A 144,179-nucleotide genomic window follows, 5' to 3' on the forward strand; every position below is an offset into this window, starting at 1 on the left:
TTAATTTTGTCTTTCTATTATTTTATCGGCTGCGTTTTTGATCCCGATTGCGATGTTTTGTGTTTTGACTCAGTGTAGATTCACTTAGCAGTGACTTCGATGGGTAAAAGAAGGAGCCATTTTGATCGAACCCTAGCCATGTATGTAGATTAATACTGTTTGTGTAATTTTGCAAGGTTTTTAAATAATTCCCCTTTTCCGCTATCGCTAGTGGCTTTTTTTTTAACACAAAGGGTCAATCTGTGGTAAGTATAATTCAAGAATTATTTCGTAAGTTCTAATTAAACCAATATCATGCAAAGAGGAATTTATGGACAGAAATCATAGACATGATTATTGTTAAAAATGCAAGAGTTATACCAAACTTTCTTCCATGATTCGTATTTATAGGCAACTAAATTATATTCATACTGGAAAAGAGACAATTTGGTTTCTTTGATATAAAATTGTAATGTTATCTTATTTGTATGTCACAGTTTTCGGCCGGGTCAACAAAATAATATTTCAAACCTATGTTTATTATAAAAGTGTTAAGCCCATAGTAAGATAAAAGAGTATATATATTAGAATAAACATTAACCTAACACTATGTGTAATAAAAAGATCAAGATGATATATGGTTCTTGTCAGGTTTATGTACATGATGGTCACTAATATTTAATGGGATCTAGGTCATTTCGTATATTACACCTTTATTCTCATTGCACATTGTGTCTACGCCAGAATGTATTCAGAACAAAACAACTGATAAAAAGCAAAAAAGATCAAATAAATATGACACAGACACATATCAGAATAAGTAAGCATCAGCCCATAGAGAGCTACATTTGAATGCATTGATCGTTGAGCATATATCGTTGAGTTGATCCTTTTATAGCTGACTATGCGATATGGGCTTTGCTCATTGTTGAAGGCCGTACGGTGACCTATAGTTGTTAATGTCTGTGTCATTTTGGTCTTTTGTGGATAGTTGTCTCATTGGCAATCATACCACATCTTCTTGTTTATATTACCCCAATTCTACAGTATTTCCTATTGCATTCTACATAATTCCTGTTTTCTATGAATATGGGTTCAAAAGAAAAAGCCTTTGGTATAACTTTCTATCTACACTTTCTAACTAAAATATCGAAAATAATTATTTCAATCTATGAATCATTTTTGCTCTAGGTACAGACAATACAGTGGTACTTTTAAAATCATAACCGACTTTTTAGGTATGCTGTATTCTATAAAAAAAAAAACGATAATGATGTGACGTCAGCCTTTGTTATTCTAAATCAATATCAGTGCTACGAAGTTTGGTATATTTAAATTTATCAGTGATTTAAAAAATAGTGAAAACCCAATAGGTGTTATAAAAGAAAAAATACAGTGTGTCAAAGGCGGATTTAAAGGGGCTCAGGGTGCACGGGTCCTTCCCTTTTGTAGGAAAAATGTGTATGGTTATTCCAGGGAATCACTGAAGCAGGACTTGAGAGGGTCTTTTCTTAGGCAGACAGTGCCCCCTCCCTTTATGAACTTTTTTGGGCCGACACTGAGTGTTTAAATAATATGCTAAACATCGTCCCGATTTTGGATCGGATATGAATAAGTAGCTACGTTCCTGCTGGCCCTCTGTATGTCTTATTTTCTCAACAATTTTTCTAACATAATATCAGCGCTTATAGAGGCTTGACCCTTATGACGCTTTCGTGTGTTTCTAGAAGACCTCGTTTTGATATCTTAACTCGTAAAGGGAACAAACAAAAATTTATATAACATTAAACCATTATTCATTTTTTTATGTGGTAATACTTAGCGTCGAATTTTGATGTCAAACCTAGTTATAGATTCAGAAAAAAAGGGAACACCAAAGCTAGGTAAGGTAAACAGCTACTCCCAAGTCAGTCTCTGAGTCTGGGTACTGACCGTAAAAAAATGTACACATATATATATAGAGAGAGAGAGTTATATAATTTTTTTTCGATCGCGCTTAGCCGCTATTTTATTGTATGCAAAAACTTGTCATCTGCAATTAATGATTTTACATAAAGCAAAACAAACATCTAAAAAGGCATTCCTTGACTATAAATTTTCATGTATCTTAATCAAATACAATTAAAATGGTCCTGATATAAATTCCGGACTTTTGTTTATACATGTAAGTCTATATCTGTAGCAGTAGTTTTGTGTATTATTTATATAAAAAAAAATCATATACATATTTTTGACAAGATTAATTTTCTCTTTGATTAAGGATCCTTGTATGTGTACATTTGAATATGATAAATAGGGGTCAGATATGAAACATTGAAAACAAAAGTGTTCTTGGGTTGTTGTCTCTTTTTCCATTCTCAATTTTATTGATCACAGATGGTCTGCTATTTTTTACGCTTCATGCAATATTTTCCAAAAATCAGTTTGTCTTGACTTTACAATTTTCCCAAAACATAATTTTCTTCAAAACCACGAATTTGTTCGATCATGTAGGAAGCATAAAATTTAACAATTTTCAGTATTTTCTCTTTTTTTAGTGTCATCGTTTTCGTTAAATACTAAGTAACCTATACACAGTCTAACACTCCTAAAGTTACACAATATATTTAATGGTTGAAAACGTTTTAAACATTAATTCTATGTTAACAATTTATTATTACGAACCTGTGAAATCATATTCCCTCTCCGAGAGTTCCCATTTGAATTAGTTCTACTCCTAGAATTAATAGAATTAGCATTTCCATTTTGAGTTCTTCGTAAATGAGAAAGATGGCGGGAGTATGTTATATCAATAGTTAATATAGTAAACAACACTACTAATGTCCACTTAGTGGCCATAACAAGTCTGAATCATGTGAAAATACGAAAATAATCTTTTCACTTTAAATACGGGTAGAGTATATATCTTATCCACATTCAAAATTCGTCATTTTCAGATTTGAATTTTCATATTAGAAACTGATATTATCTTCCCATTGTAGTGTGTCGGAAATCCCAAGGCGGACAAGACTTAGCCCTTGTTTGTCGTACAGTGACGAATAACTATAAAATGATAACTACATGTCTATGTTTCTGGACTGTCATCCATCAACCATTGGCAATCATGTTACACTATAAATAATTAATTCAAATCATTATTCCTATTCTCTGGACTGATTTGTTCCTTGTTCAGTGAATTACTATTGTCTTGAAATAAAACTGACAAGACGCCCACTACCTTTATTTTCTGGACCAAATTATTGTAAATTTTCTAAATGTCGAAATATCTCCCGCTATTTCATTAGTCACATGACTTTAGCCAATGAAACTTATTACGTTTCAAGTGTTTTATGATATCCATTGGAAGATTAACCCCATAGCAATTAGAAATAGACATTTATTAGATAAGAGTAGTTAAACGTATCTTATTTGTGCTATATGGTATTGAACAAGGTTGTCCGTTTCTCCATCTATTATATGATTTTCATTTCATGATGAAACCAAAAAATCATGACAGCTAGTGTGCACAACTTTCGACAATACGTCTGGTTGCAATAAGATTAAAATATATGATTTTGAATCGAAGCTAAGATTAAAATATATGGTTTTGAATCGAAGCTAAAAAAAAAACGACGTTTAACTTTAGAATCGAATGTCATTTTGGTTCAAACAAAACATAGTGGGTGATGAAATACATTCTATCTCATGAGCAATGTTCGGGTTAAAATTGTCAATGTTAAACTTTAACATATATTTTACAGTGGAGATCACTTCTAACCTCTCATCAAATCTTTCAGAATCTGACAGGAGAACTGTTCTAGGACAGTGTGTAGAACTGTCATCCTGACACCTTTTAGACAGTTCTAGCTAGAACAGTTCTAACCTAGAACCGATTTGGTTAGTTCTGTATCCATAGAACCGTTTTAAGAACTCTTTGTCTTAAACATAAGTCCAAAGAATATAATATATATTTAAAAATCTTTATCAACGATAATAATAACACTGAATGGTGATTATTGAGATGCCCTAACAGCAGTGACGTCATTTAGAACTGTTCTACAATCCTAAAGGGTTTTGTCAGTTCAACGCTAGAACCGTTTAAGACCGTTCTACTGACAGTTCTCCGGTTATAACTGGTTTAGTCAGTTCTGCTGACAGTTCTACGACTTGAACTTATTTGGACAGATCTACCCAAGAACTGATCCTGACAGTTCTACCTAGAACTGATTCGGAGAGTTCTACATAGAACAGTTCTAGGGTAGAAGATCTAGGTAGAACTGTTATATAACAGTTAAGAACAGTTCAATGACAGATCATTCTGACAGTTCTACTTAGAACAGTTCGTAAAACTGTTCTAGGTAGAATTGTTATAGGACAGTTTAGAACAGTTCTATGACAGATTTTTCTTACAGTTCTAATTAGAAGTCAGAAGTGATCGATGATTATCATTATTGTCATATAAACAAATTAATGTGTGTGACAAAAACATAGTTATCCATAATAATATACAGCAAATGTTAATAATTTTACAAAACCAACAAATATATGGAAAGGCAAATGTGAAAAAATAACAGAAAATTAAAGAAAATAATAGGCATTTTACGTGTTATTAGCTACATGCTTTAAATCATTGATTTTTAAGTTTTTCGTTTTAAGATTATAGAATTAAGAGGCCAAGTCAGTAAGCACTTAGCTTCACATGGAATGTGAATTCTTCTAATTTACATAAAAACATGCTAAATCATGGGAAATATAACATAAAATATTTGTGCAAACGTTGGACTAAAACTGTTTCCATAGCAACGAAACTCATATAGCATGCTATATAGTCTATAATTATGGAAAAATCCTCAAAAATATGGCATTTTAGCTTGTCAAAACAACAAAGAAACTGTAGATAGTATTTTTGTTCAATAATTCCTATAAGGATATGATCAATTATAATAAATAACAATATGTTAATTGTAATCTTTTCGTTTATACAATATATAATGCGTTTACCCATATCTAAAATAGATATATATATATTTGAATTATAATATTTAAAAGTTTTTATATTTACTTATCATATATATTCAGGAAATATTTTTTGGAAATTATAATACGAAACCAAGAAATAACTTATTTAAAGTTATTATATTTATTCATAGATATATATGATTTCTTGAGTTCCATTGCATAAAATTTAATTATTTCTTGTTAGTTTTGACGTTCATGTGCAAATGTAACAACATAATGCATGTCATTTCTGTCTCTTTTTCAATGGTACATCCATTTTATTGTATTACGGGTGTCAAGTTACCCATAAACATGCAATGACGGATAATCACAACATGGCATAACCCATTATGTAAAGTGTATGTATATGACAGAAAATCTTCATGATCACCACAAATCACGAAATCCTCTAACAAATAGTTCAAGCTAAAATTAGAAAAAAACCATTCAGCTACACAAATTCCCACGAACTCGGGTGCTCGGGAAGGGTAAGCAATTCCTGCTACTTAAAATTTTTGAAATAAGCGTCAGGTGCTTTATCGTTTTTGTTGTTGCCTAACATAATTTCTTATAATGTAATATGCTCTTTGTGTTTCATTAAATTGTTCATGCATAAAATCTCAACTTTTTCCAAAAGCAGAAAACGTTGCTTTTTTAAACTTTTCTATAAAGGACTCACACAGTGGCGGATCCAGAACTTTTCATAAGGTGGGGGCGCTGACTGACCTAAAGGGGGGGGCCCTCTCCAGTCATGCTTAAATGATTCCCTATATAATCAACCAAATTTTTCCCATGAAAGGGGGGGGGCGTGCCCCCAGCCCCCCCCCCCCCCCCCCTGGATCAGGCTTTGTCACATGAGGCATGATAGTACAAACAAACAATATACATGAACAAAATAAACATAAAAAGTAAGTTCAAGTACATAATTGCGTAAAAAGGTAAATATAGACATTACAAGTTTACAGAATTTTGATACATATAGATTCCTTCATTGGTACCAGTCAATTATCGGATTTATCCAATCGAGATCTTATAAATCCAAAAATCCACGAACACCTATGAAAGAATCCCTTTCTCTAATGATTATCAAATAAATTTCAATTTTAATAAACGAAATTCCATTCGAATGCATACAACAAAGGTTGTCAATATCATTAAAACCTGTGAGAACAGTTTGAATCATTCAATGAGATGGTAAAGGTTATGACCCGTAAACTCTTCCAATCATCTTTTGAGATTATTGTTTTATAAAATGGGTCCGGAAAGGGTTAAACTGCCGCGTAATTAGAGATAACGGATTATCCCTCCTACTAGTAAATAGCATAAATTGTGCCCCCTTCGTGGCAAGCATTTCTTACATATTATCACTGCACTCAATTATAGCGATTCAATTTATATATATAATTGATAGTTTACATGACATTGTTTTGCACCTTTGTCAACTATTCACCCATAATGTTACATTAAGGATGACAACTTACATGTTAAGCATGTAATAATGTTTACATTAAGGGTGACAACACACATGTTTAGCATGTAATAATGTTTCCATTAAGGGTGACAACATACACGACCAGAACGGTTGTTTGTGATTAATGCTTGAGCAAACACAATACACATATTTTGAATTGGGGTGTGTGGCATGCAATGGGTTGGTCAATGATGTTTCACATGTGCAACCAAAATTTCAGACAAAATGTTAGCGTGGTTGATAAAATATGGTATTAGGGAACGACTATTCAACTTCAAAAGTGGGTATGTTACTCTTAACCTGTGGGCAAACAGAATCTGAATCGAGATATTCCCCATAGCTTATAGTGTTAAATTTTATACAAAATCATTTGATTGATAGTGTTGAGGAAAACCAAAATTGCTCGCGCTTCTTTCGGACTCGCACAAAAATACATACCCCTCCCCGTCCCCCACATACCCTTGAGGTTAAATGGTTGCTCCCTAACAATATGTGTATAAATTACAGTTCGTCGTTGTGGCAAGTGTTCTATATCCCTTTGTTTGTCAATAATGTATTATGTACCCTATAATATGTTAAGGGGTCGACCTATCCCGCTATGGTCTTGATCTTTGTGCTCATCGACTTGATTCCGATATCCTTTTAGTCTTATAACCAGGAAGATTTGGACAAATGGGAATAAGAATAAATTAGATACAGACAATATATATTGTAGGTGATATAGTGACAATGTGTTAATCCGTCTAACTAGCCTTTTGCATTTCTTTATGTGTAATTCTTTTGTTTAATATATGTGATCGTAATGGATACAACCTTGACGATACAATGTTAATTCGTTGGACACTATATATATATAGTCCTTTCCTATTGAAACTGTTTACATATATACTTTTGTATACTATTTATAAGGAAATTAAGGTCGTATTCTGCTTTAGATAACACTTCCCTGCATACAGATCTATCACACAACAGAGAAACAACACTTCCCTGTATACAGATCAAGCACACAACAGAGAATCAACACTTCCCTGTATACAGATCTAGCACACAACAGAGAATCAACACTTCCCTGTATATAGATCTAGCACATAACAGAGAATCAACACTTCCCTGTTTACAGATCTAGCACACAACAGAGAATCCTATCAAATTGTAGTACTAATTGATCGTAGGGCATGTAGAAAAATTCTTCCGCTCGGAACAATTCTTAACTTAAGGTGGTACCTAACACTACAGGGAGATAACTCTGTAAAATCAGCTAAACGTTTTGATTACGTTATTAAGCTTTTCAATGATCAAAATAAGTGTTTGTCAAACTGCTTTATAACCAGTGTAATTTTTCTGATAAAACGGTTGGTTCAAATTTTTTGAAATTTTTATATTTTTGTCAAAGGGTCAAAGTAAATACTTTGTCAATATTTTAAGAAAATTAAACGAGCCAAATTAATTTTAGTTAAAGTGTTGGGTACCACCTTAAGTAGCTTTATGCTTACGGGCTTAGGAATATTGTAAGCTAAATGAATTAAATGTAATACAGACCACAAAATGAAGATGATAATGGGAAACTGTTAAATCTCCATCTCTTTTTTTGTGAGAACAAGAATCAGCCAAGCAAATGCAATCATCATTAATGTTGATAAAACCAATGACATTAACTCAATAATGCCAAGCATTCATGCCTAAATGCTTACACAGTGAATGACAATATATTGACATTAGTTAGATATTGTGCTGTTCTATGTTTCACGAAACCGCATATCATTGTAAGTGTCTTATCGTGTCTATTTTAAGCCTTCATGTGTTTATACACGACCTGGATATTGTCCATTCATTTAAGTATTGCTTAAAATGAAAATTGGTATGCTAACTATAATCTTATTGAGCTGTAATGAAAACAAATTGATTGTCTATTACAAGCAAAGGTGAAGAAAAAACTAAAAGTTAGAGAAACTGACCGCCATAAACAATCAAAGTACTGAAGTACTGAACATCGGATGACCGCAAGTTCTTGTTGCTGGTCAAAAGCACTTGTCACAGATAAAAAATCACATATCTATACCTGAAACTGAGGTAAATGTACAGAGATATATTTTTTCTGAGACAAGTTCGTGCGTGGATCATGAATAAAAGACAGGAAATTCAACCTCACCGGAATATGTGATACAAATCAGTATACAATGGTTTGTTGTTATATATTATATCAATTTTTTTTCTCAATATTAACACTATAAGGTATGGGAAAATCGTGATTCAGAACAATGTTTGTCATTTGCTTGAGCACAATTTTATTTCTCATCAAATTAAGGATCTGAATATCTTTTAGGGAAAAAACATACCCCCCCCCCCCTTTTTTTTTTAAAGTTAATTGGTACCCATAGATGTTGATTTTTAAAAGAGAAGTAGTCAAACTACCAGATCGACAATTTAAAAATTATCGATCTAGAACAGGAACGTTTTTAAAAGCACACAAAAAAGCAACCGAAAGTATATTCTACAACATGTACGTCCTAAACTCGGGTTATGGTGAAATGTATGTGTTACTCTCGCTGTTCGAAACCACTCCATACCTTTGAAAAAGGTTAAACTTTCTCCTTTTTACTTTCTCTGGTATCAGTAAAATTAACACGAATGGTAATTGTTTATGAATATTTGTAAATAACAAATCTGAAGTAACAAAATTTTGTAAACAATTAACGTTGTTCCGGAATGATGACCGATTCGTTGATCAGAATGATCATTATAAATATATCATGAAAATAAGTCTAGCAGGCACGTCTTTGTCACGTTGTATATAAAATATCAATAAATTCTTGCATATATAATATGACATGGCGTCTAACTATATCGATCAGCATGTTTACGATTACATTTTCGGGTGTTCAAATGAAACACGAAGTAATGTGAATTTGTTTATTTTCGTAGGTACCAATTTTCGTGGAAAAAGAAAAGATTGAATTTGCGTGAATATTTGATTTCGAAGTTTTACAAAATAAAATTGAGAATGGAAATGGGGAATACATAAAAGAGACAACAACACGAACAAAGAACCGAGGGCCACCAAAAGTCTACATTTAAGCCTATCGAGAATGTGCACTTCGTTTAACATTTGATTTAAGGTTGAAAATGTGTATGTATGTAATTAATAATAATGAATTTATCAATTTCGATAATTTCATATAATCAGTGTTTTATCAGACAAGGGACAACTATATTAGTCGCAGATATAAACAAGAATATTATTATCAGTCAAATATAAATCGGGCTATTTGTCCTATAATTACTAAACAAAATTAATGTGTTTGTTTAGGCTATGATTTTTAAGATATAAAGTGTATGTGGCACCGATCATTCATTTTCGATGCTTCGGAGTTTAGTGTGGCGTCCATTCCGCAGAACAATAGCATACATTCTGAGGGGTCAGTTGAAATCCTCCTCCAAGTGCGGGATTTTCTCGCTTCGTTAAATACACATTGGTGGCTTTTGAATGTTTTCTGCTCTGTAGTCGGGTTATTGTCTCTTTCGCCGAATTAATATTCATTGTTGTTTTAAGAACCTTGTGTCTGAGTGTGGAATTTCTCGATGCGTTGAAGAAACAGTTCTGCTCTGTAGTTGGGTTGTTGTTTCAATTCTCTATTTGGCGCGACATATAGATATAAGAAGATGTGGTTTGAAAGCCAATGAGACAACTCCCCATCCAAGTAACAATATGTAAAAGATGACACAAAAAATATTTTTTTGTAATTTCTCGTTGGTATATGAACTGGCGTTTTGATATGACTTAGCATTTTATACTATCATCTGTATATACCTGACCATAGTTTTGACAAACTAATTCTATAATAGTCGTACTATATGGTATGCGTGGGTTTGATGGTAAATTTTTGTTTATCTTATCTAGGTAAAGGTGTGTGTGTATTGACATTTATTGGCACATATGTCAAAACCACACTGTATGGTATTGTATTATTGATACAAATATTATTCAAGAAAAAACATATAAATGTGAAAGTACAAAGACCAGTTATAAGCTGTCTAATATAAAATTAAGAAGATGAGGTATCATTGTCAATGAGACAAATGGCAAAGAAATTAACAACTGTAGGTCACTGCATGGCCTTCGACAATGAGTAAAACATATACCGTATAGTCAGATGTCAAAGGCCCCGAAATGACAAATGTAAAACAACTCAGATGAGAAAATAATGGCCTGATTTATATACTTAATAACGAACGAAAAACAAATATGATACAGCAATAAAGGACAATCACTCAATTACAGGCTTTCGACTTGGGACAGGAAGTCTTAAATCGTATTTCAATGTTAAGGTCGAACAAATTATGACTGAAGTTTGTTAGTGTTTTTTCGAATTGGGGGGTTCCAATCCCGGATCCCGCTTACTGTTTTGTCAGATTCCCGTATCCCGCTTACACTATGTACGTAAGCAATTCTCATTTACCGGGTCCCGCAAGACCTCATTTCCCGTTTTCACGCCACAATAAATTGACTTTCACGTGTCACGCTTACAAACAATCGGCAATCCCGCGTCACGCTTAGACCCCAATGAGAACCACTACATAGCTATTTCTTGCGTTATATAAATCTGTTTCACAAACTATGCATTCATTAACTGACTTTAATCCAAAACAAAAATGGATTTCATTATACATATACTGAGTGCTTAAGTAAAAGTAACACGTGATAGCCCAAACCCCCTTTAATTCTCTTTGAAATAATAGTACAAAAATGTTCTTTCGTTGTATATTCCTCAAAATAATTGGCTACATGTTTGGGTTAGCATCGGTTTTTTATAAGTTCAGTTTTTTTAGTGTGCCCATAGCGGTCAAAATAAAAACTCAAAATGTTCATCTCCTTTTTACTGGTGTTTATTTTATTTTTTTAATTTTTTTTTATATTTTGCTTTTTTGATATCAATTGCAGTTTGAAGTTATATGTGTTTTCCTCCCATTCTGAGTGAATAGTTTGTTTCATATAGTACTACAATATAGCCCGTGAGAAATTTATGAGAAGTACAATTACGTATATATATTTAATTAATCACAAAACTATCTATAAGTTGAACGTAATAGCATACATTTTAAATCCGTCATAATTAAAGACCACTTCCAAATAAAAGAATGAAACATAAAATAGCTATTTGATCATAGATACTTATTGAGATTAACAATATTTGAAAGGTCATTACTTGATAAATGGACAAAGAAAAGTAATTAAACTAGTACATTTTTTTACTTATACAAATTATCATATATAGATTTCAAGATTGTTTTTGAACAGTTTAAACAATATTTTATTCAAATAAATTGAATTGGATTGGGCAACAGGCATAGCCTATGTAAGCCCTCTCCACAAAACAAGGTACACTATATTACATTCAAACAAAGCAACACATACACCAGTGGCGGATCCAGGGGGGGGGGGGGGGGGTTCCGGGGGTGCGCACCCCCCTTTATTTTTGCCGATCAATGCATTTGTATCGGGACATATGTTTTGCACCCCCCCCCCCCTTTTGCCCTGGGTGCCCTGGGTTAGCACCCCCCCTTTCGAAAATTCCTGCATCCGCCCCTGTACACAAACATAAAGACAAAACAGAATTAATTTTTCAAAAATACCTCTTAGCTGACTGGAATGATATTTCAAATAGTTGAACACTCAGAACTAATGAATTTTACACGGAATCCGTCACTATGATCCTCGATACCACATTGCGGTTTTTTTAATAATGTTTAGGCAATATGAAACTAAAAGATGCGACTAAAACGTCTTCTGACTAAAAGTGTTCTTTTCTCGTTTATATTTGAGCACATGCATCTGTTATATAAATGATAATTCAATTTACGTTTTCTTGTATCGGAATAAACTCATCATATATATATATATATAGATACCGGGATTATAGTAAGCCAGACGCGCGTTTCGCCTACAAAAGACTTATCAATGTTGTTCGAATAAAACCAACTAACAAAGGCCAAATAAAATATGTAGTTGGAGATCATTCAGGACCTAGAATTCCAAAACGTTTTGCCAAATATAGCTTTGGTTATAAACTCCTAGAGTAGAAAATCCTAAGTATGTCATAAATTTTTGTGATCATGTACTATTTGACGTGTGTTATCTCCCTTATATCGTGTATATGACAACTTTTGGTGGAATTTTGAAATATAACACTATATTGAAAAAATGTTGATAACAATTTAATATTGAATAAACTAAATTTGACGTAAGATGAGAACTTATTAAAAACCATACCTGGTAATAAATCAATTTCATGTGATCTCTTTAACTGCTAATATAAATTAATCGAATTAATTACAAAACTCGGAAAAAGCTAAAGAGAAAAAAATACCTAACTTCAAGTAAAATTTAAAACGGAAAGTCATTAATCCAATGGCTAAACCAAAAGCTCAAACAAGCTCCAACAATTAAACGAAAGAAAATCAAGTATCGTATTTCTGACTTAAAACAGCTATTACCTTATGTTGAAAATGGTGGATTATACTGTGTTTTACAGCTATTCTATAGCTCTGGTTTGTCTTTTTTCCGCCGAGTGGCCCGGTGCAGTGGCGGATCCAGCCATTTTAAAAAGGGGGTTCCCAACCCAGAGTAAAAGGGGGGTGGTTCCAACTATATGCTCCCATTCAAATGCACTCATCGGCCAAAAAAGGGGGTGTTCCAACCCCCGGAACGCCCCCCCCCCCCCCCCCCCCATGGATCCGCCACTGCGGTGGTTCTCTTCTCAAGTGAGAGGGTTATAGTCTAGCTATACAACCAGGTTTAATTCCCCATTTTCTACAATGAAAAATGTCAAAAGCAGATTAAATTGTGTGTTAATTGACTGTCGTGTTGACATATAAATAACATTGATGACCCTAGTTAATTGTCAAAACGTATTCCCACGACATAATATTAATCTTAATCCTAAAATATTTCGTGGTGACGCTAAAACGACTTGAAGAAGAAGAAGAAGAAGAAGAAGCAGAAGAAGAAGAAGAAGAAAGAAGAAGAAGAAGAAGAAGAAGATCAGGCACACACCTCTAGAAAGTAACAAAAAAGAATACTGTGAGTAGGCTGAATATATCTAGCTGAACTGCAGGAGGCACCAAGGGATGGTGCTATATGGCATGGTAGGTGCATATAAAAATGTGTATCGGGATATTAATGATAGGTAAGATATGTAAGAAGTTGCACATAACTGGTATATCATCCTCGTGCCTGGTGCAGAGGAGTCAGTACTATTTAAAGTGACACAACTGCAAGAGGCACCAAGGGACAATGCTAATTGACATATTACGAAAAAGATAAAATATTACCAGTTTAATAAAAAATATCACAAACAGAAAGGTAATAGAACTTATGCGATGTGTCCTATACCCACGATGCCAACCTCGTGTCTATAGTGCAAAAAGCCTGATTTAAATATTTTTCTTTCGAGTTATATTTTGTCTTCATCAACTTACTGCCAACTTAAATGCCAAGATAGATAAGCCTATACCTAGAATATAAAAATAATTAGCTGTGGTATGATTTCCAATGAGACAACTATCCAACACACTTCTAATGAAATTGATGTAACAAAATATAGGTCGGCACTGTACGACCTTGGACAATGATAATTACCCATACCATAATTGGAAGCTTTCTGTCAAACTGTCTTTTAGTATTGATGGATTTCGCAGTGATGGTTAAATGGACTATTGTTCTATCCCTCCCCATCCTTCCGGAAAATGATAAATTGACGTATTGCAAACTACTTCCAAACCTCTGAAATGGTTTCATTCAAACTTATATTATTTCTTCAAATGTAGTTATAAATACGTAATGATCGATTCCGTAAGAGTAAGAAAATAACAAAAGCGGGACAAAGACATAAGACGACCAATGAAAAACAGCACCATTACCAAAGAGCAAAGAAGCCTGAGAAGACAAAACAGCAGATCATATAAAAAAAACTAATCCGAAAACAAAACTGAAAGATTCATTTTTATTTTTAAACAATTATTTGTTCGATGACCATGTTTATAATCATCGCATTATCTGTATTATTAGTGATTTTGTTACTCAATTGGTATACTTGTAGTGAATGTAATGAATATTAGTATTTGTATACTGATTTAATACAAGATTATTATACAAGAAATACAGCATGTACATATAACAGGCATAACAAAATCCCCAAGTGAAAAGCCCAAAACAAACATATGCTATCAGTGACCTCCCCTTGTTTGTGCATTTAGTAACTTTTTATTAAATATTTCTAATTTAATCAATACAACAAAACATTTCATAAAATAAATGTATTATCTAAAATTAAATTATTTTCCCGTCTTATTTTGCTATATTTTATGTATAATAGCAAAATTTTGCTACTTAAACTATCAAATATGACCGCAAATAATGTTTTGATAAAATCTTTTCATATAGTCGAAAAATCATTATTGAAGTGATTTTATATACCAAATATAGTTATTTATGAAAACACGCCCACACCATCACGGGAGGGTCAAACAAACCAATATAGAAGAAAATTGTCACATTCAGCACAGAAGGATATATGTATGGATTATGAATGAATGAATGAATGAATATTTTATTTGCGAAAGCATAAATAATATGCTATGGCAATACACAAACAAGTATATACAATGTGACAAAACAACAGATAGCAGAGAACAATACATAATATAATAAAGGTACAATTAATTCACAATACATGATCTAATTTTCCAAGCATATTTTAGATAGTTACAAAGTTTAATTGTGATTGATTTTGATTTTGCTTGAAGTAAATGAAAAAGATTATATATTTATATGTGTATGTCCCCTTCATAATCTATAGGGAACACAAGAGTTGTAAGAAAGACTATAATTACTTGTTTAAAAAGTTCAAAAGCCTTTTTATTCAAGAAAACCTAAAGGTATTGAAAATAATATGAACTTAGCATCTTTAAAAATAAAATATAGAATTGGATTCGTTTAATAATTCTTTTTGACACATATGCCTATGGTTCTAACTGTGGCTTAAGATCATGAAATTAATTAATCAATTAATTCATATTCATATAAGATTGCCAAAATTGTTTGTGTCTCTCAATCATAACTAAAATCATAAGCCCTATAGTTGAAATTTCTTTATCTTTATATCTCCATAATGTCTGCATGTTTAAAATATATAACTTGGGATGGAGCACTTTGATATAGCTACATGAGGCATGAATGACAGGTAGGACACTAGGTGAAAGGCAAAATCTGGGGTTTGTGAAAATAAGGGGGAGGGACTAGGGGGGATCATAACAGGGATCATGTCCTCAAACACCTGTGGAAGGAATTGTACCGTATCGTATTATAAGACTTCTCTTTTTCTTTTTATAAATTCGCGTTTATTTATGAAATTAGTTTTCTTCTTCTGGGTTTTCAAATTGAAAGACATATCTGGTTATAACAAAAATTACAGGTTTATACTTTTGTACACCAGATTGAGATGCGCGGCAGTGACGCTCGAAAAAATGAATTAAATAGAAAAGTTAAAGGCCAGCTACATTGTACTGTACACATTTTAGACGATAAAGCTATAATTATTATTCAATAAATGTATTCAATTAATTTATGCCTTGTTAATTTGTTTGCTGTAAATGCCATTGTGTGAGTACAAATACATCGTGAGGATTTGCATACTATCTGAGAATACTAACACAACTTCAGGTCTCACCTACAATTGACCCTCAACTGTGACTATAAATATATCATGATATGTTGTTTCATTCCTCAGTATGTACATAATTAGGGTTCAGAGAAAGCTGAAGGGGTGTTTCTGTCTAAATTGGTAAGAATGGCGCGGAGTGTAGTGAGGCAAAACATTTAAACGATATGAAAAAAGAAGCTGTGGTATGCCGAATGCCAGTGAGACAACTCTCCACAAGAGACCAAAATGACACAGAAATCAACAACTATAGGTCACCGTACGGCCTTCAACAATAAACAAAGCCCATACCGCATAATCAGCTATAAAAGGCCCCGAAGTGACAATGTAAAACAATTCAAACGAGAAAACTAACGGCCTTATTAATGTACAAAAAAATGAACGAAAAACAAAAATGTAACACATAACAAAACGACAACTCCTGAATTATAGGCTCCTGACTTGGAACAGGCACATACATACAGAATGTGGCGGGGTTAAACATGTTAGCGGGATCTCAACCCTCCCCCTCACCTGGGACAGTGGTATAACAGTATATATAGCATACTTTAAAAAATAATTCCGACCAGAATGAGGGGAGGCATTAGTACACTATACATCCGCTTGAACCCGTCACTAAAATGGTGTTTAGTTTTCAAAGAAACATTTTGTTTTATTCAAATCAAATATATTGATTGTGGCATATTGAATTAATAGAATTGAAAAGGACGGACAAATCAGGCATATCAATTTATTATTATCGTCACAAACCGATTTACCTGGTGACCATGAATAGCAACAAAAATCTAACACGAGTTACACCGCTTGTATTATAAACATATATTTTTTAATCGGCCTTGAGACCTAGAAAGATATTTTTTGAACCAAGTGGATTACAAAACTGAAAAAGAAATGTGTTACGGAAGTGACAGCTTTATCGCATTTTCATATAAATGTTCTATTACGATGTTTCGGCTTTGTATAGCATTATATAATCATAAAAATTTCCAAAATTATAAAATATATTATGATCTATGCATATACCTATACGTAGATACAAAAATAAATGACCTTGTTTAATCTAATTTGTTGAATGTAAACATGAAGTTTATTATAATATTAACATCTTAGTGACCTCAGCCTTGTTTACTAGATATTGACTGGTTATGTGGACGCAGTCAGCGTTTCGTCTGACATATTGACCTCAAAACCTCAATTTTTACAAAATTACCAATAAACAAGTTCAAACCAATCGTTTAAGTAGGAATACAAAGTGTTCCTTGCCATACAACGTATTGTCTATTTCTGTGAAATATATATTATAAGTAATGGGGTATTGCATTGCGTAATGGAATGCGGAAATACCAAAATGTGTTACCGGGTTTAATTGTGAGTCAAGGACTTCGAGTTCGACAAAGGTTCTACGACATCTTGGAGGTCTCAGCTTTGTGCAGTCTGATTTCTCTAGACAAAGGATTATTATAACATATATCTGGATATACCTTTTTACCGTTATGTCTGTAAGTATATTATCTTTCTGATTATTAATTAAATGTACCATTTCCTATAACATGACTAGTCTTAATTACTTAATGGCCGGTGAAAATTTGTATGTTGACCCAAATTTAATATTGAGGGTATTATTCCATAATTCTTATCTGTTCTCTGAATTTTCTATTGAAATTTCGAATAAATCAAATGAGGTCACTTTTTTCCCATATGACATTTTCATTTTTACTCTTTTAACATTTACGTGCCGTCCTGGCTGTAGTGCAAAAGTTCTATAGATTCGTTAAAATTGATCATTTTATATGTTTCAGAAATTTGTGTTCGAATATAAACATGCAACGTTTACTAATGAAACCTCAAATTGAAAAATGTTTTGAAACACTGCGGAATACGAGAATGATTACTACTTTTTTTTTAACACAAAAATGCACATTTGTATCCTGAGAGATTGAAGCCTTTTGAACACTACATATATATACCATTGGCGGATCCAGGAGGGGGGTTCCGGGGTTGGAACCCCCATTTTTTGGCCGATCAATGCATTTGAATGGGGATATATAGTTGGAACCCACCCCACCCCCTATTTGGTCTGGGTTGGGAACCCCCCTTTTTCAAATGGCTGGATCCGCCCCTATTACAGACTAGGGGAATAGCTCTGGTAGCATGGATGGAGACGATAACATACGGACAAATAAAAAGACACAGCTTTCATTTTCTACATTTTAATCAGACAAAGATGACGTCACAAACATAAATACAAAATACTGACAAAAGGGGAACAACTCTCTCTTACATACAGAAACATAATCTGACCATACATACTGATATATAACATCCCGCCCCCAAAACAAAAATTTACTAAATTTTTACAATGGTCAATATGTTTATGTTAAAAAAAAAATACAATTAATAATAATTTCCAAAATTAAAAGTTCACATGAATAAAGTTAATCTCTCGACACTCTAGTAACCATTTCAAAACAAACGTATCAACGCTGCAAACCCGAAAGTCTGGCATCTCGGACTCCTCCCTCGGATGACCTTATGCACGCATTACTTCCACACAACAATTACAGTGATACACACATATTAATGGCATTTCCTACTAGACAAACATATATCATTATAAATAGCTGAATACAAATTTGATAGTATCATCAGAGACCTTAAACTCTTAAATTTAATAAGGTTTTATTTTGATAAATATCACACCGCTAAATGATAAACACATTCACATTAGCTTAAATTCAAAGTAAACAAATAATTCAGATCAAAATTAGCATGAAAAGTATCTGGTTTCATAAAATCAACATGGTTAAAAATAGAATGTTCTCGTACAGAATAAATTCATCATCTTTTCTTTAAAATAGGTCTTCTCGGAAATCTGCACAACCATGGCGATACAGTTATCACCAAAACACAGTAAATATAATTACGTTTTTAAAAGACGGAGTCAAATAAAGGTTACGGCGGAATGAACACAACAGCAATACAGTCAACATATTACGCAATACACATCACACGTGTAGAAGGTTCAACGGATAAATCTGGGTCAAAAATTGTTATGTAAAATGGCTCTTCTGATGAAATCGGAACTTTCGTATGCATGGCGATACAGTTATCACCGATACAAATTGAATGATGTCAAATAAAAATATTATATATAAATAAACAGGATCCAAATGTTATAGAAATTAAATAATGTATGATGCAACGAGATAAATCTCACGTGCTTTCTGGTTAAAAACGGAATACATGTAGACATCCACTAATAATTCACAAAGACAGTACGTACACGAGACGAGACATGGTCTGTTCTTCTCTTCAAAAATGCAATTTAAATGTTGGTACTATAATAAAAGTTCGGCTTAATTTTTTTAAAAATCAATAAAAAGTTATCAGCATCATGGCGGCATGGCAGGATCCATCAGGAACATTCGGTCAACTTTATATGTAAAAATATCCAAAATCCAATGAAAAATTAAATCCAAAATATGTATAAATCATTATCCACCGATCGTTTAGGTCACTCCACCATATTACAGACTAGGGGAATAGCTCTGGTAGCATGGATGGAGACGATAACATACGGACAAATAAAAAGACACAGCTTTCATTTTCTACATTTTAATCAGACAAAGATGACGTCACAAACATAAATACAAAATACTGACAAAAGGGGAACAACTCTCTCTTACATACAGAAACATAATCTGACCATACATACTGATATATAACACCCCTGTATACAGAATGCAAGCAAACAGAATATTAAAACATTATATACCGATAGTAAAAAAGTAATGATAGCATAAATGTAGCATAAATGTCAACAACTATCCTTAGTAGACAAAGGATGAAAACTAAGGGTTATCATACCGCCTTCAAATGTCTCAAGTCAAATGTAGGTATATAATGTTACATTTATAAGATCTTATAAGGTTATTGTTTGAACTGAATATTTTTTTTTATCAGTATGGCACTGAAACTTGTGAGTCATATCAGAACTGTGTATTTTTTTGAATTAAAAACAAACCCTCTGCTTTATTAACATTTCTCAGAAGATTTGAAATACCAAGTGTTTCTGTTGATACCTCTAGATTTCCCAAAAAAAAGCCCCCCCCCCCTTAAATCCGCCTCTGCTGATGTTGGCTGCTCTAGATAAAGTCAACATTATATTTCTAGTTCCCACTGACCAGTTATATACCATCCAAAAATCGTTTAAGTTATTAGTACCCTACCGACAAAGTCGAAGGGGAATTAAGATGTTCACTCCGTCCGTCTGTCTGTCTTACATCCGTCAGTCTGACAAATCACTCTTTTTCTTCTTCCTTGTAGATATTGATTAATTGATATTTGGTATAATGTTTTATCATGACACGTTACAGATCAAGTTCCAATTTTGTTTCGGTCTGTTAATTTTGTTCAGAGTCAAAAGTATGGTCACGGAATAGAAGTTCCTTCATAATATAAGTTCCAAAGGAATAAAATATTCTGGAATATTATTTCCACAGGAATAAATATTACAGTATATGTTCCTAACGGAATAAATGGTATAGAATACTTGTTCCACGTTCCAACAGGAATAGATATTATGACAATGTTTATAACAAAGTTTCCATTGGAACTTCTGTTAGGCGGAACACATATACGTTGACGGTTTGACTTCACTCAGATATTCAGTTTTTCCACACTATTTTAGTAATGCTTGAATATATTGATTTGCTATTTGTTATGTTTACACCATGACAAGTTACAGATCAAATGAGCATTTTTTTGTTATTTTTTAACCGGTAGAGGACTATGTAAATTAGTTACCATGGTTACCATTCAATACTCTCAGAATGTTTGTTAATATAATCTTTGATAATTTCACAAGAAACTTTTACACATTGAATAATTCAATTGCTCAAGAAATTTTTCAAATCAAATTGATATAATTGTCAGTAAGGGAACTGGGATGATATCGTGGATTGTATAACACCATTTGTAAACATTTTGTAATAGCTATGATCAATCAAGTAATAGTCGGTTTACATGTGTACTCTCCTGAATCTGCTAATGATAAACTGCTTTTTGAATACCAAACAAGATTTATTTTTTTATTTTCAAGATATATGGAAACGAACCGTCGACATGTATATAATATTGCTCTATGTTTTAATGTATTAAGTAACACAGTTCTTAAATCAAAGAACTTATTACTACAGCATGTTGCAATCCACGTCGTCAATATTTTTTTTATCGCAAATACAGGAGAAATAGGAAATATTCTCAAAGAGAAAAACGGACAAACAACAACAGAAAAAAACAAGGTGCTCCGCAGGGCACAGCTTTATACGACCGCAGAAGTCGAACCCTGGACAGTTGGGGCAAGCATGGACAACATTCAAGCTTGATACAGCTCTGAATTTGGATTGCGATCAAATTTTTGAAATAATATGAGTTTCTGACACTAAGCAAATGTCAAGATCTTACAAATATATTGCACAATATTGTGCAATTAAAGATTTCTTCTTTTAATTTTTCAAAAATTTAGAATTTGAGAAATTTTAAGAAAAAAAATTGAAAACAACTACAACCTCCCCCTTTTTATACGACCGCAAAAATTGAAATTTGTTTGGTCGTATACTGGTATGACGTTGGCGTCGTCGTCTGCGTCGTCGTCGTCCGAATACTTTAAATAAATAAATAAATAAATAAATAAATAAATAAATAAATAAATAAATAAATAAATAAATAAATAAATAAATAAATAAATAAATAAATAAATAAATAAATAAATAATCTTTATTTCAAGAGGATGATCCCATTAGTTAAAACTAAATCTTCCTGAGAGTCCTCAAAATAATAATAACATATTTATAAGTACATAGAGTATTATGAAGTTATATTATACACAATATACAATTGTATTTAAATAATAATGAAAAAGCATATTAATTTGCACAATTGATGAAAAATTTGTAACATTTTGTTTTAAAAGATACAAGTGTATTACTCATTTTTATTTCACTTGGTAAACTGTTCCATATTTGAGAACCTGAATATGTAAATGTTTTCTTTAAAAAAAAATGTTTTTGGTTTTGGAAGATTTAATAGTTTTTCATCAGCTGAACGTAAGTAATAATTTTGATTATCAGTAAAATGAAAATGTTCTTGAAAATAGTTAGGAACCATACCATTTATGATTTAAATACAAGTATTGCCTTTTGGTATTGAATGCGTTTTTCCATATTTAACCAGTGTAAACTATTAAACAATAAACTGGATGATGTCATTATGTCAGTTTCTACTATAACCCTAGCAGATTTCTTTAATAACTTATTAAGTTTATATATTTATTCCACTTTCACTTTTAGTTTTCGCACTCTAACTTTAGTAAAAGTGAATAGAAATCCATGAAATTTTAACACAAGGTTTATGACCACAAAAGGAAGGTTGGGATTGATTTTGGGAGTTTTGGTTCCAACATTTTTGGAATTAGGGGCCAAAAAGGGCCCAAATAAGCATTTTCTTGGTTTTCGCACTATAACGTTAGTTTAAGTAAATAGAAATCTATGAAATTTTGACACAAGGTTTATGACCACAAAAAGAAGGTTGAGATTGATATTGGGAGTGGAGGTCTCAACAGTTTAGGAATTAGGGGCCAAAAAATGGGTCCAAATAAGCATTATTCTTGGTTTTCGCACCATAACTTTAGTATCAGTATATAGAAATCTATGAAATTTAAACACAAAGTTTATAACCATAAAAAAAAGGTTGGCTTTGATTTTGGGAGTATTGGTCCTAACAGTTTAGGAATAAGGGGTCCAATGGGTTCAAAATTGAACTTTGTTTGATTTCATCAAAAATTGAATAATTGGGGTTCTTTGATATACCGAATCTAACTGTGTATGTAGATTCTTAATTTTTGGTCCCGTTTTCAAATTGGTCTACATTAAGGTCCAAAGGGTCCAAAAATTAAACTTAGTTTGATTTTAACAAAAATTGAACCCTTGGGGTTCTTTGATATGCTGAATCTAACAATGTACTTACATTTTTGATTATTGGCCCAGTTTTCAAGTTGGTCCAAATCGGGGTCCAACATTAAACTATTGTTTGATTTCATAAAAAAAATTGAGTAATTGGGGTTCTTTGATATGCCAAATCTAACTGTGTATGTAGATTCTTAATTTTTGGTCCCGTTTTCAAATTGGTCTACATAAAGTCCAAAGGGTCCAATATTAAACTAAGTTTGATTTTAACAAAAATTGAATTCTTGGGCTTTTTTGATATGCTGAATCGAAACATGTACTTAGATTTTTGATTATGGGCCCAGTTTTCAAGTTGGTTCAAATCAGGATCCAAATTTATTATATAAAGTATTGTGCAATAGCAAGAAATTTTCAATTGCACAGTATTCAGCAATAGCAAGAAATCTTCAATTGCCACAATTGCGCAATAGAAAGAAATCTTCAATTGCACAGTATTGTGCAATAGCAAATATTTTCAATTGCACAGTATTGCGCAATAACATGAAATATCTAATTGCACAATATTGTGCAATAGCAAGAAATTTTCAATTGGAGTTATCTTTCTTTGTCCAGAATAGTAGTTGAATCAACTTGAATCATTGTTTTATACAATATACAATGTATATTCACTTTTACTACCAACTGATAAATTAAAACAATCTTTATCATTCAGTGATAACAAGCGCTTTATTTTACGTTTTAGTATTTTATGATGTATTTAAATGAGTAGTTATTGTTGCAAACTCCATTAGAAATTTGAATTGAGATCAGTTTTAGAAAAAGGGAAAGGGGGATGGGGGGGGGGGGGGGGGGGGGTAAATTTTTCTTATTTCAGATTTCATAAATAAAAAGAAAATTTCTGCTGTGTCAACTATTTAATCACAATCCAAATTTAGATCTGAATCCAGCTTGAATGTTGTGTCCATACTTGCCCCAACCGTTCAAAATACGATTCAGCGTATGACAAAATGTCTATAGTACAATATGCAAGGTCCATAACCATATCTTATTGTACATATTTTCTCGTCCTTGTATGCATGTAATAATTGCCGTTGAACGTAAAACACCAACCCACCAACCGTAACTTTATCAATAAGTCCAAGTTGTATCTGCTTTAAATGCCCTCCCCGCTGCGGAGGGTAATTAAGTTTTACCTTTATCCGTCTGTACGTCCGTACGTACTTACATCCCAATATTTGTTTCCATTCTCTTACTTTAGTTTTCCACAACCAAATCTTAGAAAAAACTTATACACAATGCTTATAACCACAACACAGATTTAGCTCGAATTTTGGTGGCGACACTTTTATCGTTCTAGAGATATGCCCCTTTACAAATGGAAAAATTGCTGAAATATTCTTTTCTGTTCTCTAAAGCTAACTAAATTGCTGCAACCATATTTAATGAAACGTATGCACAATGCTTATAACCACAAAACACAGATCAAGTTTGAATTTTGGTAGCGACACTTTATATCGTTCTAGAGTTATGCCCCTTTACAATTGTGGGGAAAATGGTTGATTTTTATAGGGAATCACTGAACCATGACTTAGGCAGTCAGTGAGCCCACACTGTGTTTCCTATGGACACATTCCCAAATTATTCTGTTTTTTTCTTTAAGTGTGGTTTGTAAGCTTGGACTTTCAAATAATTTGGCATTGAGCTTACTGAAGCAACTGATCATTCAAGGCAGTAAAATTCGAACTGTTAATGTTGAATCAAAATAACATAAAGCTTTTAGGTCGGATGATAGTGTTACTGGTCTGATAGTTTCTAGAAAGGTGTCAGCCCTATATATTGCACCCTTTATTCAGCCACACCACAGTCACCGGTCTCAGAATGTTTCCCCCTTATAGATCTTGTTATATATAGTATATAGGAAAACAAATTTCTGAGACAATTGCATATAGTTAATGCATGTACTATTTACATGTCCCACTCAAAACGTTGCCAAGCCCCCACCCCCTTTTTTTTCAAAAGCAGTCTTGCGGGATCCGGCTTCTGGACCTCAGAGTTCACTTTACGGTACTGAATAATCAATCCTCATCGTATTCACTACAAAGCAACTATTTTAAAGACCCTAATAGCACATATTTATTTGCTTATATTTTAGTAAATATTACAATACTAAGCTTTAAATATAAGTCCAGTGAGTATAAGTCGCAAGCCAAGTGAACTAAATATACATTTACATGGTCACCCTGTGCCAAGATTCGCGTTAGACTCTTGCATTTTTCTCTGATCTAGATATTTCTTCCTAGATCTTTACAATTTTGGCCAAATGTTCCAAATTTCACGCACTTTGTTCATGTAATACTTTAAAAAAAAAAATTCAATTGAAGTCTCGGTTCACTAGTACATGTACACTAGTAACAGCTGTATTCTCTCATATTACTCTAGTCATGGTTTAAATAGACATATGAATGGTCATTGTGAACTCTGTTCGTTCCTAGTATACGAATAAGCCAATACACATTTACAAGGACATTGACCTAATTTTATGCCATAATGTGTATTGCCTAAAAGCTGATTACACAATACAGTTCATTCACCGATCGGGCTGCAAGGTGCTCGTTAGCGCCACCTATTGGTAATAAATTAAAGTTCATACACAAAAACATAGTCCCTCCATTTTTGGTTGTAAACATGCGCTTAACGACATAAATGTACAAACCAATTATTTGTTTCTAACTCAAAAGATACTATATTTATTATAGTTTACATAAATCCATGTATATAATCCCTAATTGGTCGATAGAGTATGAAATTAATATTATAATCAGATCAATAAAAGTGAGTGCTGCGTGACCTGGTGGCACAGAAGAAAAGTTATTTTTGGAAATCGGACGGATGTTGCTTTCTTGTGCTTGATTATTTAGGTCGATCTGGGTGATATTAGGGAAGTTACATATATGAATAGGTCAAATAATGTCAACTATCATGAAAGGTTGGTATCTTTATTTTTATTTCTGTGATGCTTTTATGACCACACTTCCTTAAAATCTTACTGGAAATGCATACGTGTTTTGAGAAAATGGCGCTAAAAGTTGAGCAGCCATGTGTTTGGATTTTGACACAGATTTTTCCCATTCTGAAAAAATATACAAATAAATGCTTTAGTGCATTTTAATTATAAATCATTGTTTTAACTTTAATCATCGAATAGAACTTCAAACATTTGCTTGTATGCGTTAATTTTTATCAATTAACTAAGTCGATATCATAAACGTTTGCGCCAGCTGTATTTTGCAAAAGAATTGACACACCCCCTATTTCACGAGTGTAAAATATAATTCATAACCAGCTGACATTGTTTTTCTTGTTCATGTACATTTTTACTGTTTTAGGAATTGCAGATCATAAATGACGTTTACTTGGCCAATATTCAGTAAAGTTTATCAGTTGAACGTCTTTGTTTACATTGATTTTTGAGTAAGATAATCTCAGCTTTTGATAGTGTTGGACGAGTCCACTTTTAAACAGGGAGTTTATCTTTAAACTAGTACAATTTCCTTCAATGAAATTTTTAAATTACCTTGATCAAATTCATCTTGCGTCTGAGTGAATGGAAATTTTTTAAATGTGACATTGTACATGTAAACAAACACTTTTATTTAGCACTTTAAATCTAGAGCTTGTTATGTTTTATTTACAAATAGCATACATAAATTATATTTTTTGAATATATTCACAAAATCTCAAAATAACAGTCCATATATAGATGATGTTAGAATAGTTGTTAGCATTTAAAGACATCATAAAGTATTTGACTTCTGGTAACCTTAATGTTTTCCTGTGAAAATATATTATATCTAAAATTAAAATAAATATCTGAATTCATACATGACTTACATTGAAAGTCTTCCACTTGAATAAATAATTTTGTTGTTAGTGTAAAATACAACATGAATCTTAAACTCTTTAGACTTTACCACCAGATGTAGCGAAGGACATGCCATTTAAAATTGTTATTTGAAACATGTTTTTTAATTTAATTCTGAGATGATTAGATTTGCAACATTATTTTATTCTGTATTTAGGGGCATAAAGGGGGTATCTGCAAGGAAAAACGATAAATATATCACAATGAACGAACAATTAAAAATTTCTTGCACGTTGATCTTTTTACTGATTTTATGAAACACAGTGATAACCAACCTTTTTCACGGCTGTACTTGAAAATGTTCTTCCAATACTGTCGAAGATGAGGCTCATTTTCTATTTGATTGTAACAAATTTGAGGATGATAGAAATTGTATGTTAGCTAGTATTGCACAATATAATTCTTATTTTAATCATATGAACAGTCAAAGCAAAATTATCTGGTTATTTAGTGTAGAAAATGTTGAGTTACTTAAAATAATATGTAATTTTATATACAAACATCTTCCTTAGTGAAGATTAGTTAAAGGAAATCTATGTGTGTATATACATTTGATTGGACATAGAAAATTATATTCATCTGAATATCACAAACATACTAGCCGATTAAAAAAAAAATAAATAATTGTTAAGATATATTATTTATTCAAATGTTCTCTTATATCCTTGAGGCATCGTCCCCTGGTATCAACTGCATTCAAGTTACCTATGATGCTTCCTTGTTTGCTTTTGATACAGGTAGGAAAGAGACATTTACACACATTTTACATGCCTATGGCCCATAAGGTATCGCCCCCTGGTGTCAGCTGCCTTTAGGAAACCATAATGCTTTCCTATTTGCTGCTGACACAGGATGAGTCATGGACATGTTTAATTTCTACTTTCTTTTTGGCTAATTATTATATATTTAATTAATCCAACTTTTTGTGTACTATACATATGTGGATATCTATTTTTCTTTTTTTCTTTTTGGGCTGCTTGTTTGTTATCTATATCAACCACTAAAATGCATTAGTATTAAAAAAAAAAACATACTATAGATTCTTTATCTACGTATTCTTTAAGAACTTAAATAGTTCTCGTTTAACTTTTTTTTTTTTTTTTTATCTCATTGTTTGTATTGTATTATGAAAAAAATTATTGATGTTGTAATGTTTATGCCCTTTGGGGCCCATAATTGGAAAATAAAATATCTTATCTTAAATAAAAATGGCAAAACACATTGCACGAAGATAACCCTTTACCATCCTCTGTATACATTATTTCACTGAAAATTTTCATTGATTAGTGTTGTGCTATGATTTCAAGTAAGACTGACTTTCATGCTGTAGTTAAAAGATTGTCATTTTCTAAAGCCACTCCAGGTCCTATCTCATTTTGCAAACACCATTACCATAATTTCAAATGTACATGTACAGTGAAACCTCATTAAACCGAACCCTGAATAAACCGGAAACCTGTTTAATCCAAACTTGTTCTGAAGACCAATCATATCATATTTTATGCATTGTGAACCTGATGAAATCGAATACCTGCCAAGACCGAACAAAATCTCATGTCCTGAAAGGGTACGGTTTAGTCCTGTTTTACTGTACATCAAAAAGTTATTGGTAAATATCAATGTCTTATCATTTGCATGAAATATCAACCAGTAGGTACATGTAACGGGTGCAGATCTAAGTAAAAAAATGTATATATAAAAAAGGACAATTGGCAGTCATCGTACTAAATGACAAGACCACTAGCCCAGGCTTGTAAAATGCCTCTCTATTAGCCAAAAGATTATCCAATTGAAATATTCATAATATTCAATTGAGCTTCAGGTCTGGATTATGAAAACTAGGAGTAAATTTTGAATACAGGGGATGGTCCTGTCTATCCGCCTCAAAATAATTTCACCTGACCATGCTTGTAAATTTTTAGATAATAGACAATAATTACTTCCTTGTTTGTAATTTTACAATTTGTTTTGTTATAAGAACAGTCTTTTGGTTTAAATTAGAGTTCAGACATCTAACTGCTTATGTAAAAATACATACTATTAAAAGTAAACTTTAGGTGGAGTTTGTCATTTTCATGTTGAGTTAATTTCCACTCAAATTTAAAGAACAGCCTTCATCATTGTTCATATGCATGCAACTCGTCTCTTTAAGGTTACACAACGTGTATGGAAAATAGTGATGTTGCATATGTCATCTTCACTTGGTTGTAGAGTGGACCTGACGACCATCTTAAAGATAATGTCTACTACAACTGCAGAGTTCGTGAACTTATTTTGACCTGTCAGTATAAATTTTTGCAGTTAATAAACATTCTAGAAACTAGCCATTGGTACATCTGATGACCAACGTAAATACTAAATAACATGCTGTCATAGGCACTGCAACAGGTGTTTTTGCATCGGTCATCTGGACTGAAGCTAGGGATCAAAATGCTGGACAGGACTGACAATTTTTTCATGAAACTCTGCAACTGTGAACATAGTGCATCAATCTAGTGGCTTACGGTGCAGACTACAGTGCTGAAGGTTCTGGCTCTCTCTGGGCACAGCTTCTTTCTTTACTAGTAAAGTTTGCTGCCATGATATAGTCAATAGTGGTGAACGTTGAACTGTCACAAACAATCAATTAATAAATATTCAATCATTTCATTTCAGAAAATTCTTCATTTCCCAAAAGTGAGCCCAATCAGAATGTTAGTTACAGCATGGAACAAGGAGAAAATCAATCAACTTCACAAACTTTCTCGATGGCTAAACCTGAAAATGTATCAGCGGCTTTTGAAAGCATTAAAGGTAACTATGGTAACAGAAAGTGTCATTTAAATCATCGAAAAGAACATGGTTATTTTAAAACTAATTTCTATTACTTGTCTGCTTTCTACTATTGTTTATTTTCCAACTTTTCGATCATTGAAATTTAAGAACTCAAAAATTAATTTCTATATCATCTACACAAGCAGTTGTCTGCTATCAATTATATGGATTCAAGACCATTCATTCTTAAGTGTAATTTTAGCTAAGGATAAAACCATGAACACATATTCTTTTGTATGGTTCAATTTGGTGCACTCTTATTGAGTTACAAAAATGTTACAGATCTATGTTTTGAGATTTAAAGACTTTGACTTGAACATTTCAGACAATGCCACTTTCCAGTTGGGTGGCCTTCGAGACGGCATCTCTGCTCAAATGTTACAACAACTGACTCCTGAACAACAACAGATGCTGATAGCAGAAGCTGTATCTAAAGCAATGGGCTCTAATACAGAAAATATGAAAGGTAGAAAACTGTGCTAGATAAGGATAGTTGTGCAAAATGAAGATTCATTGCCAAGTGATCTTAGTTTTTAACTTGAAAATCTTTCCTTCAATCGTCTTGCCATGTCGATTTGCAGTTATCTATTTCTTCTTTTATTACAATGCCGATTGGTCCATACAAACCCACTTTACAATCAAGCAAGGGCCTTTAAACAGACTTGTTTGTACCACATGTATGTTTCAATTTGGTTTTATCAAAGAAGGAAGTCAACCAATACACCTCCCAAACAGCTTCCAAGGGAATTAACTCTAAACAAAATTGCATCATATGCGAATGTATCTATTAAATTGAGAATAGAAATAGGGAATGTGTCAGAGACAAAAATCTACACCCATATGATCTGTCATCCATAGATGAAGGTCTAAGGAAATTAGAAATAACTTCAGTAATTGAGTTAACATTGTCTATGTAGTGACAGTAGTCATAACAGAACATTGATATTATACAAAATGATCTTAAAATCCTGAATGTAGTTTTTGTTGATAAGATACTGTGGATTCATTTATTTTTGTGGGTACCAATTTTCGTGGATTGAGGATAACCTGCATATTCATGGATATTTAAGTTCGTGGTTTTTGGCAAAGTCTGCATACATCCCAGATCCCTTTAGAAAATTTGAATTCATTGAACATTTAAATTCGTGTTTCCCATGTACCAACGAAATCCATGAATATTAGTATCCATCGAATATTAATGAATCCACAGTATGTATTATAAAAATGCTTTTTTTTAATTTCAGACAATGGTAATTTTCAGCTGTTGGTCAGCAGGGAGCAATCAGAACTGCTTCTACAACAGGCTGCCTCACAGATCTCCCCACAGTATACAGATGCTGAAATGGTGTCTAAAGCTAGTGATCTTAAAGGTATAATATCTGTTAATGGTGGGGATGTCCACAGATAATTACTGGACAGATCTATATTTCAAATATTGAATTTATGTTTGATTATACAGTCCTGGCAATGAACATTGTTCTTGATGGAACACAGCTATCCTATTCTCATTTTCTGACTTGAATAATAAGCATGAACCCATTTATTAGTTGAATTTGTTATGAAAACTGTATGGTTGAAGCACAGCCAAATAAATGCCTTCCAACCCCATACATTTAAAAAAAGAAGGTGTGTTGTAATTGCCAATGAGACAACTAACTCTTCACAAGAAACCATGTGAGACAGAAATAAAAAAAAACTATAGGTCCCCATATGGCCTTCAACCTGTACATTTAATTTGTTGATAGTGAACTGAATGAAAGCTTGACAACAGTCTATTTATATTTTCAGAGAGTTTATCCCATCAGCAGTCAGGTGCTGGGGACCAGTCAGGTCAGTTACACATACAGTTACCTTCACCAACAACTGGTTTCAATCTGAAGAATGATGTCAAAAGTTTTGTGGATAGTAGTAGCCCACGTAAACCACATGAAAATATGAAAGGTACATTGTCTTCTCTATAGACTGCAGTGGTATTCTTGGCTTTTTTTTAACTACCTCTACCCTTTTTTTTGTGGAAAATATGTGTAATTTTCATCAAATTGGGAAATTAAGAATAAACCATGAATTTGACTGATACTTCAATTTACAGACTCCCTTTCAAGAGTCAAACCCTGCTTTGAAATAAGACCCTTTTTGTCAGTGATGATACATAAATAGACCATCAAATCTGCACATATAGTCATTTTAGGCATGCAAAATGTATAAATGAGTGTTTTTCAGTTTGTATTCATGCTCAATTACTACTGAGACTGCACTGTTTGGGAAAAAGTTGTCTTTTTTGGAATAATTTTTAGCCATTATTTTTTCAAATTTGGATTCTTCTCCAGGGGAAAAAGCTTTTATTCTCCACTAATCTAATGCAAACAATATCACTGGACTGATATCATACCTTGAACCTGATCTAGTTCTAAAATCTCTATGGACTGATATCATACCTTGAACATGATCTAGTTCTAAAATCTCTATGGACTGATATCATACCTTGAACTTGATCTAGTTCTAAAATCTCTATGGACTGATATCATACCTTGAACCTGATCTAGTTCTAAAATCTCTATGGACTGATATCATACCTTGAACCTGATCTAGTTCTAAAATCTCTATGGACTGATATCATACCTTGAACTTGATCTAGTTCTAAAATCTCTATGGACTGATATCATACCTTGAACCTGATCTAGTTCTAAAATCTCTATGGACTGATATCATACCTTGAACCTGATCTAGTTCTAAAATCTCTATGGACTGATATCATACCTTGAACTTGATCTAGTTCTAAAATCTCTATGGACTGATATCATACCTTGAACCTGATCTAGTTCTAAAATCTCTATGGACTGATATCATACCTTGAACCTGATCTAGTTCTAAAAGAGATCATCAAACAATCGTTGTGTCTATGGAATGACTTGATAATTATTATGTGATATTATTGGGTGCATTCCTTATTTATAAGAGGCAGGCCCTTTTAGTTTTTATACGACCGCAAATTTTGAAAAAATTTTCGTCGTATATTGCTATCACGTCGGCGTCGTCGTCGTCCGGCGTCCGAATACTTTTAGTTTTCGCACTCTAACTTTAGTAAAAGTGAATAGAAATCTATGAAATTTTAACACAAGGTTTATGACCATAAAAGGAAGGTTGGTATTGATTTTGGGAGTTTTGGTCCCAACATTTTAGGAATAAGGGGCCAAAAAGGGCCCAAATAAGCATTTTCTTGGTTTTCGCACCATAACTTTAGTTTAAGTTAATAGAAATCTATGAAATTTTGACACAAGGTTTATGACCACAAAAGAAAGATTGGGATTGATTTTGGGAGTTTTGGTTTCAATAGTTTAGGAATAAGGGGCCAATAAAGGGCCCAAATAAGCATTTTTCTTGGTTTTTGCACAATAACCTTAGGTTAAGTAAATAGAAATCTATGAAATTTAAACACAATGTTTATGACCACAAAAGGAAGGTTGGTATTGATTTTGGGAGTTTAGGACCCAACAGTTTAGGAATTAGGGGCCAAAAAGGGACCCAAATAAGCATTTTTCTTGGTTTTCGCACTATAATGTTAGTATAAGTAAATACAAATCTATGAAATTTAAACACAAGGCTTATGACCATAAAAGGAAGGTTGGTATTAATTTTGGGAGTTTTGGTCCCAACAATTTAGGAAAAAGGGGCCCAAAGGGTCCAAAATTAAACTTTGTTTGATTTCATCAAAATTGAATAATTGGGGTTCTTTGATATGCCGAATCTAACTGTATATGTAGATTCTCAACTTTTGGTCCCGTTTTCAAATTGGTCTACATTAAGGTCAAAAGGGTCCAAAATTAAACTAAGTTTGATTTTGACAAAAAATGAATCGGTTGGGTTCTTTGATATGTTGAATCTAAAAATGTACTTAGATTCTTGATTATTGAAGTTTTTTGGTCCAGTTTTCAAATTGGTCTACATTAAGGTCCAAAGGGTCCAAAATTAAACTTTGTTTGATTTCATCAAAAATTGAATCCTTGGGGTTCTTTGATATGCCAAATCTAACTGTGTATGTAGATTCTTCATTTTTGGTCCTGTTTTCAAATTTCAAATTCTACATTAAAGTCCAAAGGGTCCAAAATTAAACTAAGTTTGATTTTAACAAAAATTGAATTCTTGGGCCTCTTTGATATGCTGAATCTAAACATGTACTTAGATTTTTGATTATGGGCCCAGTTTTCAAGTTGGTCCAAATCAGGATCTAAAATTATTATATTAAGTATTGTGCAATAGCAAGTCTTTTCAATTGCACAGTATTGTGCAATGGCAAGAAATATCTAATTGCACAATATTGTGAAATAGCAAATTTTTTTTTAATTAGAGTTATCTTTCTTTGTCCAGAATAGTAAGCAAGAAATATCCTATTGCACAATATTGTGCAATAGCAAGAATTTTTTTAATTGGAGTTATCTTTCTTTGTCCAGAATCAACTTAAATCTTTGTTATATACAATATACAATGTACAATGTATATACACTTTTTACTACCAACTGATAAATTTAAATAATCTTTACCATTCAGTGATAACAAGCAGTTTTTTTACATCTTAATATTTTATGATGTATTTAAATGAGTAGTTATTGTTGCAAACTCCATTAGAAATTTGAATTGATATCAGTTTTGAAAAAGGGAAACGGGGATGTGAAAAAAAAGGGGGGGGGGGGTTAAATTTTTCTCATTTCAGATTTCATAAATAAAGAGAAAATTTCTTCAAACATTTTTTTGAGAGGATTAATATTCAACAGCATAGTGATTTGCTCAAAGGCAAAAAAAACCTTTTAAGTTCATTAGACCACATTCATTCTGTGTCAGAAACCTATGCTGTGTCAACTATTTAATTTTAGATTTAAAAAGTTTGAAGAAGAAATCTTTAATTGATTTGTAAAATCTTGGCATTTGTTTTGTGTAAAAAAAAACCATGTAATGTCAAAAATTTGATTACAATCCAAATTCAGAGCTGTATCATGCTTGAATGTTTTGTCCATACTTGCCCCAACTGTTCAGGGTTCGACCTCTGCGGTCGTATAAAGCTGCGCCCTGCGGAGCACCTGGTTACACATGAGGCCCTTTTAGTTTTTACACATGAGTGATAGGTCTTTTATTTAAATTTGGTGCATGCTAATTAATTCCAAGAAAGTATGATGGTATATCCCTTCCTTCCCTATTACATCCATTTTAATGGAATAGTCCTTAAGATTAATACTTCAAAGTGCACTTAAGTTTTGTGTAATCAGATTTGTAAATAAAGTAATTATAATCCTTTATAGTATTAACACTTAAAGTTTAAATGACATTGGTATTCTAAGTATTTGTTTAGAGCTGATCCAAAGCTGTGAGAAGTGAAGGCTTTTTAATGTAAAGGTTACTTACAGATAGAAAGTGTTTTGTCCAAGGAAAATTAAAAAAAGTGTGTTCAAACATTATTTTGATTTCCTTAAGCTTATACTTGCTGTCCAACCCATAGAAATTTTAGATTTGAAATAGTCCAAATAAACGCTTGTTTTGTCTTAACATTAGGTCTCAATTTGTGTAAGGGCTGTTCCAAATTTTATTTGTTAGGAAGATGTGGTTGCATTTTCCTCAGAATTTTATAACAGAGTTCGCAAAATCTTTTTTTCCCTGGTGATCCTTGAAGAAAATCTACTGGTCCTCACTACTAATTCTATTGAAAAATGCTAAAATTGTGTCAGTCCTATGCAAAATTTTGGTGGTATAATCCTGAGGACTACCACTTTTCGCGCACTCTGTTATAAGAGAATGAAAATTGTATTTTTTCTGATAAGTGGCCAGGGTCTTAAAAAGGTGGCAACGCCATGCATTCTTATTAAACAATTGGTTTTTGGTACAAAAGGACCTTGCGTTTATGGTTTCTATATAGTAGAAAAACTTGAATATAAAAATATTATTTTGGCCAAGTAAAGTATTAAAGAGAATTAAAATTATTAAAAAATGGATAACTCCAACATCAGCATATCTAAAATTAGTAGTACCCGGTAATAACATTGATTTAAACTACTATTGCAGCACAAATAGAAGTAATACCTTGTAAAGTGTGTGGAGATAAGTCATCTGGAGTACATTATGGTGTTATTACATGTGAAGGTTGCAAGGTAATTATTTTGTTGAAAGTTAGTAATAGAAATTCTTCTACAACTGCTAAAGAGTTCAGGGTATTAAGATATGACAATTGAAAATAAGATTTTCTTTGAAAAATGTTAGCATACAGTCTTTTCATGAAATCACTTTAGATTTTGTGACATTACACTTAAAAAACGGTATAAAATTTCTTCACATAAAGGCATTAAACTGTTATGATACAGTTGCATTGATTCTGTGAACTACCAGAAACAAGTTCAACCGTGAGAAAAAAAAGACCCTAACATTCAAGTCATCTCACCTCATAGAATGTAAAAAAAATAATGCCACTTTTTATTGTGATCTCCTATACCAAAACATGACCTACTTTATTCTCACATGAACTGTTTAGAAAGGTGCAGGAATCACTTTGATTTTAGAAACAGTGAAGTGAATAGCTTACAATTTATATTTCAGGGATTCTTCAGAAGAAGTCAGGCTGGACCTGTCAACTATCAGTGTCCGAGGAACAGGAACTGTGTGATAGACAGAGTCAACAGAAACAGATGTCAGTTCTGTAGGCTACAGAAATGTCTAGCTCTGGGCATGTCAAGAGACGGTAAGAGTCTGTCATACTGGTAACCAACTCTAAGCTGGTACATTTTTTTTGTGATTAGCTTTTTTCATATAGATTACAATTCATGATTATTTTTATGAGAAGGAATCCTAGTTAGAAATATTTGTGACTATTTATGATTATATTTATGTGCTCATATAAGAAGGAATCCTAGTTGGACATATAGCTTCTATTGATATTCATGTCATTTTTTCACCTGCAAAATTGCACAAATAAAAAACCTAGGAATGAGTTTCAGTACTTTGTATAATCTTTTTATAGGTCATACAAGATAATTTAATTTTTTCCAAGGAACCTTTAAAAATAATAATGCTATACTTAGATTTCTTGCATTATATTTAATCTCACTAATTTAATAAATTTTTATTAACTTTTTAAGATCAGAAAAATGGCAAACTTCTCGGGTCTGATTGATATCTCACAGTGTTTTCTGTGTGTGTGTGTTAAAGTCTCTAAAATTTGAATACTGTGGATTCATTTATTTTCGTGGGTCCCTATCTTCGTTGATTAATGATGACTTTCAAATTTGTGGATATTTAATTTCGTAGTTTTGCTGAAGTCTGCATACAAGCCTATGGAAAAATTTGTCATTCGTTGAACATTTAATTTCATGGTTTTCCTATACCCACGAAATCCACGAAAATTGGTATCCAACGAATAAAAATGAATCCCCTGTATAAATATTTCAATGGTTTATGGAAGTCCGTGAGTACATATTCTTAATATTTTGGTATTGATGTCTCTAATTTATTTTTCAGCTGTGAAGTTTGGTAGAATGTCAAAGAAACAACGAGAGAAAGTAGAGGATGAGGCCAACTATGTTAAACAGAATAGACTTAACGGGTATGATCCAACATCACCGACAGGCATGGTATCACCAAACAACAACAGTCAATTTACATCTCCAGCGTAAGACAAACATCATTATCTAATTCCTGTGTACAGTGGGCACTGTCTATATTGTGATCTTTTGTATGTCTGATCTCGAAAAAACTCTTGTATGTCTTGTCTCACACATACTGTTTTGTGTATGTCTTGTCTCACACATACTGTTTTGTGTATGTCTTGTCTCACACATACTGTTTTGTGTATGTCTTGTCTCACACATACTGTTTTGTGTATCTTGTTTTGTACAAAAGCTCTTGTTAATCTTGTCTTGCACCAAACCACCTGTATATCGGTCTTCCTCCAAATTTCTTGTATATCTCTTCTTGCACACAAAACCATTTTGTATACCTAAATAAATCAAAGCTCTAGTATAGCTATTGTCTTTCTCAAAACCTGTTATATCTTGTATGACACAAAGACACAAAAACTCATGTATTTCTCATCTCTCACAAAAACTCGTGTATATCTCTCTTTTCACAAAATCTCATGTATATCTCATCTCTCACAAAAACTTGTGTATATCTCTCCTTTCACATAAACTCATGTATATCTCATCTCTCACAAAAACTTGTGTATATCTCTCCTTTCACATAAACTCATGTATATCTTGTGTTCCACTAAATCTCATGTATATCTTGTGTTCCACTAAATCTCATGTATATCCTCTTTCACTAAATCTATTGTAATTCTTATCTTTCACAAAAACTTATGATTATCTCGTCTTTTACAAAATCTCATGTATACCTCTTCTTTCACAAAACCACTTGTTATTATTCACAAATAGCACAACTTGGGGTATTTAGAAAACAGTGTAAGGCTTCAAGAACTCGTATCTATATAAATTTATAATTTTTAAATAATATGTTTTTTTCTTTTGTTTAGTTCAGTGTTTTGTTTGATGACTTGTTTAAATTTTTCCTAACATTCCATTTACAGTGTTCCAAAAGTTGACAGTCATTTCTCTAAATAATTTGTCATGTTTTTACTATTGCCTGGTCCTAACAACATTTGACTTGAAATGAATACTTATATATCCTAGTAACTATAGAATAATGGAATAATTTTGTATTTTAGGTTTCCTGAGCCGCAGCAGCAGCCGCAGCAGAATTTTGTATATACTTCCAATGGTTATACATATGCATTACAATCTCCAATGTCACCTGAGACCCCAGTCTCACCTGGTGATCCACCTGCCTACCCAACTACACCTACAACTGCTCCACACCCGGTAGCTTTGCTCAGGGCAATAGATTTGATGGATTCAAGTAAGTTTTTCTTTTTAATTGAAAAGAAAGTGAAAAAAAATTGTTTGTTCCTTTCCTTAAGGACTTGCAAAAAGATTTACATAATACTCAAGGTGAATGTCAAATGCAGGAACATTTATGTGAAATTCTTAATTGGCCTCTTCAAGAGACCCTACCCTGCTTACTATGTATCATATGTTTAAATGGAACAGGCTAATTGGATTTTTTTTTAAATTCAAGATATAGATTTGTAAATGATTAAGGGATTTCAGTCAATTAATTCAAATGATTAAGGGATTTCAGTAAATTAATTCAAAGTTTCATTCCTGATACTGTTTTTAGTTGAAAGCCTTTTGTTTTTGTGAAAGTCTAGATATATATGATATTTTAGCCATGTTTGCTCTATTCGTACCATACACTTTTCACAGTAAACAATTTGAAAATAGTCACAAATATGGAAAGTTTAGTAAGTGTTGAGTAGGAAATCATTTTATGCCCTTGCATAGTGGAGGGGGCATTAAGTTTTACCTTTGTCTGTCCATAGGTTCATCCAATAATTGGTTTCTAAATTTAGTTTGCCTCAACCAAATGTTATGAAACTTATGCACAATACTTATTCCCACAAAACTCAGATCTAGTTTGAAATTTGGAGGTGTCCATTTCTTTGTCATTGTTAAAGAGTTGTGCTCCTTTACAATTGGAAAAATTGCTGGATTTTTTGTTTCAACTTAAGTTTGCCTCAACTAAATGTTATGAAACATATACACAATTCTAATTACCACAAAACTCAGATCAAGTACTAATTTGGGTAGTGTCACTTTTAGTTCTTGAGTTATTTCCCTTTATAACATAATATGCAAGCAGTTGCATCATGGGACACATTCCCCATTTATTATCCTTTACTTGTATGTTATTGTTATTACTTCAGGTACATTCAGCAAGGCTGTATTAGATGCCCATCTCAGAACCTGTTTATACAGTGCTGATCAGATAGACCTTCTGAAATCCAACCTGCCCTCAACAGAAACAATCAACACATATAAAAATATGGTAGGTTGATGTGTATAAAAGGTAATATCCTGACTTTGAAAGGGAAAATATAACTACAAAAAGACAACAACATCCTGGATTACTGCAAGGAAATGTTTATTCCTGTCTAAATGTGCCACATATAGAGGCGTCTTCTGGACAATTGTTGAATTACATACAAAACGGTTCATATAGGATTACAAAAAGGTTAACTAGTCACAATATAATAGGTCTTGAAACATTAAAATGAAAGTGGAAATAAAAATTAATGATGAATTGTCACAATTTGAGCAAAATATTTAATGTTTAAAGAATTTATTCTCTAAAACTACACATCTTTGTAACATATTTTTCTCTTTTAAGCAATTAAAGTTAAGTTATACATACCATGTTACATTTGTTGCCTTGACCGGAAAAAAATCCAAAACAACAACCTGGGAACTTATAAAACCCAAAACAAATTAAACATTTATTGTATAGCCAAGTAAGCTATGTTGTGTTTTGTGTACTATTGTTGATCTGTTGATCTTTTTCTCTTTTAGCCATGTCGTTGTCAGTTTATTTTTTTCGATTAATGAGTTTGAATGTCCCTTGTGTATCTTTCACCTCTCTTTTAGCAATGTGTGCACCTTTTAAACATCTGAATTAAGCTTTAATAGAAGTTTGTATATTACAGAGCCATAAACAGTTATGGATGGAGGTAGCAGAGAAAATAACTATTGCTGTACAACAGATTATAGAATTTGCTAAAATGATTCCAGGTTTTATGGACTTATCTCAGGATGATCAAATTATGCTCTTAAAAGCTGGTAAGTACATTGATATAGGGTTTATCTTTTCTATCTTTCTGAACAGTATGATCTATATAGATCAGTAATATAAAAAAAGAAGATGTGGTATGATTGCCAATGAGACAAGTATCCACAAGATGTTGACTCTTGAAATAAAAGAGAGCAATAAAATTGCTTTTTAATACTAGAGGCTTCTTTTTATGCCCCACCTACGATAGTAGAGGGGCATTATGTTTTCTGGTCTGTGCCTCCATTCGTCCGTCCGGTTAAAGTTTTTGGTCGAGGTAGTTTTTGATGAAGCTGAAGTCCAATCAACTTGAAACTTAATACACATGTTCCCCATGATATGATCTTTCTAATTTTAATTCCAAATTAAAGTTTTGATCCCAATTTCACGGTCCACTGAACATAGAAAATGATAGTGGGAGTGGGGCATCCGTGTACTATGGACACATTCTTTTTCTTGTGTGTATCTAAAACAACTGCTATTGTTTGACTGATTGTAATTATTTGATTTTCCAGGTAGTTTTGAGCTTGCATTGATCCGGTGCTGTAGGGTATATGATTCCTCTAAGAATAGTGTTGTGTTTGGTAATACTATATTACCATTAGAAGTGTTTGATGCATTTAGTAAGTACAATATAAAAGACAACTGTAGGAATGAATATTGTCATATTTCAAGTGTTGAACATGTTAAAAGCATAAAATTTGTGTTGCGTTATAATACGCAATCTCAATCTATCTTAAAGAAATGGTTTAAGTTACATGACAAGACTGGTTGCTGAAAATATAGCTTTTGGCTGGGATACCAGTTCATTGATAAACATGTTTGGTTCTCAAACAGGTTGTCCCCTTGTTTTTTTGAAAACTACAAAATAATGTGTACTTTTTACCACTTTTGCTAAAAAATTCATATTAAAGTGACAACATGAAATATCCAAAAAAGACCAGTTGTGAAAAAGGGAGGTACACATTTGTTTTAAGTATACAATTTAGGAGATATGGTATGATTGCAAATAAGAGAACGATCCACCAGAGTTCAAATGAAGTGGTATTAAGGTGGTTCCTAACACTACAGGGAGATAACTCTGTAAAATCAGCTAAACGTTTTAATTATGTTGTGTTGTTAAGGGAATATTTAGCTTCTCATTGATCAAAATTAGTGTTTGTCAAACTGCTATGTAACCAGTGTAATTTTTCTGATAAAATGGTTTGTTCAAATTTTTTGAAATTTTTATATTTATGTCAAAGGGTCAAAGTAAATACTTTGACAACATTTTATGAAAATTAAACGAGCCAAATCAATTTTAGTGCAGGTGTTGGGTACCACCTTAAGCAATTATAGGCCACCTAACATCCTTCAACTATGAAAAAAACCACACAGTATTGATGGCTTTTAAAGGCCCTGACTTTGTAACAATTCAAACTAACTGTCAAATCATGACAAATTTTTTTTGATGAAAAACAAACATTTAAAAGATATGAAACAACAACATGTCCTTTCTTTAAGGCTTCCAACTAGATTTATTTCAGAACAAATATGTGGAAGGGTTGGAAACCACTTTTTTTTCTGTGAGTATTTACTTTTTAATATCATTTATTCACATCAAGTATTTATATTATCTTTTCAGATGATGAAGAAACACATTTACGAGACAGTATTTTCGAGCTGGTGAAAACTTTATTGGCTTTCAATTTAAACGAATCAGAAATTGCATTGTACAGTGCTTTAATTTTAATCAGACCAGGTAAGCGTTTTGTTGACTCTTCATAAAAAAAAAATGCATTTTCCTCAATAACTGATTTAAACTTTACATGAGTGTTTCTTTGAAACGGACATAGCTGAATGACACTTGTGAAAATTATTGAAAAGCCAACCAAATTATAGTGATGAAAAAATAACCAGACAAGATTAAAGAAGGAAGAAATTATTAGTTATAGTGCATCATACCTATTTGGCTGGCTAAATCATTATGTTAATACTCAATGTACATTATATTGTATATATTTAGGTTGCACTCTAATCTCTAATAAACAATTTATTCATTTATGTTAGGTTTGATTATGATTTCAAATGAGTTTGAAATTGCCAATTATATGAAATCAAAAACAGCTCAAATTAAAAAAATAATTACCACTGATCGATGTTAATTTTTTGCTTTATACAATTTGTTGCTAAATTCAAAAATAAGAACTAATAGGAAACTCAAATGTACTGGCTTAAATTATAAATTATGATGCAGGCAGCAATTATAATTCTAACATTGAGTTATAGCCTACCAACAATCTTAAATAAAATCTTCCTTTTCTTCCAGATCGACCTGGTCTTAAGGAGCTAGTGGATATACAGAAGTTATATGAGAAAATTCTGTCTTCTCTTAAAGGAGAGATCGTCAAAACACATGCAGACAATCAGGACGTTCTGAACAAACTAATGCAAATCGCATGGACCCTTCGCAATCTTAGTGCTCAACATATAGTGCTTCTTAACAAATTCAAAATGTCAGCACCAGACATGGAGTTCCCTCCCCTTCATAAAGAACTCTTCAGTGTGGAGGGACTGGATTCTTGATGTTAATCTAGGCTTATAACTGTGACTAAATATTGTTGTTGATGAATTAATGATATTTGTTATGGAATTTGTATATCTTGTTTTATTACTTTTAAACTTTTATCTTTTAAAAGACATTTTTTTAATGCAGTAAATACAAGTTGGTTAAAACATCTTGTGCAATACACTTCCATGTTTAATGAACGTTGTATATTTCTTAACAAAATCATGTTCATATTTCATTTTGTATTGCAATGTCAGGTCTTGAAGAATACAAGCTAGAAAATTGTTAATATACATCACAATTGCTAGTTCAGAAAAATTGTCATCACATTATATATGAAAATTTGCTAGTTATTTTAGGAGAGAAGTTTCAGTTTATAAAATGTGATTTGGTAAACCTCATTATTATTGTATAACGTGTTTACTGAACTTAGAAATAGAGTGAATATTTGTCTTGAATTTACATTTAACAAACATCCTCAGCTTTCGGTCTCAAACTTCAGGTAGTACTTGGGCGACTAAAAATGTGCTAAAAACACCAAAAGCAGTATTTTAATTAATTGCTTTTTAGTCTTGAGTTCAATAATCATGCTAGAAATTTTTATGACTGCAAGGCCTGTCAATCAAAATTCAGGATTAATAGGCCAAAACAATTTTTTTCTTTTATGTATACTATCAGGTTTTATAGCCAGGCTTATGTATAGTGTAGTCAGGAATGGTTTTATATCATACTTTAACCTATTCAGACAAGGTTGACAATCATTATTCGACAACACTATTTTTCATATTAAATTTGAAAATGAGGGAATAATTTGTTCTAGAATGAATATTCCAGTCACAGTTACATTATTCAATTAGGGAAATAGTTTGACGGCATCAGGTCTTTCTGTACAGTGAAATTTACAAAGTAATAAACTTTCACATCATTTCACCATACTGTAATTTATAAAACAAAACTATGTAAAAAAAATATTATACTCTTTATACTAAACCAAAGAAAAAGATTGCACATGTAACTGTTTGAAATACTACATTTTATGGATTTTTTGCCAAGTCAGTTGGAATCATTCGGAAAAATACCAAGTAAAAGTATTCTCTGTTAAAAACTTAAAGAAATGACTCCAAAAATCAAGAAAAATTTAAAATCTTGACCATAATCTGAATTGATCCAGAGGTTGTATCTCAAATATGATGGATTTTTGTTGGTCAAGCTCCTTTATGTTTGAATAAGCCTTCAACCCTCAATCTATACACAAGAATCAAAATTGTCATTATTTGTTGTTGATACCTCTAAATAACTCAGGAAAATCAAAATCAGCCTTACCAACAACTGTACAGCATCTCTGTGTTTACCATTCTTGTATATACCATCACATCATCCAATTATCAGGTCTTCTCTTATAGTTATTTTCCTCCATTAAAAGGTGCACCTCTTTGTAAAGGAGTGACCTGTTGTTTTATTTGAAGTATAGGTAATTTCATCTGTATTGCATTTAGGGATATTTTCTCATTTTTCACGGCAAATAGTTACACTCAATTTTATTACATCTGTGTGCATTTCTTCAAAGGAAAAGGTATCTTCAATTTAAAAGGGCCCTGTATATATTTAAACAATTCTGATTTTAAAAAAACATTTAAATTTGCAGAAATGGATAATCAAAGATGACTTATTCCTATCTGTTCATTTTTGTTGAAGCAGCACACAAACAAACAAAAATTGCATGCCAATTAATTTTTACACTGTTCCCCAGAGTTATGTCCCTTGATTTAGAAAAAAAACCCGACAATGTTTGTTTTTGTTCAAGATCATTATGTTATGGTTAAAATCAATTAAAATTTTATCATGTTATATTTAACACATATAACCCAAATCTGTTTTGAGACATTCATTAGTATTCATTTAAGGGAAGGGGTTGGGTAATCATAGGCCAGTGACCGATTCTTTTAAGTAATTAATAAGAAGAACACAAGTATTGAAACCTAATTGAGTTAATGATATGTTATTTGAAAGATGATCTCACTGTTATATCCATTGTAAATACAGGACCTGTTTTTCATAATTATTTGAAGTATGAGATCTGGTATCGACTACAGTGATGTTAATTGTAGATTGTTGTATGACTGCTTTTATGAATACAGATCCTGTATATGTATGTTTTTTCTAATATTAGAGCCAGTAATTCATCATTTGTTTTTCATAATGAAAATCTACTTGTATATAAAATGCTTTCTCGTATAAGCTTTGCTAGTTCATGTCTTACCAACTGTTTTAATTAGAGTTCGTCTGTATCATTTATAAAATACTGTCGATTCATTATTATTCGTTGAATACCAATTTTCGTGGGTACAGGTGAACCATGAATTGGAATATCCCACAAATTGCTAAGTTTCTATGGGCTTTGTATACAGAGATTGACAAAAGCACGAAATCAAATATCCACTAAAAGGCACGTTTTCCTCAATCCACCAAAATTGATACCCACGAAAATAAATGAATCCACAGTCAGCATCATTATCTGTGATGACTTTTTACATCATGCAACTTCTATAAATAAACTCTTTTAAGGTTACTGTTATTAGCAAAGATGCAAGTTTATGAAAGTAGCAGATTTTTTTTGACAGAGGGCATTATGGGATGTGTTCGTCTTTTAATCATGTCATTTCCTGTTCGGTTATGCTTTTATATTTTATTTTACTTACAGAGTATAGAAATTTTCAAGGTGGTCTAGACTTTGAAGGATGCTGCATGTAACTTTTTTTTTTCGTTCTTAGACTTTTTAGACTGATTCTATTATATACCTCAATTGAAATGAATCCCAAAGACTTGATTTATACTTGTCTCAAGATAAGAAATTTTAGTATAATGACCCGGAATTGTATATAACATTAACTGATCCCAAAACTTACATCACTCAGAATGATTCTGAACTTCTACCACAATCTTCTATAGTAGGGAGGCAATATGTTTCCTTGTCTGTGTCGATTAATTCTAGCTAGTTACGGAATTACTGCATTCAACTATCAAAACTAATAATGAAATTTTTATTTTAGTTTAGGCTTTCCAGTCTGTTACTTTTTTTACACGAATAAAAACATCACAAAGATTTCTGAATTTCAGGTAGTTGAAAAATTACTGTATACAACCTTTGAATTTTCATCGCTTATCTTTATGCTTTGCTCAATTCCAACTTAAAATTCATGAATTTATTTTGAATGCCTGGTATTAATGATAGAAATGTCTTAAGGTGTTTGTAGATATAGATAACTAGGGCTAACATTAGCAACAGAGTTTTAACAGATATATATGTATATCTATAGAGTAGTATCTTGTTAAGTTTTAACATCTTTGTTATATTTTGTTTGTTTAATACAGATTTTACTGTAAATATGTCTGCTATCAGCATTTATTTGTTAAAATGTCTTTTAGTTTTGTCTTTCGTTGAAATTTGAGGTCCCTCATGGGATTATAACCAATCCGATTTCTAGAGATATAACTTTTAAATTATATTGAATCATAATTTGATTACAAATCACCAACTAGGGACTCAAGTTATGCCATTATCTAAACAATGTGTGTGTGCCATTTGTTATTTTCACCTGTTTATTGCTCTGTTTTCCTAAAGACATTGACCAGGATAACATTGTTATGTCCCTTCCCCTTTGGGAATATTTATCCTTCTTCATTTGTACATCTTTAGTTATGTCCAGAAATTGGTTTCTGTTCTCTGTAAAGATTACTTTGCCTCCAAATGTTATGAAACTTATACACAGTGCTTAGTTAAACACAGATCAAGTTCCAATTTGAGTGGTAATGCTTTCCCTATCTCTAGTTATTTCCGTTTATTGACTCTTGCATACTTACAAGCAAGGTGATGTGTCCATGGACACATTCTTTAAGTAGTTATGTTTTCTTCCCCAGCCAAAACAAAATGTGATAAAATTATTATAAATAATCTTTTATGAGGGACCTCACCTCTGTGCTGTCTCTGACTGAGAAAAGTACAGATCTCCTTGGAATGCCAGTTATTGTAAATATGGGTAAACATTGCATGGTCTAGTGGTTTCAAAATCAAGTTTTCATGTAACACTATGTTAAGTCTTCACAAATTGTTAGCAGTCTTGATGAACCTATCACTTGACTTTCAATAATTACAGATCATGAGTTGCTTTAATTCCTAATAAGATATCATTCAGGGGCAGATCCATCTATTTAAAAAAGGGGGGGGGTCCCAACCCAGAGTAAAGGAGTGGTTTTAACTATATGCTCCCATTCAAATGCATTGATCGTCAAAAAAAAGGGGGCATCCAACCCCCGGACCCCACCCCCTGGATCCGCCAATATTATTTGATTAAGAGATAACTGTGAATAAAAGAAATTATCATTTTCAGAAAATTTGAATGCTGATCCCTTCTTCCTCTTTTACCCTTTTAAGTTTAGTGGCTATTTCCTTTACCTCCCTTTTAAGTTTGGTGACTATTTCCTTTATCTTCCTGCTATGCTTGCTGCTAAAAAGTAGATTTTTGTGCTGTAAATGTACAGCTGGTTTATGTACACAGTACCTTTTTACATCTCTTTCTAAAGTCTTTTAATTTGATTTTTATAATTTTCATTATACTGCAACTCTTAATGTTTTTTACTTTCTTGATTGTATCTTTCAGAAGTGTTGCAGTTTCTGATTGCTAATCACGGATTTTATTTTTTGAGAAAATAATAAAATCCTTGTGTTTCAATTCCTAAGTTATTTAACTATAACAATGATTCTAAGTTTATAGCTTTATGAAATACACTGCTAGTCATGTCACATGTTAACAGTTTGTCCAATCACAGCAAAGCTGTTGGTTAACATACACCCTTCTGTTAATTAGAAAGGCTAGATATAAATAAAAGACATTAGAATTTTAATGAAATAGATTTTTATTGTTGATTTATAAATGAATCAGGTGTTACTTGTTAAGTATTTGTTGTGAATATCCTTCATTTTATAGCATGCCATGTATGAAATGGTGTCAATTTGTATGGAATTTTTCATGTTGAAAACAGGTGTAAACAGTTCATCTTAAAACATGGAATTATTCATTTTTAATCACTATGGAAAATATGTATAGATCACAAAAATAATAAAATACTATTTTTATATACACTTATATTGTGTTTGTTTTCATTTGAGGTAAATATTAGCCATATTAGATCTTTAAACACTGGATCAGCCACACTATCTAGATGCTTGATTTTGTAGCCTTTACAGCAGATTTCAGTCAGTATGTAGCTAATGGTAATATCTTTGGTTAGCTTGCTTGTTAGCTGAACCGTGAAGTCATTGTTAGGTAAGGTATACTACCCTCCTTTTAAAGTAGCTTAGTCCTACATAGAGATAGATTTTTTATCTGTTGGGCTAGTATACTATTAAAGGAGGGAAGTTGACCTTACCTAACAATGACTTCACGGTTCAGCTAACAAGCATTCTAACCAAAGATATTACCATTAGCTACATACTGACTGAAATCTGCTGTAAAGTATTCACGGAAGTTAGAAATTAGCTGTTTATTAATCTACAAGTTGAGGTTTATGTACTATATTACAACTACTAAAGTAATACAAAAATATACAAAAAAAATGGATTCTAAGAATAATAACATGCACACACACACACAACACACACACACACATCTGTGGTATATATGTTTTTCCAAACATCAGATCAGAAGTTGAGTGAAATAATAATCATTTAAAGCCCATAATAGATTGTGATTGATTGTTTGTGATTTGATTGTATAGCTCAATCTTTCAGTTTTCGTTATATTGTTACGGATTTGTTGTCATAACATGGATAGTTCATGACTTTCATCTCGCTCAATTTGCTGAAAAAGTCATGTCATGTTAGAAGTTAAGTTGTTCTAGAATTGGGAAACTTCAGTGCAATTCATCATAACAAATATTTTTGTCACACTTCTTCTTCTTTCAGTAACTTCCTCCTATGGTTAGGAGCACACTGTTAATTTGTTCTATACCACTTAACAGAATCACTTCCTATTTGGTTAGCAGAACAGCTGGTGAGATGTAACATGTAGGTGCTTATCTTATCTGTCAGACAAATACTTCCTGTTTGCCAATATTTGTACATGTATTTCAATAATGTTAATTAATTTATTTTTTGTGGTTACCAATTTTCCTTGATTTAGGTGAGGAAAACTTGCATATTCCTAGATATTTTATATCGTGGTTTTAACAAATTCTGCATACATTCCTTTAGAAAATATATATTTTGTTGAACATGGAAATTTGTGGTTCTCCTGTACCAACAAAATTCACAAAAATTTGTTTCCTAACAAATTTTAATGAATCCACAGTTTATTGGAAAAACTTAATATTCATCACGAGTATCCAGTCTAGCACTATTCAATAGAATGACCTTCATATTATATCATTTAAAGACTATATGATTTAGTTTAAACATGCTTTATTTGCTTAAATATTATTATTCTTATTCTTAAATATGTGACACACATTAATTAAACTTATACAGTCTGTTTCCATGATGATGAACAAGTTATAACAACAGAATATTTACAAAGCAAGTGAGACAACACTCCACCAGAGACCTTAAATGAAAATAAAAACAAGACAATTTGTATGATAGTTATTTCACATTTATTTTATAAACAACAGAATATTTACAAAGCAAGTGAGACAACACTTCACCAGAGAACTTAAATGAAAATAAAAACAAGACAATTTGTATGATAGTTATCTCCCATTTATTTTATAAATTTTGAACTAAAAAAATGAGATGAGAGACAACTCTTTTGTTAGAAGATAACTTACTAATATCAAAAATACAAATTAGGATTACATTATCCATTGTAATTTTGTGCTTAAAAAACTGGCCAGTAATGGGTATTTTATACATCAGGTTATATAAAAAAGACCAACAGATTATGTTAGATACTAGTATAAACATTTTTTTTTTAAAGGAGTATGTTCGATAAGATCCTAAAATGGCCCCATTTTTTAGCGTAATTAAATTTCAAATTCGGATTTATTTACCAATATCACGATAAATTATAGCTAATACATTGACTGGATAGGATATAAGCCATTTTATTGAAAATTTCACGTTTCTGCGTTTCATTATGACGTCACAAGTTGTACTCATATTGATTTTTTACGTAAAAATCAATGAAAATGGGTAAATTTCCATAGATTGTTGGAGAGGAAACATAGAGCGCATACGTCGACAACAAAGATCTTTTAAAATAATGTTTGTGAAGACATTTCACATGTCTTATTTAAATATTAAGCTTGTCGACGCCTGCGCTCTATGTTTCCTGGTTCTTTATTTGGTTGAAATCCAGGTGATTTTTTCAAATTTCACAAAAATCCCTTATCTTGACCTTTTTGGGATGTAAAAATCAACGTGTTAGAATTAAACTTTGACAAAAACAGTTCTGTTTTACTTTCTCACATGTCTTTAAGTCAACTGAAAGCATTTATTGTCTTGTAACTATGAACTTTATAATTGGGGCCAAATATGGCCCTTACCGAACTTACTCCTTTAATAGTATAATTTCAAAATTTCAAACTATTTGGAGACTCTTTACAGACACACCATTGGTATCTATTTTAAGTTTTTTTTCCTGTGAAATATTGTGATATTGTCAATATCGTGCTTTTTAATATCCTCAAGAATATAGATGGTTATCATTCACCAAATGTACAGGATAAAATTGCTCATTGGGCAAATAGAGTTGTCTCCCATCTCACAATATTTTTTCCTCAAAAATTGTAAAATGGGAGATAACCTATGTGTAAATCGTCTCGGGTTTTTACATTCAAGGAATGTAAAAACCAGAATTCTGAAATTTCGCGGGGTTTTATGGAGACAGAGCCAGAAGCCACACACAGAAAGAGTAAAATGAAGACAGTATAAATAGTAACAGTTTATTTACACTGTATTGATTGCTATGGACAATAGGTATGTACACAACAATAGGTAATTCAAACAATGTTACTGACTGGACAGTATTTAAATGTGTTTGTTTATTTCATCATCTTCTGCATTGATGCACAGGAGGTTGAAATCCTTTCAATGAGGGTCTATAAATATGTCAACTCGACTATCACAGTAGAGCTTCTCTCGTTTCAATTTTACTTCTAATACATTTGTCAATACATATAACAAATTCATCTTGATTTAAGTACCGATTTAAGGTAACATCGTTTACAATTATCCCATAAGTGTCTAATTAACAGTAAAATGTTGAATAATTACCAATAAAGAGAGAAGCTCTACTGTGATAGTCGAGTTGACATATTTATAGACCCTCATTGATAGGATTTCAACCTCCTGTGATTGATGAAACAAGCCCATCATAATCCAATATATAATATTAGATTCTATTTTTCTGAAAAACCAATTGGATTTAACTTTTATATATCTAACTGATGCTACCCATTAAAATATTTAAAGTGCACTTTCCACCTAATATAAAAAAGAAGATGTGGTATGATTGAAAATGAGACCACAGACCAAATGACACAGTAATTAACAACTATTGGTCACTGTAAGGCCTTTAAAAGCTTTTCAGAGCTTATGCATGTGCTTGCCTTGATTATACTGACTCTAAATAAAGCTTTATGTCTTATTATGGCTTTCAATAATGAACAATGCCCATACCGAATAGTCAGCTATAGAAGGCCCTGAAATGACATTAGTTTAAATAAAGTGGTTTTAAGCAATACACCATAACGCTATTTGTCTGTCATTACTGGTCTTCACAGTCACACATGTTCCTGTACAATGTTGACATCATAATACAAAATATCTCAAGCAATGGAAAAGTGACTGTTATATGACATCATTAGTTCATGGGGGACAGATTCTTGGGTCACCCAGGAATAACTATTATGGTGTATTATCATGATTATAGGGAACTTCAGAAAACTTATCAGCCTTAAGTTTTAATTATAACAAAACAATTTAAAGAAAATATATGAAAGTCAGGAACCAATGACAACCACTTAACTATAGGGTCCTGACTAAAAGAATGTGGCAGGATTAAATATATTTTTGAGCACTTAAGCTTTTTCTAACCTGGGACAGACTTGAGAAATTTAAATCCTGACATCCCGAAATTCAAAAAAAGTTTTCCCCGATCCTGAAAGGACCTATCCCAAAATCCTGAGCTTATAAACACCCGATCCTAGAGTCCTGATAAACTGATAAAGGTCCCCCCTCCTCAGTGGTGTAACAGCACAACTTTAAAAAAATTAACATGCTTAAAATTATTAAAAATACTGCTGAGAGTTGAGGAAGAGAAAACTTATATACTATTATCAAGGTGAAATTTTTTGTATAAATAGTCTAATCCTCTTTTCGTTAAATTCTAAAAAAAAAAAAAAAAAAAATCAATGATATTAGGAGATTTTTTTATCTATATAATAGTTTTATGACCTCAAAATCTTTTTTCCTAAATCACCAAAGATTTATATTCTGATTGGCCAATATTTTTAAGGTGTCAGTAGTCACTCAGAGAGGGACAATAGTACTAATTATCTAATTGTTATAGACTAAATTTGGTATTTTTCATCCTCTTAAACTTAATTTGGACAAGTATACTGCAGCTTATACTTGCCCATGATGAATTTTACTTGTCGTGGGCAATTGTTGAACCCTGTGTAACCTCATTTGGTCTCTGGTGGTCAGTTGTCTTTATTTATAAGTAGTATTCATATTTAATCTTATTTGTATATTGGCTTTAACATCGAAAACTTTCTTTTTTAAAATTCTTTTCACAAGTCTTTCACTGGACTACATTAAATGAAAATAACAGTTTATAATGCCCAAAAACCAAATGTAACCATACTTTACTTGGGTATCCAGGTTAAAATGAAAATTTTACAAAAATATGCTAAGTCAGCAATTATGATAATTTGTGCCTCTTTTTAAAATGCCTTTAGGGATTGTTCATCAAAATATTTTATGCTATTTTAGCAATAATCATACAAAATAATAAATGTCTTGTTATAAAGCATCCACAAATATTATAACTTCATACTAATGGTCCAAAATCACTGAACCATTAAGTTTTAGACATTTATCTACTCACTTCTGATACATTTTAACTGATAACAAAGGGAAGTGCGAAAGGCTTATGATTTTAATGATCAGTATTTTAAGTGAAATCTTTTGACATGAATTTCACCATTTAATTTGTAATATAAAGGATTAAAGGTAAACAGATGAATATGTGATTTATGACACATTTATTTCCATGAGGTCTATCAATTGTTAACCTGAATACTAAATACATGTTAAAAATTCTTTTTAGATTGAAGGTTTATGTGACTTAACGGTAGAATAAGGACAGGTACAGATACTCAATTTCTCTGCTTGATATAAAGGTAAGAAGTATACGCTGAAGGGTAAGGTTGAAGGTTTGTAGCTTTTAAAATGTTAAAACCCACTGCAATTGTTTGCACCTGTCCTGAGTCAGGAATATGATGTTTAGTGATTGTCGTTTGTTGATGTGGTGCATTTATATATATATAAGTGTTTCTCATTTCTTGTTTATTTATAGATTAGACCGTTGGTTGTCCTGTTTGAATTGTTTTGCACTGGCTATTTTTGTGGCCCTTTATAGCTTGCTGTTCGGTGTGAGCCAAAGCTCCGTGTTGAAGGCAGTACATCGACCTATAATGGTTTACTTTTACAAATTGTGACTTGGATGGAGAATTGTCTCATTGGCACTTGTACCACATCTTCTTATATCTAATACAGTATACAAGTATGCATGTGTGCATTACCAGTGGCTGAGATACTGCCGAAAACTTGTCAAGCATCCAGAGGTCCCAAAGTTTTATTTACCTCAATGGTCTATTGTTCCAGTAATTGTTTAAAGATGACTGGTCCAGTCAGTGTTTTACACATCTTTTACATTATGAGAGTATGAAAATACAACAGTCTTACATCTACACTTCATTTGTTCCAGTAATTGATGAAATTTTACTAGATCAAACAATTTTTACTGGACATTGCCACATGTTTGCCAGACCTTGGGAATCACTGAGCTTCAATTTTTTTGCTTCACCAAATCATAAAGATTTATGCTTATTATCAATAGATATAAGAAGATGTGGTATGAGTGCTAATGAGACCATCCAAATCAAAATACTGACTGAAAAAATAACTAGCTTACTAAACTAGACAAAGTATGTATCATTATTAAAGAGTCTACCAGTCCCTATGGCATACATGTATGACTTTCTGTTTGTGGTCTTCCAACAGGTGCTTATAGCTAATAGATATATGCATGACTTTATGTTTGGGGCCTTCCATTAGGGGTTTCCATGTTTGCTTACCTGCTGCTAATGAGACTTAAGATATCAACGAAATTGTAATATTAACCAGGTAGATATTTTGATGATTTTTTTAAAATACTAAAAAGTGATATTTGATGAGTCTGTAAATTGATATATACTTAAACTATCTTTTAGATTTAGACTTTAATAATAAACTTTTTTTTATGAAATTTAAATTAATGCATATATCTTTGATGGATAGTTGTCTCATTAGTAACCATACTACTACATTATTTATCTATGTTTTCCAGCAAACATAGATTGAGGATTTACTAAGTTTTTGTTGATGTCAACTACATAGAAAATAACTTAAAGTAGTTACAAAAAATGTGTCAATTGTACAAGTAGAAATAGCATGGTCATTTCTAACTTTTATACAATAGGCTATTTATTCATGACTACACACACTTTTACATGTACGGAAATCTATTGTTTATAATTTATTGGTGTAGGTGTAAATGCATGTTATTTAAATCATTAAAAACACACCATGTCACAAATAATATATAATGATGTAATACTTGAACAAGCTGTAAGGTGACAAATTACGTGTATTGCACAAAATAAAAAAATAAATCTTGTGTGTTCATTTTACAGAAATCTTGTCAAGAAGTTGTGATTGATGGATTTAAACTGAAAAATTGTTCGTGCATTGCGGTTGACGTTTTCCATTGTGCAGGAAGAAAGGGGAAAGAGGTTTTGAATTATTCAGGTAATTTTGAGTTTTAGATACCAGTAGGATGTATTTTTATATTATATATTTTACACAATGAATGAGAAGAAGCTGATAAAAACAAATAATTCAGTTTTGATATTTACAATTTTATTTATTCTATCTTTGATGGGTTTTCATACATGTATAGAAATGTTTAAAGTATCAAGTTTTATTTTAGGAAATTTTAAACTTTAATTACATACTAGTTAACAGGCTTTCCTAAATGGGGGTGATACGTTGAAAAGTATAAAGAATTACAAGTTAGTGTTTGAAATGTTATACATGTGTAACATTACTGGCTTACAAAGGGTGGATTTAGCCATTTTCAAAAAAAGGGGGGGGGTCCCAACCCAGGATTAAGGGGGGTTCCAACCATCTGTCCCCATTCAAATGCATTGATCATCAAAAAAAGGGGGTAAACCCGGGGAACTTTTTGTGGATCTGCCACTGCATGTCTCGAGACTATTACCTTCTGAACTATGCTGTTAATTTACCACTGGTCATTTAACTTCCATCCATCTTTCCACTGTCCTGGCACTTTTATAACATTTGAGCTGCTAGAAATCAACCATATGCAAGGTCATATACGAGGGTCTGGATAGGGGGTGGGGGGTCTGTTATTCTGTAAACATTTAATTTTGACCCCTTTTTTCTCTCATCTTCAAAAAATTAACCCATTTTTTCTCTAATCTTCAAAAAATTAGACCACACATTTCTCTAATCTTCATTTTTTTTGCCCGTTATTCTCTAATTTTCATTTTTTAAGAGCATTATTCTTTAATCATTTAACCCCATCCAAACCCTCATATACCCTTGTACAACATGTAAAAGACTTTGAGTGATACTGAACATTAGACTACGCAGAAAAAGATTAATTTTGGTCTGTTTTGTTAAGGGTTCTTATACCAAGTCCATTTTTAAAATGTTACAGTCTTTGAATAGAAATTTTATGAACATGAAATAGTATAAGGCCAAATAAAAATGTATGTGTGGTTCCAGTGACCCTACCTTCCCTACTTTTTCGTCTTGAAATTAGCCTACCCTAAAGATTTTATTGTCATTTTTCATTAAGCACTGTTAAAGTCAGAATGATGCTCCCGTAGACTCAATGTAAAAATAAAACATAAAATAAAAAAAATTCCTACCTACCCTAATTTTTTTTAAGATGTAACTGGAACCACATACTTTTTTATTTGGCCTAAGAGATGTATTGAAATTTGATTTCTATCAGACACAGAGCATGTTGTACAGTTTCTCTGCAGGTTTCAGTAAAATTGGCAAACACTGACTTGATAGCCATAAAATTGATAAAGGATTGGAAAGGACAATATGATAAGAATGGACATGTATCAAACATGTCATAATATTTATATTGTAAACAATTCTGTAATTTAGTAAAAAAATGACATTTGGGACTTTCCTTTCACATTTCTCAGATATGAAATATATATTTTGTAACAAACACATTGAGTGTCAAAACGTAATAAAAGTTAATTAATTAGACAGTAATAGTAATGTACATACCATGTCACAATAAATGTAAAATGTCATTATATGATAAAAGCAACTTAATTAAACATTGTAATGATAGTGTTGATATCTGACTGGGAAGTGATGGTGCTTTGTAATCATTGTTTGTTTGGTATTTAGTGATATTGTCAATGATATCATTGCTCCTATTGATTGGCTCCTGGGAATGGATTAATTGAACAATAAATTTGTTCTGATTGGGTTGTCAATATTAATTACAATTGAAGCTGGGATGGATATTGTAAAAGTCATGTGGAATGGAAGCAAAAAATTCATAATAATTGAAAATATGGTATTGCTTTTAAGACTTAACTTGAGGTTCCTGGTGCGTAGTGTCTATAGAGCTTGTGTTGCTCACCTATATCTTCAACAATTGCCACTTTTTATGTAAATATCATCATTTATAAAGGAAATTACAGTATTACAGAGTTAGCATGTTGACATACTTCTAGATCTTTTCCTGCAGATCAGTTTCTATTTTGAATTTCTATTCATCTCAAGTTAATAAGCAAAATAATTTTCCCAAAAATGGTATGAACTATCATGTAATCAAGGGCAATAACTCCGATTAAGAGTCAACAGAAGATTTCAACCATGAGGGGAACTGTGCATTTGTAGATATGTTTGAAGAATTGAAAATGTTGTAGTTAAACGGATAGTAGCTACGATTTTCATTAAAATTACTTTTTTAATCTATATGCCGGATTTTGTACGAAAAGTAAAATAATTATGATTAAAACAATTACTGGTTACGTTCCATTAAGCATTTAGAAGATTTTTAACGTTTAACACCTACATTTATTTATTGTCTATAGATAATAATTCGATGTTAAGCCCAACCCTTATTCATACGACCTTTACTCTTCAGTTCCCAATGCTCAATCGCACATTGTGCCTCGAAGGGAAAATGTTCGAACTGGGGAATGTTAACGCGGAAATGGTACGCGAATTTACAGTTTCAGCGAGAAAAGAAACAAAAAAGAGGTGCAGACAAGTTATTGTAAATTAAAAATAAAAAATGTCGATGAGATTGGTCATTAAAATCACTCAAACACCTGTGACGCAGGCAAAGTCAAACAGATGTAGCCGACGGTTTGCGTAATGTTTACATTTCTTAAATTTTCCAGATCACATGAAAAAAAATCTCAAGATGTTCATAATTGTCAAAAATATGTTTATAAATTTACGGGCAGTAATCTCCCACCTTAGAAGAAATTAGAAATCAACTTCCTAAACTCTAGTATTATTCTTCAAGTGTATCCTTCATGGAGACCCCGATTTAACACACAAACACGTGTATACATTATCGGCATGGTTTGGTGATACAAATGTAATAACAAGTGTATAATATCGCCATTGTTGGAGAATCTTGGGTTGGAATAACATGCCGGTATTTGTTATATTTTTTATTTACATAATTTGATAAATGGCGTCAAATATGTACGTTTAATAAAGAGAAATTATCGAATAAGTAAGAAAAAAACAAAGCACGTGTTCGTATCTATATATATCTTGGTTAGCTCACTCGCTATGTCGGCAAAGTTCGGGAAGTAAACCCGATGCATAATTAATGAGATGAATAGGCACACAACACGATATGAATTATCAATTATTAACACTTCTGTAGTTTATGAAAACATTCTAGCGATCTTATTGCTTATATTTAGTACATATCTTTGATTTTCGCAGCTTTAAAACTTGTTCATAATTTTGTCAAAATCGTAGCTACTATCCCTTTAATCGTGAATTCAAAGTTTTAGCCAATAACAACTCGATCTGCTTAAAGTTTTTACAGTATAGTGCTTTAAGCTGGTGGCATGGGATTCAGCACAATATAATAAAAGAGCCTAAGATATAAATGGTGTCAAATGTATAAAGGAACATCATTATTAAGCTTTTGATGTAGGATTTTTGATTCATTGATTACTTGGATTATTTTTGTGAGCAAATAACTGATTTTTTATTACTTATTTATGCTATTAATACAAAAATTACCTCAATATAACATTATAGACATTCTGAAAAGTGTACATCAACAAAAAAAAAGTACTCTAAAGATTGCTTAACAAATTTATTCCATTATCTTAAACAAATGATCTTTATGATTAATTACTAGAACAGCCCTATGCAGTTATAGGACAAACGCCAAATTTCATCCTAAAATTTAGGAGATATCAAATTGCACAATTTATTGATGTTAATTAACCCATTCAACATATTACAACCTCTTATCAGACTCCCTGCTAGTAGAGATTAGAATCTGAGACTACTATCAGACCACTGACCATAGAGACAAATAGATCAAATCAGAAACAGTATATTAGTGTATATTTCAGAATTTGTAGAACACTATTGTATAGAAACTTATAGCGTGAAATCTGTTCCAGGAATACAACATATGTGTATATAGTATAAATATTTTTAAAAGAGTTCTTTGTATAAATAAATTTGAAAGGATTTTTACAGGAATTAATTACTAAATTAATAAAGGATTTTGAAAAGGGGATGCAACAAGGCACCGTTAGGAGTACATTGTGCCTACATTTGAATATGACCCTAATAAATTCTTGAATTAAAATTATTGGAAAACATTTTTTTATAAATATCATTACCGTATTTAGAAAATAATTCAAAATTAAGGTTTGAGAAAGGTTATTGATATTTGTTAACTTAAACCCTAGACTGTATGATCTATCTTAATATTTATTAACAAAAATAGTTCTAACCATTAGCAAAGTATGGAACAGTTCAAATTAAAACTAGACAAAATGATATCACCGCACTTCACTTGTGAAGTAACTGTATTGTAACAAAGTCAATGTTGGATTTTTTTAAAAGATACTATTGTGTCTGGAAAACAAAAATGATGCCCCCCTTCCCCCCCCACCCAATGCAAAGTGTTTTAAAAGTACACTAATTTGAGCATGGGAGTACATAGGTCTATGGTTCACTATTATGAAGGAGTTATCCAGAACGCAATGCACCTCTAATGCAAGTATATACTCCAAAAATGATAAAATTCAACTATTCCCCAAAAGAGCAAATTCTAATAACAAGAGTGCACAATCATAAATGTCTCGACTTCTTTACTGACCATTGATTTATGATCCAAGATAATGAGGTCAAGGTCTGCCAAACCACACCGAAAATACATGTACACATAGCTTACATTCATTCAATACACCAAATATAGTTGACCTAATGCTTATGGTTTCTATGAATCAGACTTAAACAGGAAAACTAAACATTATCAACTGAATCATGAAAATAAAGTCAGATGAACCAGACATGCACACCTTACAATCAATCTGTGCGTTAAATATAGTTCACCTATTGCTTATAGTACATGTATCTAAGAAAAAAACTTAACCATGAAAACTTAACCAATTGACCAATGAACCATAAAAATAAGGTCAAGATCAGATGATAGCTGCCAGACAGATATATACACCTCACAATCATTCCTAACAACAGATATAGTTGACCTCTCGATTATGTAAAGCTTTTAAGAAGTTAACTTACGCGGCCACCAGAATCACTCTGTATATCACGTTCTGCGACAAAAGCCACAGGCTCAACAAAAATCAAAACCCTGACCACTTGAACATCTTCATGCACATACAGCCAGTAAAGTGAAAACTTCCTAGCATTCAAATTTATAAAAATTATGTGGAAAAACTATATACCCATAAAGGGACAGACGGACAGAAAGATGGAAGGGAGCAGGACTTACGGACCAGGAGTAAAACAATATGACCCCTATCAACTTTCAGTTGCGGGGTCATTAAAATGTTAAAACAATTTTTTTCTTTTCTTAAGTTGCCTTTTTTAATCATGAGGAAAATTCTGTCCCTGTTAAAAAAAATCATTAATTGTATAAAGTTATTGATATTTGAAACTTTAACCCAAGACAAAATAACAGTAAAATATCGAGAAAAAAAATTAAAAAAATTCTCTGCATGCTGTAATTGTGTAGAAGATATGTTTGTTAGTTATATAAATAATGTGAAGGTTAAACAAAAATGTTGACGTTTTAAATAGGAAAATAACTGAAGAATAAATCTAAATGTTGTGACACTAGAGAAGGATTATAGTTTAGAATTCAAAAACAGTATTTTATTTTTCAAAAGTGCATATGCATGTTGCAATTATACAATAGAAATGTAGGGATTTGGAAACAAGAAAAACGTATATAAATCCGTTCCCCATAGCAGGATTGTTATTTCTAGATTTGGCCACTTTACTTGCAGGCTTGACAAATAGCGAATTTTAAAACTGGAACTATTAAAAATGTCAAAACTTGTGTTGGATTTTTGACACCGTTACTAAGCTTAAAAGAGAAAACATTTTCAAAGTGTGCCTGTGGTACAAGAACATTTAATTCGATAACTTCAAGTTTCATTCCAGTTTACAAACAAAATATTTTGCAAAATCAGTAATTTCTTATTCATATTTATATTGTAGATTTAGTTATATGTTTAAATATAAAAAAATAAAATACTGAATACAAATACTCTGTTTTCAAATGTTTGCATTGCCAAAATTTGTATCATAAAAAGGGGGGTCTTTTATAGATAAAATTCAAAACTCATAATATTTGCCACTAGCTGATTCTGATAACAATCTTTTTATGTGGAACAGTACTTTGACAGTACATAGTACACGTGTGGTAATTTCTGGTCAGTCATCTAAAATATTGTGGTAATCAGAAGCTTTCCTGCTGTGACGACAAATAAACAAGTGTTTGAATAAATGATTTATCAATAATCTGTTAATTGGATAATGTTCTGGCTATTTTGCTGAAGAAACTCAAAATCTGGCGTTTGTCCTATAACTGTATGAACAAGTATAGAGTGTGCCTGTCTTATCTTTAATCAACTCTGACATTACCAAGGTCATGGTCAATCAAAACCAACTGCCTTCTTCAGTAACCATCTGTTATCTTAGTCAATCCTGTTTATAACAGCAATGTGTAGCTTTATCACAACAAAGCTTGTGTGTGAAAGAGGATAACAGCTGTTTGTATCTCATCAATGTTTTACTCACCCAGATGCTTCATTCATCTTTATGACCTTTGACATTGATGAGTGGAGAATTTGTTGAAGAAGCCACAAGAATTTTTATGAGGATTTAATTTTTCTGCTAATGAAGTTGGAATGATATAGATTATACTTTTTCTTGTCAGGTTTGTTTGTAAATTTTGTTTCCTGATATTTGAGTGTTTGGAAAAAACCAAGACATTTAATGCCTTAAATTATATTGGAAATTAAGCTTTAAAAAGATGTATTCTGTAAGATAATTTATTGATGGAGGTATGATGCCTTCAGAGGAAACCAGTTTACTTTCATATCCTTAATACTGCAAATTCAGAAATTATTGAGTGCATTTATTATTGCGATTTTGTCATTTTAAGTCTAAAATGCGATTTTAATTTTTACAATTTTGAGAAAAATCCAGTTTAATTCATATAAAATATTTCAAAATGCGAGTTTAAATTATTGCATTTACAACTCTGTCGCATTTTTTGCGATAATAAAAACCTCACAATAATTTCTGAATTTACAGTATATCATCTTCCAAAGGTATAGGGGAGCTACCATTTGATTTTTATGGGGGGAGGCTAGGATGAAATTTGAAAAAAATAGGCAGGACATGAATTTTGAGTAAAAAAAAAGTCAGGATGAGACAGACACTTGCAAAAAAAAAATGTCAGGATGACAATTTAGGTAAAAAAAAGGCAGGACCGAATAGAGTGAAAAATAAAAAGGCAGGACAGAGATTACAACTAAAAACAAAATGCAGGACAACATTTTTCATCCTAGCCCCCCCCCCCCCCCCCCCCCCCCCCTAAAAATCAAATGGTAGCTCCCTAAACTGATAAACATACCATGAAATTTTGGTATTACATTAGGAAATTACAAATCAGGTATTCTGAAATTTGGTAGCCAGCTTTCCTTAAGCTGCCTTTCAACAATCAACTTGCAATTTTAACTTTAGAATGTAAACCAATTTTTATGCAGACTGCATGACTTTTACCATATTTATTTTGATAATTTTTTACTAATGATAACGATGAATTTTCATCACATTTATCTCAGACAATATGAATGATTATAGCTTCCACAAATTTTGTATCAAGTTTCATTTAAGATAAATAAATATATGCAGTTTCACAAGTTTAATTTCATATTCATTGCTCATCAACTTTCTGTATACTAAAAACTTAATACAGAGGTATCATTAGCATGATTAGTGAGCAGCAGCTAAGAGTGTATCTAGTTTATAATATGTTGCTTTTGACCTGAATAACTTTGGGAAAATGGAAATGCAAAAGAGTAAAAAAAAATGTATTTGTAAGATTTAATCAATAAACTATGTAAATAAGTGTTGAGGTCTTCCTATAAAAACTGTCATTGACTTACAACTAAAAAATAGTTAAAACAAACCTTTTGACAGCCACAGGTCATCATAAAAAAAAGTATATGTAAAGGATTTACTATGTCATAATGAAGAAAAAAAGAGAGATGAGATGTACTTTTTAATCAGTTATGTATTGCAAAAAGTCATGACATAATATAAAGAATTATTATTTTCTTGCACCTGACTTTATACTCTCTGAGATTCTGTTTTAAACATCACCCATATTTTTAACAATTGCTTTGAAAATTATGCAACATGAGTAACAATGTTCAAGCTGTAAGCAGTGGCGGATCCAGGGGGGGGGGGGGGGTTCCGGGGGTGCGCACCCCCCCTTTATTTTTGCCGATCAATGCATTTGTATCGGGACATGTTTTGCACCCCCCCCTGCACCCCCCCTTTGCCCTGGGTTAGCACCCCCCCTTTCGAAAATTCCTGCATCCGCCCCTGTGTAAGTTTCAATTTGTGACACATATGTACTTGCATTGAGATATAGATAGTGCATGTAGCTGTTCTGCCAAGAAATTATATTCTTATTCCTTAAATGGATCCTTGCCTGGCCCCCGACTTAAACCTGGCCTGGATAAAATTACTGTGGACTGTTTGTTTTTTGTGGATATTTGATTTCATGGTTTTGTGAAAGTTTTTTGCATAATATAAGCCTGTACAAAATTTGTTGTTTCTCTATAACCATGAACAAACAGTGGCGGATCCAGGGGGGGTTCCGGGGGTTGGAACCCCCCCTTTTTTTTGGCCAATCAATGCATTTGAATGGGAGCATATAGTTGGAACCCCCCCCTTTACTCTGGGTTGGGAACCCCCCTCCCCTTTTTAAAATGGCTGGATCCTCCACTGACAAACCAAGAAACAGTGACAGAACAGAATAACTGGAAAGTTTGTACTCCACCAATAATTTTGAATCTGCAGTACTTGCCATATATTTAAAAAAAAAAAAAAAGTAAAAGAAACAATGGGATGATGCTGTGACTATAACAAATTTTGATTACTTTTTGTCATTTGGTTGCTGTCTCATTCATATATACCCCACATCTCCTTTTATTCAGTCTCAGTTAACAGCAAAACTTGTACAAAAAAATATGCTTGGTAAAAGTATTCAGAGTTAATGAAATAAAGGTATATTTTGAAATATCACTGTATACAAATTGTGACTTGGATGGAGAGTTGTCTCATTGGCACTCATGTCACATTTTCTTTTCCACATATCATCTGAATTACGTATATAATAATAATAAATAAATACTAAGTGTCAGCTGACATGGACTTGATTTGTGTACATTATTATGTAAATAAATTCAAATATTATCGTCATAAGACGTTTGTTTACCTAGACAGTTGTTAATTAATTATGATCTTATTTGTAATTATTTATATTAAACCCCCTAAAGTCATGGCATAAAAGATTTGTTTGTGATAGATGTGTTAATTTGGTATGAGGAAAAGTTTAATGTTGGCCTAATAACATGATTAAACATCAGAGTACAGCCTTTGAAAGTTCAATTTATTTCCTTGAGTCTTGACTTACAAATAAAGTAAAATAATAAAAATACTGAACTCTGAGGAAAATTCAAAACGGAAAGTCCCTTATCAAATGGCATAAATATACTGTTCGACCGCATCAAAGGAATGGTGAAAACTGTCATTTTCCCAACTTGGTACAGTCAAATATTCTCAGTTGTCTTGAAACATGTTGTGCAAATCAGTGGCAGATCCAGAGGGGGGGTTCCGGGGGTTGGAACCCCCTCTTTTTTTGGCCGATCAATGCATTTGAATGGGGACATATAGTTGGAACCCCCCCTTTTTAAAATGGCTGGATCCGCCCCTGCAAATGTTAAATTTGTCAAATTTGTATCAATTTTTCAGGAGAATTTAGTTTGACCAGACAAGATCCATTATCTTTGGCTGGGAACGTTTTGATTACATAATGGTTTTCATTTTAACTTATGGAGTTGGAGGGAAATATTTAAAAATTTTCATCAGATATAACAGGAATATTGAAACCAAACTTCAACATAAGATCTATTTCAACTGAATAATTGATGAATCCATTGAAAAACATCAAATATGTAAATAATTTTTAGATTGATCAAATTTGAAAGTCACTAATCAGAACAATTAGTATGCTACGACCAGACATGTACCTTAATTTTGTTTGTTGACCAATGTTGCATTTCCCTAATGGAATTTGAAATGGAAAATATCCAGAATTCTTATCAAATTTAACAGGATTATTGAAACCAAACTGCAACATAAGATCTACTTCAACTGAATCATTGATAATTTCATTGATATACATGCCTATACCAGCCTCAGTACTGATAAACAATACAAGGAACACTGCCAAAAAATCTTCCTTTGATAAATTTCCTCACCTTTTAACAAAAATATAGATAATTTTCTTTGACCAAGCTCCAGAATGCTTTTACAATATTGTAAACAAATTGGTTATCTATATATAAACAGATAGAGCTATCAGGCACACGTCTGACAACAGAGTAATAATATCCATTCTATCATTTCAGGATCGGTAAGAACTGATAGAGTGAGACGGATTATCTGCCATAGAAAAATTCCCTAATCAAAAAGGTTAGTGATTTATTGTCTTTATAATTGTCTATTAATCCTAAGTCAAAGATATGACTGTTATTGTATTTATCACATTATTTACTGTGGATTTATTATATTTATTGGATAGCAATTTTTAAGAGGATTTCGTTGGTATTGGTTAACCAGGAAATAAAGTGTTCAACTAATACCAAATTTTATATACTGGGTAGGCTTGTATGCAGACTTAGCTAAGTCACAAAATTAAATATCCACAATTTTGCAAGTTTTCCTTAATCCACGAAAAACTTGAATAGTTTAAAATAAAGTTAAACTGACAACAAGGCCAAAAAAATTAAAAATAAAGACCACACGACAAACAACAATATACAAAACACAACATAGAAAAACTGAAGACTGAGCAACAAGAACCCCACAAAAAACTCTGGGTGATCTCGGATGCTCCTGATAAATATCAATGCAACATCAACTAAGGCCAAATAAAAATATATGTGTGGTTCCAGTCACCCTACCATCCCTACTTTTTCGGCTTAAAAATAGCCTACCCTAAAGATTTTATTGTCATTTTTCATTAAGCACTGTTAAAGTCAGAATGTTGCTCCCATAGACTCAATGTAAAAAAAAAACATAAAATAAAAAAAATCCCTACCTACCTACCCTAACTTTTTTTCAGATGTAACTGGAACCACACATACTTTTTTATTTGGCCTAACAATAAAGTACACAAGTTAACCAGTTCTAGAAAATTTAGAGGAAACCTTAAATTCATCATCTATGAGCAAGTACTGTACCAACAATGAATACTTTTGATAACCATGAAACTAGAAAAATAATAAATGAATCGAACATAGACAATAAAAATGATGTATCAAATTTTGGATAAGACTAAAACATTATTTCTGACCAGCTTAGAGTTGCTATCTAATGCACCAAAATTAAGATTGTCTGCTATTAAAGAACACCATGTTTTCTGTAGTTTTATAACCTCAAGACAGAAAACTTTTGATGTTGCAGATCTAAAGGGTGTGATTTACCATCATCATTAGGTCAATTCATGCAAAATCAAGGTCAGTCTTACAAATTTGTTGATATATTTTGATCACAAAGATACATAATCCAACCATTGAGAATGTCAGAAATTTGCAGATCTTAACTGTTTAGATGATCCTTGCACTTATAAATTGATGATTCATAAAAAAGATAAGAAAAGATATATGTTTTGGGAAGAACTTGACAGGGGAAGAACTTGACAGGTGCCCTATCAGCTGGTTCTGTTTGTCACTAGCTGTGATAACAAACTATAGATATAGAAAGATTTCTGTAAAATACTGCAAATATTGCTGTAAATAATTATCAAAGGTACCAGGATTATAATTTAATATGCCAGAGGCACATTTCGTCTACATAAGACTCATCAGTGACGCTCATATCAACATGGTTATAAAGCCAAACAAGTACAAAGTTGAATAGCGTTCAGGACCCAAAGTTCCAAAAAGTATAAACAATTCCTTTAATTATTTCGAAAAAAACAAATTTTTGTGAACAGGAAATTTATAAAAATGACAGAGTAAGTTTACTTTTTGACAATTTTTTTTTAGAGTTTTCTTCATAAGTTTTATATTTAAATATGATATTTCATTTTAATTTGATTGACATCACTTCAGATATATCTGATATTATCTGGATCTGATTCAGTAAGAAAACAGTCATATTCAACAGATAACAGGCTTGGAATTATTCTGATTCATGTTTATATTTAAAATCTTATCTGACTAGATTGTTTTCCAAAATTCTTCATTCATAGATCATTCAGATAGAGGCACACCTAAATATAAAGATATGGCATTTTTTGTGTCAAAATAAGGTCCTAATTCCTAATGGTTAGGAGCACTGCAGCTCTCCCTTATCAAATCCTGGATTTGCACCTGCTTCAGTAACCCGAATAATTCAGTCGTTATATTCCGCTGATCTACGAAGGCTACATTAACGCCTGAACGTCTTCCTCGATCAAGACCGTCAACCGGAAAATTCACACCGCTTTGCAATATGGGAATTTTGATTTAAATTGGCAGCTAAAGAAGGAGGAGTTCCGGATGTTAATTGATGATAAATGATGTAAACTGATGTTAATTGATGTTAATTAATTATTATCGGATTTGTGTTAATTGAACACACATGTTTGGTAAGACAATTTCAAGAGAGTTGCGCAGACTCATATCCTGATCTCCGCTGATTGGCTCTCTCTCACAGAGAGCAGGCGACGCGGCCAATGATCACAAGGAGTTCAAGCCCTCGTGTGGGAGAAAATCGGACACGGAATGGGCTTGAATTATTCGAGTTACTGCTTCAGAGTTCTATATATATGGCAATTCCATTTTCTAATGACAGAAAACCCCAGAAAAGGTACCAGTAAACATGCAAATAACTTTCTAAGTGACTGACTGGTAGAAATATTATCATTTGAGGGTGTTGACTAAGCTATCAAAATATAACTCAAGTTTTTATTTTATCTTTGCCAGATGTTCATTTAAAATATTGATTGTTTATTCATCTGTCTATTATCCTTATCAATTCAGCATACTTGTCTCTCTATCATATAAGCATGGATAATGTCAGAGTTTTCCCCCTGATGGTCATTTAAGAAAGTCTATTGGTCATCATTATTATTTCTATTGCAAAATACCACTTAAATATTGAAAAGTAATTGAAAAGATACCACTTTTTCTAAAAAAATTTAGTAAGACAGTTGTAAAACACCCCTCCCCCTTTTCAAAACCAAAAAAATAGTTTTTGTAGTTCTGTATACAGTAAAGAAACTTTCAGTTTGCTAAAACCAGTTATTCAACTCAATGAAAGTTTATTTAATCTACATGTACCAGCTAGATTTTTATTTCCAAATAAATCTTGTGATTCATCTGTCTAGGAAATACATGTATATTCTATTTTAAACTTTCGCATGGTATTAAATCTTTGATAATGTGTGGTGAAAGCATACCAATTTGTAAAACAAAAAGCCTAATAAAAGTGCAACTCCTGTATCAAATTGTTAAGAGTCCTTCCTTTGAAAACAATGAAAGATGTTGCAATTTTTATACAAATTTGTGAAAAACAGATGTCTAAAATAAAAGAACAACTCTTGTGTCCTTGTTTTTAAAATTCCAATAGGGAACATACTATTTATAATTGTATAAATAAACCAATTTTTCAAGACATCTCAGCCATTCAGGCCTTCTTCAGTTCTTTATTTTTCCTCTAAACTATATGGCTGACTTTTCTTTTTCAATCATTGAAAAGATGATACTCTTGTATCTATAAGCATGTTTAGAAAATGAATGAAAGTTACGATTTCACACAAATTTGGAGAGAACAAATTATTCGCTGAAGGTAGATATTGTTTAGAATCCTTCATTTCCTTGTTAAGATAAAAATCTTGGAATTATTGTTGAAAGATTTAAAATCCAAATTTATCTTTAGTTGTATCTTCATCTAACCTTTCATTTCCATTTTCATAACAACTGTAAGATTATATCTTCCTCTAACCTCTGTTTACTATTTACATAACAACTGTAAGCTATTAGTATCAAAGAAAATGTAATTGAAACTTTTATCTACTTGATATACCCATTAAAATTGTCAATAGACAGAGGGTAAACAAAGTTATTATATAATCTGTGTAAGTATGGTAAATACATGTAGATAAGTGTTTATTTACCACAGCTGGGTGTACACATTACATGTATAACAGTCTTGTCTGTAACTTCAGGCTGTTAATTGATAGATTTATGTGCTCAAACATTTTGTTAAATCTTTGTTCAGTTTCAACTTGGTTTCGAGATGATTGGATATTGTGTTATAACAGGATTTTAATTTCAAATCAGTGAGGTAATTTTGGATTCTTTTTTTTTTAATTTAAATTTTAGGATTACATTTAACTTTCTTAAAACTTCTTTAACTTTCTTAAGATTTTTATTCATAAATATTTATATTCACAAGTTTTTGAGTACCCTCACCTGCGACATTTTTTTTATTAATTTGTTGGAAAACAGTTTAATCAAGTTTGACTTTATATATAAATACATTGCTTTAAACCTTTACATGCTGTTTAAATTTAAAAAGTAATGAGAAAATAAATTTATTATTAAATGCAGAAAAAGATGTGACGTACTGAGAGTTGAAAAAATCTGATTAAAGGAAACAACAGCAGTTACTTAGCCATGTTGGCTATTCACTATAAATAAGAAATATACAATTTTCTGTACTTTGAATGGTTGGACCCTTCTGTTAATACATCATCAAATTACATGTATTGTTTTTGCTACCAAAAGGTCCAAAGTGTTATATAAATTGGTTGTAATGGTGTTGATTGCTTGCTACCCCTTTTGAATTTTACCCCTTGTCTGATTTTCCCAAAATTTATAACTGAAAATTGTATTCTTATTAGATAATTAAGATCTTATATTCAGTCCCTGAAAAATATGTAGGTGACTTGAAAATCTTAGAATAACTCCTGAAGTAGATGCAGTCAGCCTCTGGATAATATTAAATCAGGAGTTTGACATACATATGTATAAAATCTGGATAATTAATTGTCTAAATTCTGAAGCTGTTATATATAATGATCAATATTATGGGTCATCTAGAGGCTAGTACACTTCATTGGTCAGACTCTGAGCTTTTGATGACCGTTTTTTTAGGCTATGTATATTAATGATAAGTGTATAGTAAACTAGATTTATAATTGCTATGGGCTGTTACATTCAAGGATCCCAGGGAAGACTCTTCTAACCTAAATATCATTTTTGAGTGGGTGTAAAAAGCTTTATTTTGTACTGTGAAAATGTAAGATTGCATCTATTTATATACAATGGTTATTATAAAAAAAAGGGTCATTTGGTCATTTCTTTGGTTATGATTGCCAAAGAGATAGATGACCAAATGACACAGTAATGAACAACTATCAGTCACCATATGCCCTTCAACAATGAGCAAAGCTCATACTGCATAGTTATTACCCTTTTTCAAAGTGCCTACCCTTGAAACCAATTTTTTTATGAATAACCTTTAAGTAACCATCACATGATCTATGAGAAAATGTAAATATATAAATAAAAAAGACTTAGAGAATACATCATCCTGATCATTAAAAACCATCCATGATTTTGTTTAAAATAAAGATTGAATTGATTATTACTCGATAAATTAATCGTTTATTCAATGATATCTTTGATATAAAATAACATTGTTCTACTTGTGCTATTCAATTTATTTTTTCAAGAGTTAAAAATGTACATGGATTAGAAAATTATTCGAGCCAGCAAGTTGCAACATCGAAATGTTTATACATAAAATAATTACCAAGAAAAAAAAGATATATATTTTTAGTTCCCCTTTTAATTTTGAATTGCTTGCTTATTTATCAGAAATCTCGAATGATCTTATTACTTATAGGTTAGACAATACTTGGTCATGTTTTATGAAGATTTAAGCCTAAGGCCAAGCTGATCGAGGGCTTAATTATAGGTTAAACAATACTTTGACATGTTTAAGCTGTAAAATAATACACAGAAGTCATTAAAATTTAGAATCAAATTTCTGCAGTTGCAATTAATGTAGCTTCAAGGAATTTGTGAGAATTTAAAAAACCTTAAATGAATAATAATGAGTTTATAAATAAAATCTGTTGTTTAAGTTTTTTCAGTCATCTGGATAATAGTTAGCTTTTAACTAGATAGGAACTGTATCTTTGGTATTGAATTTTGATAAACAATAATTTATTGGTGATCGATTGCTAATTTACGCCACATCAACACAAAAAGGCTATTTTGTGGCATCAAAAAATTAGAACATAATTTTACCAAAAAACTTTTCTATTTAAATTATAATATAAAGGGATAGTTATTAGTAGATAATTAATAGTTATACACCAGTTAAATAGCCAAACCTAGAATTGATTGTCTTTTAAATTGCCCATGTGAATGTGACATTATTTATGTCTGAGAGCTCCAGCAGACAGACATGTATTTCCATATTGACTTATGACTATTCAGTGAGTAGGGTTGAGTGTTTCTGGGATGGGTTGTTATTTAAAAGCCATTGTTAAGAGGGTGAGAAAGTCACACAATGGTCAGTTTGACCACATAACATACTGGATTGATTCATTTATGGGATCTGTTATCTTGAATGGAAAATTTGTATTAACTGACCATTAAGATAAAAAAAAAAAATTTTGTGTATCCTTATCATGCTTATAGCAATACAACCGAAAAATTGTTAATCAATTACAATCTGGTACAGTCTGAATATAATAGAAGTTTTAAATTTAAGCATTCTTTGAAAACTGAATAGTTGCAAATTCTAGAAAATATTTAGGTTTAAAGAATTCAAGTATTATCTGGTACCGTAAGTGCTGACCTTGAAATTTTTAAAAAAGGGGGTTAGTTAAACCAATTTTCATTGATTTAAATATATGAGTGATCCTAGTTACCTCTGGAACAGATCTGATCTTTCCTACTTTAAAAGAAAGAAAAAGTACAGACTCAATAGGGACTTGGAAGACATTAAAAATTAAAATTTTATTTTTATTTAACAAATTTACTCACAGATATAGTTTTTAGCTCACCTGGACCGAAGGGCCAATTGAGCTTATGCCATCACTTGGCGTCCATCGTCGTCTGTCGTCTGTTGTCGTAAACTATTTCAAGAATCTTCTCCTCTGAAACTATTAGGCCAAATACTTCCAAACTTTAACTGAATGTTCCTTAGGGTATCTAGTTTATAAATTGTATCCGAAGTATTGATCTATCAACAAACATGGTCGCCATTGCTAAAAATAGAACATAGGGGTCAAATGCAGTTTTTGGCTTATATCTCAAAAACTAAATCAGTAAGAGCAAAAGTGACAGGGAGTCAAAGTGATGAAAAGGTCAAGATCTATCTGCTATGTAATTTTCAGGCTAATTGAACAACCTATTGTTGGGTAAATGTCAGATATAGTTATTTTTTTTATTTACATATTATTCTAGTGTGTAGTTTTCTTTTTCATACCCAATACTCTCTTTCTGTCAATTGACCCCTTAAAGAGTTATTGCCCTTTAAGGACAATTTTACACAATTTAAAAAGAAAAAAAATACAATGAAATTGGACACTCAATCTCTTAAACGAAAGATAAATGCCAAAAAATCAAGGTGAGCGATTCAGGCTCTTGAGAGCCTCTTGTTAAATCTTTTTTTACCATTATGTAATATAAGTGCAATAACCCTATATTGTATTACATAAAAGGTCCCTGTTGAACATCAAACTTGGTGTCAAATATTTATAAACATTTTAAGTTACAGTTCACTGTAAAATCATACAATCATGCATACATGCACAGCTTTTATACAAAAGGCTTATAAATATTTGTGGTTTGACCCAAGTGACCTTTAAATGAGAATGTATTTAGCGCTTAGTACATATTTATAAAGGGTCTAGTGTTCAGTAGTACAAAATACTAGAGGGAAAAAGATTTTCTATAAAGTGTCAATAGGTTAAAGGTTATGATGAAACAAACATATCTCCCATGTTTAATCCTTTAGAATATAGTGTATAAATTTAAGCTTTTCACAGTTAATTGTAACTTTAAAAGACGATTCAAAATGTAAATTATATATATTAAGAATATGGAAATTAGAAAGAAGAAGCACATATTTTGTATGTTCATTGATCAAATGTTTAAAAGGGGGAGGGTTGAGATCTCAAAATTCTGGAGACTTGTCTGTGGTTGTTATAATGTTCCATAACTTAAAGGTTTCTATTTTTGTATTTGATAATGCGGCTTTGAGGAAGATGGATGTTCGTTTGTCCCAGACGAACTTTGATACAACTCTTTTAAATTCATGGTGATTTAGAGCTTAACAGATGACCTTATCTTGACCTTGACCTCTAGATGTTTATGTCTTTGGGTTGCTGTCTCATTGATATATACCTCACACCCCTACTTTAGTTTTTAGATTTTGTGGAAAATTTGGGACATTTTATACAGTATTTAATGTATAAGTAAATGTAATAACAATGAAATTTCTATAGTACTAGTACTTAAACTCAAGCAAGATATATAAGTGCCCCTTCTTGTCCTTCAACTATCGGAAATGTTTAATTTTGTCTACAGTAGGGTGTAATTGAAAGTAAAAACTGGCTGGATTCCAGAACAATAAGGCAGAAACTTTCAAATTAAGCTGTTTTTCCTGATTAAATCGTAATTTATCGCCCAAAAGGTTAAAATTGTGTTCTCCTTATTTTTGTATAAAGATTGCAGATACCGCTGTAAGAAAACAGTAAGATGAATGAAAGCTGTTGTTTTACATTACAGTCTCGAGGACGCTTTTTTGGTATTTAGAAACATTAAACTTTAAATTTTTTTCATAATTGAAAAAAAAAAAAATCTAGCCACTAAGGGATGATTTGTATTTTGGATTAATTGAAAATAATGTTAAAAAACAATCTTTGTATTCTTTACTCTGTTTAAATTGCTTTGCTCAATAACTCTATGAAGTTTTAAATATTTTTAATAGTAACATAGTTTTAACCAAATTGGACAGAATTCGGGGGCGTATTCAGGATATAATGTTAGGAGGTATCAAACTTTTCAGGGAAAATATCACCTCTTAGAGCCGATATATTTTTGGAGGTAAAATTATGGAAATACTCTCTTTAGATACATTACCCATTATTTGCAAATTTTGGAGGGGTGCAAGCCCACCACACCCCTCTTAGAAATCATCCCCTGGAACTTATTTTTTTACATAACAGCTCTAAGGTATTAGGTTGATACAGTAAGGTAGAAATCTTCACACTCTTTAAACATTAATAAATAGTTACACATGAGTGCAGCCAAGCCTGTGATACATTAATCTTCATCAGAGAAAGTGTTGGAAGTGTAAAAGTAAACCACTTGACCTTGAGTATATAATAAAGTCGTAACTAATCAAAGATCAAACAGAGGAAATTGTTACATGATGTTATCTATGGCATAGTTAAAGCTGCACAGTAAGTTTCATTTGTCAACATTTAGGTCAACTTTTTACCAAAATTTCATATTCTCTTCTTTTGTGCATAAATATTTATAAATATTGGATAGTTCAAATGAATAATTTGTTGTTTATTATAAACATTTCATTACACAGGTGATTTTGATTAAGATGGTGTTTATATGAGAGGGTTGTGTCACAAATTTTTTGCATTATTTGAAAGTGTTTAAACATATTTTTATGCCCCACCTACGATAGTAGAGGGGCATTATGTTTTCTGGTCTGTGCGTCCGTTCGTCCGTCTGTCCGTTCGTTCGCCCGTCCGTTCGTTCGTCCGTCCGTCTGTCCCTCTTCAGGTTAAAGTTTTTGGTCAAGGTAGTTTTTGATTAAGTTGAAGTCCAATCGACTTCAAACTAAGTATACATGTTCCCTAGGATATGATCTTTTTAATTTTAATGCCAAATTAGAGGGTTTACCCCAATTTCACGGTCCACTGAACATAGAAAATGATAGTGCGAGTGGGGCATTCGTGTACTGGGGACACATTCTTGTTTTGCATAATTTAGGCCAAATAAATTTTTCTTTGCATTTCTTCCAAATTTTTTTTCAGTTGAGAAATTATCGTTTTTCTGTGTGTCATTTGTTAATTGTTCAGTGGCTGATCTGAAGGGGACAGGGTGTTGTATAGGATGTACCTTTGATATAAATAAAAATTAAAAAGTCGCTTATTTTTATGCCCCACCTACGATAGTAGAGGGGCATTATATGTTTTCTGGTCTGTGCCTCCGTTCGTCCGTCCTGTTAAAGTTTGTGGTCGAGGTAGTTTTTGATGAAGCTGAAGTCCAATCAACTTGAAACTTAATACACATGTTCCCCATGATATGATCTTTCTAATTTTAATGCCAAATTATAGTTTTGACCCTAATTTCATGGTCCACTGAACATAGAAAATAATAGTGCAAAGTTCAGGTTAAAGTTTTTGGTCAAGGTAGTTTTTGATGAAGTTAAAGTTACATCAACTTGAAACTTAGTACACATGTTCCCTATGATATGATCTTTCTAATTTCACAATCCACTGAATATAGAAAATGATAGTGGGAGTGGGGCATCCGTGTACTATGGACACATTCTTGTTTAACAATATATATCATTGTTAGCACAAAATCCCCCCAAAATATTTCACCTTCATCCTCTTGGCCATATACATGTATCTTCCATTATAGCTATTTTACAAATTTTCCCTTTGATTTTACTGACTGCTAATTTCCTTTCTCAGTGGGGTAGAGGGATATGAAAATTATTGCTAGAAACTAACTGAACACATGCTGTTGTCAAGGAAATTAACAACCTCTTCATAGGTAAAATAGGGATAAACAGATTATAATTGGTCATCTCAACTCCTTTGCTTTTCTCACTTTCGCCATACAGGCTCTAGCTAGAAAAACAAAGATAATTTATAATTATTGAGAGTTACACCCATCCACTTTCAAATATCTTGGATCTGCCCTTATATTACATATCTTATTCTCCTGGACATTTGCTTCCATCCTTGACTTATGAATAGCCTTTGACTACCTCTTGTTGTAATCTTATTACTTTGGCAACAAAGTTTCTAATTTAAAGTTTAAAATTCAAATTAAAAGTTGATTAAGTGTTGCATCAACAAATTACTTGTGAGGAACCAGATAAAAACCAGAGCATAGATCCTGGTGTTAATTTGATGATCATTTTATTTCATGCTCATTAATATCGTAATTTACAAGATTCTCCAGTCTGCCTCCTATCTCTATGAAACCTTCAGCTCAAATGTTCTTAATTGCTATTTAAGTGTTGCATGTAGCAAAAAATTAATTTCACTTCTACTTCTACTAAAGTGCACACATATCATGGTAAAGTATAGTTATATATCTCTGAGAGTTTTTATTAATCCAGTTCAGGTAAATACAACTTGAAGAGGATTTTTTTTCTCCAACCTGTTGCAAACTGAGCTAATGTTGTGTTTATTTATTTTCTGTCAATTTCTATCAGCTCTATCTTACTATCAAAAAACAAACACATGTTTAAAATAAAGCTTTCTTCATGTTCTTAGAAGGGAGAAAGTAAATTTATTAATTAAGATAAAGCTATCCGAATAAAAGTGCTCCTCTTAGAACCTAGTCCAGACGTTCAATATGAATGAAATATTTGCCACTGTTAAGAAAACAACAAAAATTCTATCAATCTCTTTTAAATGAAAAAATCCAAACAGCTTGATTTTTGACAAACAATTTTCGAAAAATATTTTTGCTGTGAGCGCTCAACCCTCAATCTTACCAGAGACAGTGGTGTAACATCTCAGTATAAGAAATAACAAATCTTTTATGCTGTAAATGCTATTCCTTAACAACATCTCTTCCATAAACCAAGTCGTACCGATCTGCCTACCAGATCTGCCTACCATTCCGGGACACATGAGATCATGTTTTATGGTGGGTCATGAACTTGTCGTGTTGCTCAGTATTGTGTTTTGTTACATCATACTTCTGTTTGTCTTCAGGTATTTTTTTCCCCAGTTCATCACTTAATTTTATATTGATGGGTTTGTGACTATCCCTTTGGTGTCTTCTTCTTCCCTTTTTAGCTCACCAGGGCCCGAAGAACCCCATGTGAGGTTATGCCATCACTTGGTGTCCGTCTTCTGTCGTCGTAAACTATTTCAAAATTCTTCTCTGAACCACTTGGCCAAATACCTTCAAACTTTAACTAAATGTTCCTTAGGGTATCTTGTTTATAAATTGTATCCGAAGTTTTGATCCATCGTCAAACATGGCCACCATGGCTAAAAATAGAACATAGGGGTCAAATGTGGTTTTTGGCTCTTATCTCAAAAGCTAAAGCTTTTAGAGCAAATCTGACATGGGTAATAGTGTTCAATTGGTCAAGATTTATCAGCCCTGAAATTATCAGAAGAATCACACAACCCATTGTTGGGTTGCTGCCACCGAATTGGTTATATATAGTCTTAACAAAATTTTGCAGTTTTTATTTGTTATTGTCTTGAATATTATTATAGATAGATATAAACTGTAAGCAGCAATAATGTTCAGTAAAGTAAGACCTACAAAAAAGTTCAATGACCAAAATTGTCAATTGACCCCTTAAGGAGTTATTGTCTCTTAAAGACAATTTACACTATTTGTTCATCAAGTTTGCTAACATTTAAAAATCTTCTCCTCTGAAATACTGGTGAACAATTCAGGCTCTCAAGAGCCTCTTGTTAAATAATTTTCTAATATCTTTAAACAGTTAATCTCAAACAAATTGTAATTACCTAATTTAATAAAGACACCAGAATCACTATCCTGGTGTTAATTTGATGAACAGCTGATTTTATGCTTATGTACATCTTAATTGACAAGAATTTTGTAAGAATATGATTAATGCTAAACCTCTCTGCTGTAGCTGACAAGGGTATTTCATCATCCTCAATGTGTTTGAAATATTTGCCACTGGATGAAACATGACAAACTATCAATTAATTGAATTTTAATCTTCAAGGATTAGAAGTTTATTGTTATTTCTATGGACAAACAGATATAGTTTTCATTTTAATACCAAAACAGACAAAACTTTTCAACACATTTAAGGTGGTACCTAACACTACAGGGAGATAACTCTGTAAAGTCAGCTAAACGTTTTAATTAAGTTGTGTTGTAAAAGGAATATTAAGCTTCTCAGTGATCAAAATTGGTGTTTGTCAAACTGCTATATAACCAATGTAATTTTTCTGATAAAATAGTTGGTTCAAAATTTTTGAAATTTTTATATTTTTGTTAAAGGGTTAAAGTAAATACTTTGTCAAAATTTTATGAAAATTAAATGAGCCAAATTAATTTTAGTGAAAGTGTTGGGTACCACCTTAAGCTTTTCCATACTGTGGGTAAGAAACAGGTACTTTGCTTATCTGCAGGAGGTCATGGATTTGATTGCCTTGCAAGTTCAATCCAAAGACTTCAGAATTGACATTTTCCACCTCCTAATGCTAAGCACATCACATTTGAGAATAAGTGTAATAGTAATAGTAAAAACTAGTTGGACCAAAGTCATAATAATATCAATGTATAAAAAAGAAGATGTGGTATGATTGCCAATGAGGCAACTATTCACAAAAGACCAAAATGACACAGACAATGTGTCTTCTTTGCATGTTACATCAACAAGACACTACTGAATAAAACAAATCTATTTAAAGCTGTTGCTGAACTCCAAGGTGCTTGTGAAGGGCTATTTGTTACTTCCCCAATTGTATCAGGCCACAATTAAAAATATTTTGGTTTGCCCAAACCCTACCCAAAGGTTGAGACAGTAGGTAGGTAGGTTATGGCATTTTCTTTTTTTTTCAAAAAGAGAAATTGAAGTATCCAGTGTTTATTAGTCTTCGTACCTATCTGATTAAAAAAAAACTTCTTCAAATCAGGACAATAAAAGAATTTGAGTAGGCAGCTTTTTTTCTGGGTAGGTAGGGTTTGGGCAAACAAACCTATTCTTTTTTATGGCCTCACCAATATAATCTAGGATCCTTAGATATTTCAATACACTTCCTTAATATGTTATAATTATTTTTTTTCAGATTTTAAAGAAAAGGTTTGAAACTAGATGTAAACAGAAAGTTAAACTTGTAAGTTTACATGAACAAAAATAAATAAAACTTTTTGAGTAATGCAAAAATGTAAACAGAGCTTTACAAACCCTGAAAAAAAGAACAGTACCTTCAACACTCTTGACTAATTCAGCAAGATTCATACAAAAGTTTTGACAGTACACCAAATAGCAAGAAAACAGATCATAAAAAAAAAATGTAGTTTACAGAACCAGTTTGATAGACATCATGTCAATGTCAGTTTCTTTAAAACAAATATAATTTAATGCCAAATCAAGTTGATCATTTAGAATATTGACTGACTCAGCACAACCAGATTTTAGAATGCTCAAGTGCCATAACAACATCAAGATAATAACGGGAAAAAATATGATCAAATAATATGGCAAAACCACATGGTTATCAAATATTTACACGTTTTATTACATTTCAAAAGGAGAACCAACTTCTCAAGTGTTTGTTCTGTTTTACAGCATCAACAGCAAACATGAGGGGGGATAGGACCTTTATCGGGATTCCGGGAATGGGTGTTTTTAAGCTTGGGATAAGGGATAAGGGATTTCTTTTTTTCAGATTTTAGAACATCAGGATTTCGTATTTTTAAGCATGGGATTTCGGGATTTCGTGTTTTTAAGCCCGGGAATTCAGGATCAGGACCCCTCCTATCCCCCCTCAAACATATTTTATGATTCGATTTTTATGGTACTGTAAATTCAGAAAATGATTGTGTGCATTCATTATTGCAGTTGTTGAACAATCAATATAAATGCCTTAATGAGAGTTTAAATATTGTGATTTCTGAAAAAGAGCTTTATAAAAATAAATTTATTTGCAAGTTTATTATTTTTGAAACACGTCTTAGCAATTTCTGGAATATATAAAAACAACTGTATTTTGAAGTGGATTGCAATAATGGCTACGTTAACAACTGTATATAATAAAAGAAGACGAGGTATGATTGCCAGTGAAACAAAATTCTTCACAAGAGACCAAAATGACAAAGAAATTAACAACTATCATGACTATTGGTCACGGTATGGCTTCCAACAAAGCCCATACTGCATAGTCAGCTGTAAAAGGTCCTGAAATGACAAATGTTAAACAGGTGAAAACTAAAAATCTAATTTATATATGATAAGAATGAATAGATGCAATGGAAGAGACCTTGCTTTAATAAGAACTTTCTTCCTTGTTTTAATTGTTGTCTCCTGGGCAAGGCTGCCTAATCAATGATTTCAAAGTAAGGTTACAACCTTCATCCCAAATCAATAAAAAAAAATACTCAAATTCCTTACTGCTGTGTTTCTAGATAAACAATATTAATAATTACATCATATTATTAAATCTTTCCCAGATGTTGCACTCACATGGGGTTCATACAAAAACGTAAATTGATATTTTGAAAATAAAGACTTCAAGCTGAGCAAAATATGATCAGATGTTTTTAAGGTTTATCTGATTTTTATCAATTTTTTTTATCACAGAAAACATTTAGAATATTTAAAATTGTTGACTTTGAGAAGTTCATTTCAGATAAGAAAGATTCTATGATAAATTTATAGATCTGAATTATTGTGTTCTGGTTTTTATTTTTTCCACTGTTTCTCAATGAAGGTAGGAACTTCTATTTTTCAAACAGACCTCAAGATTTTTTTAATTTTTTTTTCAAATTGGCTTTGAAAAGGATTGTTTTAAAATCTACTCACTTAGATTAAGTGAATGCTGGAAAATTAATGCGTATAAGATTTCTTAAATTAAGTGGATCTCAAAAAACAAATATAAGAATAAAAATCTTAAAAAACATTTTTTGTTCAACACCTTTTGAGAAGTCCAATAACCACCCCTCTCCCCCTAAAAAAAACCCATAATAAAACAGTGATTGGGGTGATAAAGTTTTTGAAATTTTAACAGCATTAAAATTCAAGAACATATTTCTTCATACAGGGGTTAATTGTATGGTAAAATTACTTTCAAGCCCTGATAACTTCTTTCAAAATACATTGAAAATAAAGAAGTAAAATTAGTCATATGTTGATGTAAAAAATAACGTGAATTATTGATTACATATTTATTTTTCAGAATGAATCACCGGCTAATGTCAATATCTAATCATAAAAAATACAGAAATAAATGACGACCAGAAAACCCGTTATTTACATTTGAAATTGACAACAGCAGGCTATCATTCATCAGAAATAATAGAAATCGGCATAACTATTGGAAAAGAGCTCCGGAAACATTCAACAGTGCACAGAGCTGCATAGTGAAGGAATCCGTCAGATTGGAAATTGATGAAAATTTTACACTTTATTTGTTCAGATATCTCTGAGGCATTGTGGTTCAATTTGATTTGATGATTTATTGGTTAAAAAGTCTGCAGAATATTTAACAAATTCTGAAAAATCAATGTGAATTGAATTACTATAATAAGAATTTCGGCTGTGGAGTTTGTAGAGATCGTAAAATGTTTGGATGATATATTGAGTTGGGAAGATTTGAATTTTCGTGGTGCATATACTAGAAACCAGAATATTAAAGGATATTGATTAATGATTATACAAGAGCCACCAGTCAGGATTTTAAAAAATCGGTGAATCTGATCAAGTTAATAAAAACATAATAATCACCATAATCAACCAAAATTATAGGAAGTCGATTAATTTTAAACAAATTAACGTGTTGATATGTATCATTTAAAATTCTGATTGGAATTCGTTCAAAAAGAAGATTGTTATTAAAGGATAGGATAGAAAGGAACAAATGAACCATAAAATCTAATAATTTGTTTTGTGGTTTTTGAAGTTGTCATGGATTTTTGAACTTTGACTTTAAACAGACGTTTAAAAAAAAAAATAAAATTTAGCAGTTAAAAGCTTTAGCTTAAGTTTTGAGAGAATTTATTTGATAAAATGTGCTACGTTATTATAACCTGTCGATCTTTAGGCTGGACCTTGCTCTCCATAGCAATTACACTGATGATAGTGGCATCAGTTGTGTCTCCTTATTGGTTAGTTGGACTTCCTACCAACCAAATTCAGTCAGTAAAAGCTAACAATACACAATTTATCATCGAAAAATTTCGACCAACTCTTGGAATATTTAACAGATGCCAGAGACTTACACGATCTGACTACACATTGGGCAGAGTAACATGTGCTAATTTTGTGACCGATTTTATCGCAGAAAATGACGATTTCCCACATGCGTGGAAGGCTACTGTGATATGCTTTGCCTTAGCGGCTCTTTTACTCACCACTTCTATGATTATGTCAGCGATGAGTTTATTTGCGCGTTCCGTCTGTGGCAAAAGTATATTTACTCTAGCTGGACTAATACAGAGTATTGCAGGTTAGTAAAATCAGAATTAATTGTGAGGTCTAGTTTAATGCTTATGATTGTGTGAAGATTCCAATATTAAACGCATGCTATTATTTTGGAATTTATAGTAAATATGTGACATAGAAAAAAAAATATGCATGTCTCTTTGTGTTGCTGTGTTTTAACTTATTTCCCCCAAGTTTTTTTTTATTTTTGTTGCATGGCCTTACATATGCAAGTAGAAAAAATAGTAAATTTTTAAACATGTTAAATGGTCACAAACATATAAAACTTTGACCTACCTTGGAAAAGTAGAAAATTGTGCATGAAATAGTTAATTTAGTACATGCATAGGCAAAATATAGTTATACAGTAATCAATATAGTAGAACTGATCAGGATTGAAAATTAACAAAAGATTTTATTAAATGCTATCGACATGTTCAGGTTTTTCATCCATATTTATGGCTTGGGAACTAAATGATTACCATGAGTAAAAATTTTCGAAGGCATCGATGATATATCTGAAATTTCCACTGAATAAGAACATTTGAGTCTATGAATTAAAATATATTTACATTACAAGTTATTTGAGTATCTTATAATTAAGACAGCTTTAAAACTCCTGCATACAATTTCTTTATTTGTTTATTGGTAATTCTACCAATATGATTTACACATACATTTACAATATTGCTTTGAAACTCTTAAAAACACATATTTGTTTTAAGAATTACTATCACAGTAACATATATAAGGCTAGAGTGATGAGAGTTGATTAGAGTTATCTCCCATTCAAAAAATTATAAACACTAACTACATCTACATCCACTATAGATTTTATACTAAAACATAAATAAATGGTTGCAATTTAAAACTTTCCTTTAAACAATGTTAAGGGTGATAAACTAAGAAAAATAATGGGAGAAATGGAAACTTTAAAAAATCCTGCTCAACGTGTCAGCAACCAACAATTTGGACAGTATTTCCCTCAACAATGTCTTAAACATTGACACAAAAAAAATGACAGTTTGAATCGATGACTATTCTCATATATAAAGATAAACTAAGAAAGTGTTAATGATTGCCAATGAGACAACTGTTGTCTTTTACATCAATTTAATTTACATGAGAATTTATACAATATGATTTCAATAATTTGATCATTTTTTTTTCAGGTTTATTGTGTGTAATTGGATTGGTGATATATCCTGCTGGCTGGGGTACAGCACGGGTGAAACGAAACTGTGGGGAATATGCAGATCCTTATATCATTGATAGATGTTCACTTGGTAAGAATTTGAACAAAACACAAATGTCTCAACAGAAAATGACAGATCTCTACAACCAGAATGTGACTATAATAGATATAAGAAGATGTGGTAACCGTATAAGTGCCAATGAGACAACTTTCTCATCCAAGTCACAATTTGTAAAAGTAAACTGCATGGTCTTCAACATGGAGCCTTGGCTCACACCAAACAGCAACCTATAAAGGGCCCCAGAAATGACTAGGGTTAAACCAGTCAAACAGGAAAACAGGTCTAATCTATATTAAAAAAAAACAAGAACCAGTTTTATCTAAGTTTTTTATATACCTCAGAATGTCCTTGGGTAGTTTTACATTGTTGTTGTAAATATAATATCTGGATTATCTCCCATTGGTTGTAAGATACCAGAATTAAGATATTGACCTTATTTTCTGAAAACAAAGTCAAACAATACAAAAGACAAACTTTTCCTAGTTTTGGTAATGCATACAATTGGACTTAAATTCACAAATTAAAAAGTAAAATGACAAAAATACCAGACATTGTTGAAAATTCTAAACTGAAAGTCCCTATAATCAAATGGCAAAATCAAAAGCTCAACCACATAAAACGAACGGACACCAACTGTTATATTCCTTACTTTCTACAGGCATTTCCTTATGTAAAAACTGGTGGATTAACCTGGTTTTATAGCTAGCTAAAACATTGCATCCTCCATTTTTGATCTACTGAAATGTTGTTCAACACTATTCAGAACATTGTGCTACCGTAATATTTACTTTGTCTTATTTTCCTTGTGCTTTTCCATTTGACCCATAAGAAAACTTTGCACATATATATATCAGAATATTATCGTTCTTTCATTATTGTTTTCAAGTAGAAGGATTATTAGCATGATTAGTTAACTTCTTAATTTCATAATTTATGATGATTGACAGAAATCAATTCATACTTTTTAGCTCATCTGGCCTAAAAGGCCATGTGAGCTTTTCTCATCACTTGGCGTTTCTCATCACTTGTCGTCTGTCCTCGTTAACAATTTTTCAAACATCTTCTCCTCTGAAACTACTGAATGGATTTAAATGAAACTTAAAATGATTGGCTTAGATTATCCTGCACAAAGTGTGTGCTTCAATTTTTGATCCGTCAAAAAACATGGCCGCCGTTACTTAAAATAGAACATAGGGGTCAAAGCAGTTTTTGGCTTATATCTCAAAAACGGAAGCATTTAGAGCAAATCTGACATGGGGTAAAAATGTTCATTAGGTCAAGATCTATCAGCCCAGAAATTTTCAGATGAATCAAACAAACCATTGTTGGGTTGCTGCCACTTAATTGGTAATTTTAAGGAAATTTTGCAGTTTTTGGTCATTATCTTGAATATTATTATAGATGAAGATAAACTGTAAACAGCAAAAATGATCAGCAAAGTAAGATCTACAAATAGGTTAATATGACCAAAATTGTCAATTGACCCCTTAAGGGGTAAATGTCCTTTAATGACAATTTTTCACAATTTGTTCATCATATTTGCTAACTTTAAAAAATCTTCTCCTCTGAAACTACTGAATGGATTTGGATGAAACTTAGCATGATAGTTCCTTAGATTATCCTGCACAAAGTGTGTGCTTCGATTTTTGATCCGTCAAAAAACATGGCCGCCCTTACTTTAAATAGAACATAGGGGTCAAATGCAGTTTTTGGCTTATATCTCAAAAAAACGAAAGCATTTAGAGCAAATCTGACATGGGGTAAAAATGTTCATTAGGTCAAGATCTATCAGCCCTGAAATTTTCAGACGAATCAAACAAACCATTGTTGGGTTGCTGCCACTTAATTGGTAATTTTAAGGAAATTTTGCAGTTTTTGGTCATTATCTTGAATATCATTATAGATAAAGATAAACTGTAAACAGCAAAAATGATCAGCAAAGTAAGATCTACAAATAGGTTAATATGACCAAAATTGTCAATTGACCCCTTAAGGGGTAAATGTCCTTTAATGACAATTTTTCACAATTTGTTCATCATATTTGCTAACTTTAAAAAATCTTCTCCTCTGAAACTACTGAATGGATTTGGATGAAACTTAGCATGATAGTTCCTTAGATTATCCTGCACAAAGTGCGTGCTTCGATTTTTGATCCGTCAAAAAACATGGCCGCCCTTACTTTAAATAGAACATAGGGGTCAAATGCAGTTTTTGGCTTATATCTCAAAAACGAAAGCATTTAGAGCAAATCTGACATGGGGTAAAAATGTTCATTAGATCAAGATCTATCAGCCCTGAAATTTTCAGACGAATCAAACAAACCATTGTTGGGTTGCTGCCACTTAATTGGTAATTTTAAGGAAATTTTGCAGTTTTTGGTCATTATCTTGAATATCATTATAGATAAAGATAAACTGTAAACAGCAAAAATGATCAGCAAAGTTCTACAAATAGGTTAATATGACCAAAATTGTCAATTGACCCCTTAAGGGGTAAATGTCCTTTAATGACAATTTTTCATAATTTGTTCATCATATTTGCTAAAAAAGATTGTAAGGTGTACATGTCTAGCTGACAGGTGTCATCTAACCTTGACCTCATTTTCATAATTCAGTGGTCAAAGTTAACTTTTTTAGTTTTGGTCTATTTTTTTAATACTTTATGCATTAGGTCAACTATATTTGGTGTATGAAAATATTTTATGATCTATATGTCGGTTACGCAGGTTTTATTTGAACTTGACCTCATTTTCACAGTCCATTGCTAAGTTTTAAGTGTTTGTGTTTTGGTCTCATTTTCTTTATTTATAAACAGTAAGTCATATATATTTGTAATATTGAAGAATTGTTAGCTGTACATGTTTGCCTGGCATGGTTCAATATGTTCAATAAGGCATTGTTTACCAGGTGAGCGATTCAGGCTCTTGAGAGCCTCTTGTTTGTTAATAAATAGTTTGCAAGGTAATGGGCTAAAATCGTTTGCATCTCTAATATTGATGCACATGTACACTTAAAAATTTTTTTTTGTTGAAGCACATCCACTATAGCTGCGGAACCGTACCTTTTAGGTCCTTTTGATATTTTGCAAACCACAAATAGTCAAAAAATATCATAAGGACTTAAGAGCTACAGTTCTGCAGCTAAATTCACAACAAATATTCAGTACAAATAAAATGAAAAGGAATACAGATTTATTGAATTTTGTTCTAGCAATGAACTAATGTTTACATTAATAATTTAATTAACAGAAATACAAACATAAATTAAGTAATACAAATACTGTTTGATATTTCTACTAAACATGCTAAAGAGTCTTTAATGAATTAATTTAAAACACATTCAATTATTGAAATCTACTGAGAGACAGAGGACAAAAAATGTGAAAAAAACATCATTGATTTAATAATTGAAATCTCATTATAAACTTATTATGTGAATGTGTATTTCATCTTTTTCTACTGATCATAAAATCTTTAGACAATTTTTCAAAGTTTGTATGGCTATTTACACAAGAAAATTTAAATGTGTATAAATGTTTAGGAAAGTATTTATTTCAAAATCTAGAGACAAGGAGAAGTTCAAAAATAATAAATGCAAATTAGCCACAAATATACATATTTTGAGTGGTATATAATTTTAAATGGTATATTTTAAAGATGTAAATTGTATTATCTGGTTCTGTCCTGGCCTTTTATAGCATTTTTTAATAGTATTAAACAATGTTGTTTTCCTATATTATATGTCTCTAATTTATGTCTAATCTTACGTACTTGTATGTAATGTCATGAAAGCTCTTTATAGGGCCCTTTAATTGGAAATAAAATATTCTTATTCTTATTCTATTTAGGCCTAAGAAAATAATATCTGATTTAAAAATTATAATGATCTCTATTTACAGGTTGGTCATTTTACCTGTGTATTGTGGGCACCGTATTAACATTTGTGTGTTCAGTGTTATCTATTCAAGCAGAACATTCCACATCCAGCAGAAAGGTCGAAGAAGAGGTCATGGAAGGGAAGAATCTCATCTGTGTCTTATGAATGTTTTAATAAACAGCAATACAACAAGGGCATAGTTAGATACAAACTGATCCAGATCTGATGTTGTAAATAATGTTATACTCTATTCCAGTGTTTTGTTTTGACCAGATTATGTAGACCAATTTAGTTTTTGACCAGATTATGTAGACCAATTTAGTTTTTGACCAGGTTATGTAGACCAATTTAGGTATATTAGTGTGGTTGAGATCACTTCCTGAGAATTACACACATTGCTTCCATTAATGTTTAGTGCTACAAGTGGTGCAGGAACTACTTACCTATCCTGTACATAAGAGATCTTCACCCATTGTTAGGTTGGGTTCATTTTGTTACAATTCCTGTGCATCAAAGACAACTCATTTATTGGCAGGGTTCATTTAATTATCACTCTGGGCATCAGAGACAACACCCAGTTTTTGGCGGGATTTAAAAAGTTACCTCTCCTGAGTATCAGAGACGACACCCATTTTTTGGCAGGGTTTATTAAGTTACCTCTCCTGTGTATCATAGACAACACCCAGTTTTTGGTGGGATAAATCTAGTTACCTTTCTTGGTCAACTCTGATTGAACATGCATGCTGAGACTTATATATGTTTGAAATATATAGATAGATTTACAAAAAAAAGTATGAATTAAAACAAGTTACGAAAATTTTTAAAGTTTAACTGATTTGTTAGGTTCTGTATAATAAGAGAGATAACTCCATGTGATAATAAAAAAATGCAAAATCAATTATATTTTAACATGTAATCTTGATCATAGCATATGGTTCTATTTAAGAACAACCTTAACACAATAATGAACAAAGTTTTAATTTAAATTTGGATAGAGGGGCTTGCTTTTCAACCCCACCAAATATAAATATAGAATAAACCTAGGACAAAAGTTCTTTTCATACAAGGGATTTGACAATGTTTGAGAATTTAAAAAACAAACTTCTTAAGAAAAATAGTAAATCGTCATCAATGGTGTCTTCAAACAATTATCTACATTCATGATGGAAATAATAGCATTACAAAATTGAACAAAAATGATTAAATGACAATTTTTTTCAAATGATTTCCTTAAACAAATGTCTTATTTCATACTGGAAATATGACAGGGTTTGTTTAATGCATGTGTTTTCTATTTTTTCTTAATAATTATTACATATTTTTGCAATGAGATACTGTTATTTCCCAATCAAATTAGGTATTTGTGAATTAAAGTATGAACCCTGACTATAAATATGGAAGTGATCCCGACCATTTAAAGAGTGTCCAGTAGTTTATGAAGCTGTATATTTTATTTATAAAGATATTTTTATCACTTTTTCATACCTTTTCATATTTTGACCTCTTAGAGGTGAAGTTTATATCAGTGTCTGATTTTTTCATAAGAGGTCAAATCAAAGTATTGAAACAGTGCTTATGTTTATTCAGCATCATGTTGGATTCATTAAAAAGTGACTATACAATGTCAAGATGAAGTTATCACAAGGTCAAGTTAAAATAATCATGAAATTAATTTCTTTTTATGCTTGTATGTCTAAAATTTTGAGACTTTGTTGCATTGACAATTGCATTCAACAGAACCTTGTAGAGGTTCCAAACTTTTAGAATGTTTGTTTATACATTCATCAGTTCATGATATGAGATCTCACTTTTCATGTACAGAATTGGAAAATCTTGACTGTTTTAGCCAATATTTGTTGACAAAATGTACGTTTCTTTTGTTCTGCTCTGTATAGATATCTTTTCTTGCTAGCATTTAGTGTATTATCATATCAGGACTAGTTGCATTACCCTCCATTTCATATTTAGCCATTTGAGTCTAACCTTTTTGTTGTATCAAATTTTTGTTCCTCTATCAAAGCTTACATTGTGTCTGCCTCATTGAACTACAAATATTTATATACTCTTTTATTATACATGGAATTATATGTTGTATTTGTTACAACGTTGTAAAATTATTTGTTATTGTTTATTTTTATTAAGAATACTCCATATTTATATGTACTCTACAATGGCTTTAAGTAGCTGTTTTACGTAATAAAATTTTACAGATTCTTCTGTTTTCTGCCATGAATGATCTTCTGATTTCTTTTACTAAGCCTGGTGGTTGAGTCGTCAAAAAAGTTCTTCAACAAAGATAATCTAGCCAGTTATGATATTAACTCGACACATTGTAATTGTGTTTGGGAATGGTAGCTTTCACCATCACTTGGCGTATGGCGTTGTCTGTCTGGTGTTTACTATATTTCAAACATTCTCCTCAGAAACTACTGAACCAATTACAACTAAACTTAAGCTTAATGATCCTTAGAGTATCTAGAATAAAGTTTGGTTTTTATTTTCTGTTTAGTTTAATCATGGCTGATTAGGGGTAAAATGCAGTTGTTTGCTTAGATCTCAAAAACAAAAGCATTTAGAGCAAATCTGACATGGGGGTACAAATTTTCATACGGTCTAATTGTATCGTCCCTTATATTTTCAGATGAATGATCCAATCTAACAACCTATTGTTGGGTTGCTGCCACTAAATTGGTAATTTTAAGGAAATTTTGCAAGTTCAGGTTATTGTCTTAATATTATAGATGAAGAAACTATAAACAGCAAAAATGTTCAGCAAAGTAAGATCTACAAATAAATTTATATGACCAAAACTGTCAACTGACACCTTAAGGAGTTATTGCCCTTTAAAGATAATTTTACACAATTTGTTTATCAAGTTTTCTAACTTAAAAATATCTTTAATATCTGAAACTACTGAACCAAATAAAACCAAACTTCGGTTTATTGATTATTTTGTTATTAGTCTCCTACAGACAAAGTCAAAGGTCCCTTACCAACAAAGTCGAATGGTATGCACTCCCTCTGTCTGTCTGTCTGTCTGTCCATCCATCAGTAAGGCAAATCAGTTTTCCACACTTTTTTGCTTCACACTATAAGATATTGATTTGATATTTGGTGTATTGTTTTAGCATGCCAAGTTACAGATCAAGGTCAAATTTTGTTCTGGTCTGATGATTATGTGTAGAGTTATAGTCCTTGGACTTAGAAATTCACAAGAATAATTGTTTTCTACATTTTTTTTAATCATGCTTGAAAATATTGAATTGATAATTGGTATATAGTTTTATCATGATAAGTGACAGATCAAGTTTTGAATTTTGTTATGGTTTGATGACTTTGTGGAGAGTTGTGGTCCTTGGACTTGGAAAACTCACTAAATTATTCAGTTTTTCCACATTTTTTTTGCATCATGTTTGAAGATATTGACGTTTTTTTTAGCTCACATGGCCCAAAGGGCCAAGTGAGCTTATGCCATCACTTGGCGTCCGTCGTCTGTCGTCGTAAACTATTTCAAGAATCTTCTCCTCTGAAACTACTAGGCCAAATACTTCCAAACTTTAACTGAATGTTCCTTAGGGTATCTAGTTTATAAATTGTATCCGAAGTTTTGATCTATCAACAAACATGGTCGCCATTGCTAAAAATAGAACATAGGGGTCAAATGCAGTTTTTGGCTTATAACTCAAAAACCGAAGCATTTAGAGCAAATCTGACATGGGGTAAAATTGATTATCAGGTCAAGATCTATCTGCCCTGAAATTTTCAGATGAATCGGACAACCCGTTGTTGGGTTGCTGCCCCTGAATTGGAAATTTTAAGGAAATTTTGCTGTTTTGGGTTATTATCATGAATATTATTATAAGTAGAGATAAACTGTAAACAGCAAAAATGTTCAGCAAAGTAAGACCTAAAAATAAGTCAACATGACTGAAATGGTCAGTTGACCCCTTTAGGAGTTATTGCCCTTTATAGTCAATTTTTAACCATTTTTCATAAATCTTAGTTATCTTTTACAAAAATCTTCTTCTCTGAAACTACTGGGCCAAATTAATCCAAACTTGGCCACAATTACCTTTTGAGTATCTAGTTTAAAAAATGTGTCCGGTGACCCGGCCATCCAAACAAGATGGCTGCCACGGCTAAAAGTAGAACATAGGGATAAATTGAACTAAACTTGGCCACAACCATCATTGGGGTATCTAGTTTGAAAATTGTGTCCTGTGATCCGGTCAACCAACCAAAATGGCCGCCATGGCAAAATATAGAACATAGGGGTAAAATGCAGTTTTTGGCTTATAACTCAAAAACCAAAGCATTTAGAGCAAATCTGACATGGGGTAAAATTGTTTATTAGGTCAAGATCTATCTGCCCTGAAATTTTCAGATGAATTGGACAACCCATTGTTGGGTTGCTGCCCCTGAATTTGTAATTTTAAGGAAATTTTGCTGTTTTGGTTATCTTGAATATTATTATAGATAGAGATAAACTGTAAACCGCAATAATGTTCAGCAAAGTTAGATTTACAAATAAGTCAACATGACCGAAATGGTCAGTTGACCCCTTTAGGAGTTATTGCCCTTTATAGTCAATTTTTAACCATTTTTCATAAATCTTAGTAATTTTTTACAAAAATCTTCTCCTCTGAAACTACTGGGCCAAATTAATCCAAACTTGGCCACAATTACCTTTTGAGTATCTAGTTTAAAAAATGTGTCCGGTGACCCGGCCATCCAAACAAGATGGCTGCCACGGCTAAAAGTAGAACATAGGGATAAAATGTCAAAAACCAAAGCATTAAGATCAAATCTGACTGTGGTTGAATTGTTTATCAGGTCAAAATCTATCTGCCCTGAAATATTCAGATGGATCGGACGACACGTTGCTAGGTTGCTGCCCCTGAATTGGTAATTTTAAGGAAATTTTGCAGTTTTTAGCTCACCTTTACTAAAAGGAAATGTGAGCTTTTCTCATCACTTGTCGTCGTCTGTCGTCGTTAATAATTTTTCAAACATCTTCTCCTCTGAAACTGCTGAATGGATTTGGATGAAACTTAGCATGATTGTTCCTTAAATTATCCTGCACAAAGTTTGTGCTTCGATTTTTGATCCGTCAAAAAACATGGCCGCCGTTACTTAAAATAGAACATAGGGGTCAAATGCAGTTTTTGGCTTATATCTCAAAAACTAAAGCATTTAAAGCAAATCTGACATGGGGTAAAAATGTTCATTAGGTCAAGATCTATCAGCCCTGAAATTTTCAGATGAATCAAACAACCCATTGTTGGGTTGCTGCACTTAATTGGTAATTTTAAGGAAATTTTGCAGATTTTGGTCATTATCTTGAATATTATTATAGATAAAGATAAACTGTAAACAGCAAAAATGATCAGCAAAGTAAGATCTACAAATAAGTTAATATGACCAAAATTGTCAATTGACCCCTTAAGGGGTTATTGTCCTTTAATGACAATTTTTCACAATTTGTTCATCATATTTGCTAACTTTAAAAAATCTTCTCTAAAACTACTCAACCAAATTCAACCAAACTTCATTTGAATGATCAGTAGGGTGTATAAAATAAAGTTTGTGTTTTATTTTCTATTTCGTCAAAAAACATGGCCGAAGGCATTGTTTACCATGTGAGCGATTCAGGCTCTTGAGAGCCTCTTGTTTAATAAAGATTGTGTTTTATTTTCTGTTTCTGAAGAAAACATGGGTAAAAATGCAGTTTTTGACACATCTCCAAAAATCAGCCTTTTAAAGAAAATTTTTCACAATTTGTTCATCTAGTTTGTTGCTCCAAAATGTATTTATAGCATATCTGACGGTTTTTGTCGAGCCTGCAACTTTTGTTGCAGAAAGCTCGACATAGGGATAGTGATACGGGGGAGGCGGCGTTAGCTAACATCTTAAAAGCTTTATATTTAAGAAGGTGGAAGACCTGGATACTTCATACTTTGTATATTGATGCCTCATGTTACATAGTTTCCGTCGGTCACATTGACCTCATTTTCATGGTTCAGTGACTACTTTAAAAAAAAAAGTTATGATTTTTTTGTAATGTTAAATTCTCTCTTATTATAAGTAATAGGATAACTATTTGGTATGTGCTCGTCAGACAGTTTTCAGTTGACCTCGACTTCATTTCATGGATCAGTGAACAAGGTTACTTTTTGGTGGTAAAGTCCATATCTCAGATACTATAAGCAATAGGTCTAGTATTTTCGGTGTATGGAAGGACTGTAAGGTGTACATGTCCAACTGGCAGGTGTCATGACCTTGACCTCATTTTCATGGTTCAGTGGTTATAGTTAAGTTTTTGTGTTTTGATCTGTTTTTCTCATACTGTATGCAATAGGTCTACTATATTTGGTGTATGGAATGATTGAATGATGTACATATCTAGCTGGCAGGTGTCATCTGACCTTGACCTCATTTTCATGGTAACTCAGTGGTCAAAGTTAAGTTTTTGAGTTTTGGTCTTTTTTTCTAATACTAATTGCAATAGGTCAACTATATTTGGTGTATGGAAATATTTTATGATCTATTTGTCAGTCGCGCAGGTTTTATTTGACCTTGACCTCATTTTCACGGTTCATTGCTCAGTTTTAACTTTTTGTGTTTTGGTCTGTTTTTCTTAAACTTTATGCAATAGGTCAACTATATTTGTTGTATGGAAGAATTGTTAGCTGTAAATGCCTGCCTGGCATGGTTCATCTAACCTTGACCTCATTTTCATGTTTCATTGGTCAATGTTTAGTTTTCTTGGTTAAGTTTATGTGACAGTTGTAATAAAGCTTTATATTTAGGACTATTTATAACATAATATCAATGATAAGTAAAGAAGGCGAGACATTTCAGTGTGTGCACTGTTTGTTCCATATTATTTTTGTTGGAAGATTTGCTAGAAGCTCTCCAATGTTTGGTATATGCTATATTGGAGAGAGACATTATCTGTTCTGTGTAGAAAAGTTCCATTGCAAATTTCTATTCGGTTTTGGTCCAACAAGATATCCCTTTGGTTTTGATTTTCTGACACAAGGATTGAGTGCAGAACGTTTAATTGTCTTTTGTCAAGCTCTGCCTCTATATGGAGGGCACATAGTAGTAAGTATACTGCATCCGAAGCTGTTCTTGTTGGTAGAGCCTGCAGATTTGCTTAGAAGAATATAAGTGGAAGTCTCTCAAGGCCGGAGGTAAGAGGTAAAACTTCGAGACTGTAGAGCAGGCGGGGTAATATGAAAATACTATAAATGTTATAGGAAATCCTTGTACTCAAGCCATGTGTGCCATGTACACCTGTTGATATCAATGAATAGGATGTTCTTCGGGTAAATTTTTGCATCAGTCAGTTTAGCTTGGACTTCCCATGATGAATGAACTGATCCCTGTCTAATCTCGTTGTCCTCTTGTAAGTGGATTACGGATTTTGTTTGATTATCAGTGATTGTCAGTTTAGCTTGGAATATCCCTGCTAACTGATCGTTTAAAGTCCCGCACAACATTTTGGTTGATTTCAAGCGAAACCTCTGTTGTTGTAAATTTTGAAGGTTGTGATGAAATCGTTTGCTCTGAAGTTGGGATTCTAGATATATTTTTTCCACTAACATTGTTTCTCCCAAGGTTGAAATTATTCAGGTGGCGAGTTGCGTTATTTGACTGATGGTTAAAATCACTTCGGTTGTTATTTCGCTGTAGTTTGGATGTCCTAATTTGAGAGGAATTCGTTGGAAACGATTGAGAGTAACCCATAGTATACTTGGGGGATACATTGGTTCAAAATTTGATGGCGGAACATACCAGGAAAGTGATGGATGTATATGATGGAATGCTGGATGGTTTGGAGGTGGTTGCATTCCATGTTGAAATTGACGAAATGGAAAAAAAACATTTGCATTGGCATGGTGTAGGGAGGCATTGCTGTTTGGCTTTGAAGTCTGTTGATTGTTTGTTGTTGTATTTGTATCGCCAGCTGAGTTGTCATTGCAGTTTGTATTGATAGATTGTGCAGTGTCGTAGTTTTCACGGCTTTTAATCTAGATTCCAGAGCTTGTATTTCAATATGCATATATGCCTTTGAAGGTTAAGATATTGGTAGTCTTGAGGTGTGTGAGACTGTTGAAAATAGGTTGCCTTAGCTCATTGACATACCATTCTGCACAGCCTTCACATCCTATTTTAAGATACTTCTTCGCCGCTGGATGAACAGGTGTATTTTTGTTCCTGACATTGTACTCTGTTATTTTCTAGGTCAAGATTAGATGTAAGCCCGGCATGTTTATTTTGGTGGTTATTCAGTGATTTTGGATGTCTGTCCTGAATTACTGATTAGGCTTTGTATTTATATCTTCTAATTGGTTAGAATAAACACCAATATAGTCCTCTAAAATTGGTAAAATAGACTCTGTGAAAATGTCTACTTTTTGGCCAATTATCAAAAGTGATGATGTTGCAATATACACATTAAAAGTAAATTAAGTAGGAGCCTGTGGAACTATCCTTTCGTTTGTTCAGAATTTTGTATCAGTTTAGCTTGGAATATCCATGCTGACTGATAGTATCTTTTGATGATCCTGTATATGGTAATATTGGTGTATCACATATATCAGTTTAGCTTGGAAAATCCACAATGACTGAATATTTTAAAGAGTTAAGGATGTTGATCTTTTAAAAATAATAGCTTAATTTATTGGTTTTATTTATTTCCAGCTGTCCTTCTTGTATTGTTCTGCCATTTCCATAGCCAGGTTCTAGCCAGAAGGAAACCTGGATGAATACCGTCTGTTAGAAGTTAGAAATTTGTTTTAAACTTTTTTCTGATTTTCTGTGCTTTCCCTTTTTGACTGTTGTATTGTAGACGAGGTCTGTACTAAAAGATGGAGAGTGGCGGTTATATTGCTCGTTAAGTTTTCTTATTTCATGATTTAGCTGATATACTTGTCTTTTTAATTCCGCGCCCTGATCTGAAAAATTCCTGGGTGAGGGTCACCTTTTAGTTTATTGTATTCCAGAATTGAATGTATGGGCGTCCCCAGAAAAATTACTTTACAACCGGGTTATGTTTTAATGATTTATTCCACAAGAAAATTTCCCTTTCTGATTGGTGAGTTTCCTTGCCTTGGTGCCAACGCCCCCTACGTCTGTAAGGACTACCTGTGTATGGGTTTTTACGTCACCGCATAAGGCAGTCTGTATTTTGCCAGGATTTTATTTTTTAAGGCGGTCTAATGACAAGTCATGAATATATTGAATTTCCTTTGTTGTATTTATCAGGAAGCGCAGGAGTATTTACAGATTGTAAAATAAAAGTACAGTTCTACCTGTCAGGCAAATAGTGTTGATCCAAAATGGTTATGTTTTTTGGTACAGCTCAAGGTTTTCTACGATGGCGGCTACCGGCGGGAAACACAGAGTGGTTTAAGTTTTATAAACATAATTTACATTAAGCTGATAAAACGGAAATGAAAATCCCAAAGCAGATTCGCTGAAACAAAACTACCTTAGCAAGAAACATTTCAATCTTGAGTACTAATCAACGAAACAGATGAAAGAAATCGTAACGATACCTTCAAGTTTTCGTTCCTAAATGTAGGAAAGCACCAAGCTTACTTCTTTAACTAGAAACGGAATTATTTTGGGGTTTTTTTTATCTTTTTTTTTTGTTTTGTTTTGTTTCGTTCCGTTTAATTTCTTATAAAGGTGTGGTCAGAATAGCTTCAAAAACATTATAACAATAGCTTACAAGCTTTCTATGTAATATTTTAGAACGGGGAGAAACCAAAATAAAGCCCACAGCCATATTCTCCAAATCAAATTGAAGTTGTATTTTGTATCCTACAATCCCATACAGGTTCAAACTTGAAACATTTTTTTGTTAAATAGCTCTTCAACTGTGTCGGTTCTTATAAATCTTTGACTTTCAAATATTCCGCTTTAACTATTTCGGCTGAGAGCATTCCTCATGAAAGTAAATTAAGAAATCTCTTCGGTAGCAAGAACTTATAAAGTGGTTTTTTTTATTTAAGGTAGCACAATACAAAGATTTTTTCACTCCCAATCAGACAATTTTAAACTGATGTATTTCATGTCATCCTTCTTTATATTTTATAAATGAGGTACCGAAAGAAAGAAGAAAGATTAATCTTTCAAATTGTGATAATTTCATTATGACATAATTATTACATAATTAATTATTATGTAATTAGTCGCTATATTGTGATGTCCACACTTGAATGAATTTAGCGTCTTTGTTCTACATAGCATCCAAAAATATTTTATAGCTTCTTCTACAACACAGCTTGACCTCCAAAACTGTGTCTCAAATTTCCAAAAATATCAATAGAACAAATTTTATACCCAATTGAATTTAGTGGTCTCTAATGAATTGATGTTGCAAACTTCATTGAAGATTTATGAGAGAATGAAATACAATAGGAAAAATCTGAGACACAGTTTTTGAGGTCAAACTGTGTTGTGCAAGAATCTATAATTTTTTTTAGGATGCTATGAAGAACAAAGACGCTAAATTCATTCAAGTGTGGACATCACAGAATGGCAACTAATTACATAACAATTAATTATGTAATAATTATGTCATAATGAAATTATCACAATTTGAAAGATTAATCCTTCTTCTTTCTTTTGGTACCTCATTTATAAAATTTAAAGAAAGATGAGTGGAATTACATCAGTTTAAAGATGTCTGATTGGGGATGAAAAATCTTTGTATTGTGCTACCTTAATACAAGCACACGAACTTTTACACATAGTGAAGTATGAGTGTTTCCAATTAAGATATAACAAAAGGAATAGCAACAATTATAACAAAATCTACATTTTGTGAAACCTTCGAAATTTTTGTTCTTTCTAATACTCATTGTTTTCATATTTATGTTGATTCACAGGATATGCGTAGATAATGCATCCATCCCAATCAAAAATAACTACTAGGTACCTTTCTTCGTATGATTCTTATTGCTTTAAACCCTTCATCTGTGTTAGTAATTTGTTTTATATGTCCACATTCCAAGATCTTTCGAATGTGTATGTTGGCATCTTCCTAGCTCTTTATCAATTTCACATTCTCCCATAAATAGATCGCTGCTTTTATAATAGGACCGCTCCTACTTTTTCCATTCCCGTTTTTAGAAACAACAGATTTGTATCACGCAAAAGATTATTGTCTATAACTGAAAACCAGAGAGGTCAAGATTAACACACCATAACAGAACATCATCTTTATCGAATTGTATGCTTAGTTTTTGTAGTAGTAATGTCTATATATATAATACAGAGAACTATTCATTGGGTTTTTGTTTTCATTTCTCTAAAAACGTTAACCATTTCAAGTTCATACAAGAATTTAGTAACTAGCAATGATTTTTTTTTATAAAACTAATTTCAATGCATTACAATTATTTGATCTATGTTACTTAGAATGGCAACCATGAACGGCGGCAGTATTGGAGTCTATCACTGTATGTTTGTTTGTTTTTTTGTCCAAGTTACATTTTTATTTAAATATTTCAGTTGAAATCTTTCATTTCTGGAAAATTGCATGACTAATGCAAACCGAAAACTATTTTCTATTCCATTTAAGAAGAATAGTTTAATTTGTTAGCTTTGAATAGTTTGTTGCACCTAATTTAATTTTCTTCAAATGACAAAATTAAAATTTAAATGCCTAGTTTCTTGTCAATTTACTGTTTGTAATAGAAGACATTATTGTCAAATTCAATTATAAATTATTTATAAACATACATAATTAATTTCATGGAAAGACTCCTTATGCATTTTCCAGAAAACGCGAAACCTTTATGAATTGTTATAATACAACATATTTTTTTGTTCTCGTTGTTTCTTCATGACATAGTGAAATTTTTTTTTTAAATCATTTACATTTATATCTAAAAATATCGATTAGTTTCTATCAAATGAGTTCTATATCTTAAAAAAAGATCAACTATATGTTTTCTATTTTAAAAACCGGCTTATAGATCTGTTTCTCTTTCGTATATATACGATTAAGGTAGTGACTTGTTGTAAATTCTTATTAATATGATGTGATATTTTCACAGAATAACCGCTTTTCTATTTCTCGGGAAAACATCAACCATTTATAAGTTGATACAAGCATTAGTAACTTGATAAAATACTTCTCATAAAACTAATTTAAAGGCATTCCGATCTTTTTAAAAGAACAACAGATAGTTGTAAATTGTCGTATAAAAGCTCTTTATTAAGTGTGTTAATCATGATCATGCACCTTTCCATCTGATAGCATACAAAAGGTATGTCAACAGAACATCGTATTACATATATTATTGATCATAGTGCCACCAATATGTCTTGTTTATATACGCCCGTTTACAAGTTGGTATATCCGTATATGAAACGACTGGACCAGGTAAGGGGGTATTGTATTTAGAAAATACATGTCTAGCAAATACGTTTAGCTCCACTGCTTATATTCTAAAACTATCTGTCACAAATCTTGATCCTGCAGTTCAGTGGATGTCGCTTCTTAGAGTATTTGATATTTGTTTTTCTTTAATTGTTTTTTATATACTAGTATCAGGCCGTTGATTGTTGTCATATTGGCTGTGTGAGCTTAAGGTTCAAGTAGGACGTATAGTTACCCATAATTGCTTAGTTCAACGACATTCTGTCTTGGATGGATAATTGTCTCATCGGTTATCATGCCACTTATATTTTTTTTTTATCAAATTTAAACAAGGTAATCAGTTAGCAAAAAGGAGAGAAAATAAGGACAAACAAGAAAAACCAGAGACAAATACAACGAAATCAAAACCGGATAATTTAATAGGACACATGCTCGAACTTTTATTCCATTTAAATCTGCATCGAGATCAGATGCGCTTTTTAGGGTTAAAACATCATGTAAAAGTGACAAATCCCATTGAAAGCGATGATGAAACTGAGTTTTTGGAAAAGATCGGTTACTTCATGGACACCGATACTATTGAACCTGTTTTTTTTTATTATATCAAGGAAAGCAATTATGTTGATCGCCTTTCCTAGCATTGAAACAAACCAATGGATGGAACTAAGGCACGAGAAGCAAATTTGATTTGTATAGTCGTTCTTGACAAACTTACAATATTAGTTTTAGTGTTATCAAATAAACAGTTATGCCTACCAAGTTCCGAGTTCAATAAGAGTAGAATATCGTCTGCACACGTTGGACATCCTGCATAATTTGTGCCGAGGTATACACCAATATTTGAGTCTTCTAACTGTCTTAAAGGTCTTCAATATAAATTTTATAAAAATGGGAGGACAAAATACCACCTTGATGGACTCCCTGTTGTACTGGAAAGCTATTACTAGTATGGACTTTCAATTAACCCTTGAAGTAAGCTCATTGTACATTTCGTTTATAGTTTCCCGAATTTCAGGTGGAATGTCTTTTTAAAAGAGTTTATCAAGAATGATAGCAGTTAAACACGTCAACAGCTTTTCGAGTATCTAAAGCTGTTAAAAAGAGCTAAAGATGATAAAACATGATGTGTTGGATCGGTATGAGCGACATCTTCCTTGGGAGCCAGAACTTGTTTTGATCATTAAACTGATATAATTCATTCACTGGTCTTTGTAGTAAATTTGTTGGTAGTATGTGCCTGATCAATAATTTGATTTGATGATTATTTTGAGAATTAGTTATTTTGCACTCAGTTGATGGTTGGATTTGATGGTTATTTTGGGGCATCAGTCGGTTTAGCTTGGACTTCCCATGCTGACTGAACTGACCCCCGTCTAAACATCTCATTGAACTTTTGTAAGTGGATTACGGATTTTGTTTGATTACCAGTGCTTGATAGTTTAGCTTGGAATATCCATGCCAACTGACCGTTACAGTTCCGCACCATTATTTTGTTGATTTCATGCGAAACCTCAGTTGTTGTAAATCTTGAAGGTTGTGATGAAATCGTTGGCTCTGAAGTTGGGATTCTAGATATATTTTTTCCACTAACATTATTTCTCCCAAGGTTGAGATTATTCAGGTGGCGAGTTGCGTTATTTGATTGATGGTTAAAATCATTTGTGTTGGTATTCCGCTGTAGTTTGGATGTCCTAATTTGAGAGGAATTCGTTGGAAATGATTGAGATTAACACATAGTATACTTGGGTGATAGATGGGTTCAAAATTTGATGGCGGAACATACCAGGAAGGTGGTGGATGTCTATGATGGAAAGCTGGATGGTTTGGAGGTGGTTGCATTCCATGTTGAAATGGCCGAAATGGAAAAAAAACCATTGCGTTGGCATGGTGTATGGAGGCATTGCTATTTGGCTTTGAAGTCTGTTGATTGTTGTTGTATTTGTATGACAAACTGTGTTGTCATTGCAGTCTGTATTGATAGATTTTGCATTGTGTTAAGTTTCCCTGGCTTTTAATCTAGATTCCAGAGCTTATATTTCGATTTGCCTTTGAAGATCTTTGAAGGTTAAGATGTGGTAGTGTGGAAGTAGAAGCGGTACTTTCAAAGGCATGGAGGACCAGATTCTAGCAGGCCTTTTGAAGATTGCCACTGAGAAGTGATTGATTACGAGGACGTCATATTTTTTTCTCAGGAGGAGCAGAGATATTTGTGATGTCATGGAAGACATTCTCCAACAGAGGGGAGGATGTGGTAGTGTGAATTTTTTATCATATTAATCATTTATATATTTTATATGTTTTATAGGTTATTCCGAGACACCATTAATTATATTCTTTCATTTGCAGAGTAGTTTACTTAAGTTTACCTTTATTCTATTGATTGCCTATTGATTATTCATTGATCCATAAAATCTAACTGTTTACCTTGTAGCATTTACCTATTATTGATTTTACTATCAGTACTCACTGTTCACTAGAGTGTATAGGTTTTCTTGTATTCTGATTGGTTAATTAAGCCTTGCCCCCAGTTTTGGTGGTAGTTTTGAAAACAGTAATGGAGGATTGATGTCTTTGTTGTGATCCTGATATATGTATGTTTTGATGCACTTTGTGCTCGTAGACTTTATATTGTGTTTGATTAGTAGTTCCATAAGTTCTATGGATTAGTATAGTGATGGAATTCATTCTGGAACAGGACATCATGACTTTATATGGTAAGTTACATTTTGTACTCTTTGAGGTGTCTTGGATGAACTGGATCCTTAACTTTAGAAATGAATGTGTATTACATTCATTTTGGTAAGATTCCCAGCCTTATGAAAGAGTGTGCTTTGAGTGTTGTTTGAATCTGATTTATTTGAGAGATTTTAGTATGAATGTTAGAAAGAGAGATTTAATCTATTTTTATGAATGACCTTGACCTTTTGTCATGCAGTCATGAAATGACATTGGTATATCCAATGTGATGTAATTAACAATACAATTGTACTTGTACTTAATGTTTTTAGTATTGAAATAAGATTACTTATTTATAATTGTAAATTCGAGATGAAAGATAAAGATTAGTCTAATTTATTATGAATTGTGTAATGCCTTTAAGATATTAAAGTTAGATTACTTATTATTGTCATACATTGTTTACAGAACCATATTTGATGTGAACCTCTGTTACCATTACTGTAGAAGTATGAAGATCGTTACTGTTAGTATTAGTTAGACTGTCAATGTTAGTTATTAAACTCAGTTCCACAGACTGGTGAGTTTATGTATACTTGAAATAGCATAATATATAGTGTTCATGTAAGACAGTGAAGAACATCTGATATAATATAGAGTTATCTACCGTTGATATATATGCTATGGTTATTTGTAGAATATGGATTTACATATATCTATTTAGTTAATTGAAATAGTGTTATATGATCTTGACTTTATAGTAGTATGTTTAATTGTCAAAGCTGATGATTTTATATGAACGATGAGTGAATATTTGCAAGTGTTAATTATCATCAGGCATGTCATGTCACCTTGTGTATAGATATTGTATAAGAACTATAAACATTAAGTGATCTGATATTATGTTGATCTGCAGTAATGTTACACAGTATGATATAGTATTTTTAGATTAATGTGTTTAATATGTATCTTGTTATATTTTGTAGGGTTTATTATAATTATATGATTACATCATTGTTGAATAAAGAACCCTAGACTAAGATATAATGGACTTGTTAATATTTGACCGTCCAGAAATCACCTTTTACAAAGATACATTATATTGATAGTCTAAAGATGTGCGAGACTGTGGAAAATAGGTTGGCTTAGCGCATTGACATGGTTGTTGGTCATTAATATAGTGAAAATCTTGTGTGTTTCACCACCCCCTATGAGCTTCTCTCTCCGTTTTGAAGAAGGTCGATCGTTATTTGTCGAGCCTGCGACTTTTGTCGCTGAAAGCTCGACATAGGGATAGTGATCCGGCGGCGGCGGCGGCGTTATCTAACTTTTTAAAAGCTTTATATTTTAGAAGGTAGAAGACCTGAATGCTTTATACTTTGTATATGGATGCCTCGTGTTTCGAAGTTTTCGTCAGTCACATGTCCAATATCCTTGACCTCATTTTCATGGTTCAGTGACTACTTAAAAAAGTTGATTTTTTGTAATGTTAAATTCTCTCTTATTATAAGTAATAGAATAACGACATTTGGTATGTGCATACCTTGCAAGGTCCGCATGCCCGTCAGACAGTTTTCACTTGACCTCGACCTCATTTCATGGATCAGTGAACAAGGTTAAGTTTTGGTGGTCGTCTATATCTCAGATACTATAAGCAATAGGTCTAGTATATTCGGTGTATGGAAGGACTGTTAGGTGTACATGTTCAACTGGTAGGTGTCATCTGACCTTGACCTCATTTTCATGGTTCAGTGGTTATAGTTAAGTTTTTGTATTTTGGTCTGTTTTTTTTATGCTGTATGCAATATAGGAGCCTGTGGAACCATCCTTTCGTTTGTTCAGAATTTTGTAACAGTTTAGCTTGGAATATCCATGCTGACTGATAGTATCTTTTTATGATCCTGTATATGGTAATATTGGTGTATCACATATAACAGTTTAGCTTGGAAAATCCACAATGACTGAATATTTTAAAGAGTTAAGAATGTTGATCTTTTAAAAATTAAAGCTTTATTTATTGGTTTTATTTGTTTCCAGCTGTCCTTCTGGTATTGTTCTGCCATTTTCCATAGCCAGGTTCTAGCCAGAAGGAAACCTGGATGAATACCGTCAGTTAGAAATGAGAAATTTATTTCAGATTTTTTTTCTGATTTTCTGTGTTTTCCCTTTTGACTGTTGTATTGTAGACGAGGTTTGTACTAAAAGATGGAGAGTGGCGGTTATATTGCTCGTCAAGTTTTCACATTTCATCATTTAGCTGATATACTTGTCTTTTTAATTCTGCGTCCTGATCTGAAAAGTTCCTTGGGTGAGGGTCACCATTTAATTTATTATATTCCAAGATTGAATATATGGGCGTCCCCAGAAAAATTACTTTACAACCGGGTTATTTTTCAATGATGTTTATTATCTGGTTAAAATATTCTATAATATGGTCTATGGTTTGTTCGCCAGTTTGTGATGTGATTGGTGTATATTTTCCTTGTTTAGATGTTAGGTGATCATAAGTACCAAGCCAAACGTAAAGCCAAATGTTACCAAGAATTTTTTCTTTTTCTGCAATGGCATTTTCCAAAGATTTATTCCACCAGATAATTTCCCTTTCTGATTGGTGAGTTTCCTTGCCTTGGAGCCAACGCCCCTTACTGTCTGTGTCTGTAAGGACTACCTGTGTATAGGTTTTTACGTCACCGCACAAGGCAGCCTGTATTTTGCCAGGAATTATTTTAAGGCGGTTTAATGACAAGTCATGAATATATTGAATTTCCTTTGTTGTATTTATCAGGAAGCGCAAGAGTGTTTACAGATTGTAAAATAAAAGTACAGTTCTACCTATCAGCCAAATAGTGTTGATCCAAAATGGTTATGTTGTTTGGTACAGCTCACGGTTTTCTACGATGGCGGCTACCGGCGGGAAACACAGAGTGGTTAAAGTTTTATAAACATAATTTAGATTAAAGATTTAAGCTGATAAAACTGAAATGAAAATTCCAAAGCAGTTTCTTTCAAAACAAGAAACATTTCAATCTTGAGTACTAACCAACGAAACAGATGAAAGAAATCGTAACGATACCTTCAAGTTTTCGTTCCTAAATGTAGGAAAGCACCAAGCTTACTTCTTTAACTAGAAACGGAATTGTTTCGTTTAATTTTTTTTATGGTTTATTTTCGTTTTGTTTCGTTCCGTTTAGTTTCTTATAAAGGTGTGGTAAAAATAGCTTGTCATTCAAAAATATAACAATAGCTTATCAGCTTTCTATTTTATATTTTAGAACGGTGAGAAACCAAAAGAAAGTCCACAACCATATTCTCCAAATCAAATTGAAGTTGTATTTTGTATCCTACAATCCCATACAGGTTCAAACTTGAAACATTTTTTTGTTATATAGCTCTTCAACTGAGTCGGTTCTTATAAATCTTTGACTTTCAAATATTCGGCTTTCAAAATTTCGGCTTTGAGCATTCCTTATGACAGTAAATTATGAAATCTCTTCCATAGCAAGAACCTTATAAAAGTGTTTTTTTATTTAATACTAGTACAGGAATTTTTACACATAGCGAAGTATGAGTTCTTCCAATTAAGATATAACAAAAGGAAAAGCAACAATTATAACAAAATCTACATTTTGTGAAACCGTTCGAAAAATTATTTTTTCCTAATACTCATTGTTTTCATATTTATGTTAATTCACAGGATATGCGTAGATAATGCAGCCATCCCCATCAAAGATAACTACTAGGTACCTTTCTTCGTATGGTTCTTTAAGTACTGCTTTAAACCCTTCATCTGTGTTAGTAATTTGTTTTATATTTCCACGTTCCAAGGTCTTTCGAATGTGTTTGTTTGCATCTTCCTCTTCATAAATTTCACATTCTCTCTTAAATAGATTATAGCTTTCATTCCAAGACCATTTTGCTCCTACTTTTTCGATTCCAGTTTTTAGAAACAACAGATTGGTTTCACGCAAAAGATTATTGTCTATAACTGGAAAACCAGAGAGATCAAGATGAACACACCATAAAAGAACATCCTCTTTATCAAACTTTATGCCTAGTTTTTTTAAGTCTTCAATTGTTTTCTTCTGTTCAGCCATTATCGCAATTGCACTAAAAAAGGCAAACGTAAAATCATCATTTACAAAATTCACAAAAAAAAAAACCAAAAGAAATGACAACATGGAATTCTATAGCAGTCAATGTTCATCCCGTTTGTCAACTAAATGGATATAACAGACATTGGAATAATTAGTTGTTTTCTAATGATACATATAAAAACTTATTTAAATCTATTTTTGTGATGAATGAAGAGACATTTCATCAGGTGTAGTAAAACTGAGTCCATTAATTTATCATTCCACCTCATTTTCACCTAGATTTAAGGTATATATAGATTAACAGAAATCCATTTTTTCTCAAATTGTAATGACACGATTTTTATATATAGTTTTACACTGTTTGTATGGGAGAAATAATCAGAACATTCAATTATCGCAATATATTGAAGTGAAAGATTATTTCATTGAAATTCGTCAAAGTTGTATATCCGAGCAGTTTGAACGTTTGACTACAACAAAATATATCGGGGTTGACTTGTTAGCTGTCTCCCAACCCTTGTCGCAATGAATTGAGTTTCACAACAAGACGAACAAACCACGCCAATCAGCTGAAAAGGATTTGACGCATTACATCGATACAAAGCAAAAAAATCAAGTAACATGAACACCAGAGACACAAATAAAGGCAACAGAAGTATACCGCTGTTCAATAGTCATATACCGATTAATCGAAAGCAAATTCGGGCCACAAACTAAAACCCAGGGAAACAACCAAAATTTTAAAGGCAAGTAACAGAACAACAAAATCACTGAACTGCTACAAAACAAAAGCTAACATACACATTTGATAGCAAGTGCCATTTTCCTGACTTGGTACAGGACATTTTAAGAAAAAAATAGTTGGTTGAACCAGCTGGTGTAATTGATAGCCAAAACTTCCGCTTATAATACAATGTTAGAATACCACTAGAATGACAACATTACGTAACAAGAATACAGTACAAAGATATGTGAGAACCTTATTTACCGGAAGCTAGTCCTAAACCATAAACAACTAGTACAAAAATCATCAATCAGTGACAAAACGTTCCTTTTTTTCCGAACGGAATTTTGCTGCCAATATTTTTCTCCGTTCATCTGCCATCAAGAAAGATGATTTACTGTCTTGTCGGGTCATAATTAAATTGCGTATGCAGTTTGAATTTACTAATACCAAACAACATCCTACGTGTATCCTGGAATTATTTAAACTATTGCATTCAATCACATTTGATAAAATTCAAGACAAAAAGATTTTTCCCCGGATATTATTGAAACTTTATTGTATAAAAGAAAATAAACTTTAAACGGGTAAAATGATACTACACAAAACATTTATGCAATACAAAACCATAATTATTTTTAGTCATTCGTAATAACAATTGATAACAATGAACATTATATCGACCTAATTTTAATTCGAATTGCGATCTTTATAAATCTAAATAGTTTTCATAGTAATTTCAATTATAGTTTATCAAAAAAACATATCAAAAGTTTTAACATTTTCCCATGAAGTGTTGAAGATGCCCTCTCGGTCCGTGTAACACTTGTCAATTGTATATATTTCTACTGAACTTTAAGCTATTAATTTAATGGCTTAATATATAAGTGTATTATTTTTTGTTTTGTTTAACGACTTCTTACTATCTGCAAGCATGACGGCAGATAAAATCATTGAATGCACATTTTGAACGATCATCTTTAAGCATTAATCAACTATTTCTTTATAAATGTGGCCTTCTAATAATAATCACCTTTGATCGTTACTGATGAAGAAAGATATAGAAAAGCGCTTCGGACGCATGCAATTTTGAACGCTGGGTTTTTCATTTTATATCGATTGTATGACGATCATATACTGTACATACAAGTGGATGTGGTATGAGTGCCAATGAGACAACTCTCCATCCAAGTCATAATTTATTAAAGTAAACCATTAAAGGGCAAAGGCTATAAAGGGCCTCAGATCAAAGTATTGGTAAGGTAATAATACTGAATCTTTGCGCTAGCCGCGACTGTAGGAGGTTGTTGATATCTATTTTACACTGCTACCTTCTATACACGACGAATTTAAGAATACATTCAAATATAAGTAGCTTGGAGGTAAGAACCTGTTATGAGGTATCTAAATAAACTCATCATAGATACCAGGATGTAATTTTGTATTTGTACCAGACGCCAGTTTACAAAACTCGTCAGTGACGCTCGAATTAAATAAAATAAAAAAGGCCAAATAAAATGATATTAATATATGATTGAAAACGCCAAATAAAGTAAACTTTAACATCCAACTCATCGTTCTGGTTTTGTAAAATACATTCATATCATACATAACCTATACCATAAACATTATTTTCAGCCTGCATAGTAATGTAATAGTTGCCGCTGTGCATTAAGCCCTCATCTATCTATTTGTAGGTGTCGGCATGTGGAAACGATAAATGGTAATCTATTTGGGAATCGGAAATATAAATATTGTCAATAAGGTGACACTTAATTTGACTTGGATACTTCTAGGAGGGGCTTCAATAATGGTACAATTTTCTTAAAAAAAGAAGATGTGGTATGACTGCCAATGAGACAACTCTCCATGCACAAGAGACCAAATGACACAGACATTAACAGCTATTATGATAATTTGCTAAAAAAAATGTGGAACAAATTATTTTTTTACAAGCTGCTACGAGCGTTTTGCAACTTTAGGTTGACCGCTCATGTGTCCCCAGCAGAGTCCATATGGACATATACATAGAAGGTGAAACAGAAGCAACGCTTTCTGGATTTGTAATTTTTTTTTACCATATGCCAGTTAGAGAAAAAAAAGTCCTTCACTAGTTTTGCCCAAAACCAACTCCGTTATCAAATTATTTATTCAAAATTATTTTGTAAATAGAAAAAAATATTATCCTATGAGTTATTTATACATGAATTTAGTTCCTTTTAAGGAAGTCAGATTGATTTTAATAAACTTTATCAAAATAAATTTGGAATAATTTGCATTCAGATTCAAAATATGCATACTAGGAGTTTATCCCTGATTAGTAGTTCATCAACTGAATACCATATATTGAAATAAGAAAAAAAGTATTTTTCAATTTACAAACCAGTTTATAGATCTATTCTCTTTCCAATATTTATGACAAAAGTCACCACTTAACGCTTGGTAACCACTGGTTGGTATGATCTCGAATTGTATTTTTATGTATACATTGTAGTAGTAATATTTATATATAAAATACAGAAAACTATTCACGGAATCTCTGAAAACGTTAACCATTTCTAGTTCATTCAGGAATTTAGTAACCTGATAGCATATTTTTGTTTATAAAACTAATTTCAATGCATTCCAATTATTTGATCTATGTTACTTAAAATGTCAACCATGAAAGGTGGCAGTATTCATGGTATTGGAGTCTATCACCGGTTTTTTTTTGTCTAAGCTACAATCTATTTTAATTATAACAGTTGAAATCTGTCATATCTGGAAAATTGCATGACTCATGCAAACCGAAAAGTATTTTTTATTTCATTTAAGAAGAATAGTTTAATTTCACTGTGTATCATCGCCACCGGAAATTGGGTACTAACGAAGCGGAGAGAAATAGAAAAAATTGAGAATGGAAATGAGGAAAATGTCGAAGAAACAGAAGCCCGACCAAATAGAAGAAACTACCCAACGCAACGAGAAGATTATGCACTTGACTAGGATGGGGTGTCAATTTACAGATAGGAAAAAACTTAGAATTGACACTCATAATTTTTAAACACCCTCTTTCCCTTCCTTCCTAATAAATAAGGCTTACTATTTGAGTTATGCATGTGTATATTTATGGAAAGAGAATCGTCCATAGATTTGATTTCCAATAGTAATAATGGTGAAATATAATCTTTTTTTGTGTAACCATGGCAACAATCAGCATTTATTTGATACCAAATATTGCAAGATAGGGGGTTAAACATAACACAAAGATCTCAAAAATTTGGTCCAAAGGAAAATGTCAATCAATAAGAGTGAAACCTTTCCTGAAACCATAGACATATATCTATCAAAAGGTAAAAAAATATATGCATTTCTGCTGTTTTTTCCCCATAAAATTGAATTGAAAAGATCGAGCGTCAAATCTTTGTTGAAAAACAATACAAAATTTTAAATCTATGGCGGTACGGATAGGAACGTATGGACGTTCAAACTGAAAAATGGCTTCTAAAGCATGTTAAAAACAATCTAAATGTTCATATAAACTCACTAGGAAGGCTATATTATTATTCAACTATCTAAAAATCAATTCAATTGTACAAAAACTTTCATATTTAGAAAATTCACCATGGCTATAATGCGAAACTAAACTTGTAACTGTGTATTGACATACCCTAGGCTGTCTCCTAAGTGATCAATCATTTAACTACAAAAAGGGGGTAGAAGTTCAATGTTTGTTTCTTGAAACATATAAATGAACCAAAATTTAAAAGATGAAATAAATACAAGACTATATACAAATGTAGCAAAGGTTACAGACTCAAGTTGGGTCATGCAGGTGCTACAAATGCGGCAGTGTTAAACATGTTTAGGGATATCTCATACCCCTCTTTATACGTCTAACCAATGTAGTTATATCTGCCTTCTATTTGTTATGTATCAAAAACGTTAAAAGGAAAGGCCACTTCTTATCCAGCTAAAACCCTGGTCAGTCATATGATGAAAATAATTCAGAAATATGTGGAATATATAATAAGTTATATTGACCCTGAGTACCTGAACGGAATCGTGAAAAATAAAGTACCTTTTCATTTTGCAATTCGTAAAATACCTGAACAGTGTGGCCTGGTAGAAGAGGCCGAAAAATGAGGACTTGGTTCTTAAATTTATGTCAAATTTGCTAGTCTAAGACTTCAGAAATGTAAAGATGGACCAAGGCTTTTTTTATATCAGCTCAGAGTTCTTAATTGGGACTTGGAGATGAAAGAGCGCTTCAACTTGTGACACCTTACATGTTACTTTCTGATTTATACACTGGTTTTGATGATTTAAAATAAAAATGAGTAAACCTTTGTAATTCCTTTTAATAAAATCATGTAAGCAATGAGTCGTATGAATACCCTGACTGAGAAGTAACCATAATTTAAAAGAGCTCCCGCCATAAAAAAAATTAAAAAAAAATGTTCACGCCCTATAGTATTCACTCATTCTAACTGTTTGTTACACTTTCCTACGTCATGACGATAACCCAAGTTTACTACGACTGATTGACATAAAACATTTACTCAACAATATACATAACCAGAAGAAGCCTCCCTTTTGCTGTTTGAAGCATTTTCGATTATTCATGACATAGTCCTTTTTCTTGGAGTCGATCACTCCGTCTGCTTTTCCATCCGTTCAATTGTCTGTCCATGTGTCAATAAAAAAATATGGTACTTGCGTGTGTCTTCTGAAAATTAGTCAGCTTTATAAAAGATTCCTTATGGAGCTTGGCATTTCTGCGATTTTGTACAGTGGTTTTCAAACTTTTGAATACATTGAAGATAATTATGCACGTCCCCTTTTCATTGCTTTTGGGTTCGTTTGGAAAAAATGGCAATTAAAGTTAACTCTTATCAATATTTAAAACTTGTTGTTAACTGTTTTTGCCAAAATCGAGTTGTTGTTAACTTGTCAACGGACCCCCTTTCCCCCATCTAATTATGCATTAGATAAAATGGTTAATGCATTTGATAGAAATACCATTTGCTTGACAGCATTTAAGATGTATATAAATTATATATTTTCAAAACGAAACTGACAAGAAAATTAATTCGAAATGCAATTCACGATTTGTTTTTCCTTACTTTCGATTAAAACAAAGTATTTTCTTAATTTTGTCTGTCCGAATTCTCGATTCTGTGGTTCGGTGGTTGTCGTTGCTTCATCTCTATCTTATTTGTTGTTTTCATAAATTGTTTTGTTACACTGTATATAAGTTAGGCCGTTAGTTTTCTTGTTGAGTCCTTCCATATTTTTCTGTCGGTACTTTTTATAGCCGACTATAAGGTACGAGTTTTCGTTGTTGAAGGCCGTACGATAGCATAATTGCTTGCATACACTTTATTTTATCCTGATGGATAGTTATCTTATTTGCTATCATACCACATCTCCACTGTTTTTATCTTTAAAAAAAAAAGCTAGCACCAACAAAAGATGAATGGACGGTTTATTTTATTGAACTTACACAATTCAACCTAACAACAAATAAGACAACAGTCGTTAGTAGTATAACGATATATAAATGTATTTAGGATAATATGGTTGAAAAAAAACCTTTTTGTACAAAATCGAAAAGCGGTAAGCAACGAGGCCTTCTGAACTGAATTAACGGCATATATTTAATAATATTTGATAAGTAAAACATTTTGTATATTTCTAAGCCTGTAAAGCTTTGATATCAACAAAATATCGTCACTTGATATTATTTAAACAGTGATTAATTTCCTCTTAAAATTATAATATATTGCAAGACGCCGTGCAGACAAAAGTTGTTATTTTGCAATTCGCCGTACAACAAACAAACAATGATATTGTCCATATTCTTTAAAAAACATGTTTTTGACAACAAATTTCAGCAAATATGATGCCACACTATAATAATCTAAAAACATGTCTGGAAAAATAATGAAAACAGTTTAATATCTTGAGAATGGGGCGACAGAGGACGATCGACCTCGAAATTTTCCGGTACTAAGTGGCAAGTTTTGGAGTAATACACACAATCTTGTATTAATTTTGTATTTATCTGCCTAATAATTTAAAGAATTATATATCAGAAAACCATTTCTTAAGCGGCACCCTCATCCAATGAGTGGAAATACTTTAAATTGAATGAATTCTTAACTTGTTTACTTTTTTTTCTATTTCTCTCCACTTCGTTAGTACCCAATTTCCGGTGGCGATGATACACAGTGAATTTGATAGTTTTAAATAGTTCGTCGCACCTAATTTGATTTTATTCTAATGGCAAAATTAAGATTTAAATGCCTAGTGTCTTGTCAATTTACTGTTTACAATAGAAGACATTATTGTCAAATTCAATTATAAATTATCTATAAACATACACTAATTATTTTCACGGAATGACTGCTTTTGCATTTTCCAGAAAAGGCGAAACCTTTATGAATAGTTATAATGCAACATATTTATTTGTTCTCGTGTTTCTTTACAATATGTTCCAAAGAAAAAACCTACTCGATTTAAATACAATAAATTCTTCTCTCCAATCAATTGACAATAGTTATCTAAGGTACCAGGATTATAATTTAATACGCCAGACGCGCGTTTTGTCTACATAAGCCTCATCAGTGACGCTCAGATAAAAAAGTACAAAGTTAAAAAGCATTAATGACCCAAAATTCCCATAAGTTGTGCCAAATACGGCTAAGGTAATCTATTCCTGGGATAAAAAAATCCTTAGTTTTTCAAAAAAATCAAAGATTTGTAACAGGAAATTCATAAAATTTGAATATAAATGATATTCATGTCAACACCGAAGTGCTGACTACTGGGCTGGTGATACCCTTGGGGACGAAACGTCCACCAGCAGTGGCATCGACCCAGTGGTGTAAATAGTTATCTAAGGTTCCAGGATTATTATTTAATACGCCAGACGCGCGTTTCGTCTACATAAGACTCATCAGTGACGCTCAGATAAAAAAAGTTATAAAGCCAAACAAGTATAAAACTGTCTTTGTATCGAATTATCCTTAAACTATCCACATCATATTCGTAAACTGTTTAAATCGCTTTGTCGACATATCACATAAACATTTTTTTCTCTCGCTTGAATGTGTTTGCGGTAAATATGCAAATATTTTGTATTTTTGAAAAAAGGATATGATATTTGGAGACGTTGAAATGCGAAATATTAAGATTATTTTACTGCACGAAACAAACTTTGATTTTTTTATAATGAATTATGTGCTATGTGATTGGCTTAACACTTAATTCCTTGGATGTTTTTTTCAGTTTATTTAAGTCTCTGAAGCATGATTTTATCTTTAATTGTTTTTGACATTTTACTTTTTTCAGTAACTGCGAGAACTCTAAAATCGTATATCTTGTTTATTTGATCTGTTGACACAACTTGTAATACGTTTTTGTTATTCATTATTTACTCATTTTTTTTTATATTTCGTCTCACTATATTTTTTTTAATGTACCTTGTACTATGATTTTTGTTTATTTTATTTACTCGTGTACGTTATTTAAAGACCACGATCGCACCACGCTCACCGCGTTCTTAAATTTATTCAGATCGTGGTGAGGTCGCGGTATGAGCGGCATGGAAATGTTAATTTTCGTTGTTTTCACGATGATACTACGTCCTCATTACGCTTCTACAATGATCCCACTACGATTATACCTCGTTCTCACCACGCTCTTTCTACGATTATCATGATCCTAACAGATTATCACGTTCTCACTACAACCATACCACGAGTTATCCGATTGCAACACGATCTTACCACGCTTCTACTACGATTATAGCACGTTCTTACGACGAGTATACTTCGTTCATACCGCGATCTCACTACCTTCTTAGCAATAACGTCAACATCGTGTTCCGTATCAATATCCATTCCTTCTATTTCTGATTAATTTGTAGATTTCTCGGAAACAACAAAGTAATGCCACCAAAATCTACCAGAACACTTGGGCCTGGTAGTAGGGGTAGATGTTGAGGCTGAGGGAGCTCTGATAGTAATGAATCCTGATCCAGTCGAGATGTCGGACCGACCAATCAGACTTGAATCACAACCTATTGCTGGTCCATCAGACTCAAATGACGATGTTTTAATGAACTACAGCCGGGATGATCTTACCACAACCCTACTGCGTTCTCACTACGCCTCTACTACCACCTGATTTCGCCACGACAGCACCACGATTGTTTTAAACATGTTCAAAGTTGACCACGCTCATAACGATCTTGAAGACCTCACCACGACCGTGATACGATCTTACTGCAATGTACACGATCGATCTACGATCGTCAAAATTTGCCTTTTTCACAGATCGTAGTGCGATCGTGGCCTAGTGGGACTGAAGTATTAATTAACGTCATTTTGTCCAACGTCATAGATGTCTTTTTGATATTGTTTTACATATCCCCTTTTTTGTTGTTAACATTATATTGATCATTCTGTCATAGATCAAATTTTTGATTACTTATTTTATTAATATGTGTTTTTGATTGTCACGCTATTTCAATTGATATTTTATAGTGTGTCTTTCTATATTGTAATGTTACACCACTACATCAGGTTGGATGTAGGTTAGCGCCTGTTAAAACGTTTAAACCCACAATTTGTTTGCAATTGTCGTATAAGTTTAAATGGTAAAAAGAAAAAGTCTTTTATTATATTTACCTTATTTCCTAACTATTGTGTAAGATGGTAACTTACGAACGTTCGTAAGTTAACATCTTACAAAAACACAGGAAATAGGGAAATATGATAAAATATTAGCCTTAATAAGTTTACCTTTTCCCTATTGACACTTTTTTTTACAAAGACGCCTGACAATAACGGAAAGGGAATCAAAAAATTGAAAACAACACGTTTAATAATTCTATGCGTCCGAAGCGCTTTTCTGGATTTACCTTCATCAGGAACGCTCAGAGCCAAACATTTGAAATCCGAAGATGTATAAGTACCGAAACCGTTGAAGAGCTATATGACCAACACACCTAAAATAAATAGCCAATTTCATCTAAAGTCAACTTTGCCTGAAGGAGTTGAAACCTTAGTTTCTTCATAATTTCAAAATTTATAAACGGACAATTTTAGTAAAGTTTATTATATCATGTCAGTACCGAAATACTGACTACTGAGCTGATGATACCCTCGGGAACCGATAGTCCACAAGCATAGGTACCGATCCAGTGATGTAAAAAATTGAAAACAGTTCACGTTGAATAATTCTATGCGTCCGAAGTGCTCTTCTGGATTTACCTTTATCATAAGGGTATAGTTAACTTCATCCGTTATCACTTCATCCTTTACACTGAGTTACAATTATTTTTGATTGCAGATTGTCTCAGTATAAAGTTCCATTATATGAGGTACAATTTTTCAAGATTAACACTATTCTCAGTATTCTGTGCCAAAATGGTGAAACAAAGACTTATAGTAGCACTGTAGTTTTAAAATGCAGCGAATAGAACCGTAGCCGCATACAAACATTACAGTAAGATAAAGTGAAGTGTTGTGAAAAAAAAAATGGGAAACAATTTTCTAAAACTTTCATATATAAATATATATTTATAATTATGTTTCATCTCTTTAAACGTATCTCATACATTTAAGAAAGTACAAAAAACTGAACATTGACGCCTTAACCTTCCACTACAAGGGGGGGGGGGGGGAATCTACGTCATCACGCAGGGTGTCGGCGATTGAAATAGGACCACCATCTTGTCGCTTCAAGGTAAGAATTTTACTTATGCCAGTTATATGAGGGTTATGATTATACAAAATAGTCCACCAAAGACTATATAAAGTGGAAAAACAAATGAGCCATCGCTCAATATTATTGGTTATCTTAATTTTGCAAACACTTCGATACCAGTTTTAGGAATTAGGTCAACATGCAGGATATCGGCAAAATTTTTCATAACAACATCTTGATTATCAAGAACCGCCTACTTTATCATCAAAAAACATGTCCGAATTCTTTATTGTACTCGGGAAAATACTTGTTACTCACAATATCCGTCATTATGGTCGAAAAACGTCTTATTTTTTTAAAAATGGAAAAAGGATGTCGGCAACACATCGAATATCGAAGGACGTCGGGGACACACTAATATATTAACAATGTAAGTGTCCTTTGATTATATCTACCATAATAAAGATACGATAAAAAAAACCCAACAGGATTAGTGTTCCTTGCTTGCTTCCATTTCATGCACTCAATTTCAGGATTCAATTTTTGTAAATATTCGAGAGAAAAAAATATTTTAGAAGGTGAAAATCAGAGGCGGATTTAGGGGGGGGGGCCAGGGGGCCCGGCCCCCCCCCTTTTTGGGAAAAAAATTGGTTGCTTATATAGGGAATCACTGAAGCGTGACCGGAGCGGGCCCCCTCTTAGGTCAGTCAGTGGGCCCCCACTTATGAAAATTTCTGGATCCGCCACTGAAAATCAGATTTCGTTTCAGTTAAGCCAGGGGTCCCACAGGGGTCAATTATTGGACCAAGTCTTTTTATTTATAAATTAACTGTTTACAAAATTTTGAATTTTTTGAAATACTAAGGCTTTTCTACCTCATGCATAGATTACCTTAGCTGTATTTGGCAACACTTTTAAGAATTTTGGATCTCAATTCTCTTCAACTTCGTACTTTATTTGGCTTTTTTAAAACGTTTTTGGATTCGAGCGTCACTGATGAGTCTTTTGTAGACGAAACGCGCGTCTGGCGTATATATATAAAATTTAGTCCTGGTATCTATGATGAGTTTATTTTATACTATATATGACATTTCATTTGGCCCTACATCTACCGGGTGTTTAGTAAATGCAACAGTAGTATACCGCAGTTCGAAATTCATAAATCGAGAAATAAAAACAAATCCGGGTTACAAACTAAAACTTAGGGAAACGCATCAAATATAAGAGGAATGGCAATGATAAATTTAACATTAAAATGACAATATTACGTGACAGGGTTACATTACAAAAAAATAGGAGAAAATATAGGACAGAGAAATACACTAATAATAGCTAACAAAAAGTATCATGTTTAAAATTCTATACGCCAGACGTGCGTTTCGTTACATTTTTACTTGCAGATGATATCATAGTTAATTTGGCTTTTTACTCGAACTTTCATGTCTCTACAGTACAAAAAGATCTCATGGGAAACTATGCTGGTAAAGGCATTCCACCCAGACAATAATGCAATGTCATCCCAGACACCAGATTAAAAAAACAATCTTATTTATCTACACGTTGTTCAACCACACATTATAATACGGAACTGAACTGCAGGAGCAAGTGCTATCAATTCTTGCAGTTTGTCATTTTTTGGGGGATCCTTTATTTCATGTTCCATTTCATGTAACATGTCGTTTTGAAGTTGATCTGCAAACAATCGTATGCATGGCCCTGTTGGTCCTCTATCGTGACATTTGCTCAAGTCTACTGACGGTTTTGTTGAAATTTCTTCAGTAATTGACATTGGGGAAACTTAATATTTTTGCCAGGCGTTTTTATTTTGATGACAAATGAGGATTTGCATGGTTTTGATTTTTTTACGGATGGCGATTTAGTGGGCGATCTGGTCGGCTGTTCAACGGGGGGTCTTATTGGGGGATATTAATATTGGGATTTTGAGTGTTAAAACGAATTTTTTGGATTTATTTATGAACTGGATGCTTATTCTATATTACCAGGATTGCTAACATTCAAATTTGTGAGTTAAAACATTTATCTATAATTCGTATAAAACAGAATATATGAAACAATTTGCACAACACAACAGTGAAAACATCTCACTAAGGGTATATAGTGTGTACTCTATGGTCAACGATCGTCCGTAATTATTAAGTTGGACTTTGGACTCTATCAATTGCCTACAGCGGAATACGGTATACTTGTATATGATTTCTACAGTTAATAGCAGACGAAACGTTTAAATACAGACAAGGACTTGTGGAACTATCCGAATACGCACTACTATACTCAGTTATTATGAACGACTCTTACACGATAACTGAGCTCCAAGCGGTTGGTTCGTTGTATTTACAATATGGTCAAGATGATAGTCACATAGCAACAAACAATGAAATGGATCTGACACAAAATAAAACGAGGGATGATTTAATTGAGTTCGAAGGACCCGACGATTTAGTGTTTAACTATATGGATATATCATCTCAAGATGCAATACTCAATAACTTCGATGAAAATTTCAGAGGCTGCCCAAAAGAAACCTTCATTTCAAAACTTATCCAAACAACTAGCAGTGATACACATAAACTTGAAGAAATACGAATGCGCTTCTTTTCGGAAGTTAGAGATCGGGAAAATTTTCCATACAAGACAGCAACTTTGAAAAAGCGATACGGAGCACGTTCAAAAAATGGGGACACATTATTACAAAAATTAGCCAAAGATTGCTTTATTTTGTATGTTGCATTGAATGACAATTGTAACGACGAATTGCTAGAAACTATTAATATTCCAAAATCGCAAGGACCAAGGCAATCACAAAACTGTAGATCATCTGATAACGGACAAGATGTAGGAACAGACAGTTCCAACGACTTATTCCTCAAAGAAGGCTTAGCACGGTTGGATCGCGATATAATGACAATGAAAGGTGAAAACGCACAAGATATTGATAATATTGATAAAAGGATACACGATATGATTAAAGAAAACGAAACGTTAAAAGATGTCGTGAAGAAACAAGCAGATAAAATATATACACTCCAAAATTCGATTGACAAATCTGACTCTGCTTTAGTTGAATTCATGGCCGAAATAAGATGCAAAATCAAAACTCTCACAGATGAAAACCATCAGACTAAGCAAACTAGTCCAAACTTGATTGAGGTCAAAAAGGATATCTCAGAAATTGACACAGTAATAAGTTCTCTTGCAACAGAAACAGGAAATAACTCAACAAAGATACAGTCAGTAAAAGAAGATATTAATGCGTTGAAAATGTTCGAAAAGTCTGTAGATTCTAGAATAACAAGGCTGGAAGACTCGAAATTTAGCGGAGTAGATGCTTTACGTGCTAACTTAAAATTAGTGAGAAAAGATATATATGATTTGAATGACGAAATAGACACAGTAAAATCAGACATCACAGTGAACAACAGAAGTATCTTAGATTTACACAAAAGTGGTGACATGAAGAAGACAAAAACAAAAACAAAGAACTATCCAAAGTCACCGAAAATAAGTACTGGCAGCGACATTGATCTCATTTCGTTCGTGAGTCCAAAACGTCTGTCAAAATCTCAAATGGAAGAGCTAACAGATAAAGAACAAAGAAAGTCAACAACTGAACATCAGTATAGAGGGGAAAAAGATATAATTACTGATAATTCTACAAATATAGACATAGTTATTGATGATAGTAGTATGTTAGAATTCAGCTCATTTGAAATGTCCAAGACTATAGAAAATCATGGGGAAAAGCAAACACAGAATCAATCTGCACCTGAACACATTGAAGTTGTTATATCGAGTGATCAAAACATGGTTTCGTTAAACAATTTTAGAGGAGTATCTGATAAACGAGTCGAACGTTTGTATGTCGGCGGAATTAGGAAAGACTGCACCGAAAGTGACATGCGAGCCTTCCTACTTGAAAATAATGTCAAGTTCACCTATATTCGATTTTTCACCAAAGGATTATATAGTAACTCTGCTCAACTAAATGTTCGACACTCAGAAAAAGAAAGAGTGTATGATTCTAACTTTTGGCCAGACGGCATTTTTTTCAAACGTTGGTTATCCCGTCGTCAGCTACAAGAAAGAACCGGTTATAAGAATGAAAAATATGGCAATTAACAAATTAACATATCTAGTAATTATATATATCTTATGTGACATTTTAATGAACATGTCCAGCAAACTAACATTTATGTCATGGAATTGTAGAGGGATTATGTCAAGTGTCCCATATTTAGTGGAGTGCTTGAAAAACCACAATGTTGATATATGTGCTTTACAGGAACATTGGTTGCGTAGACACTGTGTAAATGTACTCGAGAGTATTGATTCGACTTATTCATCAGTAAATCCAAAATGTGTTGATGATGACTACCCTGAAGCGTTTAAAATTCGCATGGAAGGTGGTGTGACTTTTATTGTTAAATCTTCAATTGTCAAATATGTTGAAAGTATTGATATAGAGGACACGCGTATAACAGGAATAGAAATTCACACCATTCACTCAGAGAATATATATTGTTTCTGCGTATACTTACCTGCATCGTCAAAGTCATTCGAACATTTTAGAATTTACGTTGAGCGACTGTACGACATATACATGATATACTCTCAGCTAGGTACGGTCATCATTCTTGGAGATATAAACGCCAAAGTAAATGGACCGAGATCATTTAATTCCGTTAAAGATAAACGATCAGTAACATTTGCGAAATTTTTGGACGAATTGCGTCTTGTTTCCTTACATTTACAATCCTTTGGGGAAGGAAGTACATTTACATTTCAGTCGTATGAAAGTGGTCCATCTACTGCTATAGACCATATTTTGATATCAAAGGATAATATCAGTCTGATTGATTCTGCAAGAGTGTTAGACGACCATTCGTTTAATGTTTCGGATCATCATCCAATTATAGCCAAGCTAAAATTAGACAATACAGTAATTGCAGACACGGAAACAATAATAAAACAATCTAAGGTATCATGGAATAAGGCTCGAGAAAAGAACAATTTGGAAGACTTCTCTTTTGCAACTTCACAGCATCTTTGGGGCGTGGAGATACCGAGTTTAGGATGTTCTAATTGTGATATAGAGTGTTATTATTCGAACATCGTCGATGCAATACAACAAGCTGAAACAGAAACTTTACCACACAAAACTTTCGTAAAATACCTTAAACCATACTGGACTAATCACGTAAAAGCGCTGCATGAAAATATGGCTTCAAAACGCCAACAATGGATTTCTTGTAATAGACCAAGAGGTGAACACGTCATATTTCAAGAATACAAATCAGCCAAACGAAATTTCCGACGGGAATTACGAAATGCATATCAAAAGCATATGCAAGAAACATATGATTCACTCGAAAAGGATTTCGATATAGATCAAAAACGTCTCTGGTCATTTATGAACAAAAATAAAAAGTCTAAAAGCTGCTTATCAAAACTAATTGTAAATGGAAGACAATGTTCGACTCAGGATGATATCTTAGATGGATGGGCAGATCACTTCGAGTCAATCTTCAAACAAAATACTGAATCAGAACCGGTTAGTGACAAGGAACGGGCTATAACCAAGACTGTTGATGTTGCTCACAAAGATTTCAGAGGAACATTTCATGACAATACTCAGCTACATATTACAGTTAACGAAGTGGAAAAGGTATTGAAGTGCCTAAAAAATAATAAAGCGTCTGGATTGGATAACATCGAATATGAACATCTGAAATACGGTGGAAACAATTTGAGAAATCACATGACAAAACTTTTCAACTTAGTTTGTTACAACTTTTATTCTCCAAAATCTTGGAAATCAAGTTTGATTGTTCCTCTATTTAAAGGAGGAAACAAATGTAAAAGTGATCCAAACTCATATCGAGGAATAAGTTTAGCACCGTGTATTGGAAAAGTGTTTGATAAAATCATTGATTTAAAACTTGAATTGAAGAAAGACAACAAATGTTTTCCAAATCCACAGCAAACGGCATATCAGCAGTGTCTATCGTGTTTACATACATCATTCAATATCCATGAATCCGTTTATCACCATATTGAAAGACTTGGAAAAGTTATAGTTGTTTTACTTGATTCAACAAAGGCATTTGACACGGTTTGGCACAACGGATTGTTGTACAAACTGCTTGAATATGGAGTAACTGGAAAACTATGGTTGCTTATAGCTAATATGTACTCGGACGCTAAAAGTGCAGTTCTTTACAACGGACAAATCTCACGTTTCTTCCCAGTTTATCGTGGTGTTCGCCAAGGGAGCAGCTTATCATCTAAATTGTATTTGTTATACATTAATGACTTGTTAGAAGAGCTTTCCGACTGTAGAGGTGGCATACTCGTAACGGACATTCATATTTCATCACCCGTTCAAGCAGATGATATCGCTTTGATCAGTACTAACTGCTGTAACATGCAAACGATGGTAACAATATGCGAAAATTATAGCATTGATTGGAAATTTAAGTTTAATCCACTAAAAAGCATTCAACTTAATTTTTCCAAATCAAAACAACATACGGATATTCTACTGTACAACAGCAGCATACAATTGGAAATTTCCGCTAGACACGTAGGAGTCCTATTGAACAGTAACCTTAATTCTATGGACAGAACACTTCAAGCCTGCAGAACATTAAGATCTTCAGCATTAGGGTTAATCAAATCAGGTTTACATCCTTCTGTTATCAGTATTGACACTTGTAACCGTATAGTTCGTCAGGTATGTTTCACGAAAGCTTTTTTCGGGTGTGAATTGTGGACCGAAATTACCAACACCGAGATTTTACTATTAGAACGTGCACAGCGATATGTGTGTAAATCTATACAGGGACTACCAAGGCAAACTAGATCTGATATGGTAAATGCGTTGATTGGATGGAAATCCGCCGAGTCATACATAGATGAACGGAAATTATTATTTCTTGGAAAGTTAGTACTAATGAAAGACTCAATGCTCCCAAAGCAGATATTTCTCACCCGAGCTATGGAATTTAAATATAACTGTGTGAAACACCAACTTGGATTTATTCCCGATATACATAGAATTTTGATCAATTATGGATTGTCAGACTTTGATACTTACCTGAGTACAGGTCATTTCCCAACTTACATTCAATGGAAGAAGAAAGTTAAAGTTGCCGTCCAAGAAATCGAGGAATCGTTGTGGCGTTTCAGAACACAAATAGACAAAGATTTTAAATTCTTCAGTCGTATACATACACTTTCCAAAGGTCTTCATCCTGCTTGGACTTTTAGCCGAAAACATCCATTACTTATAGAACAGTGCCGTTTTATTGTCAACCTATGTACCTTGACCCGTCCATATGAAGAACCGTTTTTTCTGTGTGACAAGTGCGGAAGGTTTTTCGGTGATATAACTATTCACATCGTACTTTCTTGTGAAAATTTCCAGTCAAAAAGGGACAAGTTTTGGTGTGATTTAATAGATATAGGTCCAATCGAATTCAGTGCCTATCTACATAGCTTAACTGACGAAGACTTTTTAGCATGCATCTTATCATGTCATACAGACTTCGACCTAAACGAAGATGAACGGACTATGTTTCAAAGGGCCTGCATCACAAACATATACTGGATGTGTGCGACTTGAATTAGATGAAAGAACAATTTCTACATATTAGACAATTAGTTATGTTAAAGATTTTACTGTGTGAACATTAATTGCTACTTTCTTAGGCTGATAAACATTTAATTTTATTCTCTTTACGCATTCTTCACATTTATATATTTGTGTAAAGGTTAATTTTGATATATTGTATGTACATATACTGTCCTATCTTCCAACTTTACTATAACTATCGATCTAACTAATGCTCTTCATTATTGGAGGAAATAAAGATATATATATTGGGGAAACTTAATATTTTTGCCAGGCGTTTTTATTTTGATGACAAATGAGGATTTGCATGGTTTTGATTTTTTTACGGATGGCGATTTAGTGGGCGATCTGGTCGGCTGTTCAACGGGGGGTCTTATTGGGGGGTTCCCGGATCCCGCTTACTGTTTTGTCAGATTCCCGTATCCCGCTTACAATATATATGTAAGCAATTATCATTTTTTTTGTAATTTCCCGTGTCCCGCTTGACTTTATTTCCCGTTTTCACGGCACAATAATTTGACTTTCACGTGTCACGCTTACAAAAAATTGCCAATCCCGCATCACACTTAGACCACAATGAGACCCACTTCAACATCAGATTGTATTCGCGATCGTTTCCGCCTGTACAAGTTTAAGTTTGATTTGCGTCTTGTCATGACCATTAGTTTTAAATTCGATCTAGTCACATGTTGAATAACATATGTGTTAAAAATAGTATATATTAGTGTGTCCCCGACATTCTTCGATAGTCGATGTGGTGCCGACATCCTTTTTCCATTTTAAAAAATAAGACGTTTTTCGACCATTATGACGGATATTTGTGAGTAACAAGTGTTTTCCCCGAGTACAATAAAGAATTCGGACATGTTCATTTTATGATAAAGTGGGCGGTTCTTGATAATCAAGATGTTGTTATGAAAAATTTTGCCGATATCCTGCATGTTGACCTAATTCCTAAAACTGGTATCGAAGTGTTTGCAAAATTGAGATAACCAATAATATTGAGCGATGGCTCATTTATTTTCCTACTTTATATAGTTTTTGGTGGACTATTTTGTATAATCATAACCCTCATATAACTGGCATAATAAGTAAATTTTTACCTTGAATCGACAAGATGGTGGTCCAATTTCAATCGCCGACACCCTGCGTGATGACGTAGATTCCCCCCCCCCCCCTTTGCACTAGCTTTATCCACATACACAAAAAAAATATAGTTCTCAAAGTTTTCTCTAAAAAAAAATTTATTTGAAAGAATTGTTAGCAAGACATGTCTGTATATTTCCGTTTTGTGGACACCTAAATCCTTCGTCAGTTGTTTATATACCGATTAAGTTTCTAAATAATAACGACGAATTTTAATTAACTTTATTTAAAGTAATTTCGAATCATTTACATTCATAATCATAATATCGATTAGTTTCTATCAATTGAGTTCCATATCGTAAAAATAGGATAAAAATATATATGTTTTCTATTTACAAACCTGTTTATAGATCTGTTCCCTTTCGTATGTATACGATTAAGGTAGTGACTTGAAGTAAATTCTTATTTATATACACAGATATTTTCACAGAATTACTGCTCTTTTTTATTTCTCGGAAAAAACGTCAACCATTTATAAGTTATGAATGAACTAAGTAATATGATAACAATGACTTCGCTTAAAACTAATTTAAAGGCATTCCGATCATTTGAAATAAAAATTCATACTATACACATGGAAAAAAGTATTGCAACACCTTGATTTTTTAAAACTTGAAAAATCAGCCTCTTATTTTGGATGGAATATGATAAAATATTTGTAAAATAATATTGAAACATAGTTTATGATAAGATTGGCATTTAAACGAACAAAAAATGTTTGAAAAAAAATGAATTATCTAACCACAATTTTAATAACAAAATGAAGTGTTTTTTGTACAAAAAATGCATTTTACAACTTTTACTGTAGTCGAACTTTACAATGTCTGACATTTCAAAAATAATCTTAAGATGATTGTTCAAATCATGGTTGATCGTTATACGCCAAAGAATTAGTACTTTGTGCGCAACCTCCATTCAAACGGATAATCGCCTCTCGACGTCTTCTGATTCCTGCCATAAATCGACTTATTTGTTGCTAAGGCAGCAGTAACCATTTCTGATGAAGGGCATTGTTTATTTCATGACTTGTTTGAACTGGGGTGTCCTTCCGCGCACTTTACGCCCAATAGTGTCCCATATATGCTCGATATGGTTCAAATCCGGGCTACGATCGGGCCAAGAAAGATGAACCGAATTCCAGTGGAACAATTGATCTTCCTCCACGATGCTAATTTCCAATTTTGGTGAGTTCCGCACTACATTGGATACGGACAACTGTGTGTCTGTTCGTAAGCAATGGTCCCCGAAATGGTCTGATCGCACGATAACCAGTAGCGATGAGTCGATCTCGAACAGTTCTTGTTAAATGGCTCATGTATGCCCACCACTCTCTTTTTTGGATTGTATTGTATGCAATGGGTTTCCTTCTGACCAACCTTTATTATGCTTGATTTTCCCTAGCAGATGGTATAGGGGGTCTTCTTGATCTCGGAAGGCCTTTAAGATCGTTTGTTGCCTGATTTTTACTCTCAAAACGACTTATAGTGGGATGGTGATGACCAACAATACGTGCGGTTGTCACAGCGACATTCCTGCTGTTCTCATGCTGATTATCTGCCATATTGCTGCAGTAAGACTTGTGGAGGACCCATTACAAGGTGTCAATCACATAACTTTATCAATTTGGTTATATAAAGTGTTGAAAACAATGAAGATAAAAACATATGTTTTGCTGTTTACGGGTACAGTAGCTGTATATGCAGATAAGAACTTATTGAGTCAATATTTATTGATTAAACTCAGGTGATATTTAAACAATGTTTAAATAGTTCTATATTACCAAATTATATCACAAAAACATAAAGAGTGTTTTTTCAATTTCAATTTCAATTTGGTGTTGCAATACTTTTTTCCATGTGTATATAAAGGTTTGATTTTCGTCTAAACCACCATGATACAGAAAACCCGTCAATAACAAGGCCGAAACATTCCGTTTAATATTGTTTTTTAATGATTGTTAGTAAAACATCATAAAGCATACAATTTCACACATATTTGAATCTGATTAAATGATTAAGGAGTAAATGTCTTTCATGTTTGCAAACGTCATCACAAAAAAATATGATGGCATGAATAAAGTGTATTACCAGTTCAATATCATGTAGATCCTGCAACACATATCTATTTTTTCCGAACTCTAAGCATTCACTTTTATATAACCATGGGAAATAAAATAGGACTGTTCTTTGAAATTTGTTTGACTTAAGTATTTACATAATTAACAACCATACATTACACGTAAACTGAAAGAAATAAGAAGGAATTAATTGCAATACGGACATTCCATAATCTGTTCGTTGTCTATAAATATAGTCCAATCTCAAGAGTGCTGCATATCGGAAATGCGATCGTATATCATCCATTTTAAACAGACCTGACAATTTTATTTTACAATTTATGAAAAAGACGAAGAAATAAAAATGACCTTTCATTATTCGAAACTATGGAGATCAATCGGAGTCTTAACCTAATAAGTTTATTTCTATTCAGTGGTAGTCATTCCCTTTAAAATGGCCCATTGCACTTATGCCACAGACACGTACGCGAAAAATCCCGGTTTATCTGAAAATTCTGAAATAAACTGGGTTTATATTAAAAAAAAATCGAGATAATCCCGGTTTATCTGAGCTTAATGTAAAATAGTGAGATAATCCTAGTTTATCTGAGATAATATAGGATTATCTATAAAAGTGGTTCAGGCGTGCCATAGATAGGGTACCCCTGTATATCACAAAGTCGAAATAAAGTATTGGCGGCTGGCAAAACTAATAGATTCTCCACGTGGGCCATTATACCTGACGTAGAGATAGGCATTGCCTCTAAAATGGCTCATATCACTTATGCTCCAAAGGCACCCCTCCAGACCCTCAGATATGTCATCCGATATTATTAGTTACATAGTGTGCTAGTGACCTAATACGATATATATAGGGTCAGTAAATTCCATAAGGGGTGAGAGCGAACATAGTGTGCTGGTGACCTAATACGATATAAATAGGGTCAGTAAATTCCAGATGGGGTGAGAGCGATCCCATATATACCGTATTACGTCACTAGCACACTATGTAACGAATTTATCTTACCGACTATATTTACGTGTGAAATTTACTTGTGACCTATCAAAATAAGCAAATCTTCAATACTGTTAGCATTAAGAAACTACTTCCATTGATCCTACAAAAAACAGATGCCAACAATAACAACTTGTTAGGTTTAAATGTGTTTCATATATTTATTTCAATCTTAATCATCGATTTCTTCGCCTGTTGAAACCTTTAAGTTTTTTTCTCAGTACCGTTTTGTTTTTATATAGGGAAGTAACACCACTACTATTACCGTGTAAGAAATAAGCCCCGTCTCCCTTCTAACCTAATATGAAATATAGACGGTCTCCATGCGGACTCTTTTAACCAATCATATTCCTAGAAAAGTATAGGAGGTAAGATACATATTGTTTATGATGTTGCTGTTAAGCTTGTTCTCAGAAGTACAATCACTGATATGAGAGTATAGGACATCATATCATTCTTTAATAAACTACAGTACACAAAACACCATGAAACCGCAATAACTAAACAGCAACACGAAGAACTACCTTTATCAATTGGTAAACTAAGCAACAACAAAAAATGAGAGACTGTTGAGACAACTTCTGACATTGTAATAACAATTAATGTATGGCTTTGTTATCTGTGGTTTGTATTTTTCGTCACATGTACCTTAGCTTTGCGATTGGATTCACTGACATATTAAATGGCTTTTAAATATGCGGGAAAAACTTGCTACTAGACGTTAAGTAGAAAACATTAAAATCCAAATCAATCCGCTATATTTGATACAAAAATAAAACTGGCAATGCTATCAGATATTATATGAAAAGGTTTTTTTTTCAGCCATCAGCGTACATGGAAAGTAAAGTGGTGTACGAACAAAAAGAGATGTTATGTATACGCCAATGAGAAAGCAACCGAACAACAGAAACAATCGAAAAACCTCTAGAGGGAGATGTGAAGACTTCAACAAAAGGCAAGTGTCTTAAAATCATGTTTAATAAGTGCTATCAGATTTATATGTTATTTCAGCCAGCTGTGTACACTAAAAATTAAGTGATGTAGAAATAAAAGGAGATGTGAAGTTAATGTCAATGAGACAGCAACCCAACTACAGAAATAACCACAGGTCATCTAGAACAGAAGAAAGGCGTCTTAACATTATGTCTTATAAGTGCTATCCAAAAAAAAAAATCAGCCAGCAGTGTACGCGGAAAATTCGTTGTGAAATACGGAAGGAGTACTGTATCAAGGACAGTAAAAATAAACATTTTGATGCATACTCACAGTCTTCTGTAGACAGGTGACCACACATACACAATATGTCTCGCTCTTAATTGTCTCGATTTCATGACATATATATATATATATTTAAATTCAACAGAAACAGTTAAAGATCTGCTATTAACACTCAATTCTCTAAATGAGAGGGGGGGGGGACATATCGATATGACATGAGATTACTAACGGTTGTCGTTCCTCACTGCTGCGAAACACACTCATGTTAAGGAACATGAAACTGCAAGTCATCTAGAGGGAGACTTGTAAAATCTCAAACAGAATTAAGACAGGTGTCCTAATATTATATGTCTTATAAGTGCTACCAATTTTTATTCAGCCAGCAGTGTACGCGGCAAATTAATTGTGAAATAGAAGTAGAACCGGGGACAGTAGCCCGATGACAGAACAAATAAACATCTTCATCCGGCGCGCAATTAAATTGATATGCATTTTCAGGACGATAACATGTCAATGTAATATGAAAATGAATCCTGTTTGTACTAGACCGACACGCTGAGCCGGATTTCTAACGTGCTTGCATGTTCAAAAGGTAACAGTCCGTAGGAAGACATGTCATCTTACCTGGACACATTATTTTGTCTCTGATTCGAGTAGTCTTTGCTATTACTCCTTAATACCGCGTTCTTAGCAGAGGAGCAGCAGATTTTTATTCTAAAGTCTTTGATTTGACCCGACCAGGGTTCGAACCCACGACCTTCAGCACTCGAGCCGAACACGCTGCAAAGACCACCGAGGCAAATAAATATAGAAGTACATATAGGGTCAACTGATGATGAGGTGGTATCAGTTTTGGTTTTTTTTTTTAAATCAATTATTATGAAGAAAATTAAAAAAAAAAAAACTATCTGTCAAAATGGTTCAACATACTGATTAATAACTGCCTTTTTTTTTTATTTATTAAGTGCACAGTTTTATTAAGGAAGCTGTTCTTCATTTTGACAGACATATTTTTGTTTCTAATTTGTTCCACCTTTTTAAACTACAGTAGATTGTTTCATAGATTTTTTTAAGTAGAATTACACTTAATTGCATTCACGATCCTATACCAGATCTTTCACGAACTAATCGCAATACTTGACCACCGTTAGTTATTTTTTCACGGTCAGTTGTCACGATAAACCGAATGACAGCCGTGATTTTGTTTTGCAGTATATAATAGTAGAAGGACAAAACAGCAACGGTTACTATACTTTACCCGTTACAAATACCTGTTTCTTTGTGTTCCCTCTTGTGAATAAAAATGGACAAGTTTTAATTAATAAATCTTTGTTTTCTTAGTATTAAAGTTTTCTAGAGAATATGAATATACACGTTATGTTACCACTAGTTAGCTACATTTATTTCAACAGGAAAGTTGACTTCTTACAAGAGGATGTCCTGTACAAACATTTGTCTATCTTCTTTCTTGGTATTAATAAATAAGGACTTTCGGGTGAAAAATCCTTTTCAGACTTATTTATTTCATCTAGTTTGTTTATTTATTCAGATACCTATTCCATCATCATCATGTATTTGATCTGGTGGAACGTAAATTAATATAAAATTAATTTAGTACATACATGGGGCCGTTAGTTTTCTCGTTTGAATTGTTTAACATTGTCTTATCGGGGCCTATTATAGCTTACTATGCGATATGGGCTTTGCTCATTGTTGAAGGCCGTACGGTGACCTATAGTTGTTAATGTCTGTGTCATTTTGGTCTTTTGTGGATAGTTGTCTCATTGGCAATCATACCACATCTTCTTTTTTATATTTAGTACTTATATATATATAGATATACTAAAATATAATTGCCTTCCCCAACACCTGTTGTCAACAATAAATTATTGAAAACAAATAACAAAGATGAAAGGAAACACTGACTAACCCATTGTACTTTGTTAATTTAAGTATCATTGTCATTTTGCTTAGTTTCTTTTGTTACCTTTTCTAAATCGGACATCTATTAAACTGAGTTTTTCCTGTTCGTAAATAAAGCTGTGTGTTTGTTTATTCTACATTGGCTAGAAGTATACGGGGATGGTTAAGATCTCACAAAACATGTTCAACCCAGCCGCATTTTTGCCACTGTGCTAGATTGCAGTCCATGTCCGGAGCCTCTAGTCTTTGTTTGTTTTTTTGTTTTTTTTAATTTTAGCTCATTTATATGTTTTTGATTATAGTGTACATGTACCTTCGAATTCCACATTCACTGAACTAAAACACATTTTTGTTTAGGGGCCAGCTGAAACACGCCTCCGGGTGCGGGATTTTCTGACTGTGTTAAACACTCATTGGTGGCCATTGACTATTTTCTGCATTGGTCCGGTTTATTATTTTTGACCCATTCACCATTTCCATGCTTAATCTTATTCATAGCCTTTATTATTTTGTACATAACTTATGTCGTTAGTTTTCTCATTTGAATTGTTTTACATGTGTCATTTCGGTGTCTTTTATAGCTGCATGACTATGCGGTGTTGGCTTTGCTTAATGTTGAAGGCCTAACGGTGACCCGTAGTTGTTATTAATTTCGGTGTCATTTGTTCGCGAGTGGAGAGTTGTCCCATTGGTAATCATAACAAATCTGTTTTATATCTATGTTCTAATTTTACCTTGTTACTCTCACACGTTCCAGAGGTCTGTCTCTTCTCTCTGTTTAGAGCTCTCAAACGTCACTGGTTATATAAAATTATATTATCAGGATCAGGATGAGTATACTATATTGAATTCTGGGAAAACAACTAGCCAATTTAAATTATTTACTTCCTTGAGACCAATTACTGATAAACTTTAATATCCAAGGCATTTTGGAAGTTTGTACAATTCAAATTTCTCAATGTGTAATGTACAACCTGAAAGTAATATTTAGAAAAAAAGAAATTTCTAAATTTACATTTACCATGATAAGATAAGATAAGATAAATAATAGTTTATTAAAGTGTCACATATTGATCTACATTAAAATACATAAAAACGTTATGTTCACCAACCTTCTATATCAGTATCTATTGACAATTTTTACAATGAAGGTTTTCTCTAGTCATGCGCTTGGGGAAGGATGTATTTAATCGAGATGCGGCAAATCTAAAAAAAATAATTTAATTGCTATCTTTAAAAGAAAGTAGTAAGATTACAATTTTGGGCGAATTTTAAAATTAGCATTACGTTTGCGCGAAGAAACGGTCTTGCGTTTGTACGAATTTATCCAAGTTTTTATAGATCTGCAAATAACCTGAATTTTACGATTTTTTTTTATTAAAACTGTGACACACAGTAAAGATCAGCAAGTTTACACATAGATAATATAAATATTATCTACATGCAGGAACCATTTATAAATCAGTTTGTGACTGTACTTTCAGATAACATTTGCTCAACGATTAATTTAATTTTCTCTTTGTCTTTTTGTCTGTGCTTGAAAAGAGATTGGTTATAAGTTTAGTCAGTGAAGTAGAATATTAAAAGTATGATCTCACTGAAGGTGTAGATGGCTGGATGAGTATAGTTAACTGGTAGGAGATTGAACAAATTCTGGACCACTGTTATTATAGTACTTTATTATTTCTTCTTTAGACTCAACCGTCCGCATTGCTTGTGTAAATTTCGACTTACTTGTTACGTAATCTTCTAGGATTGAGCACTCAATAAGAAAAGCAGATCCTACTCTTCATTTTCCACCCGTCGTGTTGTTCGTGTCAAACTTGATCTGTGTTTTGCGGTAATAAGCATTGTGTATAAGTTTCATATCATTTAGTTGAGAAAGAAAAAACCACCTTTGGGACGGACGTACAGGCCGACAAGGTTAAACATAATGCCCCATCAGCTTCAATGGGAGCATGAAAAAAATTGTGACTAATGACAGCTGGAACATATCCGACGTCATATGCATGTAGAACAGTACAAATCATCTTTAAAATAAGTATTCATGGGACAGTTTCAACAAAGTTGATTTATTTGTAGATCTCGTCTTGCTGATCAAGTTTGCTATCAAAAATCTCTCTCTAGCCATTATAATTTTCAAGAAATAAGGTTACAAGCCTGCATAGCTCACCTTTTTTTGTGTGTATAGATTTTACATTGATCAATGATATTTGGTGTTTAATGAATAGTAATGCGAATTTCAAGATGCTACTTATAATTTCCCTATATCTTCAGCACAAAAAAAAACTAGAGGCTCTAAAGAGCCTTTGTCGCTCACCTTGGTCTATAAAGGACACACGTACAGATGGATTCATGACAAAATTGTGTTTGTAGATCTTACTTGACTGAACATTCTTGCTACTTACAATTTTCTCTGTCTATAGTAAACTTGGCCATTTAGATACAGAGGAAAATGTTTTGTAAAAGTTTACCAAATATTACTAAATTAATGAAAATTGACTATAAAGGGCAATAACTCCTTCAGGGGTCAACTGACCTTTTTGGTCATGTTGACTTATTTTTAGATCTTACTTTGCTGAATTTTATTGCTATTTACAGTGTATCTAGATATCTATAACAGTATTCAAGATAATAACTAACCAGGTGCTCCGCAGGGCGCAGCTTTATACGACCGCAGAGGTCGAACCCTGAACAGTTGGGGCAAGTATGGACAAAACATTCAAGCGTGATACAGCTCTGAATTTGGATTTTTGACATTACATGTTGTTTTTTTACACAAAACAAATGTCAAGATTTTACAAATCAATTAAAGATTTCTTCTTCAAACTTTTTAAATCTAAAATTAAATAGTTGACACAGCATAGGTTTCTGACACAGAATGAATGTGGTCTAATGAACTTAAAAGTTTTTTTTTGCCTTTGAGCAATTCACTATGCTGTTGAATATTAATCCTCTCAAAAAAATGTTTGAAGAAATTTTCTTTTTATTTATGAAATCTGAAATGAGAAAAATTTACCCCCCCCCACCCTTTTTTCACATCCCCGTTTCCCTTTTTCCAAAACTGATATCAATTCAAATTTCTAATGGAGTTTGCAACAATAACTACTCTTTTAAATACATCATAAAATATTAAAATGTAAAATAAAGTGCTTGTTATCACTGAATGGTAAAGATTGGTTGGTAGTAAAAGTGAATATACATTGTTTATTGTATAAAACAATAAAAAAAAACTTCATCAGCAACATTTTATATTGGCAAATTTCCAATGAAGTTATTTACATAAAGTTATTGGCAAATAAAAAAAGAAAATGACATCATAGTCATGTCTGGCAAATGTCCAACATACATTATCTAAAAACATTTTAGATAAGATAAGGAAAAAAAGCTTCATCAGCAACATTTTATATTGGCAAATTTCCAATGAAGTTATTTACATAAAGTTATTGGCAAATAAAAATAGAAAATGACATCATAGTCATGTCTGGCAAATTTCAAACATATATTATCAACTACTATTCTATACAAAGAAAGATAACTCCAATTGAAAATTAATTGCTATTGCACAATATTGTGCAATTAGATATTTCTTGCTATTGTGCAATACTGTGCAATTGAAAATTTCTTGCTATTGCACAATACTTGATATGGAATCCTGATTTGGACCAACTTGAAAACTGGGCCCATAATCAAAAATCAAAGTACATATTAAGATAAAGCATATAAAATAAGTCCAAGAATTTAATTTTTGTTTAAATCAAACTTAGTTTAATTTTGGACCCTTTGCACCTTAATGTAGACCAATTTGAAAACTGGACCAAAAATTAAGAATCTACATACATAGTTAGATTTGGCATATCAAAGAACCCATTTATTCAATTTTTGATGAAATCAAACAAAGTTTAATTTTGGACCCCCATTTGGACCAACTTGAAAACTAGGCCAATAATTAAAAATCTAAGTACATTTTTAAATTCAGCATATCAAAGAACCCAACGGATTCAATTTTTGTTAAAATCAAACTAAGTTTAATTTTGGACCCTTTGGCCCTTAATGTAGACCAATTTGAAAACGGGACCAAAAATTAAGAATCTACATACATAGTTAGATTCGGCATATCAATGAACCCCAATTATTCAATTTTTGATGAAATCACACAAAGTTCAATTTTGGACCCTTTGGACCCCTTATTCCTAAACTGTTGAGACCGAAACTCCCAAAATCAATCCCAACCTTCTTTTTGTGGTCATAAACCTTGTGTTAAAATTTCATTGATTTCTATTTACTTATACTAAAGTTATTGTGCGAAAACCAAAAATGATGCTTATTTGGGCCCCTTTTTGGTCCCTTATTCATAAACTGTTGTGACCTCAACTCCAAAAATCAATCCCAACCTTCCTTTGTGGTCATAAACCTTGTGTTAAAATTTCATTGATTTCTATTCACTTAAACTAAAGTTATAGTGCGAAAACCAAGAAAATGCTTATTTGGGCCCTTTTTGGCCCCTAATTCCTAAAATGTTTGGACCAAAACTCCCAAAATCAATCCCAACCTTCCTTTTGTGGTCATAAACCTTGTGTTAAAATTTCATTGATTTCTATTTACTTATACTAAAGTTATTGTGCGAAAACCAAAAATGATGCTTATTTGGGCCCCTTTTTGGTCCCTTATTCATAAACTGTTGTGACCTCAACTCCAAAAATCAATCCCAACCTTCCTTTGTGGTCATAAACCTTGTGTTAAAATTTCATTGATTTCTATTCACTTAAACTAAAGTTATAGTGCGAAAACCAAGAAAATGCTTATTTGGGCCCTTTTTGGCCCCTAATTCCTAAAATGTTTGGACCAAAACTCCCAAAATCAATCCCAACCTTCCTTTTGTGGTCATAAACCTTGTGTTAAAATTTCATTGATTTCTATTCATTTTTACTAAAGTTAGAGTGCGAAAACTAAAAGTATTCGGACGACGACGACGACGACGACGCCGACGCCAACGTGATAGCAATATACGACCAAAAAATTAAAATTTTTGCCGTCGTATAAAAACGGAAAATATTCTTTAAAAATTGCCAATTGGGGACAGCAAGATCTACAAATAAGTTAACATGACCAAAATGGTCAGCTGATCCCTTGAAAAGTTATTGCACTTTTATATTAATTTTTTACCAATTTTTCGTAAACTTTTGTAATCTTTTACAAAAATCTTCTTCTCTGAAACTACTGGGTCAAATATAACCAAACTTAGCCACAATCATTATTAGGGTACCTAGTCGAAAAATGTGTGTGTTGACCAAGCCAACCAATCAAGATGGCCGCCATGGCTAAAAATAAAACATGTGGTAAAGTGAGCTTTTCTCATTACTTGGCGTCCGTCGTCAGTCGTCGTCGTTAACTTTTACAAAAATCTTCTCCTCTGAAACTACTGGGCCAAATTAAACTAAACTTGGCCACAATCATCATTAGGGTATCTAGTTTAAAAAAATGTGTGGAGTGACCCGGTCAACCAACCAAGATGGCCGCCATGGCTAAAAATAGAACATAGGGTAAAATGCAGTTTTTGGCTTATAACTCAAAAACCAAAGCATTTAGAGCAAATCTAAAGGGGTAAAATTGTTTATCAGGTCAAGATCTATCTGCCGTCAAATTTTCAGATGAATCCGACAACCTGTTGTTGGGTTGCTGCCCCTGAATTGGTAATTTTAAGGAAATTTTGCTGTGTTTGGTTATTATCTGGAATATTATTATAGATAGAGATAAACTGTAAACAGCAATAGTGTTCAGCAAAGTAAGATTTACAAATAAGTCAACATGACCGAAATGGTCAGTTGACCCCTTTAGGAGTTATTGCCCTTTGTAGTCAATTTTTAACCATTTTTCATAAATCTTAGTTATCTTGTACAAAAATCTTCTCCTCTGAAACTACTGGGCCAAATTAAACCAAACTTAGCCACAATCATTATTAGGGTACCTAGTCGAAAAATGTGTGTGTTGACCCAGCCAACCAATCAAGATGGCCGCCATGGCTAAAAATAAAACATGGGGTAAAGTGAGCTTTTCTCATCACTTGGCGTCCGTCGTCAGTCGTCGTCCGTCGTCGTTAACTTTTACAAAAATCTTCTCCTCTGAAACTACTGGGCCAAATTAAACTAAACTTGGCCACAATCATCATTGGGGTATCTAGTTTAAACTAGAGGCTCTAAAGAGCCTGTGTCGCTCACCTTGGTCTTGTGCATATTAAATAATGGACACGGATAAATTCATGACATAATTGTGTTTTGGTGATAGTGATGTGTTTATAGATCTTACTTTACTGAACATTTTTGTTGCTACAAATATCTCTGTCCAGTAATTACAGTGGAAAATATTTTCTACAGATTTACAAAAATTTATGAAAAATGTTAAAAATTAACTATAAAGGGCAATAACTCCTTAAGGGGTCAATTGACTATTTTGGTCATGGGAACTTATTTGTAGATCTTATTTTGCTGAACCTTATTGCTGTGTACAGTTTATCTCTATCTATAATAATATTCAAGATAATAACAAACTAGAGGCTCTAAAGAGCCTGTGTCACTCACCTTGGTCTATGTGAATATTAAACAATGGACACAGATGGATTCATGACAAAATTGTGTTTTGGTGATGGTGATGTGTTTGTAGATCTTACTTTACTAAACATTCTTGCTGCTTACAATTATCTCTATCTATAACAGTACTTTCTGTGGAAAATGTTATTGAAAATCTTCAAATTTTAAATAAATTGTTAAAAATTGACTATGAAGGGCAATAACTCCTTAGTGGGTCAATTGACTATTTTGGTCATACTGACTTATTTTTAGTTCTTACTTTGCTGTACATTATTGCTGTTTACAGTTTATCTCGATCTATAATAATATTCAAGATAATAACAAAAAAACAGCAAAATTTCCTCAAAATTACCAATTCAGGGGCAGCAACCTAACAACCGATTATCCAATTCATCTGAAAATTCCAGGGCAGATAGATTGTGACCTGATCAACAATTTTACTTCCTGTCAGATTTGCTCTTAATGCTTTGGTTTTTGAGTTATAAGCCAAAAACTGCATTTTACCCCTATGTTCTATTTTTAGCCATGGCTGCCATCTTGGTTTGTTGGCCGAGTTACCGGACACATTTTTTTTACTAGATACCCCAATAATGATTATGGCTAAGTTTGGTTAAATTTGGCCCAGTAGTTTCAGAGGAGAAGATTTTTCTAAAAGATTACTAAGATTTACGAAAAATGGTTAAAAATTGACTTTAAAGGGCAATAACTCCTAAAGTGGTCAACTGACCATTTTGGTCATGTTGACTTATTTGTAGATCTTACTTTGCTGAACATTATTGCTGTTTACAGTTTATCTCTATCTATAATAGTATTCAAGATAATAACCAAAAACAGCAAAATTTCCTTAAAATTACCATTTCAGGGGCAGCAACCCAACAACGAAATGTCTGATTCATCTGAAAATTTCAGGGCAGATAGATCTTGACCTGATGAACAATATTACCCCCATGTCAGATTTGCTGCATTTTACCCCTATGCTCTACTTTTAGCCATGGCGGCCATCTTGGATGGTTGGCCGGGTCACCGGACACATTTTTTAAACTAGATACCCCAATAATGATTGTGGCCAGGTTTGGTTTAATTTGGCCCAGTAGTTTCAGAGGAGAAGATTTTTGTAAAAGTTAACGACGACGGACGACGACGGACGACGGACGCAAAGTGATGGGAAAAGTTCACTTGGCCCGAAGGGCCAGGTGAGCTAAAAATGTGTGGAATGACCCGGTCAACCAACCAAGATGGCCGCCATGGCTAAAAATAGAACATAGGGTAAAATGCAGTTTTTGGCTTATAACTCAAAAACCAAAGCATTTAGAGCAAATCTGACAGGGGTAAAATTGTTTATCAGGTCAATATCTATCTGTCGTCAAATTTTCAGATGAATCCGACAACCTGTTGTTGGGTTGCTGCCCCTAAATTGGTAATTTTAAGGAAATTTTGCTGTGTTTGGTTATTATCTGGAATATTATTATAGATAGAGATAAACTGTAAACAGCAATAGTGTTCAGCAAAGTAAGATTTACAAATAAGTCAACATGACCGAAATGGTCAGTTGACCCCTTTAGGAGTTATTGCCCTTTGTAGTCAATTTTTAACCATTTTTCATAAATCTTAGTTATCTTGTACAAAAATCTTCTCCTCTGAAACTACTGGGCCAAATTAAACCAAACTTGGCCTAAATGGTCCATTGACCCCCTAAGGAGTTATTGTCCTTTATAGTCAATTTTTAACAATTTTCATAAAATTTGTAAATTTTTATAACATTTTCCACTGAAACTACTGAGCCAAGTTCAAGATAGATAGAGATAATTGTAAGCAGCAAGACTGTTTAGTAAAGTAAGATGTACAAACACATCACCATCACCAAAACACAATTTTGTCATGAATCCATCTGCTTCCTTTGTTTAATATTCACATAGACCAAGGTGAGCGACACAGGCTCTTTAGAGCCTCTAGTTATAGCTTGTTCTTATGTTGTACTGTTACACCACTGTCCAAGGTTAGGTAGAGTGTTGGGATCCCGTTGATATGTTCAACCCAGCCACAATCTGTATGTTTGTGCCTGTCCCAAGTTAGGAGCCTGTTATTCAGTGGTAATCGTTTGCTGCTGTGTTACATATTTGTTTTTGTTCCTTTTTTTACATTTATTATTAGGCTGTTAGTTTTCTCATTTGAATTGTTTTACATTTTTGATTTAGGGCCTTTTATAACTGACAATGCAGTATGGGCTTTGATAATTGTTGAAGGCAGTATGGTGACCTATATTTGTATCTGTGTCATTTGGTCTCTTGTGAAGAGTTGTCTCATTTGCAATCATACCACATCTTCTTTTTTATGTTTGAGGTAATGTTTATTTAAATATAGCCCAGTGAGGAGTAATGGATGTTAAATCACCATAGTTATGGCAACAGCTAAATAAATGCTGGCCAATTATATAAAAACAAACAAATAAGAAATGTGTTTTTAGATTTTTTTAGAAGCATGTAGATAAATATTGCATCAAATAGCCACATAATCAATGTTGTATAAAGTACTAAATAAAAGTATTCATAAAATTTCCAAACATGTGGAATTTCAGTTTGATCATTTATCTTTCTACTGTCTTGTCCATTTGAGGGAAAATGAAAGATATTTGAATTTATCCTGGTGGCCATCCCATTTGACGACCTCCCATCACATGGACATGTAGATGATAAACAGATTGACCTCCCTTGACACCGTCGTTAATGGTTACTCTAAATCCGTCAGCTAATCCCACATCCTTAGCAACCTTTCTAGCAACTATCAACAAATGTCCAAGAAGCTGAAATTATAAATGAATCATACAGTTTTTTAACAATAAAATATATTTAAACTAACATTCAAATTTGATTGTTTTCAGAAATTAACATTAAGAATACTTTACAACTAACCACCTTGGCTGATCAAAGTTAAAAAGCACAACCTCAGTATTGACTGGCTACTGTAGATAAGTTATTTTTGAAAATATGCATGAAATATTCTCCACTGGACAATAAGCAAACAAAGGAACCTCTAGCATTTGTTTTGTATTTTTTTTATGTTTTCTGAGGTGTGTGGTGTCCATTTTAGGATACAGTATACATTATTGTTTAGTGGCCAGATGGGACCAGCCTCTGGGTGTTGGATTGTATGGCTGAGTTGAGGACTTTGCTCTTTGATCTCTTTGACACATTCCCTGTTTCCATTTCTCCATTCTTAATACATTTTGTACTACTCAATAATTTCTGGATAGATAGTATCAGACTTGGGGTAATTGTAATTGTAATCGTTAATCAGCTGTAATTGATTACAATTTTTCAAGTAATCAGTGTAATCATTAATCAGCCAAAAATCTGATTACATGTAATTTAATTTAATCAATTACTTTTCAAAATACCCTGTAATCATGATTACTTTTTGATTACATTCTGATTACAATGAAAAAAATCTAAAATTGTATTTTTGGTCATTAAATGAACCTCTTTGTTATTCATATTTGATAAATTTTAAACATACATGTACTAAAATGGTTTGGTTACTTTAAGCATGTCTACTTCAGTAAAAAAAATAAACTGTTACAGTATTGAAAAGTCACCATTAGCCTAAGCAGAGACATATAATAATATAATTATTTACCTTTTATCTTGGTAAAAGATATTGTACGTACATGTATATTCATCGTTTTATAATGATCTTCATATTAATATTTGATAATAACTGATATATATTCAAGTAATACTTTTCTTTAACCCTGAATCATAATCTTTTGTTAATTTGTAATTTTTGTCAACTTTGAATTGACAGGTAGGAGACTAATTAAGGTTTGTTTTTATTGCAATTACCAATTCAGTATAGCTGTAGGGAAATATATATGATAAAAGATAAATCAGACATGAAAATTTATCTAATTAGCACAAACTAAATATGTTGTTTAATTTTTTTGGTATTTGGACTGGACATGTAAAATGCAATGATTTTTAGTACTTACATATTGTTTACAATTTGATTAAACATTTCTACTAAAATTAAACATAGTTTTAACTGGTAACTTTATTTCATCCATATTTAAACTTCCATAAACTGCAACTTGGAATACATAAAAATTATGAAAGAGGTCAGAAGACAAACAAAAAAACTCTTGATTATGATATATCTTTATTAAATTTAATTCAAAATAATTCAGAGATCATTGGTGATAAAGTGTAATGTATATATATGTTACAGGCATTATCTAAATTTAGGCATTTTGTAAAATGACTGAATTTTTAGGCATTTTCTAAAATGCCTAAAGTTGACAGGCATTTTATAAAATGCCTAAAAAAACCTAGTCATTTTGTAAAATGCCTGAAATTTTTAATGAACATTTTACAAATTGCCTGGTCTGTTTCAGGCAAATTGTGTAAATATGAAATACATGAAATAGATGATAAAACGATATTGTAATGCTACAAAAAGGGTTGAGTAAAATAAATTGAAGATTATTCTTTAAAAACGTAACTAGCGTTAATACGTAAATCTGTAGGCTTTTAGGAGCCTGAATTGCTTATCTTGCAAAATGTTGAAAATAAAAGTATGATACACTCAAGGAATATTTTTTAAAATTGGTCAAGTAAAAAAAGGACAAAATCACATATTAAGATTGAGTTGACGACTTCTGCTGCCATTAAGTTGCCTCATAGGCCTATTGAATATGCATGGAATATTTGCCACTTGAAAAGCATGCATCATTCAATATCTGATACTATTACTTGTTATCTGTGTTCAAATGAAGAGGTTATCAAAAATGAAAGAAGGCATGCATCAGACTCAATGACAAAACAAGCTGTCAGCTTGGAAATCTATCGGAAAGAGTTTTGACAGAGGCAGATATTGGAGCGAATGTATTAGTTACATTTCCCCATGTGGATCAACTGTTGTTACTGGAACGGTAGAGCATGGTTATCAACTGGAAATTAAAGATGGAATACTACGTGGACCTTACACTAGGAATCACTTTGAACAGTCTGTCAGTAACTTTATTGCTATTCAATCTGTAAATTATGATAATGAAATATCCTTCAGTAAAGCTCTCAGTTAAGTTTCTTTGTGTGATGGTCAGGGCTACACAAAATGTGGCTGTAGTGCTAATGGTGAGACTAAATGTAACACTAAACGTCTTTGCAAAAACTCAGAAAAAATGTATAACAGTTGCCGACATCCAATAA

General features: G+C 32.5%; 4 protein-coding genes across 15 annotated transcripts in view; 2 read left to right on the forward strand and 2 right to left on the reverse strand.

The window, feature by feature from the left end:
• Positions 1-3,142, reverse strand: part of LOC139494435 (putative uncharacterized protein DDB_G0271606) — a 19,558-nt gene extending 16,416 nt beyond the window's left edge. The window contains exon 1 of the mRNA XM_071282598.1: positions 2,644-3,142. Coding sequence (XP_071138699.1) covers positions 2,644-2,817 — 174 coding nt within the window. The 5' untranslated portion in view covers positions 2,818-3,142. The remainder of the gene's footprint in view (positions 1-2,643) is intronic.
• A 14,124-nt stretch (positions 3,143-17,266) lies between these two features.
• LOC139495938 (probable nuclear hormone receptor HR3) lies at positions 17,267-48,231 on the forward strand. Of its 3 annotated transcripts, none has more exons than XM_071284355.1 (14): positions 17,267-17,642; positions 29,686-29,823; positions 30,170-30,310; positions 31,089-31,214; positions 31,633-31,785; positions 35,893-35,978; positions 36,421-36,562; positions 37,339-37,489; positions 38,543-38,733; positions 39,641-39,762; positions 40,418-40,550; positions 41,055-41,162; positions 42,164-42,280; positions 42,848-48,231. In XM_071284355.1, exons 2-14 carry the CDS (start codon positions 29,736-29,738, stop codon positions 43,102-43,104), a joined length of 1,815 nt encoding a protein of 604 aa, XP_071140456.1. In that variant the 5' UTR covers positions 17,267-17,642; positions 29,686-29,735; the 3' UTR covers positions 43,105-48,231. The 3 variants fall into 3 exon arrangements, with proteins under 3 accessions (XP_071140456.1, XP_071140454.1, XP_071140453.1); XM_071284353.1 differs by lacking the exon at positions 17,267-17,642 and adding an exon at positions 25,943-26,094 and having other exon boundaries at positions 37,339-37,423; XM_071284352.1 differs by lacking the exon at positions 17,267-17,642 and adding an exon at positions 25,947-26,094.
• An 878-nt stretch (positions 48,232-49,109) lies between these two features.
• LOC139495939 (LHFPL tetraspan subfamily member 2a protein-like) lies at positions 49,110-90,001 on the forward strand. Of its 10 annotated transcripts, none has more exons than XM_071284361.1 (9): positions 49,171-49,266; positions 53,416-53,488; positions 55,043-55,157; positions 65,648-65,711; positions 66,667-66,757; positions 79,306-79,353; positions 81,415-82,683; positions 83,831-83,944; positions 87,812-90,001. In XM_071284361.1, exons 7-9 carry the CDS (start codon positions 82,245-82,247, stop codon positions 87,952-87,954), a joined length of 696 nt encoding a protein of 231 aa, XP_071140462.1. In that variant the 5' UTR covers positions 49,171-49,266; positions 53,416-53,488; positions 55,043-55,157; positions 65,648-65,711; positions 66,667-66,757; positions 79,306-79,353; positions 81,415-82,244; the 3' UTR covers positions 87,955-90,001. The 10 variants fall into 10 exon arrangements, with proteins under 10 accessions (XP_071140457.1, XP_071140462.1, XP_071140463.1 ...); XM_071284362.1 differs by having other exon boundaries at positions 49,174-49,266; positions 66,705-66,757; XM_071284359.1 differs by lacking the exon at positions 49,171-49,266 and adding an exon at positions 50,927-51,059.
• Positions 90,002-141,431: 51,430 nt separating this feature from the next.
• The window catches only part of LOC139495941 (adenosine 5'-monophosphoramidase HINT1-like), a 4,870-nt gene continuing 2,122 nt past the window's right edge, over positions 141,432-144,179 (reverse strand). Inside the window, exon 3 of the mRNA XM_071284368.1 lies at positions 141,432-141,778. Within this exon, the coding sequence (XP_071140469.1) occupies positions 141,614-141,778 (165 nt within the window). The 3' untranslated portion in view covers positions 141,432-141,613. The remainder of the gene's footprint in view (positions 141,779-144,179) is intronic.

This window comes from Mytilus edulis, chromosome 11, assembly GCF_963676685.1.
Source record: "Mytilus edulis chromosome 11, xbMytEdul2.2, whole genome shotgun sequence".
NCBI lineage: Eukaryota > Metazoa > Mollusca > Bivalvia > Mytilida > Mytilidae > Mytilus > Mytilus edulis.

What these genes read in the sequence shown, in the direction of transcription:
- LOC139495938 (XM_071284352.1), top strand. An exon ending in TCAACACATATAAAAATATG is followed by an intron (nt 39,763 to 40,417) that starts GTAGGTTGATGT and finishes TGTATATTACAG; the next exon opens with AGCCATAAACAGTTATGGAT. An exon ending in AGAAGTGTTTGATGCATTTA is followed by an intron (nt 41,163 to 42,163) that starts GTAAGTACAATA and finishes TTATCTTTTCAG; the next exon opens with ATGATGAAGAAACACATTTA.
- LOC139495939 (XM_071284356.1), top strand. Translation starts at nt 82,245, where the DNA reads ATGTGCTACGTTATTATAACCTGTCGATCTTTAGGCTGGACCTTGCTC. An exon ending in ACTAATACAGAGTATTGCAG is followed by an intron (nt 82,684 to 83,830) that starts GTTAGTAAAATC and finishes TTTTTTTTTCAG; the next exon opens with GTTTATTGTGTGTAATTGGA. An exon ending in CATTGATAGATGTTCACTTG is followed by an intron (nt 83,945 to 87,811) that starts GTAAGAATTTGA and finishes CTCTATTTACAG; the next exon opens with GTTGGTCATTTTACCTGTGT.